The sequence below is a fragment of the Ammospiza nelsoni genome, chromosome Z (assembly GCF_027579445.1).
Source record: "Ammospiza nelsoni isolate bAmmNel1 chromosome Z, bAmmNel1.pri, whole genome shotgun sequence".
In the NCBI taxonomy this organism is placed as follows: Eukaryota; Metazoa; Chordata; class Aves; order Passeriformes; family Passerellidae; genus Ammospiza; species Ammospiza nelsoni.
In genome coordinates, this window is record NC_080669.1 from 14,270,992 (window position 1) to 14,415,170 (window position 144,179).

At 37.5% G+C, this 144,179-nt stretch overlaps 1 protein-coding gene across 14 annotated transcripts; it reads left to right on the top strand.

The window, feature by feature from the left end:
* Window positions 1-21,290: 21,290 nt before the first annotated feature.
* On the top strand, window positions 21,291-89,507 carry CSNK1G3 (casein kinase 1 gamma 3). 14 transcript variants are annotated; one of them, XM_059492296.1, is made up of 16 exons: window positions 32,226-32,289; window positions 32,382-32,474; window positions 35,268-35,325; window positions 37,477-37,887; window positions 41,654-41,694; window positions 50,984-51,053; window positions 62,760-62,908; window positions 64,148-64,382; window positions 71,473-71,558; window positions 71,692-71,776; window positions 73,717-73,865; window positions 74,852-74,947; window positions 75,573-75,668; window positions 82,716-82,822; window positions 83,198-83,221; window positions 89,320-89,507. In XM_059492296.1, the coding sequence occupies exons 4-16, from the start codon at window positions 37,710-37,712 to the stop codon at window positions 89,372-89,374; spliced, it is 1,371 nt and encodes a 456-aa protein (XP_059348279.1). In that variant the 5' UTR covers window positions 32,226-32,289; window positions 32,382-32,474; window positions 35,268-35,325; window positions 37,477-37,709; the 3' UTR covers window positions 89,375-89,507. The 14 variants fall into 14 exon arrangements, 10 of the variants coding, with proteins under 10 accessions (XP_059348281.1, XP_059348282.1, XP_059348278.1 ...); XR_009420418.1 differs by lacking the exons at window positions 32,226-32,289; window positions 32,382-32,474 and adding an exon at window positions 21,291-21,448 and having other exon boundaries at window positions 74,826-74,947; XM_059492295.1 differs by lacking the exons at window positions 32,226-32,289; window positions 32,382-32,474 and adding an exon at window positions 21,292-21,448.
* Window positions 89,508-144,179: the final 54,672 nt, after the last annotated feature.

Here is a 144,179-nt window from a genome sequence, read left to right on the forward strand (position 1 = left end):
CCCGACACCGCCACTCCCAGGCCCCGGCACCGCCCCGGCCCCGCCCCGAGACCGCCACTTCAGGGCCCCCGGCACCGCCCCGGCACCGCCACTCCCAGGCCCCGGCACCGCCCCGGCACCGCCCCGACACCGCCCCGGCACCGCCCCGGCACCGCCACTCCCAGGCCCCGGCACCGCCCCGGCACCGCCCCGGCACCGCCCCGGCACCGCCCCGGCACCGCCCCGGCACCGCCACTCCCAGGCCCCGGCACGCCCCGACACCGCCGCTCCGGGGACCCGGCTCCGCGCCGCCGCCGCCCCCCGCACCGACCCACGGCCTGAGGGTGAGCTGCAGTGCCGCGGCGCGGAACCGTAGTCGAAAACCTCACAAATAAAAGTGTTAAAAGGTTTTTCACAAGCACTCTGCATTGGCAGTGGAGGAATGCTAGCTGCTTCTAAGATGTGCTTGCTGTTAAAGTGGGGAAGTTTCTTTTTTTTTTCGCCCGCCACTGTGATGAGCGTCAGAGCAGGAGAATTTGAATCCAGTCATAGTGACATGCAGCTTTGTCCTCAGGTAATTTTTTAGAGTATTGTCTTCCATACGAACTAATAATCAGGTAAGCAACAATATCACAAAAGTGTGTCGCTGCACCTGGCATCCCAAGTTAAACACAAATGTCTTGACCGTGAGGCGAAACGCCCCATTTTTAAGTTTATATTATTTTTTTTAGTAGATGGCCTAGCAAACTCTTTGTGTAGACATAAAATCCTTGAGTTTTAGTAACACATGTATTCTGTAAAGTTATTGATTCATGATTTGCAAATACCAGGAGAGGGAGAAACTGTTTTCCATCTGCTAGAATTTTATTCTGGTTCTGAAACACTTCTCAAAAAGACACTTTGTTATACCCGAGTTGAATCTGCCCAAGTTCAGTTCTGGCTGCTCCTTTCTGTTGTGTCATCTTCACTAACACTGCACGTGACACAGCAACTCTCCATCTCTTCAGACTGAGTTCTTATGTTTTTATCGCTGTCACCTTCTGCAAGCCAGGCTGTAGGTACTTTTTATGCATACTTTTTACACAAAACCTGGAGGCAGACCTCTGAAAAGTGAGTGACTTTGGCCAGTGAGGGAACGTGATCCCAGATGATAAAATATACAGTTTACCTGTACAGCTTTTTTATTTGAAAATTAATTTCTCTTGGTGTGATTCATGAAAATAATATTCTTGTGAACACTGTTGAATAAACAATCGCTTCTTGTAATTGTACGTGGATTTGCTTTTTGCCTATTCAGCAAGTTGGACTGGTTCAGCAGAGGGTCAGAAAAATACCAGAGCCAGCACAAAAAGACTGAGAGCATGTGACTAACAATGCTGGTTTATGGGTATTTATGTCTGCATGTGGCAAAGCATTTCTCCTTTTGGTAACAGCAAGCCTTTAAATCAGGTCATCTAACTCATGGAACTTTATCCTTTGACATTCTCTCCTGGCTCTAACTTGACTTTTATTTTCATGTTACAGGTATTAACTCTGCCAAATCTGTCAGGCAGACAGGGTGCATGATACAGGGTATTCCCTATCTGATCTTTAATTTGCACAACATCATGACTTAAGAGATCGGGGGGAAATGGTGACAATTTCCTGCCTTGCACAGTGGAGCAACCCCTCCATTCCTATCCCGCCCTCCCAGGTGCCCTGGTATATAACAGCTACAAGGCTCTGCAAGTGCAGCTGAACAAGAAGGATTGTCCATCTAGGTCAGAGATGTCACTGAGGTTAAGTCAGCTTAAGTCACTCCCTGTGTCAAGACTGCTCCCATACAGAAAAAGAGAAAAGACATGTCATTGTCATAGGAGACTTTCTTCTGAGAGGAACAAAAAACCCAATATGCACACTGGATCCAGTTCTTAAAGAAAGTCTGCTGCCCCTCAAAGCCTGTGTTAAAGACAGTAGGAGGAAGTTTTCTACTCTGGTACAGTCCTCAGATTATTAACTATTAATACTTTTTCAAGCAAGCAGTGATGAAATTGCAATAAGAAGTCTAAGGGAAATCAAAAAGGGAATTCAGCATCTTGAGACTTAACTGGTTAAGGGATCAGGAGCACAAGTAAAATTCTCTATTGTTCCAGTTGCAGGGAATGATGAAGGAAGAAAGAGGAATTAGATCAAGAGAATAACAGATCAATATCTGAATCTAAGACTGATCAGACTGGTCCCTGGCAGAATTTTGTGGGTTTTGATCATCATAGTGCTCCCAGGCTTATTTCTAGTGAGCCTGTTTTTATGCCTTTTCCTCTTCAAATCTAGTTTAAAACTACTTGATGAGGCCTGCTAACTCCTGAGTAAAGATCCTTTTCTCACTTTAAGACAGGTGCACCCCATTTGTCGGCAGCAGGCCTGATGATCAAAAGTATTCAAGGGTTGTATGCAAGTGGACACAGCAGATTTCAGTTGGCCATATACTAATTTGTGCAGAAGGGATGGGTTTTGAAGTGTTAGAAACCATGGAAGCACCTGACAACAGTCACACAAGAATTAGGTTTTCTACCCCTAAAAAGGTGGCAGGATTGATAGCCCAACTAAAATGGATCTGCACCAATGCAAAATATTATGAAGCCCAAAACCTACAGTGTAAGCAGTCATGGAGAAATGGTGGGATAACTTGCGCTTCTGGAACGCTGCAACAGGTGGCTATAAACTATTCAGAATCAGCAGAGAAAGACAGCCTCTTTAGGAAGTGGAGGGGTTAGCGAGTGTTTTGACTGTCATCAAGAGCTTAGTGATGAAAGAATAAAACATGCTTTATTGAAATTTGTTTTGCTCTTTTCTAATTGCATTTATTGACTTCAAACTAAGGAAAACTCGGAACTAAGGAAAACTCCAAACAGTAGGGACAATTTATTGACTTTCACACTTCAATAATTGTACCAGACTTGGAAAAGTAATTTCATCTAAATGAAACAATATAAAGACAATGCTGGTATTAAAAACATTTTGCATATTACTTCTATTCAGCCCACTTCTTTCTAATAATTTGTGAGACTATTTTAATCTATATGAAATTATATAGACTTAAAAACCCCCAAGATACAACTGTAAAAAACACCTAATCCACAGAGAACATGTCATAAAATGCCTGTTTCAACTACAGTCAGTTTCTATTATATTATATTAATGTGTTTGTCCATTTTCTTTGATCTTTTAATTATTCTTCAACAAATTAATGTTATTAGGCTTCTCTTTTAGCAACAGAATTAGAACTGTAGCACTTAAAGTATGCATTTGTCAATCTGTACTCAAATTTCTGTGAAGAAGATAGAGACTGTCCAATATCTTTTGCTATATTACTATCTTCACCTATCCTGCATGTCTAAGGAAACAACATAATTAACTTCAGGTGAATGCATATTTTAAGTTAGCTCATAAAATCAAATCAAGTAGTGAATGCTAGGTACAATACTTAAGTTAGCATTGGTTACAAAATTTTTTTCATCTAGACAATGGTTAAACTAATTATTGATTAAAAAATTTATGAGTGTAATTATTAAATGTTTTTATCAACACTTTTTATGTTTATCTACTTGTTTACAGCCTATTAAGTTTTAATAGTTCTTAATTAGTAAATTATTTTTCTTGGCATTGTTATTTTTTTCAATCACAGGTTCACTTCCCATGGACATGACATGTCAATTTTTTCTCCATGTCTTTTCTCCATGTAAAATACCTCATTTTACAAAGTTATTTATTCTGCCTTCCTTACTTTATTCTCTTAAATAAAAAAATTAAAATATGTTTGTATTGAGATTAAAAGTTTTTTACTTGCTGCATTTCTAATTGGTTTAGGATCATTTATTTAGTTATTATTTAAGCTGTCTTGGAACTCCTTTTACAGTTGAGGATTGTTCATGCAGAAAGACTAATAAATAGCTGTACCCCTTTGCAGATTTAGATTGCATGTAAGTGGAATATGTGTTCTAAAAATATTCTTCTTATGGTAGTTTGGTTACACTTTGGAATACTTTGGACATATCCTTAAGTGTTCCATTATTTCTTATTGTAAAATAGCCTCAGTATGAACAAACTTTATATGAAGTTTGAATATGAGAGACAAATTTTAAATACTGTCTTTAAGGCAAAATTTAGAACTCAAATCACTCATCCACAGTGTATGACCTGGAGGAGAAAAAAACATTTACACAAAGGATGTTTGAATTGCAGAAGAAGGGAAGCTCTTTTCAAAGATTAGATTAGAAAAGTACTAAGTTTTATTCTTCTGAAAATGGGAGAAAAAAGAGTGAAATATATTTCTTCAGAAAAGTCTTAAAATATTTCTTCTCCGCTGACAGCTGTATATGTGTAAATGGTGTAAATGTAACTGGACAGTTTATTGTGATACCTAATTCTGTTCACATGAGCTATACCCATGAGTATCAATGAAAATTAGAAAAACTGTTGTACTTGCTTTGTGTGGCAAGGTTTTTGCAGTGGGGGGTTACAGGGTGGTTTCAGTGAGGAACTGCCCCCACGTCAATAAAGCCAACGCCAGACATCTCCAAGCTGCACCCACTGCTGGCCAAGGCTGAGCCCATGAGGAATGGTAACAGCACCTCTGGGATAACAGAGTTAGGAAGGGAAAAGAAATGGCTGTGAAACAGAAGCCAGGAGAGAGGAGTGAAAATGTGTGAGAGCAACTGCCCTGCAGACAGCATGGTCAGTGGAGAGGGAGGTGGAGGAGGCATTGCTGCCGGTGCTGGAGCTCAGATTCCCCTGCAGCCTGCAGTGCAGCTCTTGGAGGACCATGGGGTAGCAGGGATCCCCCTACAGCCCATGCCAGAGCAGGTGGCAGTGCCTGAAGGAGGCTGTGACCCTGTGGGAAGCCCCTATGTGTGATGAACTGACCAGAGCCCCCATGGGTTACAGCCCCCATTCCCTGTCCCCCTGTGCTGCTGTGGGCAGGAGGCAGAGAAGATCAAGTGCCTGAGAAAAGGGAAGGAGTGGGGGAAAGTGTTATAGTATTATTTTGCTTTTATTTCTCATTCTCACTCTGATTTAACTGGCAATAAATTAATTTTTTCTTCAAGTTGAATCTGTTTTGTCTCTGTCAATAAGTGGTGAGTGATCTCTCTGTGTCCTTATTCTACCCATGAGCTTTTTGTTATATTATATCACTGCTGCCTAGCTGAGAGGGGAGTGATAGAGCAGTGGGCACTTGGCAGTGCATGCCACAATCAACCCACCACAACTGTTAGAAGAATTGGATCTGTAAAGGAAACAGACAATTACATTCTAGAAAAATTAAGAGAAAATATCCTGTGGATATTTCCATACTAGGGACAAAACACTGGCTTTGTTCTTTTCTCAAGCCTAGGACTATCTAGAACTTTACAATGAAAAAAAGAGGATCCTGAAAAATTTTGGAATATATTCTGCATCTCTCTTAAGCACTCCTATGGTGTTACACTTCTAGAACTGTTCCATGTAGCTTACCAGATTGTTCCTGTTGGATTTTCAAACATTTTCAGTAAAAGTAGTAGGTCAGATCCTGTGTGAAATTGTTGGTGATCAAAATTTCTAAGACTGAAAGTGGCTAATGGCTTTGAAATCTAAAAATGCCCTCAATGGGTACACGACTGGCCTTTGGTCTCATGGTCTCCTACAGTTTAGCTGCTCACTACTCACCTAGTAAATATTGCTAATACTGAAGAATAAAGCATTACCAAACCCTAATTATTTGTAGGAAAGAAAACTTTCAGTCAGCATTTGAGGGGAAAAAAAGATTCTGCAAAGGTGAGAATATTTCATGGGCTCCATTTCTCACTTCTAGTATTCTTAGACAGATCTTTACAGTTTTCAAAGTTTATTGTACTTAGTGAGAGGTAGAATGTCTTAAAGATTACTCTCTGACTGATATTTAAATATTTTTAGCAAATGGCATCTCCTTATGATAACACTGAAGGCAATCTCCTATGTTATCAGTTTCCCTTTATTACTCTTTAATTCCCGGGAAACTCATTGCATCTTGAAAGAGCTAGTAAATTAAACAACAAGTTAAACTAAGGATCTGATTCAGAACCCACATGAGTTAATGAGAAGGGTTGTTATCCTTTTCTTTGAAGAGATAACTTCAGTGGATTTTAGATCTTGTCCCAAGTGACTACAAACGTACTCCTACATCTCTGCAAGCAGGAAGTTTATCCATGCAGTGCAGGCTGTATTTGAACAGCAAACATAGTGGATTATTGTCATTTAACTAAAAGAGAATAGTATCATCTTGGCTTGCAAAACCTGGCAGATCAGTGAAAAAACTGAGAACCTTGAACTACGAAGTCTTAGTTATCTATGCGTTAGACTTTGGTGGTCTCAATATAAATCAAGACATTCTCTTCCTTTTTTGAAGAGAACATTTATAAAGCTGAATATGCTGTATAATATAAAAGTGGAGAAATCAAGGACAAAAACACCAAAATACATCTGTAGTTTGTGGTATGTGGCAGCAAAGGTGCTAAAAAGAGATATTTTTTAGAGTATTTTTAGAAAAAAAAAAATTGGGTGTGGTATTCCTTTTTGGGCTGCTACCAGTTCCACTGTTATTAATGGGATATATGTGCCTAAACAATTTATTTAGACTTCATAAGTTAAGAGTAGGCAGGAGCTCATCCAGTGAAAAACAAAAGGGAAAATAGACTCAGGGATGACTTGAAGGCTGCACAGGTGTTTGGATCAGTATGTCTGCTAAGGGTATATAATAAGCGTGCTTCAGACATCAAGTAAAGAAAAGAAAAAGGAAGTGTGTTCAGTGCAACAACTTTCTTTCCCAATTCCTCTATCACGACTAAAAATGTAAATGTAGTTATTAGAAAGCCAGTGGAAGTGTCAGAGTTGGCATCAACAAAGTGGTTACGTAGTGCGAATGAACTAATTATGATAAAAAGCACAAGTGCTGTTCTGCCCTGAGGGAATGATGTTAATCAAGAACTGCTGGCAGTCAGTCACTTTTCTAACGTATTTTTTCCCACAGATACAGGATTTCTTAGATTATGTCTGTACAGTTGCATAACATAATATTCTTGGAAAATTCACTATTATTCTGGGACACTCAGGTATATAAAAAAATTAAAATTATTTACAAATACATCTCTATGATTGTGACGCTAAAATCTAGTGATGCAAGTCAAGTATCTATGTTAGCCTGTATACCTTCTCACAGAGAATAAAATTAGAAATTCATCTTTGCTGTTTCCTTTGAATAACAGAACATAAAGAATATGTATACAGCAACAAACTAACAAAAAATAACAGGTATGAGTATTATATTTCCAAAGACCAGAATCATGAAATTGTGCCAAAGCTGATCCTTAAGGCATGTATGGAGGATGGAAAGTGAGACATGCAAAAGGCCATCTAAGTCTAGCAAGCAGTAATCTATACTTGAATTTGTATAGATTTGCTCACACAAACTATTTCTGTAACTGGGTAACTCTGCCAATATGAGTTAGCATCTGATCTTGGATGGACCAGATGGACAGAGAGTTAAAGACAGGTTTTTAAATCCGATTATGAAGATGGATAACTAATAGAAGGATTGTATGCCTTGCCCATGGCTGCTTTGGAATAATAAAGACTTTAGTTTAGTCCTCCACATTCCATTACAATGTCCTATCCAGAACACATTATGTGCAAAGGTAGTTTTGGAGCTAATTATCATGTGCTGTGAAGTTAATTTACTTCTAAACAGTGTTTGTTGTATTATATATACAGTTTTTTTCTCTTCTAATTGATGTGCAGATTGGAAGTGAGCTTTTTAAAAATTTCTAAGTTTTCAAAATTGTGTAAAAAATTACAACTGTGACATAAATTGACTCATTTCTCTCCCTCACAAAGTCCGTGTTAAGTTACTGTTTGAGTGAATAGTATTTATGAGACAGTTAAATATAGGATCACAGAATTGAAATCCCTGAGCTGAAAGAGATCCATGAGGATCATTGAGTCCAACCATTGAGGACAACCTGAAGACAAGTCATCTCTTCCTTGAACACCAACAGGCCTGGGGCCACTGCCCTGGATTACTTGTTCCAGTGCTTGACCACTCTCTCATATTTTTAATATCCAGTCTTACCTTTCCCTGACATTTCTTATGCCCCCCCTTACGATTCCCTTGTGTCCTATCACCACACATCAGAGAAAAGAGATCTGTCCACTCCTCTCCTCTAGTATCTGTACCTAAGTATTTCCCTCAATGTGCTTTAGAAATTTCCTGGACCTCTTTGTGTCTGCTCTATGACAGACCCAGGACCAGAGGAACTGCTCTGGAGATTTCCATTAATTCCATTTAGAATTAGACATTGGTGGCATCATCCTGGCTGGCTGATCTATAGTAAACTCCCACCAAAAAATCTGCTTTATTTGCTTTTCCTTTAACACAAACACTCTCCATTCCAACCCCTCTGCCGTGGCTGTCTCTCCTGAAGTGTCTATAATTGTCCATCCAGATCATCCATTGAACTGTTTTATATTTCTGCTTGAATGCTCCAAAGATATAAATCCTTTATGTGTACATTAATTTCACCACCATCCCCAGAAATTTTTTACATGAACAGGAAGGCAAAATCAAAGGCTTTCACTCCATTGAGGGACCTGGAGTGAAATTCTATAGGAGATATCCAAAGACAAAAATAGATTTTTTTCCTGATCTTGCTTTTGGAGGTCAAAAATTTTGTGTTCCATTAAGTCAGTCTATAGGGACACAGAAACCGGAAGCTTGAGCCAGTCACCCATTTTTTGTCATCTCTCAGACTCTTTAGTTTATTGGTGCAGACTAAAACAAGAGTGAAAGTGCACTAGAATACGTTGTGGTGAAACATCTGTGTTCTTTGTCACAAACTGAATAACTTCAAAAATTTTGTTCGGTATGTAAAACCAAAATGCAGAAAAGGACAGATCTTATCCTGCATTGCACAATCAGCTTTTTACCAAGTATCCAAAGCTCACTGCAAATTAGCTTGTACACGGAATGCAAGCACATGTTCTTTTCATGCCACTGGAAAGTCCACCAGACAGAGACAGAGGTGCTACCCATATTTTAAACGGTTATCAAAAGGAACTGCAGACAGGACAGTGTGGGCACAATTTATTTTTCCTAGTTTAGTTTAAAAAAAAAGATCCCCTTTGAATTTTCATGAGGGAAAAATGAACTGGCAGATACAAATTCTTCTTAAGTAAATGTATGATGTATAGTTTTCTACTTTAATTCATCAGGGAGTTATGTTCAGAAGTGTTCCTGTGAAAAGTTCTTCAGCTGTGGTTAGGATTTCTATTACAATTTTTCTGAGTGGTAAACAAAGGAGTGTTACTTTTTTACGTAGTGGTTAATATTATTTCAGATACTAGTTATTAGAAGTTATTCATCCACTTAGTCTTTAAGAAATAGGAAGCTGAAATAAAATAATATTAACATGTAACTCTTTATTTTCAGTGGTCTTCAGACAACTGTAAAATAAGCATCTTGTCTTTCAAGATCTGTCACGTGTTATTTCCCATATAGTCAAAACCTGGCTGAAACAGACTTTTAGTGGAAGGTTGGTTGCTGCATGCATGATGTCATAAACTTCTGGACCTGCCAACCACAATTTAGTGTGTTATATCCACAAGAGATGTATATGAAAGTACAGTTGACTTAATTGTATTGATACTTTAGGACTTCATAAGGGATCTATTTTTACATCCAGATGGGAAGGTGAGAGAAGGAATGTAAACAAATACTTCAGCATAGTTTTTTCAGCATAAGAATAGCAAGAATTTTACCCCTTAAGTATCGTAAAGAAAACCCCAAAACCAAAACTGCAACTTTCATAATTGTGTCCTGCAATTAGTTTGAAGTAATTGTAGTTAGTAGTAGTTTAAAACTTAGCTTGGTATTGTTAAAATAGTTTTGGTGCCAAGTCCTTTCCTCCATTATCAGAATGATAATTTTCCTCTTTAAATACTGAAAGGCATTGGAATACCATCAGCAACTGCTGAATCCAGTGGCCAGTCTTCACCTGATCTTACAAGTTTTCTGGATGAGTAATAGCACCTAGGTATGTCTACTGGCAGCTCACACCTTAGTGGTGAAGAAGAGTGCAAGAAACACTGTTTTCCTTTAAACACTGTTTTCCTACTGTATTAATCCAATAAATGTAATGAGAACTTTTTTATCTGTGTTGTGTATTGCCAAGAAGAACATGCAGCATTACAGAGTGTGAGCACCAGGTATTTTTGCTTTGCCTGTTTTAATACATATAGTAGCTGTACATTAAAGACGGATCTCTTGAATAGAATAATTTACCTGTTAATAGCATGTAACCAGGGCTACAATTAGGAATTTTTGGGTCTGAAGTCAGGGGCACAACGCCTATTTGCCCTGATGGATGGTGGACTCCACCTGAGGCATTAGGCAAGATCAGAATCAAGGGCTGAAATGTGTTAAGTGAGAAGAATGTTTTAGTGACAAAAGATACACAGACAAATGTTGACGTATGAGATGATAATTAAACAGAAAACCCTGTAATTTAAAAATATTTCATTTTACTGGATATCTACATATTTAAATCTGGTTTATTTGCATTTGGTATTCTACTCTGGGAACAATTTACATATTTTTGTGATTTCTTAACATTAAGAAATTCCTGCCTTGGTTATATCTTAATAAGTGATTTTTAACATCATAGAAATGATAATCCTTACCCTGCCATGCCTAAAAAATGTAAGCAGTCCTAGTGAAGTCAACAGAATAATTCATGTGGAAGAAAAACTATTCATATGCTTGGGAGTGTTCAGGTCTTAAATTTTTTTTGCATGACTTCTTCTCAATAGTGAGAATGCATATAACTTTACAATTGACTCACAGTAATTCTACTTGGTAGAGAAATATATACCCTCTCCAAATCTCAAAAAATGCTTATAGTAGGAAAGAAAATTATATCTGATGACTATTCCATATTTTTTTCCATGAGAGAACAAAATCATTGCATATGTTACTGCCAAAAAAGAAATTTACATGAATAAAGATAATTAATTTTCAAGTGAAAGGTGGATTAAATTCTCAACCTGAATGCTTGATAGCATTTCAACCGTCCACATTTTTTCTATTGACTTTAAAAAGGCTTTAGATTAGGAGATTAATTCCTTAAATTTCTTTCACATCAAACTACATCAGTATTAATTCACTCAGTTCCATCTTCCTCTTTTTTGGCACAAAAAAAAATCACCTGCAAATATTGTTTATATACTTTATCTAAACTTATAGTTCTATCATTCTCTGATAAGGCTGGCAAGCAACATAATAAAATAAATTTTATCCCCATAAAGAAGATGGGAATTTTTTCCCCCTGGTTTTCAGCAGTACAAAATTTTTAGGTTGACATAATACTAAAAGCAAGGGTGAGTCTTGGCCTATTTGCCCAATTATATGACCATTGATAATCTTTTGGGAAAAGATTAGACAACCATTGGCTTGAATCAATGTAGATGTAGTCTTGAGATAAGGAATTGGAAATTATGATCTTAATTGGCCTCTTAGAACATTATTTTTTAGTTTAGTTGTGTCTAATTTTTATATACCCACAATATATATGCATTGCAAATTTAAAACTGGTGTTTTTAGGATTTAATTAATTTATGATTTCAAGAAATTACGTAAGTATAGGTCACAAAATTCAGGAATAAATTTATTAGCAGTAAAAAGCAGGGTTAGAGTGCTTGATCCCACTGCAAAGTAGGATAATGTGCTGGTATATTTTCCCATGAAAGCTACAAAGTTGAGGAGACAGGGGAATGATTCCTTTGAATAGTAGTACTGTTTGGATGGAGGATGAAAGAATCTTTTGGCTGAATGTTAAAAATACACTGGGTAAGCAACATTAATTAATTTTGGGAACATTGTGTGTGGACAAAAAAAGTAGTACCCTTTGCTGTAATTGCTTAGCTATTTTGGTTTTTTTGGTTGGTTGGTTGGTTGGTTGGTTGGTTGGTTGGTTGGTTGGTTGGGGTTTTGTGTTCATGTTTTGTTGTAGGGCTTGTTTTGTCACAATGATCTAAATAACTAAGTTGCTTTCAAAATTTTTACAGTAGACTGTCTGAGAATTGATAGCATTTTAATGGCATAACAGGAAAAAGAGATTTCCTAGTTTCTTCAAATTCTCACGGTTCTACTTTCATTAGCCTTGCCAGAGGAAAAAAATAAAATGCAAACAAGCTATGAATTAATTGAGAATTTACACAAATATAATTAGGGTAGAATATATGGAAGTTTATAGAATTTGAAGAATAATTATAGCAGGTTTAAAGCCATCAGGGTAAATGTAAAAAACGTATTTATCAATATACAATACAGTCTATACCAAAAGCAGTGCTACAGCTTCTTGTTTAGAATTTGTTAACATGAGCAATATCTTGGTAACTCAGACCCTTTAATTTTTTTCTTTTTCCTTCTTGCATTTCAGACTGTGATGGGAAGTAAAATGCATACACTGCACACTGCCTGAACTTTTATTAACTACACTAAGAACAAATGAGACACACTTCTTGCACAACATAAGTATGTCGATCCAGACACCTTAAAGGATTTCCTTCTTCCACTCTCCTACTGTTGTCCCAGCAGAAAACAACTTTGTGTATTTTCTTTGTCTTAACACTTATCTTCATTATTCCTCAAATTCAACAATGTCAAAAACTTTAAAGAGCAATAACCTGCTAGGTAGCTTCTATTGTCATGAAGTGCACATTCACACTGTTTTGAACCTTTAGGTATGCAGTGAAAATGGGATTAAATGCCTTTATGCAGTGTGGGTTTTATCTGAAACTACATGGCAGGGATTATTTTTTCCCATGTGGAAAAACAAAGACATTAACTTACTGCCAATTTAAATGGGAAAAAAATATAATTGAACTGCAGTGTTTTGAAAAAGAGTAAATTGCTTACTCTTTGGAAGGAGTTGTTGGGCTTTTTTTGAGTCAGATGCTCAGAGATAAATCTTCTAGTGGCTTTCTACACTATACTTACTTTCTTTCTCACTTACTTTCCACACTATACTTAGTGTGACAGAGTTTCTATTTTTCTTAAGATAAATGTCTTGTCCTTTGCCTTTTCATCTTACAATGTCACTCTATTTTTTCAAAACAAAAGAGAACTAAAAACCCAAGCTTGATCTGTACTTTAAATGTATCTTAGAAATGTGCACCAATCTGATTTTTTTTATGATCTAATGATAAAAAATTCCTGCATCTTATAAAACCAAATCACCTAGTAGCTAAAATGCCCGATGAACTTCAAGACAGACAAGTGTGAAATGATGGACCTGGGGCAAAACAATGCTAGTTTCACACATAAAGGGTTGGGCTGATCATAACTATACACAAGATGGACACTCGTTTATGAGCAAAACTTAAACTTAATACTCTACAGAGGCCAAAACAAAAGACAATTGGAAATTAAAAATAGTTTAATAATAATATGGAAAGAACTATATTATCATCCTGATCCTCATCTCCCTGATCTTGGAAAAGAGGTATTGGAATTATAGAAGATTCAGGGGAGGGTAACAAGCATGACCAATGCATGTAACAGTTTCTTTAATCTTCTTTACAAGTAACAAAAGAACAAAAGAATGAGGTGCATTTTTCAGTCTGGGAAAAACACCCCACACAAACCAAAGAACCGACTCCCACCCAAAGGAACACTTTAGTAAGGGTTATGTCAGAGGCTGAAAAATCAGTGGTGGCATAAATTAAGCGGGACTTCTAACAAGAGTCAAGGCAGAGATGAGCCAGGCTCAAAACAAGCAAAATTCTTCAGACAGGAGCTAGATTTTCTGTGAATTTCCCCACTACAGGGTGTTGTCAGTGCATAGATTTGACATGAGCTCAAATGGAACCTGGACTAACATTGCAAAGAGATCTATTGAGGGCTACTTAACAGAAAAAGCAAAGGAACTCCCTGATGTGAAAGCAATTGGTGACTTGGAAAATACATGGGGAAGCCTCATAAGTGACTGCTGTGCTCTTACTAATCCTTGGGTAGTGATGGTTTGAGTCCTTTGGACAAATAACAGAGATCCCATGGAATGCTGTTTGAACTTGTTCTTATATAAAGGCCAAGGGCCAATTTCAAAAGATGATATAGGCTTCCAGTCTTGCTGGTTCAGGTGGAAATCCCTCAGTATACCCTTTGATCAGAGTGGCGTTATCTTTTGGAATTCCTTCAGATGGAGTTTCTATGAATACAAAGTGGTTACAAGGTGCCTTATCAAAGTAATTTTCATAGGGGAAAACTTTGGGAAGTTTTGACAAAAGTCAACTTTTTTTTTCAGATGGAAACGGGAAGCATATGATGATACTACTGGGCAGTAATATATCCCTGTCTTCAGAAGGAAGAACAATGGAGGGAAAACTAAGAAATATTTGAGCCAGTCTATTCAGGGCTCCACTAGCTGCTTCAAGACAGCATATTCCATTGTCTCAGTTGCTCATACAAGAGTACAAATATATTTAAATACATTAAACTATTAATATATAGGATATATATTTATATATTAATATATGATATATTGATATTAATATATAGGATATATTTTACCTTTGCAACCTTTAGAGACAGACTTTAAATAAGACAAAATATGATTCTTAGAACTAGAAATTTTCTTGCTTAGAACTAGAAATTTGATTTTGGATCGACAAAAAATTTCTCTCTTAAGTTTAATTGACTAAAGTAGTAAGTGCATTATTGGGACACCAGCACCTCTCCTCCCCCAAACAAAAACCCAAACAGAACTAACCCAACCTCCCTTCCCTAGAGAAGAAAATACCGCCCCCAAAAAAAACCCAAAACAAAACAACCCCCAAACCTGTCTAATAACTTATGTATAGCAACTATTTGTTGCTCACATTGTATTTATCTTATCTCTCTATCTCCCCCCACAAAATATTATTTTTTTCCAGTACAGTAACAGCTGCCAGAATTTGGAAATTAAAAATTCAAGGATTTTCACAGAAAAGCTGTTCACAGAAATGTCCTTGATCTTGTAATAGTAATCATTATCCCCTGAGCTCAGTGTTTTGTTGAACGTACTACTATTCTTCATGAATAAAGAAGAGGAGTTCTGTGGAAACACTCCTGTTTTCAGCACATCATTGGCAAGTTTCCAGAGAAAATTATATAACAGCAGCAACACAGAGCACATAAGCAGCCCTTAAAAACTGATTTTTATTGAATTAATGAAAAGGCAGTGATGTTAAGGAAGCCAAGCTATTTCATCTCTTGTATTCCATCCGATTGCATAACTGGATTTTGTTTCAGGATGAAACAGGAAATCTTATTTTGTCCTCCAAATCCATGTGAACCCAATTTTCAGAAATTTAATATGCATACATTAAAAGATACATAGCGTTTTTCAGGGTCAAAATTAGTAGAATAAACTCTTAGGAAATCAACAGGATAGATAATAACATAAAACCAGGAGAACCTCCTTTTGAATGTGATTTATTTATTAAAAAATAACAGCAAAGTTATTTTTTAGGTTCAGTTCTTCCTTGATTTTCTATCTGTAAAATAAAGTCCACTGATCTCAATTTTCAAAGAAAATGTAAAATACTGTGATCAATCCAGTGCAATATTTGAATCTGGAAAAACAAGCAAAAGCACCACAAATCTGAACATCCCTTTTCTACTGTAAAAGTAGTTACTTCCAATAGGAAACCATTATTTGAGTAAAGATGGATATGAGTTGCTTCTCTTTAACATTTTAAGGAAAAACACACATTCCAATTAATGTTCATAAGAGCCAGTACAGTTCATAATAGGATACAAATCTTCAGAGAATTCTCTAGCTTCTACTCTACAAAAGCCACTTGGTCTAGGTAGGACAGCCATAATTTTGCCTTGTAGCTCTGTATCTGATCAATTACTCTATTTCAGGAAAAATTTTTAGCGTCAGTGAGCAGAATGCTATTGATTGGACAGACAATTAGAAAGCCAAATCCTAATGTGACTCATGTACTATTGATTTCCTAAAGCAGCATTCAAACAATTAGTAACCTAGAGAACAGATCTGAGCACAGACTCTTGGGTGTAACAAGGGTAAAAATATAGATTCAAAGGACAATTTGTTGCTGCTTTTCAAGGGAAAGGATTGGGAAGAACTACAAATATCGGCAAAGCCAAATCACGAACCTTTTAGCAGCTGGCATAAAAATCAAGTACAATCTCTAGTGCAGTTTGTGATATATTAGCAAATGAAGCATTTTAAAAACCTTGAACCTTACTAACTACTCCTATGAAAGGAAATATTGCAGAATAGCTTGAAACACATAGTTTATTTGTAGTTCCTTACTGTTGAAGAGGAAAATAATAATTAAGATGTTAATTCAGTGCCCGAAAAAGATTGAAAGAAATTACATTATAGCAGTATTCTTCTGGGTTTTGGTTTGGGTTTTTAAAATTAATTTTCCAGAATTATGGAGGCTCTTCTAAAACATATTGAAAATAGAAAATGGGATAAAGAGAATATAAGGAAGCCTATATTACTGAAAAAGAGAAACTACTCTCAAAAATACTCTATATGAATAAAAGAAAGCTCAATTTTTTAAAAAAGTCTTAACCAGCTTTAAATTAAAATAGCTACAGGTGGAATCATAGAATGAAAACAAAGAAGTGTCTTATAATGAAATCAATAGATTTATTTCTAAATATTCTGACACTAGTTTTATTTTCAACATTTATTGGGAAGCTCAGCTTTGAAAGTGCTTATGAGACAGAAAACCTTTTGAAGTACATCTTTGATTTTTTTTGGCTGAAAACTTTACATCTCCATGTGTTTTTGTTCCTAGATTTTGAACCCTGCTGACCATTCTTAATTGCATTAAAAAATAGGTGTGTTCTGTTCAACCTCTTGGATAAATGAGAAACTGATTACAATAGGTTAAGCAGGTCTATGATGAAATGTTTAAAACCAACAAAATCCTCTCTATACATGAAGCAGCGTTAGATCAACAATCAGATCACTGATCACTGTCTCAAATTCCAGAATTGTAGCATTTTGCCAAAGTACTTGATTTTCTTATCATGTGGTTCTTACATATGTGGTCTTTTCAGTCCTTTCACTTGACCCAACTCACATTTTTTTTATACAGTTGAATGGGATAATTCACCAGTTGTATGGAAACAGATTTAAATGCAGTTGAGACATATCACCAATGAAGGCCTACATGTCCTCATGTCTTTTCTTTCGTTTTGTTTTGTTTTAGGTCCTACTCTGATTTCCACCACCTTTTACCACGCATTAGTATGGAGGGGATCAGCCTGATCACAGACCTTTTCCACATCTGTCCCTTGTGTAGGAATACTCTTCCTTGATTATAGGGAGTACTTCCAAAGAAAAATGGTGACCAGCAAACTGCTGAGCACTTAGCTCAACCAACAACTTCAGGATTGTGATGAGAATGTAGCGTAACATTTGTACGTGGATCAGATGACATAAACAGCTGAAGTGAGTTACTGTTTTTTATTTAAGGTAATGACATTCTATCAATTTTTATTGTTGTATGATGTACAAGATTGATGTATTACAGGAATTCTCTAACTGGTCATGTAACCGTCCTTACCATGAACTGCACGAGCCTCACGTTTCTCCCACACAGTACTAACAAATTCAGGTTCTTTGCTGTGCTCTTTACATTCATAAAAGGACTATAAAATGCTCCCTGTAGTCCTGAAATTTTGGAACCTACAAGTGGACTCCAGCCTGCAATGCACACTGCTAAGTCCAGCCAGGAAAGCCTTTCTCCTTCCCATCAGCATTGCTGCCAAATTGCATGAACTTTAGAACAAGTGAAAGGTGCCCACGGTTGTTTGTTTTCTGTTTGCAGGCACATGTTTGCAGCATCCAGGAAAAGATTCCCTCCACTGCCTCTCCACACAGACCTGGTGCAGTGCTGGCTTGTGATATTTACTTTACTATGTCACAGTAATTTTTTCATCACGCATTGGTAACTGTTAGTCCAGAACAAAGAACTTAAACTAAGGGGTAATTAAACAGAATTTGGATGGTCCATAAAAAATAATTAATTTACTGCAGCAGCTGAATTTACTGCCTGCTCAGCTCTACTTTTAGACTTTGAGATCTTCCTAGGCATATGGATTAAGTTACAGGATCCTGAATGGAAGAAATTTTAAGGGACCGTGTTTGAGATATCACATTGAGAATAATTATTCTAAATGAGCTTGATAGGCTCAAATCCTATGTCAGTGGAAAAAAGAACAATATTTAGCAATTGACATTGAACAAATATTTAGAATTTCAGTTTAAAACACAGGGTGGAAGGAAGAATCCCATTTATTTCTTCCATGTGTGAAATGAACACAGATCTTAAGAAGCTGAAGAGCTTTTAAGATGTGAAGGAAAAGTGGAACTATAATACCTAAAAGCCAGATGTTATGCCTGTGTGTTTCTAGTGCAAGAATTTAATTTATTAGTATCTAGTAATTAAATAGTTCAGCACAGTAAATGGGAATAAGTTCATTAGAAAAATACAGCCTAAACAAAATGGTGTAGGCTACTGGAAGCAGCTGCTGAAATACTGCCAAATGGTGAATATTAAAATGAAAGCTGAAATATTACAGGGAATGAAATATCACGTCATCTTTATAATGAAGTAATTTTTAAAAAGATAAAAAGTTTTAGAAAGCTAAGAAGTGTGGTACCTGGCAATTCTGTTACTATGCTGTGTATGCAGGAATTGTGAAAGGATTCCATGAGGGATAATGCTCATGCCATGAGGGATAATGCTAAGACTGAATACTGGAAGTACTTTTTCCTTCACTTAGAGCAGCATCCATATGAGTACACAGCAAGTTCTATCACTTCTTGGGATGTTCACATGGTGGTTTTGGCTGGGACAGACTAAATTTTCTTCATAGCAGCTAGTAGGAGGCTGTGTTTCACGCTTGTGCTAGAAACACAGTGTGTGAAGACACCTGTATTTAATATGTGTGTAGTGAATGCTGAGCAGTGCTTACAAGGAGTCAAAGCCTTTTCTGTGTGTTGCTCGTGGCTGCTTGGTTCCTTGCCTCTCACCATGAGCAGGCTGGCTCCACAGGGAGCTGGGACGGGACACAGCTAGGATAAATGACCCCAAGTGACCATTGGGATATTCCCTAACGTGTGGTGTCATGCTCAGCAGTTCTGGTGCAATTCCAAATCTAGTGGAAGAAGTAAGAAGGGGGCATGTTTGGAGTTACGGTGTTTGTCTTCCCCAGTCACCATTACATTTGGTCAGGCCCACTCTGCTGGAGATGGCTGAACACCTGCTTGCACATGGAAAACAGTGAATTAATTCCTTGTTTTGCTTTGCTTGTCTGTGGCTTTTGCTTTCCCTACCAAACTGTCTTTATCTCAGTCCACAGTTTTTCTGGCTTTTAATGTTCCAGTTCTCTCCCTGATCTTACTGGTGGGGTAGGGAGCGAGTGGCTGCATGGAGCTGGGGGGCTGGCTGGGATTAAACCATGAGAATGCTATAAAGCTTAAGCCACATTTTATGTATTTATATGGCTTAAGCCATATAAATATATAAAATATATTTATTTTATATCTATATTATTTTATGTACTTGATGTATGGCATGGCATGTGCCTGTTGCTCTTGGAGATTAAGATTACATGTAGCAATCATGCACCACTGCAGCACACCTGTAATTCTAACTACCCCAAACTGATGCACCTTTCTGTAAATTCTGACATGTATAAGACATCTTTCTCTTTTGCCTTATGATCATCACCTACATCTTAGAATTACAGGCTACTAAGTAATTTGTTGAGTTGAACCAACCTAAAACGATTTGTTTTTTCAAATAACAAATCGTAACTGGAAAAATACCCTACAGCTTTTACAAAAAAAAAAAAAAAACCTAACACTTATTGTTAGGTTTATGAGAGTATATTTAGAAAAGACTGGGAAAACCAGTACTTGTGAATACGTGCCCAGTTCTGATTAAAGTTGAAGAAAAATTTCAGGACAATTGCACAAGATGAGCTTAGCATCACCATAATGCAAAACTTGTTCTTGTCTCTGCTTAGCTGATTCTGAGAGTGGAATGCTTGTGTCCACCAGGATCCTGCAAAATGAAGTGGAATGAACTCCTCTTTGACTAAGGCATCTTTTCCAGCATAGACTGCCTATGGAGGATTTTTGGCAAAAGTAATTCAAGGTCTACTGAGACTAGGAAATGAAGCTTCAGCAAATGACTTCTGAAAGTTTCTGGAAGCTATATTGCTGCTAATTCTTTTTCCTACAAGGACATCTAGAATGTTCTGGAATGTGCCAACCTTTACCTAAAAAATTATTTGACCAAGCAATACTCCAAGATCAGTCAGAGCCTCCAACACTTATCCTTTGCATCCTCTCCTCTATATTTATAGTGACCGTAAAACAAGTTGTTAATAAACTTTTAAAGTTGTTTTTATGTATTCAAATATAAAAAGGTAATACTTAAAGCCTTAGCCCCTTAGTGGCCTAAATGATACTCAAATCTCAAGGTTTTTAAAACGCTCCTCTCCTCCTGACTGCAGAACTAGGAAAGAACCTAAAGATCTTTTCTTTTGCACGAGTGTTGGCACAGAGTCTAGTATACAGCATTCATAAGTTTTTGGTTTTTTTTTTTTCTTTTTAATAGTTACGTGGCAGCTTTTGCAGACATCAAGTGAGCGTGGGGTTCTGATTTCCCGGTTTCCCGCACGGACACACAGGACAGGTAGCAGTCCCCTAATGCCAGGGTGCTGGCATTAGGGGACTGCTACCCAGCAGAGGATGGAAGGGAGCTGCGGCTCCAGGCGCCCCGCGGCTGCGGTCTGACACTGACTCAGCCGCCGCTGGGCACAGGGCAATCCCTGGGGGCCAGCCCTTCACCTATTAAACAGGTACCTTTGTCCCTGTAAGGAGAAGCTCAGAGCGAGGGAGGCGCGCAGCTGAGGGGGGGCAGGGGGGCCGCGGCCTCCTCCGAGCGCGATCTCTGGGCTGTGAGGGGAGCAGCGCAGCCAGGGCTCCGCCGCCTCCCACCGGCCCCTCCCGCCGCCGCCGCGGCCCCGCCCCCTCATTGCCCCGCCCCACCCCGCCGTCATTGGCTGCCGGCTCTGCCCACCAGCAAGCCCCGCCCCCTCCCCCAACCTGACGTTCGCCTCCCGGCCCCCGAGTGGCCGGCGCGCCCTGTCAATCACCCGCGCTCGGGGCGCGCGGCGCGTCCAGCCCGCCCGGGCCCCTGTGCCGCGGTGGGAAGGGGCGGGCGCTCGGGGCCGCCGCCGCCGCTTCCCCTCCGCCTCGGGGTGCCGCCCCGGCCGGCCCCGCTTCCGAGCCCCGCGCCAGGGGCGGGGCGGGTCGGGAAGCCGTGCCCGGAGGTGAAGGGCCGAACGCTGAGGCTGTGTCTCGCTCCCCTGGGCTCCCCGGTAGGTTGCTGTCCCCGGCCGCCTCTCGGAGCGGCGGCGGTTGCAGCGGTCGCAGCTGCCCCGTGGGCCGAGGCCTTGGGCTGGCTCTCTCCTCCTTTCCCTGGCGGCCGCGGGGCTGGCGGGGGCCGCGGAGCCCCCTGCGAGCGCGGCGGCGGCCAGAGCGGCCGGCCGGGCCGGGCTGCGAGAGCCGTGCCCCGGGCGGGTGTGGGCCGGCCCCGGGAGGGCCCGCGCCTCGCTGGGGCTGCGCTCCCGGTGGCAAAAGCCGCCGCTGTGAGACCTCCGAGTGCCCTCTCCTGCAGGGGGCGCTTGCGGCCGTGGGGCTCCCTGTGTGGCGGCCGGTGTCGGTGCTGCTGGCGGTGGTTGTTCCGAGCGAGCACCAAGCTGGGTTCGTAGGAACAAGTAAATTTGTTTTCCTGGTCTGTGGAAGCAGGTTGTTGGAGTGCGATTGTGCTCGTTTAGCAGATTAGCAGGTTAGAGGCAAACTGGGCTGCCAATGCTCTTTTATTCTTAGCTTTTATTTTGCTTTTCAGGAAGTTTCTTATAGGCGCGATCTGAATATAGTGGCTTTAAGTTTGATTAATTAAAATCTCTAAAAGTGATGTTTCAGTGACCATGGAGCTCGGACAGACCTTATTTTCAGGCATTCTTGTTCATTTTACTGTTACAGCCTTAATGAGTGTTGAAGTGACATGCGATGTGTAAGAAACAAATTGCAATATAATCGAAGACTTTTTTTTCCCTTGTTGAATTTTATAGCTAAGATAATTTGTAAGTGCATACATAGTTAGAAATAGATACTGTGCATGTGCTTAAGCATGATTATAAGTGAAGCAGACTGTTAAGTATATTAAGCCTTGCTGCCTGCGTTATGACTGCTTGCAAGGATAAACAACTTACCTGCTCTTTAGGCTCTTGCCTCTTCTTAACCCACTTATCTAGTGAATGCATTTTATCTCGATTGGGATGTTAAAATCCAAGATGGGAGTAATGCAATTTTGTTTTACAGGGGACAGATGAGATAGACGTTTCTGTGCTAACTATATCGACCTCAGTATCCTTTGGTCAATTTCTTTTTAATTGAAACGTTTCAACAGTTAAACAGTGTTTTCAGTGGAAATAAGGGTATTTTGTTGTGCTGGCCTGAAATGGAGAAAGTACCTGGCAAACGGCAGACTGTTTGCATCAGTTGAGAATGACTTTCAGCTAATTAAATGTATCTTTTTCACTTGCCACTCTCTATCAAATAGATGTATTGGCTTATAAAATGTAAACGGTTTTCAGAATCTAAAGTACTAGTTTTGATACGTCACATTTTCTGTAGAGCTTTTTTTTTCTGTGTGATCAAGGTAAATATATTAAAGATTAGTTAAGAGAAATAACCTGCAATAGGCCATGTTTTAACCCTTCTGAAATTGTTCTTCCCCTTAAAAAAAGTGTAACTGAACCTATGAAAGAGTTTTTACCTTGTCCAGCCTATTTATGTACAGTTAGCAAGACTGAATTGACTTACTTTTCGCCTCATTTTTTCATAATCAAGTTTTTCATAATTAATTTTAATAACTAAATTTTCATAATTAAATTAATTAATTACTATGCATTACTAAAGCTCATGCATTGTATTGAATCTTAGTGTCCCCACAGTACCCACAAAGTTTGTCCTATGGAAATAGAATTGTTCTTGGTTCACTAGTTACTGTGCTAAATGGTTCTGTGATGAGAAATAGCAAAGTTGCATGTATTTCTAATATTTTTACTCTTGTCTTGAAAATTTGTTAAAAAAAATATTAGGAAGTCTTCGGATGTTTAAGAATAATTTATTTTAGTTATGCCTTTGAGACAACAATGAATGCATCATGAGGAATAAGGAAGTAACAGTGGTTGTTTTTCTCCAATATCTTCTAATTACAAAAAAGAAATTGCTAACTAAGGGGTACTGATCAGCTGTATTAGCTGTCTTTATCTAACTTTTCTCCAGCTAAACATTTTTTTCAGTCTATTGTAGACAAAACATATAGTTACATCTTGTTACTCAGGCTTTCCTTTTTACTTTTGAGTGATTTTTTTTGAGATGTACATAAAAGTAGTAATGTAATTAAAACCACACACCACAGGAATAGCAAAGTTGTAAGGGAGTCTGACATACTGTTTCTTCGCACTTTAGCTCACTGATTCAACTGCAAATTAATGTTTAGAGTTCTCAGTCAACCCTTAATACCTCACCTGAGGTTGTATGAGCAAACTACCTGACAGTGCTTAGGGGAAGAGGGGCACAATCCTTTTCAGCTGTGGTCTGGGTTTAAATGATCTAAAACTGATGGTGATACTTGGAAGTCACTTACTAATGTAAATGGGATGGTATGTTTCCAGCGTACACTGGGCCTTTAACACACTTTCAAAAATATTTTGAGACTTCTATGTAATTGATTTTCTTGATCTATTAAAAGGTGCAAAGGTAGCTTTGGAGTAGTTTTTGTGTATTTTCTGCCGATCCTTAATTTTTTAATGCTATGCAGGCATTTTGATGCTTTCTCAGTGCTGCTGCAGAACCAATGCAATGAGATCGAGCCTGATGCTGTTGTGCTTGTTTTTTTAAGTGTAATTCTGAGTAGCATCCCAGACATTGTCACTGGACTTCTAGAGCTTTGTAAGCTACAGCTGAAACAGCTGGGTGAAGAAAAAAGTGTGTTTAAGCTAAATAGTTGCTTAAATAAAAGTAGTCTAGTGAGAAGGTAGTTAAAAGCTAGGGTGATGGTAACAGGTAAAGACAATGACTGGAACATTTGTCCCTCCCTGTGATCCTAGGTAAGCCACTGCAATTTCATGTCCCCTCTTTGGCATAGGGAGGATGCAGAAGAGGCGACATCACACACTGATCCATGCTGTAGAATTGGTTTGAACTGTGGTTACTTAGGGGGCTTTCTGAAACTTTAACTTTCAGAGGAGATTATGAAACTCTTAGTTGTGTAGTATGGAATAATTTATTATGGTGAGATTTAGCTCACTTGTTGCACTTACTTCTACTGTTTTATAGATGGTATATTCATTACCTTAAATATATGAAAATGTTTCTTTCTAACAAAAGGGGGAGAGAATATATATTGAATATACTTATATGTAAAATATAAATATTTGTGGTAAATATGTAATATCAAATATGCAGAAATTTCAGAATATTACAAATGTGCCAGTGCATTTTCCTAGCATGTTTATTGAACTGCATGTTCCTTATCTCTTACAGAGGACATTTTAAGCATCTGCACTTCCCTCTCTTCACCACCTCCTTTATCTGATGTTTTTGACTTTGTGTAGGAAACCTTTTTAAAAATCCCATTTAGCTGTTAAAAGAAGGATATTTAGTACAAAATAAGTATGTTCTGTGGGTATGAAAAGCTAAAACAGTTATCTTGCCATTTGTCTGGTGTCTTGCCTTGTAGTGGGAGACATACTGATGAATCAGAAATGTCTTTCTCCAAATAACTGCAGGTCACAGAAGCCCATGACACACACAAGTAAAATTTGCATATTCAAATAAGTTTATTACTTAATTTGACTTTGTGTGTAACATTAATATAACTACAACTGTTTTTTCCTATGCTTTAGGATCTTCTCTGTAAGCTTACTAGCCAGCTTAGCTTTTAACATACCAGGACTTTGTAGTAGAAGTTTTACTTAACTTAGTAATTTAAGGTTTTTTAATTAAGGTTTAATTACTAAATTAAGTAAATTCAATGTTATTTTCCTAAAAATAATTTTTTTCCCTGCATGGTGATTTATAGTCTTCATCAACCATATGTTTTGATTGTGTTATTTTTGATTAAGACAGGATGGGGACTACAACAGTGGAGGATGATGTCCTTTTCAGTAGGCCAAAAATACAAGCGATTTATTGCAAACACAGCCTAGACTTCAAGTATGTGGTTTGTCTCACCTTCTTGTATTCTCTGCAGTTATTTGTTGAGTAATTTATGAGTTGCCTTGCTTTTTGTTCAATAAACCCTGTGCAATAACAGAATATAGATGGAGCAGTTTCCATCAGAAGCAGAGCTGAAGGTGGTGTTGGTTGTGTAAGGAGGTCACTGGGGTGTGATGTCCTTGCAGGGACGCTCTTGATGGGCTGTGGAACACCGGTCGTTGTGGCTGTGCCGCTGTGGAAAGGCCCTTCTCTCTAGTATGGGGCATTCCCCTGCTCCACTCCTGGCTGTGCAGTCTTGTAGCTGCACTCTTGCTCTCCATCCTGTCTCTTGCATCCTCCTCTGTGTCGGTTCAGCTTCTGTGAGTAGAGTTACTGAGTTTGTGAGCTTTGTGGTACTCTGGGTGAGTCATGGCTTCACTGAGGCGTGGGAGTGCTGATGCTGGTGAGCCATGGGAGCAGCAGGTAGTGTGCTACGTGCAGTAGAAGAGCCATGGTACAAGCACATCAAAATTGTCTAATTGCATTTTGTCATTTGCATTTTGCAGACTTCAGACTTGGTACTATTGAACCCATAAAATTCTTCTTTTTGGTTCAGTTTGTCTTTGAGCTTGAGATGCTAGTTACCTGGTGAATGTTGAATCTGTTATATTTTTAAAGCTTCACTGGCTGCGTTTTCTGTTTTTGTAGAAAATACTTTAAAAGCATGGGTTTCTTGACAGGTTCCCTTTGTGATGTCGGAAGGTGTGATTTAGTCCAGGATAGGACGCATGTCTGCAGCCTATAAGAAAGTACTATTTAAAAACTGTATTATTATGTGTGGAAGAATCCTGTGAGTATCTTTTTGTATTTAAGACACCAAGCATTTTCCATTTTGTCTTTATATTTAAATGAAGTAGTTAACATGACTGTTAACATGTTTCAACATCTTTTTTATATAATGATATAAAGCAATCTTTAAAGGCATTCAGTGTTACTTTAGAGGAGTTCTGCCAGCTTATAATGAAGAACATACTTAATTTCATGTAGTATTGATATTTTTAATGTCAGCTTAAATGTAGATAATGTCCATTAAAAAGCAGCTTTTTAAAAAATCTTAATTAATTGTGCAGTATTCTTGAGAAGATGAAGTAATACTGTAGCGGCTAAAGTCAGGGAGACGATTGCTTTAAGGGTTGTGGGAGACATGTTTCTCTTCTAACCTCAACCACTAGTATTTTCTTAGTTGCACCTTACAAATGCTTTCTTCTGGAAACAGAGAAGTTCAGTCTAGAATGTATTTTACTTTCTGTGGAAGATCACTTCAGTTGGCGCGCATTCATTTCTTGCAATGTTCTGTCAGCAGGTTGCTCAGTGTATCAAGTTGTTAAGGTTTCTGTGTAACATTTGCTGATAGTAGGCTGAGGCATCTTTAAATCTGGAGGCATCATTAAATCTAAATAAAAAATTATGAAACTTGAGTTTATGGTTAACAGTAAAGAGGGAGGGCAGAATTTTTCCAAGAGACAAGAGGAAGACAGAATAACTAAATTTGCTTGTAAGCTTTTGTCAGATGGAGAGAAAAATGTCTTTACAGAAATGCTCTTTGTCTTTGCTTTTAATTTTTCCAACAGTATTTTCACTATGGTTTGTTTTTATGTGAAACATTGTGAGACCTTTAAGTAAATACCATTGATTGTACTTTGAATTTTTTAAAATTTTCATTAAGATTAAGTGTGTTTTTTAAGGAAATTAGATATTTTTGATCTGCGGCTCTCTCATCTGCTGCCTGTAGAAATGTGGAATTTTTAGGGTAGTTTTAACCAAACTTAGGCTGTTATGCCTTTGAAGATAAGTTCCTATAAGCTTCATAAAAAACAGTTTAGATAGTAGATATTTATTAACCATTACCATGGTGAAGGAAGGATTTTATATGTTTTGTGTGGTAATAGCTTGAGAGCTGTTCAGCTTGCAAATTGTAGTACAAGGCAAGCAACAGAACATCTCCACTGAGAAGGGAACATTTTAATGTGGGAAGAAAGGAGAGGTTTTGTGAAGAAGGAGAGCTGAAGATGTGTCAGAGGGTGGCCTGCAAATGTGGTGGATATGTGGAAGATAACCAGAAAGGTGAAGTAACTACACTGGGGCTGTGTGGGTGTTGAACGCTAATCCGTAGGCAGCTAAGTTTAGCTAACATTGATGCTTTTGAGGAATGATTCTATTTTAAGCTTCCTAAGTAGCGCAGCAAGCATTTAACTACACACAAGTGCCCACATCAACATACTGGCATTTTCTTATGTTAATGCTTGAGAATTTTGTTTTGATTTAAAATCAGTGTACTTAAGTAACTGCCATCAGACCTTGACAATACTGATGTCAACAGCACCAAGTTGTTTTGTTCTTAGAACTTTTAATCTACATCAGATGATTTCATATTTAGTGTCATTTGAATTTGTGTAGAACACTGGTAGATTTGTTTTTTCCTCTTGAGTTCCATAGGAAGGCATTGGTTTAAATATGACTTGTATTACATCACTCATGATGAATCCAAGATCTTAACTGTGGCTAGTGTTTCATCTTAATTTTTGTCACTGTGCATCTTATGTGTTCAATATGAAGGTTTCAAGCATGATTCCATTTGGTGTGGTGTCTGAGACTTTATCTATACCATTTTTTTCCATATTAAACTTATAACAGAAGAAAAAAGCATTATAGTCTTTTGAAAACTATAGAACTGTAGTTTCAATTTGATAGAGACATTTTAGGTATACATTGCAGTGAAAGTCATGCAAGTGAGAGGAGAGTTGCAAGTGTGTGTAGTAGTGAAATACTTGGAACTGCTGTAGAAGGTACCTATCTGGTTTTTGGAGACAATTAAGACAGCAGAATCTGATTGCCAGGTAATTTGTTATTGTTAGAAATCCTTGACAGATTCATAGCTGCAACACTTAGTCTGGAGACATTTTCCTGTACTGTGAGTTATCCCTTTCTTCATATATGGAGTTATTAAACTTGAGCTTGACTCCTGTCTTAATTTCTTGAAGTAGAATTCGACCATGTAATGAAAGTTAGGTGACAGAATTGTGTCAGAGAACTAAAAATACTTTTAATTTTGAAAACAGATCTTCACAATCACTGTGGAATGCTAGAGCACATTATGTATTTTAGCCTATCCAAAATCTAACCTGAAGACAGAATTAGTGTCCTTTGGATGCTCAGAAATGTTTTTTTTCCATGTAGCACTGGAGTGTTTCACAGTGCTACTTAATTTTGTCTTCAGATATAGTTACGGTGTTAGATTAAATGCAATACTTTTTTTTTTTTTTAACTTCTAGATGTGTTAACTTCACAGTTTCTCTGGCCTAGCCTTAGGCTAAGATGAACCTTTCTGTTGTTCTGCTGTAATACTTGCATGCTGTGGTACAATTATTCGTGTAGAAAATTGACACCTCTATTATGTAGTATTAGCTAGCTCAGCATTAGCTGTCTGCCAGCTGAGGACAATGTAGCCCATTTAAGTCTATATGGTTGTGGTGGTGGAAATGTGAACAAACAAATGATTGAAACATTGCTTAAGCATCATTTTTGTCCTTTCTGTGCTCTTTTTAGTAAATCAGCTTTAATAGTGTCATTAGATTTTAAAAATTATTTCTTGTGTTATGGCTCTCCTTTCTGAAACCTGACTTTCAGCTTTTACTCTGAAATGGTGATTATAGGAAGGTGCAAGGATGCCTGAGCAGAAGTTTAACCAAGTAACTGCATGCACTTGCATGGAATCTTTAAGTGAAGTTGGTAGGATTTTGTAGTGAAAGTCTATGATGAAGTGTAATTCATAGATTAGGGCCAAACTTGCCTTCTAGATCAATGAGAAAATAAAAACGTTTGTGCAGTAACCAGAGATAGCCATCTCAGCTGATGTTTGTTTAGGGTTAACAGAGATTAAGAGATTGCTTGGAGAGCTTAATTGCTACATAATTAGTCCAGGCTGTCATTTGTGGAAAAATTGTGTTGACTTAGGATGACCCCCAGTACTGTACATGTCTTCTGATGTGACAGCATTTTGACCACAGCTGGCAGTTGGTGGTGCAGAAGGATGCATTATTGTTAATTAGGTAGTAGTGACAAAACTAAGTGTAGAGAGCAGATACTGAATTTTGGGTATTGGCAGCCCTCCAATGTGTTCATGTGACTTTAAACCTTGGTACAAGAAAAGTTACACTAGTTTAACTAGAATAGACTTCTTAAACAAGCTTCAGTAAGGATGAGGGAGGTTTTTGGTTAGTTCTTGTACAGGCCAGTGGTTGATTAAATGTTAGTAAAGCTGTTTCTCTGTTAGATTTTGTGTGTTCAAGGAGGATTGTATGTGGCCATATGTGGTTTGTAGATGTACTTTCCCTAGGGAAATGTGTATATACGTGAAAATTGAAGCGCTTATTCTAGAATCTCGAATTAATTATTTTTGTTGAAAATCGTGTGTGGCAGTTTATATGGTAGGAGAAAAATCTATTTTTTTATTTAATATATATACCACTGGAGATGAAAACAAGACTTCAGAAGGCTTGGTTTTGTAAATACTTTCATAAGAAAGATACTTGGATTTACCTTGACTCTTTCAATTTGGCTGCTTCTTTCAGTGCATCTCATTTGTATGTATTTGAAGGTTGAGACTGTATGTATATAGACTTACATTGTTACCTAAACCCTTGTTTTATGAGGAAATCATACATATCTGTAAGAGTAAGCAAATACCTATTTTAAAACAATTGTATTTTTTAAGAATGCTGAGAGTCTAGTTTGTACACCAAAATGAATAAATTCTGTTCTTGCTTTTGCAAAACTTAGCTGAGTCTAGAATTTGTTGGTATTACAGAAGGCAGACGTGGCAAAAGACTGAATGCTGCGAGAACAGTACTGTTGTCTGAGTTTCAGAAAGTGAAAATAAGAATCTGTGGAAAACTGAGACTTTAAGTAAGAAAGAAATAGTAGTGTAGAAGGTACTTGAGATACAAACATCGTGTTGTTGGAAGTTCTGGTAATGCAAACAAAATTTATGCACACTTGTGATCTGTTGCTTTGCAGTGATGAAGAGTATGAATCAAAACAAGTGTTTTGAGGCCATCCACACTGAGAAATAAACTGCACAGTTGAGCTCCTGCATGATCTATTATAAAAAGATTTCATTTGCCTTTGAAATAAGGTTATTATATTTGCTTTCTTAAATAAACACCAATGTCTTCTGAAGTGTGAAAAATTTTACGTGATCAAGAAGTAGCAATTGCTTTGTGTGTTTTCCTTCTTTGCTGATGAAACTCTAGGAAGGATTTCGAACTTACTAGTGTAATATGTACTTTTTCTCTGTGAAGGAAATGTAGCAAATGTGGGTTCTGTAGTTAAGTATTTGGAAAGGCAAACTGGCAGAGAAATGATGTGGCTGTGGTTTTTGATGGCTTGAAAGTTTATCCTGCTGAAACAAGATCTTATTTAGCTGCATTGTCACTTGTATGTTTCTTATTTTATTATGTGGAGACAGCAGTCTTCCCATGTAAAGCTGAAAAAGACCATCCTTATATCTTGGATTAGTTCACATCTACTACACAATACAGATTTTTTTTTGGGGGGGGGGTGGAGGAAGAAAGTGTTGTTTAGAGAATTTACATATTCTTTTTACAGTGCTTGCAAGGTAATTTTTTAACTAATTGAAGTTAGAATAAGTACCTAATGAATGGGAGAATAAAATAGTCTTTGATGAAACAACTAACTTCTGAAAATATGAGGAGCAGATAATACCAAGCTGTATTTTGTTTTTATGTGAAAAAATTTTTTAAAAACTGTAAAATCAGATGCCATTAGTCTTAGAATTCCCCAAGTGTATGAAGTAGATTATATTGTTTAGAGCAAAATGTGTTATTGATGAATAAGTTTTCATTGTGGTCAGGGCACATATGAAGAACACCATCTACGACTTCCAAAATGATTCAGTGATGAGCAATTTTGATACAGGTTACTGATAACTGGAGAGATAAATTGTGTCAGGAGAAATTTGTTTGGAAATGTTCTTTGTTTTTCAAAGCTGATATCATGAGTATGTACCATCTGTGGAAGTTTTACGTACTGAATATTTCAGCACACTAATTTTGTCTTTAGTTTTGAAGTGCTAATGATTTTGCATATTATTCCTGCTTTGGAAATCTGAAAAATGATGAAGTAATAATTTGGTTACATTTAATTGAGTCATGCATGAATCATTAAACAACTTTTTTAGGTTTGCTTGAAAAATATTACACAAAAAATAACGCTGTAGACCTATTTATTTGTAATATAAATTATTGGAATAGCAGCTCAACTTTTGGTCTTGTTAAAGTCATGTGCAAGCCTACATTGCTCTTGTTGAACTAAAGTGAAAATAATGAAATCCACTCTTCTGTCATTACATGCTTATTTTTCATTTTAAATAAAACAGTGGATCTAACTAAATCATATGTAATCTTAGAGATATTTTCCAATTCAAATTCTGTTTGAAAACTTTTTCACAGTTAGAAACTGCTGTCCTAAACTTTCAAGGGATCTTCAATTATGAGCCTATTTGCTTTGGATTTGGAATTTTGTAGATTTCCTCTGTTGCATAGAAACGTGTATATAAAAATGAATGAAAATAATGCAGTAATAACTAATCTAGAAAGAACAGCTTAATTTTTCCATGATGCATACAAAAATAGCAGAAACAGTTGATTAGATGTTTAAGTTTTGTATTATGATTTCCCAGTGAAATTCTTGCTTGGTTTCAGATTTGTAGTATGAATTTCAGATTTTCTGCTCTTAAATATTTCTAAAAGAGTTTTGTTGGATGGAATCTTGTGTTATTTTTTCTGCAGTACAGATGTATTTGTAACATGGAAATGATCTTTGGAAAGTGAACGTGATTGTTCTTCATCTCAGTTGAAGATTGTAGTAGGTGAAGTATTCAATAAAAATAACATATATTTAGAGAAAGTATCTTGGAAATTTGTGGCAGAGGCACTAGAAACTTTCTCTTCACTCTTCTAGAAGATGTGAGAAGAAGCTGTGTTGCTAAATTACTGTAACTGCCAAAAATCATGAGCCCTTGGGGTTAGAAGTGTGTGAACAGATACTTGAGAGGTGAGAAACTGCAGAAGTATGAAAATGCCAGAAGGCTGAGTGAATTTTAAATGCCTCGTGCTGAAACCAGGACTGTTACTTTACAGTCTTTCATAAAAGAATAAAATATCCCATGTTAGAATGGGCCCAGAAAAATCATTGAAGTCCAACTCCTGGTCCTGCGCAGGACACCCCCAGAGTCACCCCATGTGCCTGAGAGCATTGCCCAAACAGTTCTTGAGCTCTGTCAGGCTGGTGCTGTGCCCACTCTGGGGAGCTGTTCCAGTGCCCAACACCCTCTGGGTGAAGAGCTTTTCCTAATATCCAACCTAAATCTCCCCTGACACGACTTCATGCCATTCCCTCAGGTTCTGTCACTGGCTACAGCATCTCTGTAGTTCTTCCCTTCATCAGGCCTTCCTTCCACTGGGCATACAGCTCACTTTTTTCCCTATTTCTGAGAAAAGATTCCTGCTCAGCCAAGCTGGCCTTCTCCCTCTTCTGCTTGACTTACGACATTTTGAAACTTCCTGTTCCTGTGCCCCTGGGACGTGGCACCTAAAAAATGACCAGATCTGATGGACCCCAGCACCCTCAAAACCATTTCCTCAGGCCATCTTACTGATTCTTTTAAAAGCTTGAAGTCAGCTGTTGTCATGCCCAGGACTGAAATTTTGCTGTCACTTTTTTGATAATGGTGATTTTAAACTGAATTGCTTTGTGGTCACTGTGGCCAAGTCTTGACTTTGTTCATGCGATCTTCCCCAACACATCAAGGAGGGCACCTTTTGTAGCTGGCTCCATTAGTAGGTGGCTCAATTAGTATTGTAAGACGTCCCAGATTTTGGACCGTTCTGGACCTATTTGTGCAGCTGTGTGACAAGGGCAGCTGTTTTGAAGGTGACCCTTAGTTCCTCAGAGTAATTTTCTGGAATCATTGTCCAGGACAGGTGGCCTATAGTAGACTCCTACAATGACATCCACGTTATTTTTTTGTCCCTTAATCCTTACTCAGAGACTGTCAGCCTGGGATCACTGGCTTGGCTGTATTTCAGCCCTTCCAGCTCACCTGCCCTGCCTGTCCCTCCTGGAGAGCTTTTGACCATCCAACATGGCACTCTGATCAAGGGGTTCATCTCACCAGGTTTCACTTACTCCAGTGATGATCCTCATGCTGTGTGTGTTGGTGTGGAAACATTTTGGATGTGGTCCGTTGTAGCTGACACCTCCTGGACCAGTTTAAGGATCTCGCTAGCACTCAGTTCCTTGAGTTTTGGCATACCATCCCATTGCTTATCACTGTCAAACCTGTTTATGGCCTTTTGCTTCTTCCAATGTAATTTAAAGTTCTATCAAATTTTTATTTTCCTCTGTAGCTCTTTTGCTGCTATATGCTTTTCTTAAAAGTAGAGCAAAATGTCAGTATACTGATACTAGCAGTGATGTATGATCTTGTAATTACAATGAAGGGTACTGCTTATGTTACCCGAGGGAGCAGTTATGGTTGCATGTTTCGTTTAAGTTTGTCATTCCTGGGCAGTGCAATGTCCTATTTAGCTACTTGAATGTTCTCTTAGTTAGTTTGTTTAGGAGTAAATCTGGAACATGAAAAAGGAATGAGGTAGATAGTAAGTTGGATTTTTTTAAAGGTGACTTGCACACTTGTGTATGAGCATTGTCATGACAACACTTTGGAACATGTAAGCTTGCGTATAATTACAGTGGTGTTCCTGCTGTTGCTGCAGGAACAGGCATTTGAGAAATGTATGAATAAAGAAGATGCTTAAATGAGCTGTTCTTTTATTCTGCCTTGTGTAGTGTCCTAGAGAGTCATTGTTGCTACAGAATAGGGGTCTTATGTGGCATATACTCTTCAGTAGTGTTAATTGGGACATTTTCAAGAGAGTTTTAGAGAGATGTGTAGATTTATAGCTCTAATCTAGGGATACTTCTGGAAGTGTTAGGTGTGTGAGTTGTGAGTCAATTGGAACCCTGTTGTCATTTTTCTTTACTGTGCCTCTCCTTACTTTTTATGCAGTCTCTCTACAGGGCTTGGAAAAGTCTATCAGATTACACCAAAAAAAAAAAGAAATCTCTGCTAGCTGTTGTTAGTTGTGCATGTCAGTTACTCTGAAGTTACTTGCTTTCTTCCAGTCTTGTTTTATTTTTTGTCTGGTGTCAATATAGATTTGAGATTTAATTTATAATTGAGATCTAATTACTTGTACTTCTATGTAATACAATTTTGACTTTTTTATAGCTTCTTTTGCCTTTCTCTTCACACTTGAACATAGTAATTTCACTCCTTTGATATTGCTTTGTCAACTTGGCTTTGATGGTGTTTGCCATTGTCCTGATATTTAGTCCGGTATCTTTTTGAACTAAGAACAATTATTTAAATCCTAGCAATATTCCCTAATGTTGGGCTGAAGTTTATGGTTTAAGTGTGCTCATTTATGTAGGCAGAAATGGAAAAAAAAGAAAATTAAACAGAAAATCAAGCTGTGAGATGAGGATAGCATGTTTTTCACAGATTGCCTATAGCTATCATACAGCAAGACAGTGATTTTGCAAATAATTTACAATGCTTACGCTGTATGTGTTCCTTTTGTGCTTCAGATGATGCACACCTTTGAATGATGTCTGTCTTCTGAGCCTTAAAAATGACGTTGGGTCTTTGAGGCAAATCTGCTGCATCTTCTTTAATAGTCAAAAAACCCTGTACTTTCATTCTGTATCAGAATTTTTTACATGATAAGTAATTGCAAATACTGTATAAATATATCTCATTGCCTTTTGGTGCTTTTCCTCTAGAATGTGAGCATTATGGTGAAGAGAAGATACAGCCATCAACATTATAACACTGTCATAGGTAAGTACAATAGAAATAAATACAACCATGAAAAAGTTTTGTATTTTTAAGGTAAATATATCATAAAGTATTGCACAGGAACTTCAAAATGGAGAAAGTCATAAACACTGTCCTTGTTTTGAGTTAGTTGCAGATTATTTTATTAGGAAAATGTAAGAGAACACCTGTGTCCTGGAGAAACTGTGACAAGGAATACTTCCATGTCTTCCTTTAGATATGTAGTGGGGGAAAAATGTGAGGGACTTGTGCTGGTTATTTAGCAAATGTCTTAAAAAAAGGTCTTAAAAACTAATTTCAGTTTATATAAGAAAGCTTGCGTGTAATGTAAGTGGAGTATCTGTTAGTTCAACAGGAGGAAAGGGGAGAACATAAGTTACTGTGTAATAGATTTGTCCATATAATAGACACATTTCTGGAAATCAAAATTGATGTTGTTTGTCATGTATTTGGTACACTAAAAATTCTAGGGTTGTTTATTGTTAGTTCTTCCTGAAAAAGCCAGTAAAATATGGAATTCTTCTTTTCTTTGGTACCTAAAACATCTAGTTGTATTCTTTTGCATCAAACATGCTGACCTGCATTCTAAGAACTGAATGATGACTTTGAAGTTCTACTTCAACACAATGTCTAGCTTTCTTATTTCTTTCTTTCCTTCTGCTATGCCTTTGTAGCATAGTGGATGAGGGAAAGTTACCTATTGCTTCCCATCGAGTCAGTTCCTTTGAGATCTGTGGTTTAGAAGGTGACTTTAGTGTATCTGAAAGCCTGCAAGATTATATAGGATGTCCCCTTTTCTCTTAAATGCTTCTGTCTGTACCATAAAAAACCACAAGTTTCATTACTCACTGCTGAAGTCCTTTTTCCTGGCATTAAGCAAGTCATCTTGGATTGTAATCTGCATTTTGAGTTTTTTGTTTGTTCTCAGAACAAGCCTTTCATTCCCCCTTTCACGGTATTGTGGTCATATTTCTTTGCCAAACAAATTTCCATGTACTTCCTTGTTCGGGTAATATGTTAGTTAGCTGTTGATTAATGATTTTTAAATGTCATATAGTTATAACCATGTATGATTTAGCAGATGCAACTATTCAGGTGACTGTTCATATTATTTGGTGTATTTTTCACTACTACCTCTTTGATTTTTGAAATTTTGTGGTAAGCTGTGATATGAGTAGTAATTTTACTTTGTGAGAAATTGGTTTTCAAAATAAAAGTGTCTTCAGCTCAAAGTATTAAAAATAAGCTCCTGGTGACTGCCTTTAAAATAGGCTGTAGCACATGAAGTACATTTTTCCAGAGGATATTCTCCATTACTTCAGTGTATTCCCAACATTGAAACAAATGTAGGAAGAGAATTTTGCACAGACATTTAACTCATTGTGGAATTTTGCCGGTGTAGAAACTTCTGAATTACAGGGTTTTGCGCCGCTGTCATCAAATAGAAAACAATATCCATTGTTCTTATAGCTGAGATTTAAAAACAAAAGCCTTCTTGTGATTCTTTATTACAGTAGTAAGATAGCATTGTTTTTGCTGAAATCCATGTGGGAATTCGTGTCTAGGCAATGATGCTAAACAAGGGAGAAGGTGAGCAGGGAAACAGATTTATGACAGAAGTATAGAAGGGGAGAATAAGTAAATATAGTTTAGTTTCAGATTCTGGGAGTTACTGAAAACTCGAGTGTCCTTGCCATGAGTTTATAATTTGAGCATTTCAGAAATTACTGTTCAGAAAATACAATATATTTCTATAACTTCAATAACTATGCAGCTTGAGCATTTGCTTAAAACAGCAGATACTATTTGAGGGAAATAGATAAAATGCTTTCATTTGAACTGGCATAAGGTGAAGTGAGTGTGTCCAAGCATCAATTTTAAGTGTGTTTATTCAGGAAAAAGTTTTATAGGATGTGTTTGTTGCTTTTTAAAAAATAACTCTTGCTTGAAGTGTTGAAATTTTAGTATACTTGAGTCACTACAATAACACTTGCTGTTACATATTAGAAATAGAATTAACCCTTACGTAGTGCTTTTCGTAGATCTGTAAAGCAAATATAATTAGTTAAAGCTTAATTGTGTGTCTAGTTGAAGGGAAAGGTAATTTTGTACAAGAATCTTACTGTGTTGAATAACTTTGCTTTTCTTTAACAGAATTCCTCTAAAGACTAGGAAATATCGCTGGGGTTGTGCATTCTGGAAATACGTTTTACTACAAATACCACCAAGGCTTTGCAAACAGAATGAACATGCTGCTGTTGACTGCTTACCCACAGTAACCAGCTGGGCATTTCGCTCATGATGTTTTCATTCTCACCTTGTCCAATTGGAATTTGCTTATACTGATTTTTAAAAAGAGGAATAAAGTGGAGTACCGTAAACTTGACATGGAAAATAAAAAGAAAGACAAAGACAAACCAGATGAAAGAATGGCACGGCCTAGTGGGAGATCAGGCCATAATCCACGTGGAAGTGGTTCTTCAAATTCTGGAGTGTTAATGGTTGGCCCTAACTTCAGAGTTGGTAAAAAAATTGGATGTGGTAATTTTGGAGAACTACGGTTAGGTAAGATCCTTGTTTATTTATTTCAGTTTACATTGTTCAAGGCCATTTTTATGCAGTCTAGGCAAGAAAATTTCTCTATGAATACCGTGCAGCTCTTCAAACTGCCTTAAAGCTTCAGATTTGCAAGGCATATTCAGCCTATCTTTTGTGGTTTTACCTCAGCCGGTGCAAGCTTGATGACATGAAGAATCTGTATAGCAGGATACTTCCTGTGAGTAAAATGTTTTCTAGCTATGTGCAGTGCTCTCCTAAATTCAGTCACTTTTCTCTTCCAAGATGTGGAAGTTACATGATGCTTATTGTAGCAGTCTTTTCTGACTTCCTGAAGCGCTTTATTGAGGTATATTTAGGGCTAAATGTATGAGACACATCCCCATCTTGTAGGTCTGGCCAATCTCTTGGAGATGCCGTAACCAGGTACTGCAGACTTTTTAATACTGCTGAGCAAGGAATTTCTTGGTTCCTTTTTTAATGTAGTGATGTTAAACATTTGAGCTGCTATTAAACAGGACAGTGAGAATCTGTAGAGAAAATTTGGGATAATTCAGTCACTCTACTTCTCTTCTGAACAGATGGCTGAAAATCAGATGGTGGAGAAGGCAGACTGAAAAGGACTGTAGAGTTTTGCAGAATTTAATCAGCAAAGCTGGAAATGCTAGCATTTATTAATAGACACGATGGGTGTGTTCTTTTGGAAGACTACATGTTTAGATTTGGGAACTTGTTTTTCCAAGATGGACAGCATGATTAGCTAGGGTTTTCAAGATATGTAAGTTCAACTATGTTTTAATAAATACAGTTTGACACTTAATGGCAAGAATTTACTCTAGTATTGTTAGCAGGCTTGAGTTAAAGTGCTTCATGCATTAAATAGAGGTGGGTTTCACAGTGAGGTATTTGAGAGGATGGTGGGCTATATAGGTGGTGTTTCTGTTGATCAGTGCCTGTGGTAGAAGTAATACTCATTGCCCTTCAGACAATATTTGTGATACAGTGTTTGCTTAATATAATATGTTTTTAATTTAGTGTGTTCTGGGGGTTGTCAGGATGTAAACAAGCTTGGCAAATTAATACTGTAGAGGAATTTAAGAAAATATTGCTGCAGTTCTGACTTAGGACACTGAATTTTGCAGTATCATTAATAGGTACTCTTGTTACTACTATTAATAGTTAGACAAAATTGATACATTTTGACATTTACAGCGTTGCATACATGACTTTGCAGTCCACAAATCAAGCTGAAAAATTGCTCTTCCTCACTTGCTAAACTTTTGCATACTGCCTTCAAATCTTAATTTTTGTTTCAAACCTCTCAGAAGGTTCAAACCAGCAAGATTAATTCTACATAAAGGCAACGGCAAACTAGTAAAGGTAATTTTTTGTCCGTCTGTTTTTTTGGTCACAAAGTACAGAGCTGATTAAGGATTAATATCTGATTAACTTACTTGCAGCTGTTACAGTGAAACAATGTATTTTATTTTAAATACAATATTAAATTAGTTAAGACAGTTTGATAGTACTGAAATAAAATAGAGCAAGTAAGTAAAAGGAATTGGAGGGAGATTATGGGTCATTGTACTGTCCTGCAGCTGTCACCAGGATGAGTGCAGCCTTTCTGATTTTAATATCTGTGGGTTTTGCTTATATTCTAGATATTTCAAATCCCTATTTTTTGGTTTTTGTGAGGAAGATGTTTTAAATATAAGTTACTGAAAGCAAGAGTTAACATTGCTATTATAGATTCTGATTTAATTTTTTTATTTTTACATTTGCTTTGCTACCTGCAAAGCACCCTTTCTACAAAGGTGTACACAAGTGCTTAGTTTTTTATATGCACGTCTAGAAATGGAATATATTTTGAGCATATGTCCTGAGGTTAGAGCTGAGGAACTTAAAGGAGGATTGGAGTTGTAGAGTGATGAATTGGTGCGCAGAAGATAAAAGTTCAGTCATATGTTGGGAACTGTTTTTCTTCCTTCTGAGAAGAAATTGGAGGTCATGCTTCAGTAGTGGCTTGTGGATCAAATGGGAAATTTGCTTTCTGTAGCAAATTACTGTTTGTGATCTTCAACCATTAGCTTGCAGAGGACTAAATTGGTTTGGATATTGAGCTGTTAATTTTAAGACTCTCTGTTATAGTTAAATTAAACTGATAGAGTTAAAATAAGCTGATAAGGTAGTAAGGAGAGAACTTATTGCTGTTGCAAGAGACACATTACTCAATACTTGTTTTGTGTTTATGGACAGATAAGCAGTGGTGTTTTACATGTGTCTGCTGTATTTTAAAGAGAGGATTGTCCTGACTGACCACCTAAAACTGTGTCCCTGCTGATGCTACTTCAGAATGAGCATGTCATTGCAACTTTTGGAACTCAGTATCCAGTTACTTAACTGTAATTGGGTTTCTTACTTACTCAGAGTAGGTGATGTACATAGCTAAGAGATGGAATGAGCAGGGCTACTGCTTCTTATAGATTCTAATACCATGCAGAGACACAGAAACAGCTGCAGAGTACACTTGTTACCAAAAATGTAACTGATATGGCCATCCAGTAAGAAATAGTTAGGATGCCTGGATATCCACTGTAGTCCCTACATAGGGGACTGTGACCCCCTTTATAGCCTACTGATCATATTAATTATGTGTTTCTTGTTGTGAAGCCCTCAGGTTATTTGTTTTGGGTTTTTTTTTTTTTTTGTGACGTTTGATCCACTAAGAGATGTAAGCTTTTAATGCATCTTGTTTCAGCTTTACAGATGTACTCTATTTTTAAAAGACTCATTAGCACTTCATAGTATTTGACTATTGGTGTAACTCACTTGGTCAAAGCATGGTCGTGGTTTCAGTCCCTCTGTGGGGCATTTTCTTAAGAGTTGGACTCAGTGGTCCTTGTGGGTCCCTTCCAAATTAGAGTATTTTGTGATTCTGTGTAACTTTCTTCACAGGGAACTTTTTAGACTTGGTCCTCATCTTTTCCCCATATGATTTCTTTAACAAAACTGAAATGAACATAGGAAATTCAGACCTGAGTAATACTACAGATAAAAAAGGAGAATTATCATTAAGAATAATGTACACTAACTGCATTTGAAAATTGTAAAGAAATAAGAAGTGTTGGAAGTGATGACTTAATCTATCCTTTATCTGCTGTTTTTTAATTTTACACCTATAAAACTTGAGTAACGTTTTAGTCATTGCATACAGTTTGAAGTGAAGCTTATTGGAAAGATCTTACTCAGTTGTAGAATCCCTTTTAAAGCAGCAGATACATTTCCTAAAGGGCGCAACGCCATTTAGGAAATGGTCAGGAATGTTGTTATCCTAAGTTTTAGCTTAGTAAAATACATAATTGAGGAGAAAAACAGTCCTCAGTTAATTAACTAGTTAATTCTAGTTTTAATGAATGGCTGATGTTTCAAAACTGCATAGTAATTAAAAATAAATTGAAAATAGTTTTCAGCAATAATTATGAAAATAGCACATTCTTGTTATTGTGATTTACCAATTTTCAAGCTTTTTTAGTACAAAAAAATCACAAACTTGGTGCAATATCTGCAACTCTGTGAAATTTCCACCTCTTACAGTATTCAAGGAAAAATCTTTTTAAATTAAGGCATTGGATTAATAAACCCACATTTCCTAAGTCACTGCCAGAACACTAGCACCTTAGATGAAAGATAGTTTGAAGATTTTCTTGATATTTAAATGGCATTTACTTGAACAGAAAAGCCAGTGTCTCACATTTGTTTTTATTCTTTTTTCAAGGAAAAAATTTGTACACAAATGACTATGTGGCAATTAAGCTGGTAAGTTAATATTTTTTTAAAGGTTTTGGGATGAGAAACAAATCAGATTCTTCCTTTCAGATGTTAATGGGTTGATTTTTTTAATTGAAGCCTTTAATAGTTTTGTATGATTTCATTGAATTAGATAAAAGCAGTTAGTGATAGATGTAATTGTGTAGTTTGGCCATATCGAGTAAAAGTAGTTTTTAATTGCTGCCACTGTTTTCAAGGCTAAATCTGTGTTTGCAAAATCAGTGATGGTTTAATGCTGCTTCAAGGATGTGCTCTGTGGCAGTTATCTTAGTAGCTTCCTTTGTTGTCCAACCAGTCGAGGAGCAACAAGTTTACTGTGAATCTTAACATTAGGTGACTATAGAGAAACTCCAGAAATTCTTGAGGCTGAATGTGTTTCAATGTCCACACTCCTGCCCCCCAGTATTTTCATCTCGAACTGCTGGTATTTACACATCACTTTGTTAGACATGTTTTATTTGCAATGCTGTGTAATATGTTTACTTCTTTTGCAAACATGATACTTTTGGCTATTATGTTAATACGTCATTGTTTGGCTTTTTCTCAATCATTGGAACTCCTTTGGTAACACCATATTTTGCTTCTGGATTTTTTTAACTTCTTAGTGAATGACTGTGTTCATAACTGAAGTATTTCATTGTGAAATTAACTTGGTTACCTCTTAATGTTGAACGATTTTTAGGACTCCGGTTGGTTTCTTGTTGCTGCAGTAGCAAAGAACTTTTTATGTAGCATAGTATGGTTTCGTAAAGTAAAAGGGAAACTGTGGGAGCCAAAATGCATGGCTTTAGATAAGAAATCTGAAAAGCATTACAAACATAATAAACTCCTGAAAAAGACTGGTATTACTCTTCTTGCTTTGGGAAATACTTTGGGAGTAGTATAAGTTTTTAAAACATGCAAACTATGGCTTGAGAGAGCAACATGGGATACAGTTTTGAGGGTTATTATGTGTTAAATCAGATTTACACTCATTTTGTTTCAACATATCTTGAACTTACTCTATATGTCTGGTGAAAGCTGAAAATAGTCTGAGAATTCTTCAGCTTAAAGGCTGTCTACTCCAAAGCACATTTAGAAATACATTGCAAGGTAGTGGGGTTTTTTTAAGCACTAATTACTTGATAAGGTAGAGCAAGACAACTTTTTTATCTGATTGGTTTTGATAAAAGGTTTTCTATGACATATACAGCTTAGTAAGCTTGGCTGCCATTTCAACCCTTTTCAGCTGTCACAGGTGATACTTGTTGGCAACATTTACTTTTTTGATTTCCAAATATCTCAGTGTTAGAGCTGCTTGTTTCCAGATGAGTAAAAAGGTTGGAGTAACTTTATTGAATAACTTAGTTTGAAGTCACTTAAGAACCAATACAGTTAATATTATATGTAATGTACTACTAGTGCTGAAAGAACTCTTGAGTATGTAGTGGACCTTTCAATTTTTCCTCTTACATTTCCTGTTGTTCTCCTGTTTGAGACAGTGCCAGGACTTTTTTCTAACAGTTATAGATACAGTTGCAGATAATCCTTTTCCTTTTTAAATGTAAGCTTTTGTTTACTCTGGCGCTTGTACTTCTGTGCTTTCAGAGCAGTCATTTTCCTATGCTTAACCCTTGTTTTGTTATTGTAAATGAGGCACTCTGTTTTGCACCTGTTGTAGTTCAAGTTTAGCCTTCCTGAATGGGCTAACTTGAATTAAGTTTATGTTGCAGTCTAAGTAGTTACCCTTGGTAGGTGTGGTTGTTGTAATCTCTGCTGCAGTATCCTAAAATTGTATTTGCATTCCTCATGGTAGCATTCCAGTTTTGACCTACTGTTGTGTTAGGTGCAGCAGGACATCTCCTATGCCAGATGTTTTGTATATCAATGGTAAGCATGTATTCTAGTGCAGAAGGACTGTGTGGGTTTCTCTCAAGTGCAGTGAACAGCTCTGTTTATACAGCAGCTTTCAGGAGTGCTGTATTGTTAAAAATAAGTGTATTGTACAAGTGCTCTTTTGACTCAAACTTTTAAATGGTTTTGAATTAATATTTCCCTTGTGGACAAAATGATACAAGCATTTTCTTGTTATGGTGCTTAGGGCAGCTTCAGGACTTGTGTAAAAAGTAGCTTAAATAGTTTTTCTATGTGAGGTCTGAGGGTTGTACAGCTATATGCATTTTAAAGTGTAATGTTTATACGTAAATGCATATTTAATTTGGTAGAACAGCTGCAGTTCCAGAATCTTCATCTGTCTTAATTCATTATTGCTTGTTCTGGTTGGGCACATACTTCAGTTTGAAAGGTCAGAATGTACTTTTTAAAGAACTATAATGAAACTCTTGAGATCTAGGCTTTCAGTGCTGTGTAGTGGTCTTAGTATGTTCCTGCTCATCTTCTAGTATACAGACTGATTTCATGTGATCAGGTGATTCTTTAGCAATAGCTGTTTGGTGTGTAAAAGCTCTACCTTTCCTGCTCACCTCTTCTTATTGTTAGATTTACTACTTTTATTACATGACCCTGTACTTGACTTAAACTTCCTATTCACTCTTCAGTTTTTTCTTCTCCTTCATTATTTTTCCTTTTCCCTTTGACATATTTCTCTGCTGCTCAAACTTACCTCCTCTGAAGATGCTTAACCACTACCAAAAAACTAGCTAAAGGAATTTCTGCTTGAGCATGTCATGACCCATCAGGAGGGGCCATGGTGTTCATTATAAATTCTCATCAGGATTCAACAAAGACACTGGACATGCTTTAGGGAGCTCTTGTGCTTTTTTGTGTGACCACCTTGTGTCCAGCAACCAGCTCACTATTTATACTTAAAAGGTGTTGGCTAACAAGCCCTTACATTTGAAGGCTTTCACAAATGCTGGGTAGCAGGCCTGTGATTTTTACGGTACACTTTAATAAACTCTCAACTCCCTCAACACACTACTTAAAGGTGCTGGCTCATAAACCGCAGCATTTCTGCAACTCCCCACTCCCACAATAAACTTCAGTGCAGAGTATGGAATAGAAAATGATAGCTGTGCTTTGCCCAGACAGAGTGAGGGAGAAGAGAAATAAAAGCAGAAAAGGAAGAGAGCAAAAGAATATCATCAGTCCTTAGATCCTGCCTTGGTCTCACTTGTGTGGCTGGTCCAGAGCTGGGAATTGTGACACAGTGAAATAGAAAGAGGAGAAAAAGAGAGCAGGGGAGCCCAATCTGCTTCCTTCCATCAATAACCTGGTGCAGCCTTTTATGTGAATGTGATTTTTTGTGCTCTTTTGTTCTGGAGTGCATAGCCAGCCCTTGGAGGTCTCCTCCAGGGAATGAGTGCAGGCTGAGGAAGTGAGCACAAATCTCCATCCAGGTGGAGCAGGGAGTTGGCTCAGCACTGTGCTGCCTCACCTCAGCAAGACCCTGTCTTCCAATCACAGCTTTCCTGCCAAAACAGTCACAATGTTTGAGACAAAACATGCTTATGCAAGATCCTCCACACCACCCAGTGTCTCAAACATTCCTTACTATTGGTTGGGCATACAGCTCATCTTTGACTATGGTGATCTCTATACATTGGGCGCAGGGCTAGGAGAGGGAGGAAGCAGGAGACAGTATGCAGTTAATCAAAGTTGCAAAAAAGTTGCAAAACATTATGCTCATCATTAAAACCAGAAATCCTACCAATATTACAGTTCCTATTTGTGTCAAAGACTTTCCCCACCCCATGATTTAAAACCAAAAGAAATCTGGTGTCCAGGGCTTGATTCATTGCACCAGTTCTTTGGTTGCAGTGTTTGGAATTGTTCAGCAATCTGGTCAGCAGCTTCCTTCGTCTTTGCTCAGGCTTCTTCAGTTAAAGTTGTAGCATTGTGGATGGTGACAGAGTACTCCTCTTTGGTGAGGCTGAGCATCCCATGTTATGTTTGTTCAATAATGGGTACGTGCATCCATCTCCGAGGGGTTGTCAAATTGAACATTGATAGGACGCAGAGAAGAAATTCAGACACCTCATTTCCATCCAGCATGGTATTCTATTGTTAGGAATAAGATTTTTCATCTGAATTCCTCCAAGCCAACCCCAAAGGGGCTCTCTATTTATTTCATCATTCTTCAATTATAATTGTCAGTAAGATTTAGGATAATTATTTGTGGCTCTGTGGCAAGCTAATTCTTGCCATCAGGTACTAACCTGAAAAATGTAGAGGATGTTGGTCCTATTACAATTTTAGCAAGTACAAGTATGTCTATTCAAAGTTCTAATACCAAGTATGAACCATATTTCAGGGGAGTTTTTCAGGGCAAGTGTTACAAGTACTATACATCACAGCAGACAAACTTAGAGGCAACAGAAAGAGTCCTAATTTCTTCCTGAGTGAAGTAGGGCATGGCAAGGCAAAACCCTTGGCTGTGAGGCCTCCATATTCTTACAAATTCTTGTATTAGCTTCCAAGTTGAGTTGGAGTCTTATTACAGTAGTTCTTGTTTAACAGGATTAAGATAAAAGGACACATTGCTGAAACATCTTGGGTACAGTGCTAGGTACAGATTATAAAACAACAGCAATATGCAGTCAAAATGCTTGATGTTAACATCACTCATTGCTTTGTCATGGTTCTTGTAGGAAAGGAAAATGGAAAAATGCCTTGTTCTAAACCAATGGTTGAAAAGAGGATACTGTCAACTGGTGTGAGCACAGTATTCTTTATCATGGGCATTGAGAGTTATCCATAAGTAACTGCTGAAAGGCTTCTGAAGTCACTACTCCAATAGTGAAAAAATCTGTTAAAGCTAATTGTGTTAAGCTTAAGTTTAATTACTTAATTTAATTTGTTTTATGTCCTTCCTTTTGTGAAAGATACAATTGATTCTGTGTGATATCTTTTGTGAAAGATACAAATGATTCAAATGTTTCCCGTGGCCCATTCCTGTACCATTGGAGCAGTAAAGTGGTTGCCATTGTCTCGCTGGGTGGAATTAGGCTTGGGTAAATACCTGAACCACTGCTTTAAAACTCTGTGCTTTTGCCTGTGCCTAAACTAAAAACTTCCACTTGGATTAGTCTGAACCTCCATATTTGAGGTGGGAGTATATACAGCTTCTTACTTCTCCTCATTTAAGTTACCCTGCTTTGATATTTTGGTTCTGGTATATGGCACTATTTTGTAGCAGTTTGCTGATCCTGTCCATCATCTCTGGTTTCAGTTTTAATTAGTGGTGCAGAATCCAGATGCTATATCCTGCAATTCCTCATGAAAGATTCTCTCATACACATGGAGCTGAAGCTATGCTGGAAGCCTGCTAATATAACCATGTTTGACAGCAAACAGCCCTTCTGCCTTCAGCCTCTTTTCCTGATTGCTCTCAGCAGCAAGCAGCTCCCTCTCCTGAGGCCTGCTCTCCTTCTCCGGGAAACCTAAACCCCTTGACCAGTAGGCTGCCCACTGCATGAGAGACCAGCACTCCTAAGGACCATTTATCTGTATGCAAACCTCAGATTCTCAGTATCCCTTGGCCTCCTCTTCTGCAGCTTTTTTCTGCTCTACAGCAACTGCTGCCTACACTTCTGTCTTTCCTATAGCCTCTTCTCTGGCTTCAGCCACTTCCACAGCTGCCTTTGTTGCCATGCCCAACACTCCTGTGGTTCTCTCCTCCTCATCCTTATCCCTCACTACTTTTGAGTCCTTCACTTGGGTGCGTCACTCTCTGTTTATAAAAATCAAATAGCCGAGTCTTGCCTCTTCATTTCACATACTATTCCTTATCTGAGCACTTGTGTTAGTCCTTGTACTCCCAAGGCCAACTTATCATCCCTACTGTGGTACCCAGCACATCTCTCAGTATTTTCTCCTGCTTTGTAGCCTTGCAGAGCTCGAGGTGTAGTAAGTCTCTTTGTATGTTCAGCAAGGATTCCAATTTTGTTCTTTCATTTTTCTCTCTATCCGGACATCTCTGGAAGTGGTCAGCCAGTGGATGTTTTTTTAAGAGCTCAACCAAGACTTTCAAATGCTTTTGCAAATCTTTTGCAGCCAAATTTTGCTGTCTAAATATTTTAGTAAAAAAAAAGTCTGTCTCATCTTGCTCTCTGTGTGAACACTTTTGTAAAGAAGTCAACCAAATTATATAGAAATGTCTCTCTATTTTTGCTATCTAGACATTTTAGTAAACAGTCATTAATCTTTTTATCTCTTTGTGTTTCCATCAGCATGACACACAGTACTCCACATATGAAGATGGGCATAGGTCATACTTTCCCAAAAAGGAAAGGGGTCAATGCTTGGAATTTCCTGAGCTGTCATGTCCTGCTCCTCCCTGTTTCTGATCCATCCCATACCCCAGTCGGAGATGGAGATATCTGAACCCATCCCAGCTAAAAATAGCTCAAGAGCTGTTCAGTCCCTCTCAGCCTCACAAGAGTCATGTCTGTCATGCCAATTTATTGTTACAAGCCATTGGTAGGAGTGTGATGTTTGTTGGAAATTCTTGTAAGTCTAAACGAAGCCACTAGACCACACGCTGGGGAGCTCTTGTGCTTTATTGTACAGTTGTTATAACTCTGGAACCCCCACTATTAGACTCCCAAGGTGTTGGCTAACAACCCAGGCAAAGCAAGGGATGAGAGAAGTTAAGGTGGAAAAGAGAGAGGAAGAATGAAGAAGTTCACCGTCTGTAGATTCGTGCAGTCGGTCCTGCTGCGTGGATGGTCCAGAGCTGGGATAGCAAAATAAAGAAATGGAAAGATATGGAAAAAGTCATAATGGGGACCCACCTGCTTCCTTTTGCATTTAACCTGGTGCAGCCTCTTATGTAAACAAGACTTTTCATGCTGTTTTGTTTGCACATTCACAGGCAACATTTTGAGCCTTTCTCTGGGAGGTCAGTTAGGAGGGAGTGAGCAGGAAGCTGGCTCAGAACACTGCTCCTCTATCTCCATGGACCCTTTGTTTCACTCACACTTTTCTTGTCATAACAGCCAGAATATTTGAGACAAAACGTGCTTATGCTTAGTCCTCCATGGAACTGCTTCTGGAAATACATCAATTTTTCCTTGGATGAAAGATAGGAAGTTACAGAGTAGTCATCACTGTCTTTTAACTGTAATCTTTAATTCACCGACTCACTAGTCTACTCTTAAGATTTTAATTGATAAAATTCAAATCTATTATAAACGAGAGTTGTGTGTGGAAAGAAAGTCGCACTTTGTTTCAAGGTTGTTATGTTTTTTCTCTGTTTTTTGTTTTTAAGGAATAACTGTGGTCTAGAGACACACCTTTTTAGAATCCCTCTAAGATATAGTAAATACAAATATTTGTAGTAAATACCAGTCTAGTGCAAGTCTATTTAATAGACTGATCTTTTCCTGTAGCAAGAGCCTACCTCTTAAGGAATTTTTTTTCCCTGAAAATGGCCTTTGTTTGCCATTGCTTATGAATGTGTAAAGCAGACGCAGAATGTAAACTGAGATGAGTTCTCACTGAATTACTAAACCCATGAAAAGTAGGTAATAGCTGAATGTTTATATTGGTCTTTGGCTCTTTCAAGACTTCTTGAACATTTTTAACCTTATAGTTCAAGTAAACTGATTTTTCAAAGCCCTTTTAACAGAAAGTAACTTGAAAATTGAATAGTATTTTATTCCATGTATTTGGGACAAAAATAATTGTAGAAAGAATTCATAATGAACTTGAAACAGATTTCACATTTTGATAGCCCCGTTAGTTTTACTTAGTAATTACTTTGCTGAATAATAAACACTTGCTTATTTTAGGTAATTCTTGCTCACTTTTCACATCTTTGCAAAAAATACAGTGTTCAGTTATGCTGGTTGCTCTGGAGTGCAAAAAAGATACTGTAAATTCTATTTGTTTTTTGCAGAAACTGTTAAATTAGTTCTTCTTTACTTTCAGGCATCCACCTTTATCATCCTGGCAAGATCAAATGCATAAATATACACTGTCAGGGAGTTCAGCAGCATTGGGAAACAACTAAGTCTTGGAGGGAGATGGGTTGAAGAAGGCGGCTGAATTTCTTATTCATGCACATTGGGTCATAGTTTTTATGCCCTGAATGTGATACTAAGAGACAACACAGGTTTATAAACTTGTAGCTTTAATATGATGATGTGAGGAAAAAGATGAGCACTTTGCCCAAACTTCTCCTGAAAATTGGTGTTCAGCAGTATCAGTTAGTGCTGATAGCCATATTGAGAGTTACTTACTGTGTGCTGCAGTTTCAATAGTTACGGAATTATTTCCAAATTATCACTGATGTGTTCGAAGATCACAGAATCAATTAGGCTGGAATAGACCTCAGAGAGCATTCAGTATGACCTCTGACTGAAGACCACCATGTCAGAATGTCACTCAGTGCCATGGCCAGTCTTTTCTTGAACATTAAACTCCTCCAGGGATGGTGACTCTACCACCTCCCTGGCCTGTCCATCCAATGTCTAAGCACCCTTTCTGTGAAGAAATTCCTCCTAATGTTCAACCTAAACGTCCCCTGGTGGAGCTTAATATTAAGGTCGTTACATATCATAAGAAACAAGGCATATCTTCTAAAAGATGCTCTAGGAAATTAGTTCAAGAATCTTGTGCTAAAGAACCTTTTCTTTGCAAAGGGAGATAATCAGAAAGTTTGTGTTTCCATTTAGGCTGCATGTGTATTCTTCTGCTTAATCTCATGTCACTTCATTTAGTTCTGTGAGACCCTGATGCACGGGCATGTTGAACTATAATGAGATTTTATTAATTTGCAAATATTAGTTTGCATATATATACAGACTTATTCTGGGGCTTTTTTTTTTTGCTAGTTTTGGATTCTTAGTTTGTAATGGTGATACTTGATTTCTGCTAAGCTGTTACTATTTGGTGGAAGGATTTGGTATTTTTTATTAAGATCCTAGGAGAAGCTCCTTGTAAAGATACATCTCTCAAGTAATAGATATTTGGAGTTTTTTTGGTCAATCTGTTAAGCTGCATATTAATGCTACTTTCTGAGAAATGTAGGACATACTATCCACATGTTTTGGAGAAACTTACTATTTTTTAGATATTCCATCATGTGTCTGTTGCTTGATTTGCATGTTGGACTCTGGCCCTGTGGAGCAATACAATATGTAAATATCCATATATGCACTACTCTAACCTGAAGGAGGTTTAGTTTTCTCTGTTTCTTAATTGCCAGTCATTTCAGAAGAAACATTCAAACTTTTTGTGTGGCTTGGAAGTAGTAGGGCTAATTTGGCTGGTAGTAGGTTAGTGTATTAGTTTTTAGGCTTTGTTTTAAATGTTGTTTTTGTTTTTAAATCAGGAGCCAATGAAGTCGAGAGCACCACAGCTACATTTGGAATACAGATTCTACAAGCAGCTAGGATCTGGAGGTAAAAAGCAGTATAATGCATTTTACTGTGATGAATCCAGGATCAATTTTTGGCTGAAGTTTTCTGGGTTTAGAGGTATAAATCTATTTAATAAAGTGTTCCTTACTACTTAAAGCAAAAAAAAAACCCAAGGAGTTAGTGAATTAAATAATAGTGAATAATAATAATTATAAATTCCATTATTCTAATTTTTTTCCTACTCAATAAAGTGTATCTATGAAGTCCTGACTTTTAAATAAATCCTACCTATCACAACATTTGTCTGCATACAAGTATACCTTAAACTAAGACTATTCCCAGTACAACTCTTTGAAAAAATACTGTAGATCTCCAAACTGCTGATCTACTAATTATGTATTTTGAATTAAAGTTGATGTGATAGCTTAAATAGCTTCAAATTCAGTTTTACTTTACTTCACTTCTACTGATACAGTATATAATGATGCTTACTAGTTTTAAACCTCTTAAATACATCTAGGAGAAGTTTAAGTGCAGTTTAATATTTAAATTTCTCATTTCACTCCCGTTGGTGCTTTTATACCCAGAAGTACTCTTATCGTGGTGGCCTGAATGATCCAATTGTCACCTTTTGTTTTTATAGGTGAGCGATACCTAAAACTTCTCACACAATTTTGTGCTTTTCACAAAAGTGCATATAATCAGTTAGGAAGATGTGAAGTTTCTTACCCTAGTAAAGTGAGTACAGATTCTCTAAATCAGCTATAATTTAGGAAAAAGAAGTCTTTTGATATCTTTTCCTTGAAATTATTCCTAGAGTAGGTAATGTAATTAACTATTTTTCCCATTTTTCTACTAATGTAGAATTTTATTTTATGAGTGGACTACTAACAGTGGTTTTCTACATGTTTGTTCAGGGGCTTTTACATATTTCTACATGTTTCTACATGTATGTTCAGGGGCTTTTTAGAAAAGGCAGCCTGGAATTTGTGACAGTGATTTTGATTGTGCTTAAGCTAGAATAAAATCCTACTTGGTATGAAAAGTCTCTGAAAAGAAGTGCACAATGAACATGCCCATACCACTTTGATTTTGTTACCTTGAATGCGTGGATGTTATGATGAATTTTAATACTTTTTAATTCCTATTTTCACCTTTTTCCTTAAAATTTGGGATCATATGGCAGCTCATTGCTGCTCTGACTGGATAGGGTTTCTCAGGTAGCTTTCGAAATTTCGTGCTACTCTTTTAAAGACTACATCTGGTGAAACCAAGTTTCTAATGTATTCAGTTAATATAGACCTTTTTTTTGCCGATGTACTATGATTGCTTTGCAACCAGGAATTTTTAGAGATTACTTTTGGCAAAACACAACTTTTCTTGTCAATTTCTCTTCCTAGATGGAAAATAAAGTTGTAGATGGGTAATCAAAATCTTGAGTCTTTATGGTGTCTGTTTGGAGAAAGTCATCACAGTATGGGTGTTTTTTTGTAAGTAGTTATAAATTGTCAGCATACCATAAACTAACATTGTGAAATAGCTGATGAGTAGAAAGCTGAGATCTTAAGTGTTTAGCTAATGGGGCATGACAACCCACAAGTTAGGTACATTAACTGTCTGTGAATATAGAGGTATAACTGTCTAAAATTGCAAAGGAGCTGTGTAGTGGAGGTAAGAATAAAGGTGTAATTTCTAGTTCACACTGCACAAGTTAGGCAGTGCTTCTCAGAGGTAGGAACCCTTACAGGAGAATTTATTGGGAAAGTGTCTTAGTGAGTGTAACTATGTTTACTTTTTTATTTAGCGAATAAGACTGGGAACTGTGTTTAGTGTAAAAACATAGTGAAGTTATCCTGCTTTACTTCAGATACCATTCAATTTTCTTAACCCTATTTGCTGGTTGCAACAAATTTTGTCTTTTTCTCTGATGTCTTGTTGAAGTACTGAAAGGGAGAGTCACCTCTCTGATTCTTTGCATGAAGATGAGGTTACCTTTAGGGTGGAAATGTGAAGATAGAGCTGGTGACTGACTGAGCATCATCAGTATTTATGAATAACTTTGTTACAGACTCCTTTGTTTTTGCAGTAACCTGCTTTTATTCAAAGGTGAAAGCCTCTCCCAGCAGAGAACCTTGAAAACTCCTTTGTGAGCTTTTCTCAGGCTCTCCACTTGAGGCCTATTTTAAGGGGTTTTGTGACAAAGGCTCATTATGAAGAAAGTAATTTTCTTTTTCCTATCTACATAGAAGTTAAAGAAAGATTGCTGATTCCTTATCTTCTGGCAGCAGTCACTTTTTCTATATTTTTAGGAGTTGGGCCCTCAAGCAGAGGAAGTTATATGGCCTGTGATTTTCAGAAAAAACTTTGTAGTATTATGTAGTTTCAGTTCTTACGTAATCTGTGACAACTGGTTTTAGTTTGCTAATTTTTTGTGACGTGCATATTTACTGTGAAACATAGATTTAAGTAATTTTATCTCATGAACAGTTGACAACATAGTTTTGGAAAGTTGATCCACTAAGTGATAAATTCAGAAAGCAAGTATGTAAACCTCCTGTGTAAAACAGGAGATAGTGAGTGGAAAAAAAACTTTCACCAGGTCTATCCATTTACGTAGTATTGCTTTGTGGGCAGTGGTCGTTCTTTGATCAGAGAGAGAATGGGTTGAAAGAAGTGGTCTTCAGTATGCAAGTTACAGAAGAGTCTGTCATAGGAGATATAAAAATTGCAGCCATTGCTGGAAGAAATTTGTAATATAGCAATTGTGAAGAGGGAAGGTTTCTCTGATACGCAGTTATGCACCATACTGGAAGTTAGAAATGTCTCAAGCTTTCCATCTTTTAAGCTTCTAAAAATCCACATTTGTAGGTTTTCTTACAATGAAGTAATCTTTTCCTTTGCTGTTTATTTGCACAAACTTTTGGCTGATAGCTTTATAACTCTGTGGACTGTGTAGTTTGCATTTAATTGTAGTGAATTGTGCTTCCCCTTGTTCTCTTCATGTTTACATATATACTTATGTATTAATAGCAAGTGATTACTAAACTATGGTTTCAGAAGCAATCAGTGAAAAGGGAGTTGTACTCTCAGTCTTGTAAGCAGAGCCAATATTTTCTATAAAAACCCCATGGTCTTCACGAATAAGAACTACAGATTCCACAGTTTATGCTACAAATTGACTTAGTGTGAAATAACTAATTGGCATAGTGTGAAATAACCTGAAGCTTAAAGGATTAAATTCTTTTAGGCCCTGTGAAATCCTCCTTGATTTGGAGGTGGCAGGAGGAGGAGGAGGGAGAGGCATTAACATGTGAATGAATACTTCTAGAAGAAAATTAGGTTACTTTCTGGCAATATCATCCTGCAAGCAAGTAAAGAAAATGTTATTGTGATTACAGATTGTTTTACTTTCAAACCCTTTTTAGTGGAGCATCCTTGTACTTCCTATAATCTTGTAGGCATCCTCGATGAAAAGAGGATTTTGAAATGGTATGTTTTCTATATATTTCCTTATCTGCAGGCAGTATTTGTCTACTAAGTCTATTTATTTATTTTTATAATATCCCTTTTTCTTGCTTTTCGAATAACCTGTAGCTTGGGATTTTTTAAAATATATATTTGTATTAATCTCTCTCCTAAGTCATGTTGTTTTGTGTCTTGAATGCCATGAAAATGGAAGACATTCTTAACTTAAACAAGGATCAGAGGGTTCTTTTGTAGTTCTGCTCACTGAGAGAACAAGGAGAAAATAGGCATGAAATATGATAGATGTGCAGCTTTTATACACAAGACTTTAGAACTGAGAGTACCAATTCTCTGTGTTTAATAAAAAGTGGTTTTGTCTTGCATGAGTAAGAATTAACATTTCAAAACTGTATTCCTTTGGAGAGGATCTGCTCACATAGAAGGCCTAAATGTAAATTTGCTCTTAAATATGCACTTTGAAATGCCTGTGAATGTGCAGTAACATGTAGGCATTTGTCAGGAAAAAAAAGTGAAGAATCTTTCTTAAAGAGGAAATACTTTCAGTGCTTTTGGGCTTTTAAAAATATTTTTAGTTTTTTAGGGAAATGGACCTCATACTTATTAAAAACAACTTTGAAAATTACTTAAAAGATGTGGCTTATTTTAGTCTCATCGTTACTTAGCTTTCATTTAAATTTTATGTACTAATAGAGTTTTTTATGAAAATTGCTTTCTTTTTTCTATGATAATTTTGTAGTTTAGTAACTATGAGGGTGTTTTCCTTAGGGAGTTTGAGATCATTAGTCAGTATGAAGAATTTTCTAGTCAATTGAATGGGGAACATATGGATGGAATTTAGAATCTGTGCTTCTAATAAATTTTGTTTTATGTGTATTTTCTTAATGTGCAGATATAAGAAAACTATACTGTCATCTCCTAATAAAATGATTGCTGAATTCTTACCTGAAATTGTGTTAAAGCTTTTGGAATGAATAGAAAACAGTTTTGTGTTTTTTATTGATTTTTGAATTAATCTTCTATGCTATCAGGCTTTCTTTGCATGATTAGAAGATAAAGTGTAGGTGTATTTTGTGCACCACGCTGCAGTATAACTGACAGATAGTTATGGTTCAGTTTCCTTTTGCAGAAAGGAGTCTGTAAATGAAATAAGTTATGTGTGGCATGTTGAAGAGCATAAAAACGATTCAGCTTGCATTGTCTGATTTTTTCTAACCTCTCTTAATAAATGGGTGATTATCATAATGACTGGGCGCTTTTGCAAGTGACTGAGAACTCGTTTATACTTACTTACCTGACAGTGGAGCAAAAGAATGGCAAGCAGCTTCTGCTGCCTAAAGTGAATTAGTATAACTCCTGTTTGTAATGCTGCTGTTAGAGCACGCTTAGAACAGTTCTTGTTTATAGCAGTGAGGAGTATCTATTATTAGATTTTTTTTTTTCATTTGAGGTAATTTTTGAGGTCACAGATCTCAAAACAGGTCACAGATCTGTTCAGCAGTGGATAAACCTGCTGGTAAAACTGCCGTATTAATATTTCAGACAAAGCAGATGCTCAGTATTGTAAATAAGGTTTAATTTTTCTTAACTTTTGGACATCTGTTCTTCTAGCTGAAATCTAGTTAACCCATCCACTTGAAAAACGGGAAGCCATTCACTTTTCTTACAGGGTCACTACTATTGGCTAGTCAGTGCATAGGCTATATTTGTCTACAGTGGGAAAAGGTGTTGTATTTAAGAAGGTCATTGCCGTTATGAAATGAGTGCTAAGTATTGCATTCTGTACCTGAACCATTGTGATTTGGTACTAACATTCATGTGACGTGGTCTGTATTGGTATCTAAAAATACGGTTTTTGGTTTTGAGATCACGCGGAGCTGCCTTTGACACAGTGGAGTCACAGTACTTGGACAGCTGTAATTACACAGTTACTGTTGGATAAGTGATTCAGGAGGATTTCAGTGTGGGCATAATGTGGTTTTGGGAGATACAGAAACATTCCCATACAGTAAGTGGAGTCTGCTCACCATTTTGTAGTCAAGCTCAGGAGAATATTTATTGTAGCATTTAGAGTATGTCTGGATTCACCACATTTTTTGTTTGGGAATGTAGCAGAGTGAGTTTGAAATACTTTGAATTTCTGATTTTGAGAGGGGGCAGAGTACCCTAAGGCAAGAACACTTCTTTGTTATGAGGCGCCTTATATATAGTTTAGACATTTCTGTTTATGGTTTTCTTTTTCGTGTTGGAAATGTGTTTGATGGGCTTAAGGCCAAGAATGACATTCAGTTCTCAGTGTCTTTAGTGGTTTTTCCTCTAGGTAAAGACAAAAATATTTAAGGTGAGAAAGTGTGTTTCTTCATTTAATTACAGTTCAGGCCAGGTTTAGCTGGTGTGTGAGATCTGAGTGTTCAGGGACAGCTATTAATTATTTTCATATAGCTATATTCAGGGTATGGAATCTCTGAAGCAGATTTTTCTCGTGAAAGACAAGCTATCTTTTGCATTTAAGATAGCTACAGGCACCTTTTGCTGTCACTGCGAAGGCAGTAGGATCTCAGATTGCTAGTGATACCATGTCTACTTCATCCCCTTGGCCATAGCCACCTTGCCTTCCACTTTAGCCTGTGGGAGAAAAAAGAATCCAGCAGGATTTCATTGTGGTGGATCAGTGTCTGTGTTTTGCTATAACTCTTCCCAAGACAAAAATTTCAGTATAATAATTTCTTAATTTCCTTCTCAGTTGGTAGACTGTAATGTACTTTACTAGATTGATGTTCTATCATACCATGAGGAAGTGTCTCAATAGCAAGTCTCCTTGAGTGTGGTGCTAGAAACAAAGCACTACAGCTAGATTATTGTGTCAGGTGATTATTTTTGTTCATAGATCTTCTAGAAACAATTTAAAATTACTTATCTCATTCTGTGTTATTCAAAATATTTTGGGTTTGATGTTTTGCTGCTATTATAGGAAAAACATTATGGAAGTTACAAAGGTTTGAAGTGAGTTTACGGGAAAACACGAGTGTGATGTGCAGCTGTATTTAATTGGATGTTCCTACTACTTAGTTAAAGCAGTAATAATTTACTGGAACTTCAGATTTTAGAGTATTAATTTCTAAAACAAGGGTGTTTATGTTTCTAATGATCAATGACAACGTATATTGAAGACAAAATCTCTATAAACTACAGAGTTAGCAAGTAGGCGAGTTCAGGGTAGTCCTAGTTTACATATCTAAATAAAATTTTATTACAGGTATGTTAGAGTTATTGCACTTCATATCCTTTCTATACATCTTGCTAGCCCACATTCAGCATGAATGCAAAGTGAGTTTTATTAGTAACTTCACATGAATATTGCTTTGAACTATGCTTCCAGGTAGGTAGCTGAGAATGTGGTCTTAAACTGATGGCTGTTTCTTTAATTTATTTTTTAGTCATGCTGTCCTGCTTTATTACTTCTCTTGGAATTTGACTGGCATTATTATGCTGGGGAATCAACAATAAGCAGTTAGTTGAAGTGGTTGGTAATCATGATAAAGTTAAAAAAACTAAACATGCAAGTGATCCTTAAAAACAAAACTCTAGGCTTAATTTAGGAATATAGTATTAGAGCACTTAAACTGAATTAAATATTGAATCTCTTTACTGAAGAGGAATCTATTCATAGGCACTGTTAATCTGTGTACTGATGACTGCTGCAGTTGTATCATGAGCTGTTTGGGGAAAACTCTGACTCAGTTTTGAGTTTTTGCTGCTGATCTGCTTCCTTTGATAGCAAAGTTGAGCTCCTCAGTTATTAATGTGAATATGGTAATATTTATGTTTATATGAATAAACATAAATGGTAATGCCTAATTTATTTTTTAAGTGTAGTCCAACAAAATTATAAATATGTTGCTTGCAGTTTTTCTTGTTTTATGCCAATCCTTTTCTAGGATTCAGCCTGAGGACATGTACAGGATTTTCTGAATTTAAAGTAATTTTTTCCCCTGGAATAAGTGCAAGAGATCTGATAAGAATCAGATGGCAGCTGCATGATAGAGTTACGTGATAATGTTTCTGAGAAACAGTAGTTACTGGCCATAAGCCTGGCTGTATGCAAAAATGTGTATTGATTTTGTATTGTGACATCACACAGATTTCAGAGATTGGGCTTTGAGAGGCATACAATAGTTGTAATTGTGAAAGGAAGCTTGATAAGAAGGTTCAGTGAACAAAGTGAATGTTAGATAAATGGATATTTGATTTAATCATGGTTACAATAAAATACATCTCTAATTCTGTTTCAGTAATATAAATAAAGAAGATTTTTCCTTTTGAAATAGATCTAATTATTTTATTACTATTTCTTTTTTTTGCAAACATATTCTTATATTTGTAAGTAAGAGATGTAGTCTAAGTGTTGTGGTGATATAGTGTCTCATTCTGTGTTTAGAGTTTTATAATTCGTGGCTGATCATGATTTCAGTGGCATTCAGGTGCTGTGTTTCCAGAGATTGTGTGACCTTCTGTGTGTGCTGCTTTGGCTCAAGTCAGAACACACTACTGTGAGTTTAATAATCGCTTCCTTTGAGAGGATTCAAACCAGATTCCATAGAATAACTAGGGAATATTTGTGTTTGTGGCAGTTTGTTAATTTGTATCCTTGACAAGAGTACTAATATGAATGTCCTGTGAAAGACAACTGTTACTGTAAATCTTCCAACTAGTTTAAGGTATTTTTGGCTTATGTCCAATGAATTGCCACATATGAAAATTAGGACTGCAAATAAAAGGCAGTGTGATATAAGAAGCTGAATACATGATACCGTGATCTGCAAGAGCAGTGTTGTGTATTTTATTGACATTTATGTGTCTGATTGAACAGATTCTAAGCAATAGGATATAATGTAGATACCATCAGTCTGCTTCTTGATTCGTTTAGAGAAAGCTCTAAAAGGAAATTGGTATTACAAGAAACTGAATAACACTGAAAAGCTACTTACTAGCTTAATAGCTTTACAAATTTACGTTGTATTGTATAGAGACATTTTGCTAAGATAGAGCTCAAAATTAAGTCAGTCATAGATGAGGTTAAATGCAAGTGGTATTGCCATTGACCTGTGGGTTACATATTCCTTTGGCTGTCTCTGCTGCCTATCAAATTAGTTTTTTTTTTTCCTGAATGAGGACACACACCTAAAATAATTGAAGCTATGACATAATATCTGTGTCAAAGCAGATAAATGGAATTTTTTCCTTAAGATACAAATATGTTTGTGCTAATCATGTATATTGCTAGTGATAACTGAACATGCAGTGTCAAGCTTAAGTCAGGTTTCATTAAGTTCTTCAAGAAGACAACCAAGATGGATAATGGTCCAAAGCAGAAATAGCTTCTTATTTTCTTTGTTTTAAAGAGATTTGGCAGATACAGTTTAATCTACTAGTCATGTTTTCTTTATTCTAATACTTTTTTTGTCCTTTCATCATTGTAGAGGAAGTCAGATATGTCAGCTTTAAAAACTTTCTGGACATCATGCACATGGTGGACTAAAGTATTTGAAAATTAAAGAGTGTAATCCATCAGTTCACATAATTGTTTTAGGGGGCTCTCTTTGCACCCCTGCCCTTCCCACCTCACCTTCTCAATGGGTAGTCAAGTACTTTTTGAATGTTGGGACTTGGTTTTGGAGATCAGAGGTGTACAGCAGTAATGTTTTAGGTGGCTAATGAAAGTTAACTTTTATAGAAGAAATGGAATCCAAGTGATGTTCGAATAGTTAATTTCCAAGTGAAGACTTCTTTGATTTTTTTCAAGAGTAAAATAGGATTGAAATCATACTGGCTTAACATGGATTTACAAATTTATGACAGGGGAGTTACCTAAGTATTGTAGATTATCTTAGTCAATTGAGCCCATTCAAATGAAAGTGTTTTTTACTTGTCAACAAGTATAAATATCTAGGGATAGGGAAATATAACTTGTACCTTAAAAAATTGTTCTATTTTGAGAGTTTTAAACCTAGAAAGGAAAGATGTTTAAGTGTTAAAGTAACTTAGGGGGGAGTCTGTGAATCTACTTTTGTGGCCACGAGTAAGTTTCCTTTTTGATGGATGATGAGGAAGTTATATGTAACTTTCAGTGACATTTATGTGACAATCATTAAATTCTGCTTGTAACTGGGAAGGGGTACTACTTTTTAAAAAGGATTTTTAAGAATGGGGAGAAGACCTGTCAAGGTACTAGAAAGGATTGAATGGTAATCAAATTAATTGTTAATCAAGAAACCGAAGACCAGTGGCTTCTTTAAATTCACTGCAAGACAACTGAGATGCGTCTTAAAAGCTCAACGTATTTCCTTCTTTTGTTCTTCAGTGGTTTGAGCTAGAGTAATTCAAAATGGAAATAAAATACCTCCTCTTAATGGGTAATTAGCAGTGGAATATCTTGTCAATAAAATAGGGATTTCTTAAATTTCTAAAAATCAGAGTTTCTTTGTTTTTAGCTTAACCACTGTCTCTTAATGCAAGCTCTCTTAGATAAATCTTTATCTGTCTGTAGTGAGAGAAAAAGCCTCATATATGTTTTTATTAGTAGCATGTTACTTTCTGACTTCTGGAGGTTTAGAGATGTGGAGAAAGAATGTAAGTAGCAGAGTGACACCTGCTTATTGCTTTTAAACAAAAGTACTAAGAGTGCTTTGATTAAGAACCAAAGCCCCTAACTTCTACTACTTTGAACTGTTAATATCAAATTATTTTATCAACATGGGTACTTTTGGACAGGATATGCTCCATATGCACTGTTGAGGTTTTTAAATGTTAAACACAGTTTTGGGACATTTTGGAATTCTCATCTAATCAGAGGATCAAGTGTTTTAGGTATCTTTCTGATAATTCAGGATGATATTTTTAAATTGAAGAACACTGTCTCATACCTTATTCTGGTGCAGGATGTAATATGATCAGTACTTCTTCATTAGTAGCAATAAGCTCTCCTGTGAAGTCTTTCTGAAGTGGGTACGATTATGCATTTTTAGTATATTGGTATAGAGATGAGTGTGATGATACATATTGAAAACCAAATTGTAGCTCAAGTCTTCTGAAAACTGAACAGCTGGATTTTTAGGGGTTTTTCTTTAAATATTTTTACTTGTAGGAAAAGAGATTAGTGAAAAACCTCTTTAAAATGGTGCTTTGAGTTGATGTTAATTTTGCTAAAACAGTAATTGTTATGTAATTTTTTACCCAAAGCTGTAGTCAGTACAATTACAAATTTGTGCCCTCGGTGTATCTATAGTAAGGTATGAAAAATTGAAGGCCTTATGTAGAAAACACTTAGAATTAGGGTTACATCCTCTACAGAGGATGAAGTTGAAGTCCAGAGTTTCATTAAGGTGTTCTGATAACAGGTTTGGTACTTCTGTGTAGTGCATTATTGAAAGATTGGACACTGTAGAAAAAGCTCACATGAGAAGAACACATTTTCAGAGTATTAAATATTTGGAATAAATTAAACAGAGGATGTGTACTAAAGAACAAAAACCCAAAGATCTGGAATAACTCACTTCCCTAAGCAAACAAAATTTATTCTGCTGAATGAGGAAGATGTTCTGTGCATGTGAAAAAGTACAACATGCGTAAAAGCAATTGTATCAAGTTATTTTTAGTTAAATAGACACACAATGCATATCCTACAAAAAGGTGGAAGTAAAATTGGATCATAAGGCTTTAACTATTTATATTTTCAAAATCTGGATTGCCTGTGTTCCTAAGGCATTTAAAACTATAAAGTCCAGACTGAATGTATCATTAAACTCATGGGTTCATTAATCTCTTCTTGATTTTTTTAAAATGATTTCTCTAGATAATAAGGTACTTTTATTCCTAAAGGTTGGAATAGCCTTAATTTAAAAAGTTTAATTTAAATATATTTTTTTGTACAAGAGCTTATTTAAAGCCTTCATAGCATTTCACAATCGTGTTTCAATTTATGGTTACAAGACTAATAGAGAGGTTCTGATTTTAACTTTTTATACAAATCTCGATATCTTTCACAAGTCAAATATGTAATTGTACCCTTTTCATTAAAATTTTTGTGACTATCTTCAATATTCCTGTTGTGTCTTTTACCTGTAGTTTTTATGAGGTTTATTTTTGTTTCTATGTGAAAAATGTATTTTTAAGTTATGATCACCTTGAAATTGGGTAGGAATTATACTGCTATGTACCTTAATCTTAATTAACCCCTTATCATTACTTTGTATTTTCATTTTACAGATGGAATACCTCAGGTTTATTATTTTGGCCCATGTGGCAAATATAATGCTATGGTGCTAGAACTACTTGGACCTAGTCTGGAAGATTTATTTGACTTGTGTGGTAGGACATTTTCTCTTAAAACCGTTCTTATGATAGCCATACAGTTGGTAAGTAGAATAGATGTTAATTTGAGTGTTCACTAGAATAACTATATCAGTCTTCAATGGATTAAATGCTTACTTCACTTAGGAGATTTGTATTTCAGTTTTAAATTGATGATGGTGGTATTTGAAATTCTTGTCATACAGTTTAAGCAGGAATACTCTTCGATTACTTTCATTTACTTTGTTCCAGTTTTTCAAGTCAGTGAATGGAATTACTTGTGTCTTATGAGTTTTTATCACAATCTAAAATAATGGATTTTGATATACTCGTTCAAAAAAGAAAACCTTAAAGAAATAAAAGTAATTTTAGCCCACACAAGCAGTTGTATTATGAGACTTCTAAATAGCATAAGTATTTTTTTTCCTGGGCATTCATATAAGAAAGCAAACAAACAAATGAAACATTTCCCAAATTCTTCTAGAAATTGTAGCACAAAATTATTCAATGAAGAATTATTCTGTTTTTTGATGATTCCTTATTTGGTTCTGACTTGAGGGTGGGTGGAAGTGGAAAGAAGGACAATTAAGGCTGTACATATTTACCAGATTTCCACCTCCCTAAACAGTGATATTTTTACCTGTAATGGTTAAAAATAGCTGTTTAAAACATGATTGTAGTTGTATAACAGACTCCAACTACAGATGTACAGACATACAGACACATAGAGCTTATTTATAGCCAAGGTCTTTTTGTTAAATGCTCAAGTCCTCACAAGTCCAGAGATCAGCTTTATTTAATACTTCCTGTTCTTTTTCTGAATGTGGAAATTTTGATAGAAAGCAGTCCAGCTAGAATGAACTGGCATAGTGATGAACTTTCAGTGCTTCTCTCAGTTATATCTTTAATATGTAATAGATCAGACTTTGCTGATTACTGCTTGGTGACATAATTTCTGATTTTACTTTTCATGTACACAAAACATACTTGTGCCAGCTGTTTTGAGAGGCAAAAACATCTGTTGTGTGCAAGATTCATGACTAATGTCCAGTGTGAAAGTTTCCAATACAACAACTGATGTGTCTGCTTTGGAAAAGTGTACAATTTTCATTGACTTTAACTGGGAGTTACTTCATAAGACAATATTGCTTTGGTCTTAAGATATTAAGAGGGGTGATATTAGGAGGGGTGATTTCTTCTATGTATAAAGCCAATATAAGATATTTAGCATCTGACACATTTTAATGTGGCAATATGAAGCTTAAATTTAACTTCCTTGTCTATTTTTTTTTCTTTTATTGAAGATTTCTCGTATGGAATATGTCCATTCAAAGAACTTGATATACAGAGATGTAAAACCGGAGAACTTCTTAATAGGACGACCTGGAAACAAAACCCAGCAAATTATTCACATTATAGACTTTGGTTTAGCTAAGGAGTACGTAGATCCAGAAACAAAGAAGCACATACCATATCGAGAACACAAGAGCCTTACAGGAACAGCTAGATACATGAGTATAAATACACATTTAGGAAAAGGTACGTGTGCTTTTGAAGTACAGAAACAGCTGTGATTTGTCATAAACCATCTTGCTTTCAAGTAGCAGTTTTTGTCAGTCTGTAGTCATTAAGAACTACAAATTTTGTGTATTGTGCAAAATAGTTTGGCCTTATGGAAATACTGTTTATGGGAATAATCTTTTTTGAATTGCTAATCATCCTGATCATGTCTTGGGCATTGTCCTCTTTGTTAGCTTTCCTTAAAAGAAAGATGTGGTGTATCTTTTTGTAGCATAATACCTTCACATTATAAGTATACCATGGCAGGGTGAAGTGTCCAGGAAATAGGTGTGCTTAGTAAATACACAAAAGTCAATAGGTTGCAATAGCATGGATTTTCAATGCTTCCTTGCTTTTTTGATCTCTTTGAAATGCACCATAAAGTAATAAAACAGCGTAGAGATAATGCTGATTTCTTGATTTTTTAAATTTTTTTTTTTTTTAGTGCTTACACTGTTAATAAGGCATTGCCAGAGTCATTAAAGGTTATGCCAGCAAGCTAAAGTAATTACAGGATGTCTATAAATATAAAAGTTGTTTTTATTGAATGAATAAATTCACCTTGAGGAAGGTATGAGTACTCAGATCTTTGTTTATTACAGCTATAGAGAGGTTTTCTAGTGAAATCAGTTAGTCAGACCCCTTTGAATTTGTGTAAGCCAGTTGTTTATCACTGCATGGTAATCACTAATTAGGTTATGCTTTGAATTGATCATAAAAACATTGCACAATACTTACAGTTTAACGGTAAGCATAACTGTTAAAATGCAAATGAGAAACCATTCACATTTCTCAGACAGGAATAAGGTGCTTTATCAATAAAGCAGAGCCAGGAATCACTTAGGTTGGAACACACCCTCAAAGTCATCAAGACCAACTGTTAATCCAGCACTGCCAAATCCACCACTAAAGCATGTCCCTAAGTGCCACATCTACAAGGCTTTTCAGATACCTCTGGAAGTGATGACTCAGTCACTTCCCTGGGCAGCCTGTTCCAATATTTGAGAACCCTTTTGGTGAAGCAAATGTTCCCAATATCCAATCTAAACTTTCCTATGGCAAACATGAGGCTTTTTCCTCTTGTCCTGTTCCTTGGGAGAAGAGGCCAATGTGGCTACACTCTCTTTTCAGGGAGTTGTAGAGAGTGATAAGCTCTCCCCCAGACCTCCTCCTCTAAACACCCTCAGCTCCATCAGCTGCTCCTCATAGGATCTGTGCTCCAGACCCTTCACCGGCTTTGTTGCTCTTTAGTGCAACAAAGTGCAGCACCTCAAGTGTAGGGTTTTAGCTTCCTAAGTCTAACTTTTGGAACTCAGGTTCTTCAGATCAAAGAAGCGTCCACTATATTTTTCAGGCATAAATGGTGATGTCAGTGTAAGGTGACTGTTACACTTCTGACACTGGGCTCTCATCTCCACTAGCAGAATATACTTCTGATTATTACAGCATTTTCAACAGTGACACAACCCCTTTTAAAATTAAATAAACTTTTTACTCCTCCTTAAATAAATGATTGCCCCCAAACCTTTTAAGAAAAATAAACCAAAATGTAAAACTGATAATTACTTGAAAAGCAAACTGAATTTTGATTACATGTCTGATATTTACACAGGATGTGTTTATTTTTGTCTAATGGTAACTTATTTAATTGTAGAATGGTTTGGGTTGGAAAGGACCTTAAAGATCATCAGTTCTGAGTCTGTTGCCATAGGCTGGAACACCAGGTTTCTCAAAGCCTCATGCAAATTTGCCTTGGACAGTTCCAGAGATGAGACATCCACAGCTTCTCTGTGCAAGGTGTTTCAGTGTCTTGCTACTCTCACACTGAGGAGTTTCTGCTGAATATTTAATCTACACTCACTGTCTTTCAGTATGAAACTGCTAGTCCTTGTTGTGTCACTTGTAAAAACCTCCTGAATAGCTTTCTTGCAGGCTCCTTTTTGGTACTGGAAGGAGCTGTAATGTCTTCCTGAAGCCTTTTTTTCTCCAGGCTGAACAGCAGCAACTCTCAGACTGCCTTCATGGGAGGGACACTGCCTGAACGTATTCATGGACTTGCTTGGTCAGGTCCATGTCCTTGGTGTCTTGGGGACCCCAGAGCTGGGTGCTGCACTGCAGGTGGGGTCTCACCAGAGCAGATGTGTAGAATCCCCTCCCTCACTCTACTGGCTACACTGTTCTGGATGCAGCCCAGGACGTGTTTGGCTTTCTAGGCTGTGAGTGTACATTGTGGGGTCATGTCCTACCTCTTATCCACCAGCATGTGGAAATCCTTCTCAGGGCTGCTCTCCATTCTCTGTCCAGCCTGTATTTGTGCTTGAATTGCCCTAACTTAGGTGCAGGTCTTTGCACTTCTTGTCATGTTCACACAGGCCCACCTCCCAGACCTGTCCAAGTCCCTCTGCGGCATCCCTTCCCTCAAGGGGAAGGTGCTGTTGACAGCACCACATGGCCAGATGTTCTTGGCAGACTTGCTGAGGGTGCTCTTGATCCCACTGTCCATGACACCAACGAAGGTGTTACCCCACAGTAGTCCCAGTACATCCCCTAAGGAACTAGTGTCCACTTGGATAGGGAGTTCTTGACTATGATTTACAGTATGACCACTCAGCTAATTTCTTATCCATTTGTTTCGTGTGTCAAATCAGTGTCTCTCCAGTTCAGAGACAAGGATATCCTGTGTTACAGTGTCAGATGCTTAGCATATATCCAGGTAGATGATGTTGGTTGCTCTTCCATGCACTAACATGTAGTTGTGTTGAAGGCCTCCAAACTTGTCAGGCATGATTTGCCCCTGCTGAAGCCATGTTGACCATCATCAGTCACCTCCTTATTTTCCATGTCCCTCAGTATAGTTACCACAAGGATCTACAGTGTGATCTTGTTGGGCCCTTGGTGAGACTAACAGGCCTACAGTTCCTCATACCTTCCTTTTCTTCCATTTGTAATAATGGGGGTTATCTTTCTCCTCTTTTAGGCTATGGAATCTTTATTGGGCTGTAATGACTTCTCAGATGTAGTGGATGTAATGGTTGTTGTCTTCGCCTAGACTCCCTAAAGACTCGAAGATGCATCTCAGCAGGTCCTGTGGACTTGTGCACCTTCAAGTTCCTTAGATGGGCTCCAACTTTATCTATAACAGTGTTCTTCATTCTATCAGTCCCTGCCCTTTTCTTCTTGTGACATGAGTAATGTGACTGGAATACATACCAGGGAAGATGGGGGCAAAAAAGTAATCTAATGTTCCCCAGGAACCAATCTAAACTTTCCTGTGGCGCAATGTAATTTTTTTGCTTCAGCTTTCTCCATATCCCAGGTCTCCTGTTTCCTTCTGAAGAGGTCATGCATTTTTCCTAGTTTTCCTTTTGTCACCATCTTACTTATAGAATCTCTTCTTGTTGCCCTTGACATTCCTGGCCATGTTTAATCCTATCAGGGCTTTAGCTTTCTTAAGCTGATCTCTGGCTGCTCAGACAATTTCTCTGTATACCTGCTAGACTACCTGTCCTTGCTTCCCCTCTTTATATGCTTCCTTTTTTTACTTTGGATTCATCCAGGAGCTCGCTGCTTATCCATGCAGGCCTCCTGATGGTTTTTGCTTGACTTTGTTGGAAGGCATTGCTCCTGGGCTTGGAGGAATTCATGCTTCAATACTATTGACCAGCTTTCTTAGGACCCTGCTTCCCTGCCAAGCTTTATCTCATAGTACTCTGCCAAGCAGATCCCTGAAGAGGCCAAGATGCATCTGCTGAAATTCATGATACTGGGTTTGCTTTGCTCCCTTCTCACTACCTTTAGGATCTCAAATGCCAGCATTTCATGACCACTGTAGCCAAGGCTGCCCTTGAGCTTTTCCTTCCCCACCAGCCTCTCCTTGTTGGTGAGAACAAGCTCCAGCATGGCACATCCACCTTTTTATGTTCTCTGTCACTTGGAGAAGGAAGCTATCATCAAGGATACCTTACTGGATTGCTGATGCTGTCTTGTCACTCCAGGAGATATCGTAGTGGTTGAGGTTCCCCTGTGAGGACCAGCATTTGTGAACATATGGTGGTTCCTGTATATTGGTATACAGCTGTTACGAATGAGTGTTTGAGATCACTTAAAAAATCATCAGCAAGGGTGTCAGTAAAACCCTGATTTAATATTAAGCAATGACAAAGTTCTTTGCAAGATTCACTGTGATACTTACCTAGTCAGTTACACCAAGGAAAAAGAGAAAATCCAAACCACTACTAAAATCCAGAAATGAACTGTCTAGGGCTGTGTGTGTTTAGGTGCATGTGACAAGTGGCAAAAGGACAGTGAGGGCAGGTATAAAAAAGAATGCAGCCTAAAAGTTTAACAGCACTCAAAAGTATTTAACCTTAACTTACACCTTTATTTAAACCTTAAACTTAACAATTCAACATAGGAATTAACACTCAACAACATTTAACGTATCTTATAACCTGACCTTACTTACAAGCCTAACTTTGATATCCAAGGTACCTGAACATCTGAGAGAGCAGCATTTCTCCCAGAGTTTGCCGTAGCATATGTGTATGTTTATGCACGCAGGCAGTCAGTGCAAAGTGCCTGTCAAAAAATTCCCCTCAAAGGCAGTGGAATACTCACTCTGGGTGCTTTTGCATCTCTTCATTGTGGAAAGATTTGAGCCTTGAGAAGTGAGGTGTTGGCCTATAATTCATTTTTGTTCAGCAGTCGTCTGAATACAGCAAACTTGGGAGTTTGTGGGTTCTGAGAGGCCCAGCTCAGAGAGAGGTTGCTGGTCTCAGCTGCTGTGGTCCAGAAGAATTCAAAGGTTCTCATTTTAGACCACTGTTTTATATGGTCACAAGAGAGAGGGCTTTAGTCATAATAATGTTTCATCCTGGCCACAGTGTGAGTTGGCGCACAGTTGAAAGTGTGAGAACAGGGATGTTATGCTATGCAAGCAAGAAAAATAGTTTCCAAGACTGTTCATAAAGAAAGCATGAGCTTGTTGGACAGCAGGGACTCCTGGGAACAAAGGGTTTCTGATATACTCAAGAGAAGCTGAGCCCAGGTGCTGTTTGTCAAGCTGAGACCGAAGGAGCCTTTTTTCAGATAACACTGGCCTAGAAGGGGTGAGGGAGGGATGCACCACCACAAGGACTCAGCTGCTCAGTCTTCCTGGCTGGAGTGCCTGTGGCCACCTAACTCTGCCCTCCTCTTAATTGTTCCCCAATGGCTCTCAGTCAGCTCCTCATCCATCCCCAGACAAAGCTCCGTGCACTCAGCTGGCTGTTGCCATGGAGGGTAACATTACTTCCTGGTCTCCCTTGCCTCTCCTTCCAAAAGAGCCTGAATCATTTCATTCCAACAATTTTTTTAATGTTCTGTGATATGTAGTATATTTTTTAATTTATGCAGTGTGATATACAGAGCGCTGAAGGTCCTCAAATTCTGTGTTTACAGAGACAGTGGCATATAGGATACAGTTATAGACTCAACTCTCAAAATAGTGGTAATAAGACAATTTTTAGGGTGGTATTTTTAGTGTGCAGATAATTTCCTGAGTTGCTTGAATGGTCTTACAGCTGACCCTTGTAAAGAAATGTTTTCAGTAAAGAGGGAGGCTGTCAGGTTCACATTCTCTTATAAGTTATTTTTGAATATGTCTCTGTTGACCTGTAACTTTATCTGTTAGTGCGTATGAGTAAGGAAGGATGTTGTCCTTTAAATAAAAAGTGCATTTTAGGATCCATAGTATATGAAATTGTCATAACAAATGCGTAGCTGCTAGAAAGGCTCTAAATGTGTAATCAAAACTTGGTCAAAATCACCAAACCCCACTCTTTAAAGGTGTATAGGTAATACATAGTTACTGGACATCCTATAGTCAATAATCTTTTGTTTCAGAAGAGACATTTGATCAAGGATTTTTGGTAGTTTTGTGCCAAGTTGGGAGTGTGCATATGGAATAGAAGGTATTTTGTCTATGTGAAGAATAATGTGGCTTTATTCAGAGAGCTATTTGAAGGATATACAAATACTCTGCAGCCCTTACTAGCACGTCGTTGGTGCCCTACCTTTCAATAAGATAATTTCTTTTAGGGGTAAAATTACTCTGCTTCTGCTCCAGTTCACTTCATTTTCAGGAGGGCAAAGTGAGATTACAGGGAGTGTAGATTCTGACTGGGAAGTTAATGAAGACAAAGATCTGCATCTGTAAAAGTTCTGCAAATTTCTGTGTTTGCTGGATATGTAAATTGGTAATTATTTTGGGATTTCCCTAAATTCAGAAGAACAGTGTATTAAAGTGTTATCAAAGTTATTTGGCTACAGAAAGCATAATCACATGGAGTCATAACTTAGTGTAATCTAGCCATCGTAATGCTCTCTAAGGAACTACCCATGTCCTTGATTGTATTCGTCTTTTTGTGATAGTGCTTAATTGCAGAGGTTAGTTATCATACGATGAATACTTGAAACTCTTCTGGGCATGAAGCAGGTCTGCTCTTAATATGAATAGAAAGGCCAAATGAAGCCAATTTCTTTAAACAAGTACTTATCCTCAACAAAACTAGGAAAATGTCATTCTTAGCTTTAGTACATGTACTCTCTTGTCAGAGCTATTATAGGTTCTAGATTAAGAATAAGTTTTTCAGAGGCCAAGCTCCTTTGTAATCTAAACCATCCCCAAATAATTCTACAGTTGATCAATTTTAATTAACTTCTTACTGCAAGAACAATGAACATTTGGTCCTAACATTTCATTAAATCCTAAAGTTTACTAAATCATGAAGCTTTTCCAGTAGCTCAAGAAAAAAAATCCTTCTGCATTTTTGAGAATTTTTTCAGCCAGATAATTTGCTTAAAGTGCTGTTGAGATGAATATACCTGCAGTCTGCGTCTGCTTTTTTTCTGAGTTTAGCTGTGTTCATAAGGCAGTCTGTAGTACATAAGAATGCCCCCACATGCTCTGTTTGGTTTCAAGTACTTTATACCTAAAAATTATTTTTATGTAATTTGGAAGCTAGTCTTCTAAATATAATGTAAAATTACACAGATGGAAGTTTCTAATAATATTTGCATTTTGTTTCAGAGCAAAGTAGAAGAGATGATTTGGAAGCATTGGGTCATATGTTTATGTATTTTCTCAGAGGAAGTCTTCCCTGGCAAGGTTTAAAGGTAGTGGGTTTTGCTATCTGCCTCTGTCCTGTTTTCAGATCATCAGCTTTTATTGACGTGTTTTATTGACATGTTTGGAATATGTGTCAGCAAGCTGTATAACTTCAGAAGCTTGTTTGTTCTTCTGTCATAGGCAGATACATTAAAGGAACGTTACCAGAAAATTGGAGACACTAAACGAGCAACTCCTATAGAAGTATTGTGTGAAAACTTCCCAGGTAATGTCTGCTGTTAATAAAAATGTTATGTCTTGATTTATAAAATGAAGCTGGCATAGGCAATTGCTGGGGTTTAAAATTACAGTATGTGTAATAGATCACAGTATCTTAGAATGGGTCAGGTTGGAAGGGACCACAGCTGGTCATGGGGTCCAATCTCCCTGCTCAAGCAGAGCCGTCCCAGGGCATGTGGCACAGGATTGTGTCCAGGTAGTTCTTGAATATCTACAGTGAAGGAGATTGCAGAACCTGTCTGGGTAACTATTTCCAGTACTCAGTCACCTGCACAGTAAAGGAGCTGTTCCTCGAGTTTGGGTGGCACTTCTGTGCCTCAGTGTCTGCCCATTGCCTCTCCTGCTCTTGCTGGGCACCGCTGAGCAGAGCCTGTATTCATCCTATTGACAACCACCCGTTAGATATTTATATGTATTAATCAGGCCCCCTCTCAGTTGCCTCTTTTTAAGGCTGAACAGGCCCAGCCCCCTCAACCTTTCCTCATATAAAAGATTCTCCAGTCCCTTCATCAACTTAGTAGCCCTTTGCTGGACCCAGTCCAGGAGCTCCACGTCTCTCTTGTACTGAGGAACTCAGAACTGGACATAGCCACTGAGTAGAGGGAAAGGATCACCTTCCTTGACCTGCTCTTCATAATGCACCCCTGGATTCCATCAGCCTTCTTGGCCCCCAGGGTACACAGCTGGCTCTGGGGAGCTTGTTGTCCACCAGGACTCCCATGTCCTTTGCCAAGCTGCTTCCCAGCAGGTTTGGCTTCCAGCCTGTGCTGCTGCACAGAATTATTATTCCCCAGCTGCAGGACGCTGCACTTGCCTTGGCTGAATTTCAGACGGTTCCTCTGTGCCCATCTCTCCAGGCTGCTGAGGTCCCTCTGAAGGGCTGCACAGCCCTCTGGGCTATCGGCCACTGCTCCCAGCTCTGTGTTGTCAGTGAAATTGCTGAGGAGGCCTCTGCCCTTTTGTCTGAATCATTGATGGATAAGTTAAACAATACTGGGCCCAGACAGAAGAATTATCCTTTGAAGCAGCAGTAAGCTAATGCTGTTGTTCTTCAAATATAGATTCTTGTAAAGGAAACATTAAAAAAATACTTTATGTGTACTTACACTGATCAACTAGTCTGCACTTGTATCTTCACACTGAAAATTTTGCAAGCCTTTTCACCTGAAATCTGGTATCATAGCTCTATATTAAAAACAAGCTGTGTTAGAAACGGCTTGAACTAATATTTTAAATAACTTAGAAGTTTCAGGTGTCTCTTCTAGGTCTCTAGAACTACAAGGAGAATCAATGAGGTGTTGGAAAATTGGACAGAAGGAATTAGGATGTTTTTTAAAAGTTGTAATAAAGTGCTTGGAACAGGGGACATGTATGACATGGGCATGATTTTTCCAAAATATAAATGAATGCCTTGAAAGGTAATCAAAATATCATTGATAGGCAAAGTGGACTTGCTGAGAGTAGCTCATTACTAATGAAAGGAAATTCTGTCCAGGGTAGGTCTTGGGGACACAAAACTGATGCTTTATGTGGCATACCCCTTTCTTTGCTATTCTTAGTCTTGTCTCTGTAAAATTGGTTGGAAAGAAAGAAGAAAGTAGAGGCATTTCTCTCCACACAGTTTTGCACATAGTGCATTAGAATTATAACATTGAATAGAAGATCTCAACAGGTAACATGAAGGAAAAATTAGTGGGGTGTTACTTGCTAGGATGTGTGTGGAATATGGTAGTATATCTCAGAATATGGTGGCATTTCAAAGAATATCATTAAGTAACTTTTCTTTCTGGTAATTCATGGTGAACAACTGTTCAGGTTTTATGGTGAGAAGTACAAGTTGCTTTAAAATTAAATAAGGTGGTGGGGATTTTTTTGAGATCCGTTAAAACAGATAATGGCATATGTATATATTTCTTATTTATCTAGAGGAAATGGCTACTTACCTACGTTATGTAAGAAGGTTAGATTTTTTTGAAAAGCCAGACTACGACTACTTAAGAAAGCTCTTCACAGACTTACTTGATCGGAAAGGATATATGTTTGATTATGAATACGACTGGATTGGCAAACAGTTGGTGAGTACAGTTCAGCTGTCAGTAATCTAATGGGTTTTTTTGTGATCAGTTTTGAGTTTCATTAAGGCATGTGCTTCTCAAGGCTGCTAGTAGAGCTTTGAGCAGCTGCTATTGTAAGCCCATCTGCAGATGCATGTTCTAACATTATCTTTTGGCTGAAGTGCTTCATATTCATTCTCTTTCCAAATGTGCTGTTATTATCAAAGTACACCTCTGCTCAATCCAAAATGAGGTGGTAGGAATTTGGATTCTTTTTTGAAGGAACTTAAAATTTTGCAAGTAATTGTCATTATTGCATGAAGCTTTTTTTTGTTCCCAGTATTTTTAAAATGCAGAGCTATACATCCGCATATGAGGTATACTCTAGATATTTATCAGTTCACTGTGATAAAATATTGCGTAGTTCATTGAATATTTCATTGTGGTGCCTCTAAGGTTTCAGGAAACACTCTTGGTATAATTTAGGAAATTGTAGTGGATGGGGTTTACTTCAGCTACTCAAATTTTTTCATTTCTTTTTATTATTTCTATTATGTAGGGAAGGGAGGGCTAATATGTTTATATTTGACCAGTTTCAGATTATGCACTTCACCCTTCTCTGTGTGATTCTGAAAGAAAGGTAGCATTTGTTTTATTGCAAAATGTATTTTTCGGTGTTTAGTATTAAAAGTTGCTTTAAGGTTTTGATAGGTTTCATCAGAATGTCAAAACTGCTAACTGCAGAAAGTATCAGCCTAAAGTCTTTCAGAAAAATTAATGTATAATACTTAGAATTGCTACTTCAATACATTCTGTAAGTAATAGTTTGCTTTATTTCCCTTTGTTATTAGTAAATATCTAGTGAAGCTTCTGCTTTAATCTGATAATTTTGAGTTATTTGAAGCTGTCAGATTTAAATATTATTTTCTATTATAAACCAGTAACTTTTGGTGAGACTTAGAAATTTATTTTTTTTACCAGTTGCTACATATTGTTTATATTTGTAGCCTACTCCAGTGGGTTCAATACATTCAGACCCTGCAATGTCTTCAAACAGAGAAGCATATCAGCACAGAGACAGAATGCAACAATCCAAAAATCAGGTAAACTGCTCATCTAAGATTATCAGCATTACTATGTCTTTTGTCTAATGATTTGTGCTATGTTTTTATTATAACTTGAAAATAAAAGTGACTCTAGGTGTTTTTTTGTTTTCACTTTAAGTAGATCTTTGTTAAAGTCTACATATGTAGAGATACATAAATATCTCCTAAAAGCTTGCTTGTTTGAAGCTATGATATAGTGTAGTGAATTTTCTCTCTACTCACACTTCATTATTCGCTATCTCTCCTCCATACACTCTTTCCACTCTTTCCATTCTGACATTTATGTATAACATTTTCACTTTTTTTTAAACCAGGGTAATGACTTAGGTGGTAAAAATGTTAGGAATTCAGAGCTGTGTCAGTTTACCAAAGCAAAATTGGAGGGTTATTTTAGTGTGCTTTTTCTTACTAAGAATTTTGAGGTTTAGCTACTTCAGCTCTGTATGAAAATATTTATGAAGGCACGTGTAAGTATGTTGATAATGTTGAAGTGCATTCTATATAGGGATTGAATGTGTAGCGCTTCTGTACTTCTTAAAAATATGACAGTTAATGCACGACTTGTTTGTTTTAAATTTTTTTTCTTCTTTTGCATAAATCCTGATACATTCAAAAATGTTAGTCAACAGACCATAGGGCAGCTTGGGACTCACAGCAAACCAATCCACATCATTTGAGGGCTCACCTGGCATCTGACAGACATGGTGGCTCTGTACAGGTATTTTCTGCTTCTTTGCATGACCTAAATCAGTTGTTTTGCCTTACATAATACTACTTTCCTGTAATGTATCAGATGATTCATATTTTCATATTAAGATTGCTTATCAGTGATGTTCAGAATGCTGCTATTATTTATTATTTCACAGTTCAGTTGCCAAACTGAAAACAGGTGCTGAAACAATGGAACTTTTTGTTGATGGAATATTTCTTGCATGCTTCTTAGTTAAAGTCAAAAATAAAACAGTTGAGCTGTCTTTTTTACAGAATATATACTTAGCTCAGTGAAAACAACTGAAGTTTAGACTTTAAATGTGTTAATTGTATTAGCAACTGAAACCCAATATTCACTGAATTATGTTGTTCAAGCTGTGGTTTTTGTTCCTTAAGTAAACATCAAATTAAAATGCTACTTAGTGATGTTTTCTTAAACTTCACTCCATTATTCAAACAGTAATTTACTAGAAAAAGGTTCCCAGGGCAGCACCTCACACATCTCAGTGAAAAAACCTGTAGAAACCAAAAGTTTTTCCTATATTATTAGTTTATTTCCTCTTCAAAGAGCTATTTTCCTGGTTTGTTTTCAATTTTTAAAACTAATTTTTGAAATTTTTGATGTCTTATTCTTTGAATATATATAGATGTGAAATAGTTGGAGTAATGTGTGAGGAATTAATACCAGGAGATTCAAAATGCCAACTGTGAAGTCTACATGAGATTTTGAGCTTTGAGGCCAAAATGAAAATGGCTCAGCTTTGTGAAGTCTTATCTGGGCAGGGGTTGTGTGTGGAAATTGTTGCTGCATTTTTGATTATGACCATCTAAGTTACATTCGTTTCTTCTGAAGTTTTTGATTTGGAAAAAAGATTGTCATGGCCTGAAGAAAGAGTGAAAAGTTCAGGATACAGAAAACAAGGCTGCAGTTCTGTCAGTGTAATAGCATTCTCTAAATTTTGTTACTTTAGAAACAGCTGTCATGTGTAGTGTAACAAAATCTAATCGGTGATAATCATTACAGTGTATAAATAAAAATTTAAAAGTTGTTCTTCCCATTAACAAATGTTTAAAAAAGCCTTCTTTAACCATATTTTAGGTTAGAAAAATACACATTGAATTAGTTAGATTACAGTTAGTAGAACTTTCAAAGTGTCATATGATTCTGTTGGCAATTGTGGCACTTCAGAAGTCTTTTATTCTTTGTCAGGTAAAATGTAATGATCACAAGAAATTTTCCTCCATTGTAAAATAGGCTAAATACCCTTCAGGGATGGGGAGAACATTTTCTAGGAAATAACACAAATAACACTAGTATTCCTTACTGTTAATATAGTGTTGTTTCAGTTCTTTCTCCTCACAGGATACAGGCAGTCTGAATGAGTTCAGATCATTTAGATCTGTTGAGGCTAAGCAATTGCCACGTGAATGAGAGCACTGTGCAAAACTGCAGCCGTATGTCTTTGAAGATCAAGTGTTGTGCAGCAGGATGTTTTCAGATTGGATTGCTTTTTTGTTGTGGAGTGGTCATGCTTCCTTATTAAGGGCACTTATAAAATCACATAGTATCTCCAGTTATGCTGTGACATAGCCCCTGGCTGTTATCAAATACATCTTTGTTGCAGGGATACTAACTGAATCATGCTATTTGTTGTTTCATTAGCTAGCTACTTTAGTAGGATTCTTAGTTGCTTCCAAGGAGACAAATACTAAAAGTCATACCGAAAATTGTTCAAAGGTAAAGTTGAGTCTGAGGTGTGAAATTAAAGTGCATTTTTTTCTGTGATTTTAGTGAGCCATTGCTCATCTTTGAGATCAGTTTTATTAATTTTTCTGCGAGATATGAAGATCCGTCAGATTATTTCAAAGTGACAGTGGAATGTTTTTAGGTCAATGCTGTTAGTCATCTGTAATACTACTGCTGATGTCATCTCTTAGGCTCTTTTTTAGATGATTATTCAAATGTGCTAGTGATTCTTTTCTGTGACATATTAACATTGAGGGAACTGAGTGTTGGTGATGTATGTTTGTTAGCATACATTTGTATGCTATTAGTGATAAGTTGAAGTGGGAACCATTGAGGTTCAAACTAGTATTTCATTAACAGATATTGTTCTACTTTTTGTACTAATTTAATTTTTCCCAGACCCTAGGCTTGTGGTCAAAACATCCTAATGTGCTTAGACATGTCTAATTTTACTTTGTAGATACAATTAAAGTTCAAATAGTACTAGGAAATTGAGTTGTAAAGGGAAGACATCCCTTCTTCCACTTACCTCAGTCAATTTTTCTAGTTCATGCAGACTTATTAATGATCAACTCATCCCTCCCAGCAATTTGTTCAACAACTTTTGTGCCTTTGTTCTCGTAAGTTTGTCTCACTTCTCAAAATGTCAGTTGTACAACAGTGAATTATTTTTTTCTCTGCATGAGCTGCAATCTGCTTGCGCTGTCATAAAGACTGTATTAATCTCTTCCATTGCTATTTTTTCCATTACTTACTAACTGGTCTTCTTTCTCTTTTCTCTTTCTTTTTTCCCATTGGGAAATTCTTTAAAAGGAGGTTAGATGGAAAGATTAGATTAAAGAGTTCTCAGTAAAGTACTTAAGAACTGCTTGAAAGACTTTTGTATTTGATTTAAGTAGTTTTCAGTTGCCCAATTCCTCTCCTTCAAGAAGTCAAGATAGTAAAGTGTTAGATGAAACAAATCAATCTTGCTGAGCTTTTGTGAGCTAAAAAGGTATTGTGGTAACTTTTATTCTTTTGTATTTCCTGAAAACTTTTTGAAGGTAAAACAAAGAATTGTGTAGTATCACTAATGAAATCCTTAGAGATGTAGCCTGGCTTTATTTTTTGAGTGAAGAATTCATTTACTGAGATTCTTAATGGGATTAAGGGGTTTTTTTCTATGTCTATTCCAAATTTTTGCAATTCCTTGGTGTGACTACAGTAATGAAATTCAGCAAAATTTGTTTTTTATAGCAGCCTTTCTAACTGATTTTTGAACATAGCGAGTAAAAAATCAGTTAGTGTACTAATCCAGAACAAAGTATAGAGACTGAAGATTTAATGTCACCATTTAGGGATTTGGTATTTTGGTTTAACTGTGTCTTGGCCTTTGTCAAGCTTCCAGAGGACCATGTATGTAAGAAATCAGTCTATTTCACAGTGAATGTGTCATTAATAGGTAGTAGGTAGAATTTTTGTTTCTCTACCTCATGGCATAGAGACTATCAAGAAATAACCAGTGATGCATATGCTTCTTTATATAGGTGATCTTAAAACTTTTAAAGAACTGATTAAATTTGAAGGAACTAAATTTAGACCAGGATGAAGTTATAAAAATGCTTAAAGTAGTTTTAGGTTTTCAGTTTAGTCGTTATTCTCTCACTTGAAAATAGGTGAATAGCTTAAGTTAATCTTGAATATTGCAACACTTCTAATTTGAAGCTTTTAAAATATTTGGTTTTTGAAATGTAATTATGTTACTATTCAGGGAAAAATGTTCATGTACATTTTGTAACAGAATTTTTAGATGCAAACCATGACTTAAATATCCTAATTTTTTCACTGTAGTTGTATTCAGGTCTCCTAAGAGATTAATAGTGCCTCTCATTTTTTCATCAGGCTATTGATTTCATCAAAATCCATTCCAACTTGAGTCACAAGCAGAGAAATTAAATTCAAAGTTTCTCTTAAAGCAAATTTAGTTTGATGTTGCTTCTCTCTCCTAAAGTTATAGCTGTTTATGTGAATCTACTGTGATGAATTTTCATTGTGCCTTACTTGTGGTACATTCTGGCTACAAAATTTGGTGTACCACTCCTTCAGTGCATACGATGTCCTCTGGGTGACTTATTCTTGCTCAATTCTGTTATGTTCCCATATCTTTCTGCGTCTGTTGTGCAGATTTTTGAGATGATTCGCTCATAGTTGGAAAAAAAAATGTAATAATTTGCCTTACTAAAGGCTTTTTTAGGTCATACTGCAAAGTACTTTTCTGAGGTAATGTGAAATTAAATTCATACTCCTGATAGCCTTACTGACAGTGGAATTGATGCAGTCCTGCCTATCTCTTGTACTCCTTTGTATGAGTCTTTGTTAGTTTTATTCTCTTTTATTAGTGAGGAGCTCCTAGAGCTGCTTTTAGCAGTAGTAGATTTGAGTGAAAGTCAGGTCATTTGTGGTTCTGGAGAAGCATGAATGATCCTGATTTTTGGATTTATGCTATATATGCTTTGGTTCGCTTACGCTTTCAATGGGTGTAACTCTTTCCAGAAAGAAGAACATCATGTTCCTCCCATCTAAACTGTGTCATGCAACAGACACTTCATAGAATTTGTTTATGTATTTGGTGAATGTGTATGGCTGAGTTTGAAGTCAGTTTGAAAAATAAGCTGCAGTAAGCTTTGTTCTTTCTTACCACATAGTAGTGCATTGACCCCAGCAGAGGGTGATTTTGGCTCCTATAAAGAGGAAGTCAGCTTAGATTAGTACAGCACATGCATAATACTTATAATATTACTCATGCAGGAAGGACTTTTATACACGTACTGTCAAGTTTTCCAATTCAAATGAAGATGTGTACATAGTTAAGTTTGATCTCTTTTTTTAAATGTGTTGTCCAAGATAATAGATATCATTGAACAGGTGCTCCTGGCAAAGAAGTGTGAAGGAAAGTGTCACATGAATGCCCCACAGATGCTACAGTTTGCCTGTATGCTTGATATCTGTGTAAAAGTCCTACATTTTTTCATTTGTTTTTTAGGAAAAGAGAACAGGAGTTCTTGCAAATGCCTTTGCAGACTGTGACCTGTTATTTACAATAGTCAGGAATGCTAAGTTGTACTGTGTTTGCTTCCCATCCAGAAAGGGCCATATATCTGTCTTGCTATTTCTTGATGTGCCCTACTTCTCTTTGGGTAAACTGAGGGTTTCTGTTTCTCATCAACAACTTTTACACTTTTACTCAGTCTTGAGCATGGATCTGAGGTTCTTTTTAAGCTTAGATTATAGAGCAGAAATCCTGCACTATAAGGGCTGCAGGCAAGGCTGACTACAATATTAATTGGGTGACATTGCTTTATATGGATTAGTGCAGGCTATAGTTGTGGTTAGTTATGTAGTTAGGCGCAGGGAGCTCCATGTGAGCATGACCCCACCAGTGATCCCTTCCAGCCATAACCATTCTGTGCTTCCTTTGGAATCAAACTCATTTGATGGTCAAGTTGAGTAAAGTTTTTTTTACCCTTACATTTTTTATGACTGCACCTATCTTAATTAGCAAATACTTGTGATGCACTTTTCCACTCTGGGTATTTTACAAGAAACAATGGAATTACCTTCACAGTAAGATACCTAGCGAGGTGGTTGGGATAATACTGTATCCCTGTTCTTAGTAAATATGTAATGATGACAACTCAGAATATTCTGTGACTCTGTAAAACCCAATAACTAGTAACCCAGGATATTTGGTCAGGATGCCTGCCTCACTATCTTAAGGTTTGTTAAAGTACAATTCCTACTTATTTCTGCCAGTGAATGTGAAGTGCTTCTGTCATGCCCAGTGATACAAAACTAAGCTTAAGACACCTAGTTGAAACTCCAGTGACTTACTTACCATTGCAGGAATAAAGTCCAGTCTCCTATGATTCCTTCAGTTATATTGACTAAAATTTAGGTAGTTAGATTCCCGCAATCTCGCATGTCATTAATTTTGTTACGAGCCTGCAGGATGTTTTTTTAGCAGTGGTTCCTATTTTAGTGAAATTTGAAAAAGAAGAAAACTTGGCCTGATGTTGGCAAAGGGCACGGAAAATGTCTTGAGTGCAGCAAACTTCTGAGATGCAGTGCTTAGTTACAATAGGAACCACAAAACAAACCTCAGTAGGCTAGGCTCTTAGCTCTGGTTATAAATAGATGAGACATAACTGCAATAACAAGAGGAGAGCTTGGAAGAGTGAGGGAAATAATATTATGGTAGTGATTTTCTTTCCCTCTCATCTACCTTAATCTCTGACTATCAGCCAACAGCTGGTTATAATCTTGAATTACAGACTACTCTTAGTGGCTCTAGAGCTGATTAATTGTTTACAGATGTTTTCTGCAAACTTTTATATTATTTGTCCAGAATTACATTTTTGTGCTTGTGGCTTGCCGAGCAGTTGCTGCTATTTAATAGCTGGTAGACCTTTCCATGGAGTCAAGTCAACACTTTAGTGGGTCAATTAGCACTGTCAGCAGCTCTGATCAGGTAGGCACTTGTCTACGCCAGTTAACCATCTTCCTTTTTGTATTCTGTGGGGTTGATAATGGAGAGGCCTCTGGAATGTCTCCATTTGTGATGCAGGAAAGCTGACAGGAACTGTGAGAGGGAATATTGGGTTCCACTTAGTTTAAAGTCTCAACAAATATTGAGAGAACCAAACTAGAGAACCACAGCTTTCACGGTGACTTGAACAATTTACATAGAAATATCATGGCAAACTAACAGGAATGAAGATTAATCTAATTTTTATAATTTTTTTTAGCAGTAGATTTTTTCATGTCATAAAAATCAAACATCATATACTCTTATGTCTAGAAGACAGCCTTAGTTTTTCCCTCTTCAGGTGAGTGTCCTTTGAGATACAACTGAAGCAGACCTTCATATTCAGTGTGAATATAAAGAGCTAAACCAAGTAACATAAATACACCAAAGGAGCAGAGATAGGGTTAGACCGACTGAATTGGTATTGGAAAAGTGCTTAGTGCCTTCCCTTAGGGCTCTGAAGAGATGTGGGGGAAATTAGTAAATGACATCCACAGAGTTGCTTTGCTTCATCCATTCACTGTGAGTTCATTGTAGAGGTTAGTTCCATTAATAGATATGAAAGGAGAATTAGAAGAGCACAGGGTTGCCAGAATTAAACCTGGAGAAAATACTGTTACTGGAATAAAAATAACTGTAGAAATAACAAAAAATACTGTTTTTTTAAGATGTATTGGAACCTTAGGAATTAACAAATGTATGTCTGACACTAGTATATTTTCAGGTCTTTCTTCTGATTTCAGGTAGTAAGCTCAACAAATGGAGAGCTGAACACGGATGACCCAACTGCAGGCCGTTCAAATGCACCCATCACAGCTCCTGCAGAAGTAGAAGTAATGGATGAAACAAAGTATGTCCTTCTTTTTATCCTCTTTGTATCTTTTGTGCTCAGCTGCTTCAATATTTTTTATATAGTTTTTCAGAAAATATTGTCTGAACTGAATAGCTGTTGGTGAGGAGCAAAACTACAGTGCTATACTTAATTTTGTCTTTAAGTTTCTAATTAGTAGAGTTCCTATAGCTTGTGCTTTTTAAGCCTAAGCCTTTAATGACATGTCTTGCTGTGCTGGCTAGAGAAGTGCATGCATTTTTGATGTTTCAACTAATTTTGAAATATTTATTTTAAGATAGTGTTGTGACTACCAAAAGCCATGCGTAGAACATGTAAAATTCTTCCTCTATATTGTATTGATTCTCTTTTTTCCTTTGCTCTCTTTCTGTATAGCTGCCAGAAAGTGTTGAACATGTGGTGAGTTATACTGAACAGGCAGGCAGAAATAGCCCCAGGAGCTTTGTTCTTTTTATTTTGTTTAAAACTAACTTCAGAAAACTTTAAAATATCTATTTAGAAATGCCAAAATACATTTTAATTCTGTGAAACGATTAACTATTTTTACAAAACGCCACCTTCAGGAGCTGTTCTGCCTGCTTCAAAGCCTGCTTGCTTTTAAGTTGTGTAGTTTGTGATGTACTTTACATCAACCTTTTTAATGGCTACTAGAATATTTTTTTCTTATTTTCTATTCTGTTTGAAAGGGGAAAGCATTCTTTTCAAATATTGTAGCATTCAGCTAGTGTATTAACATCTGGAAAATAATTCACATGAATAAGTAGTAATTGCTAGCAGATGTTTGAACTTTTCCAATTATCTCTGTAAACAAACTATTTACCAAAGTATTAATCTGTGACAACTTTCTAACTAATCACTAAAACATAACTTCAGAGTTCCTTAATTCTTAATTATATCCAGTGCAATGGAGGGGAAAAATATTAAGATCTGTTACCATGGGATGGACAACTAATATTTATGTAGTAGTATTTTTGAGTAGTAAACTTAGACTTGAAAAATAGTACAGAACAATATTCTTGGTAGCTAAAGGTGATATGAATTCCAACATGTTTCATTTGATAATTGTGCTTGAAATAGGATTTTACAAGGGTATGGATTTAGTTTATCATAAAATAAAGGCACACAGGTATGAAGGATACATTAGTATCTGCATTATTGCTCTGCTACATTAGTAGCAGAGCAATTCACTTGCAGCAATTTTTCTAGGACCCATTTTCCTGACTTTAGATAAAAGGGAAATTTCTCAAAGTGAAATTCTTTTTGAAGCAAGTGTTCCACAAATCCTGGTTCTGATAGGTAAGCTTTATTTGCAAGTTTAATTAATAATTTTGAATGGCAGTGTCTGTAGGGCCCCATTTTTGCACTGGCTTTCTCAGGGAACCACTGAGGAGAGCTACATTCTTTGCTGCCATCTTTGTGGAGTATGGTATTATTTTACTGTGAAAAATGTATCTGTTCATATATATATATATGAAACAGAAAAAATCCAAAGGCGCAAGGATATTGATAGGTTGCCCATAGCTAAATTCCCTATTCCCTCTTTTCAAATAAGCACAGTGATAATCTTCCTTATGCTCAGCTCATGTGGGCACAGAAAAAGATTAAATTTCTTGTACTTTGAGTAGTGATTAGCACAATTAAACCCATTTTTAGTTCCCTATTTTAATTGGTTATCTGCAGAAAGTTAAGAGAATTCTCAGGAGCCAAGATGCTCAGCTGCTTGAGAAGTATAGGAGTTCACTTTTTCTGATATGAATACATAATGGACAAATACTCTATCCGTGACCTTTTTGGCCTACTCTTAATTAGCTTGGTTACAGACAAAATCCCTAGTCTCAGTGTCCTGCTCTTTAGATTGATTTTCTTGTTTTTGAGTATGTAACACTCAAATTAGTGTTTCAGCACTGTCTGTTTAAACTCAAGTTTCCTGAGTGACTAGAGGTTTTTCTGGGGGTAGTTTTCTATATTTTGAAATTATTTTATATTTTAACAGTTAATTAACACACATGCATGCCCTCTCACCCTCACCCCCTCTTCAGCTTTAGTATCAAACATCAATGCATAGGTAAACATATTTTTTCAGAAATAGCACTTAGAAGATTTTAATTTTACATTTTAACATTGTAATTGCAAGCCTAATATCAAAAAGGGTTGTGACACATTCAAACATATGTTTATAGATTTTACACTGTGGAACAGGTTAAGGGAATGGGATTACTAGTATCCTTCATGTCTGTGACATGGATATTTTTTCTTCTAAGGAGACATTGGATGGCAAGGACGTGTCTAACTTTGTGCCTCTTTCATAATCTTCTTTCCGCCTGAAAGTATGAACAAAGCTAACCTCTCTTGCTCATATCTTCTGTTTGTAATGTTTCCTTATACTCTGAAAAGACAAACTTGAATCTTATTTAGAAATGCTTCATTCTTTGTTTTAGATGTTTCCTTAGTTTTAGAAACTTAGCATGACTATATCTTCTTTTAAAAGGAGTGCCCCTAATGAGGGATTGTCCCCATTATGTAGGATTTTAATTGTGAACATAAGTGTAATTTAGGTGAATATTTGAGCTTCTGCTACCATTTCAGGTGAAATCCTGTAAATCAGAAAGGATAAGTTTGGGGTTTTTTAATTCTGTAAGGATTTTATTGTTTTGGGACATTTAACCAACATTCAACCAAACATTTCATTGTTCAGTAATTATTTATCTACTCACATGCAGTATATATTCTAAATCTTATGCCGTGTCATTTTCATGGTGGGTGTGCAACTAGCATGACTTAGCAGTGGGTGCTGTGTTTTGGGAAATCTGGTGGGTTTGGTTTTTTTGTTTGTGAGTGTTGGGGGTGGAGGGGGTTGTTGGTTCTTTTTGTTGGTTTGGGTTTTTAGAAAAGTTACTTTCTGCCCACTTTCAGTTGTTACTTAAAGAAGTTGTAAAGCAAGGAGAAAACTAACCTGATCACTGTGCTGCCCTGACACTTGGGGATCTGCAGATCTATCTATAGTCTTCTACAGATGCCCTTTCATTTATCACTGAGTAATTACCCTGTCTTTCCTCTTTGCTAGCCACAGAACAGTTGCTTCTGTGAAACATGTGTGATTTGGATAACCAAAAGGCTCTTCTGTGGGAAGGCAGAGAAGGGCAAAAAGGAAGTGATTATATGATCTGTCCTTTTTGCATCTTGCATCTTTTTTGCCACTTTTAACACTTGTTTCTAATCCTACAGTAAAGTGCCTGCCACATGCTTGATGGCAAAGAAAAAAACATAGCTGTCTAAACACAAATGACAAATTAAGTTGCTTTAGAATTTTGGCCTAAGGTGCTGTTCAACTGGAAGGAAGGGTATTTAACAGGAAAATGATATGATAATGACCTAGGAAGGAAAAAACTGTTCAAAACTATAATGCTGAGATTGCTACCTCAGATAATACCTCAAAAGACACTTTAGATTGTACAGGAAAAGTGCAGTATTCTTTGCACTTTATAGATTGTTGTTATACTGCTGATTCTAGAAATGTTAAATAAACTGCAGATGAAGGTTAGCAGTCATTAAATACTTTATTTTTAAAAAATCCTTTCCTAGAAGTAGAAATTTTTAAAAATTACCTCTTCCGTATTTTGTATGCATATTGAATAGTATTTGTGGTTTAATAGTCCTTAATAAAGCACCTATCTATAGCTTTAAATATAGCTCTGAGCAATATAATATCTGTATTATGTAAAAGTGACAATAACCCCCTCTAGCGACAGTAAGCTGAAGAACAAGCCTGCATTTCTGTTACGAATTATACTCGTGGAGAGATTATGCCCTGTGAATCTCTGACTCAGGGTTATGTTTCTTTCAGAAATTTTATTGTCAGGCAATAGAGTCTGTTCTACCATAATCCCATTTAAAGGTGCATATACTTTAAAATTGCATTTATTTGGCCTTGGAAGCCAATTTGAAGTCTAGCACCTCTAGATTTAAAAACCACAGTGTTTAAGTGTACTTCAGTTTCTATTTCCAAAACAGTCCTATGGTTTACAATTCATCATGGAATTTGCATTCCTTTAATCCTTTTTAGATGTGTTATATGTTATTAATTTATTTATTTTTCCACACCAAATAAAAGTTTTCAGCATTTAATGATTTCTCCTTGAATTGAAATTTAGTTGAATAGTTTCTATAGTTTAACAAAACCAAGCAAAAAAACTGTTAATAGAAGTTACACTCATTATAGTAGTATTATGCAAACTCCAGAAGACCAGAGGACTAAAAAAGCTGTGCTTTATGTTGCTTAAAAATAGAACTTTTGATTTTACCATTGCATGATGCCCTTTTTCTCTGGTTGACAGAGAAGTAGGAGAAGGAATAAAAAACTGGATGAGATTTGCAGCAAAGATGAGTTAAAATTTTCTAGTAAGAAAAGCAAGAAGACCTAAAGTGTCCTTGAATTGCAGAGAGGATCCAAGTAGTCCTAAATGTTTAAGAAGTATGATCTACTTGGGTTGTGATCCATATAAATAAAGTTTATTTAAAAATAGAGTGAAGAGTTAAAATTCTAGATAGCTGTTCTAGAATATAAATTGTCTACTGGACTTCCATCTTCCTACACAGTTACTTATGTAACCTGTATATTCTAATGTTATAAATCAAAACAGAATTTTTCTTTGGGCTTTCCCTAAGGCATGCTAATCTTGAGCAAGTATAAAAGTGATTTACCATCACAGATGAGGGTAGGGTTTCCTCATCTACAAGATCATAGGATAATTCATATTGAAAGGAGGAGAACTGCTTTGCTTTGATACATGGCATATATAAAATACTTGGGGTGAAAAAGAAATTAAACTAAATTGGGATTCATAGATCTACAAGTGGATTCAAAGCTTAAGTGATAATGAATGTTAGTGGTTATAGGCAGATGCTAAAAAAGGGTTAGTAGTTATGGGGGAATTTCAGTTACAGTCAGTGGCTCCTACCCTTCAAAACCAATTATATTTCTTCTTTAAGAAATACTTCAAATTTAGTAAATACAGTATGATACTTCTGCTAGCTGTTAAAATACTTATCTGTGTAGTTTCCCCTACTGAATTTTAATTTTGGGCTTCCTTTTCATCAATAACGAATGTTTTCTTCTACTGAAAGTTATGTAACTCTCAGAGCAGTTCTGGTCTGCCTCTGCCCACTGCTACTTTTTCAGTGACTGAGCAACAGGTGCCTTGGATATTTTGAGAAGGTAACTTCTGTCTCCCCTAACTTTGGATGTTGTTCTCACCCCCTGTAGAACCTTATTTTTAGACCCTTAGTCTCCCTGATTTTTAAATGCTTTCCCCATTTCCCATATTCCAAACTAAATCATCTGGATTCCTTTTGAATTTTCATGACATAAATGCTTGGTGAACTTAAGGATTTACTGATCAAGGCTATTCATGCAGTACATTTATATTTTCACTACTGCTGTACTTCATAGTTTAAGACTCATCATTGTATAGTGCTGCAAGTGAGAATTCAGTAACCAAACCACAGAACTCCATGGGACAAGCTCTATTAGAGTAGACAACTTGCATGCTCAGTTTTGGTCACACACATTGCGAACAGTTCAGTGTGAAGCTTTACTTTTAAAGGTGGTGTTCAGGACCTGAGAGTTGCTTAAAATAAGCCTAGCAGTACAATTTAAAGGAATTTTTTGTGTGTGCGTGTGTAATTTGTTGTTTTCCTCTTTATTTTCAAAAGTACTTTCTGGACTTCTGCAGTCCTTCTGTATATTATCTATATCTAACTCCCTCCAACTCTTTTTCATTTTGTAGGGTTCTTTCAGGTGCTTTTCAGATTGTCTCAGTTTGCTAAGTGAAATTCACAGTGTTTGTCAGTTTCTTTCATTCACGTAGTATTCAATAAAGCAGAAGAGGGATTATCAGTGTTCTTTATATTTAAGCTGTAATTTTTCACTGTAATATTTATTTTCACAGCACTGAGTCAGAGCATTAATTATGTTGTTCATTAGAATTTTCTTCTAAAATGTCTTGTGGAATAGCCTTGGACAAAGTTCTTCTAAGTTCTGGTTGACAAAGGAAGCTCAAATTGTTTTCTTGTTTTAGCAACAATAGTGTTTTAAGTGCACAGTTTAGGTGACACAGTCATAAGCACAAGCTTCCATTTGGCATATTGCCAGTTAATATGAAAGAGTACTTGGGTAATGGAATATTCTTTATTACAAATACCTTTCTAAGTCAGCCTATAATACCTGTGCTTTTGATACTCTCATCAATACTTAAGGGCTTAATAGCTACTTGCATTTTAGCTTTAGTTTGATACTTTTTACCAAAAAAGGTGAAACGTGTCAAAAATATCTCTACTTCAGTTTCTTTTTCTAATAAATCAATTTCCTGCAGTAGAGCTTAATGATTTCCTTGTGGTGCTGGCTGTACCTGAGCTATGTACTTCAAATGAGACATAGAGTAAATAGTTTAGTTTTGTGGTTTCTTTTATATCAAATGTAATTCATGTCACAATTGCAGGTGCTGCTGCTTATTCAAGCGGAGGAAAAGGAAAACCATCCAGCGCAACAAATGACTAGAACCAAACAGAACACGGGAAAATGCTTATTTGTTCAACTGTTGTCTTGTGATCTTAAAAAAACAACAACAAAACCCAAAGCAAAAACCTCCATAATAAACACATTTTCCGAGGACTCTCTGAGAAACAATATCATGCCTCTGTGCTTTGATTTGGTTCCTCTGCATCCATCTACTGTTTCTTTAATTCATCTCTTCTGAAAGCTTTAAGATATTGTCAAATAGGAGTGCTTCTTTGACCATCAACATACGGACCAATGAAATGATAGAAAATGAACAGTATCTTGAGCAAAACTGAACTTGAGAAGTATTTCTTCTTTCCTAGGAAGTAGCAGCAGTGTCTTAGATGAAGACGGATGTCATAAATCACTTATTTCAGTTTGTAGCAGTGTATCTAAAGCAGTTTTCTTCAAAAATTAAGAAGAAAAATACAGATACACAACAATAATGCAAAATAATAAAATCTTAAGATTTATTTTATGACATTTGCATTGCTTTTCTTCTTTTGCCTCAGTATTACTGGTTAGTCAAATTGTGACTCCAGTCAAATTGCCACTGTCTAGAGATACTGGGGATGCTGGTTTAACTGTTGACAGTTGTCAAAATGCTGGTGCTACTAACAGAAAGTATTTCCATTACCCTTTTGGTTTGAAAACCTGCTTTTCTTTTGCCTACAATGAATACTGCAGTACAGTAGAAGTTATAAGAGTATTTGTGCAAGAATACAAATGTTTGTATAATTTAAGTTGTACATCTGGTAATGTTAACAAGATCAAATTACCTTCAAAAGAGCACTACAGAGCAAATACTGAATCTGGTTAAAGCAGAATAAGTATGAAAGCCTGTATGTTCACTAAGGTAGTTGATGATTGACAGCATCTTTAACTTGAAAATATGGACGTGCCATGTAAAGTTAGAGGTGTACTATGTGTTCTTTAGAAAATAAATGCAATAGAAGTGAGTTAGACTTCTGCCTTCACTGCATACCCTCCCAGAGCATCCCAAATTTCCTGCTTTTTTTTCCTGGAATTTTCTTGTCTTGCAGTGTAAGCTCACTAGTATCATAGGATGGTAAGGATGTGTCTGATGCTTCTCTACAGTTGGATGAAGTGCTTGCAGTATGAACAAACGAACAGTTCTGTAGGCAAGACAGCCCATTTTGTATTTTCTTCTTCAGAAAATACATGCTTCTTTTAAAGTCATAGTGACAGAGTTCTGTTTTTTGTCATGTTTAACTGCCAGTTTTAAAGAAGGACTGTGGAAGATGGAAGTGACTAGATAGATTTATTGACCAAACACAGATTATCTCTGTTTCTTTAGAATTCTTCTAGAGCTAAGTACCATCTTTTTTCCTTTTTCATTTGTCCACAATTATCTTTTGGCATACTTATTTATTTTTCTTCTGTTTTTGTGGTAGCATTTAAAATTTATATAAAAGCAAAGGTACACCTTTGAATTAATCATTGCATTTACAAGGATTTTAATTTTATTTTGTAATTTATTTTTCATTAAGAGCCAAAATTGTATTTTATTGTTTGGATTATGTGCTCATATGTATGCTTCAATCTTTGTCATTATTACTGTTCATGCACTTAAGTTTTGTTTTAGAAAATCTGAACTTGGCCTACAAATGCACACTGTGTAACAGGTCATAAGTTTCCACTCCACCAGGGTGTGTTACTGATTATTTCAGACTCATAAAGTTTTTTCTTTGTTTTAGTTTGAGCCGAGAAGTACGTCACTTGACCATTCTCTTATGAAAACACATCCTTCTTTGTAGTACTTGACCAAATCTGTTGCTTGTACATGTGGTATGTGTATTTCTCACACACCTGGTGAGTTTTATTCTTGGGAGTTTTTCATCTCTACAGTGTTTGTATGATCTGAACTCCATCACAAGAAAGTGTGAATATTATGGACTTACAATGGTTGAATATATAAAAGCTGTTTATTTGCTGAAATTATTAGCAAGACACTAGCTTTTCAGCAATTGAAGTGCTTGATTTTAATGCGGAAGAAGGTTTTCTTCTGGTAAAGCAGTTGGCACTAATGTAGGTATGCCAATATGATTTGCATTTATATAATTTTTCTTCCTGTCTACAGTAAAGAAGTAAACAATGGCTGGATGTCTAAAACTGAAATACATCCCTGTTCAAATGTAAGAAAAAATAAAGATAGTTTTTTAAAATTTGCCTTTTTCCCCCCTTTTCTACAGTCTTAGATGAACTAATGTTTTAGGATATGCTGAACAAATCTAATCTCTTTTGATGCGAATGAATTTGAAAGCATGATTCTCATAATGCCTGACTTAGAGTTGTGTTTGCTTACTTAACAGATGTTACTGGTATGTGCTTTAATGGACCCGATAACAGCAACGGAGTGAGGAGACCTCAATGCACACATTTGAAATCTGCTCATGGATTAAAGTTTATGCTGTCTGTGCCACCTTAAAAAAGACCTGAAGAAGTCTAGGAAATGTATGAAAAGGACATGTTTTGGGTTAGAAGAGACCCTTAAATAACATCTAGTCCAAACATAAAACTCTACTACCCCCTCCAGTGTAAGTGTGGAAATGTTTCACTGGATCAGGTTGCTCAAAGCCCCATCCAGTCTGACTTTGAGTGTTCCTAAGGATTGAGTATCCACAATTTTTTCAGGCAATTGACTCCAGTTTCTTGTCTGACCACCTCCGTGGATAAAAAGGTCTTTCTTACATCCAGTCTAAATCTACCCTCTTTCAGTTTAATCTGTAATTTCTTGTTCTGTCACAGGCCTTGGTAAATGTCTCCATGTTTTATGTTGCAAGTTTTGAAAGCCCACAATTTGGTATTGCCAGAATTGTCTTTTCTCCAGGCTGAAATAACCCAATACTCAGCCTTTCCTTATAGGAGGGCTATTCTCATCCTCTGTTATTTTTTCTTGCCTTCTCTGGACCTTCTCCAACAGGTTGCAAGTGTTTCTCCTGCTGGGGACCCCAGAGCTGACATAGCACTGCAGTGGGATCTCGCCAGAGCAAAGCAGAGATGCAGAATCCCCTCCCTCACCCTGCTGCCCACGCTGCTTTGGATGCAGCCCAGGACACAGTTGGCTTTCTGGCTGAGTGCACATTGTTATGTCATGTCTAATTTTTCATTCATCAGTATCCCCAAGTGCTTCTCTGGTCCCAAACCCTTCTTCCACTAGTCTATACTTAGAGTGATGGTTGCCCTGGGCCAATTGCAGGATGCTGAACTTGTCCTTGCTGTCCTTCAGGAAGTTTGCATGCGTGCACTCCAAAAGCTTGTCAAGATCCTAAAGTACATAGAAGGTTGCTTTTGATAAAGGTCCATTCCTAGGTCTGTTGTTTGCAACTAAAGATAGTCTGATAGGTGAAGATTAGTGGCTGTCTTGGTTGCAGCTGATTATGAAGATGTTAAGTTTAAGATACTTGGCACTATGAAAAAAAAACAAAACAGAGCTACTATCAGGAAAGACCAGGCTTTTTGGCTTTCAAGGGTGTTTGGGTGCCCACTGGACTTGTGTACTAAGAAAGGCTGCTGAGTGATGTGGTGGTTGGAGGCTGTCTTGCGCACAGAGATCACAAAATTATAGTGTTTGGTTCTCAGAGAAGTGAGGAGACAGATCAGCAGAACGGCCATCTTGAATTTCTGGGAGATAGACTCTGGCCTTTCAGCTTTATATCAGAGCAGACTTTGTATAATGTGAACTATTCCTTTGGTCAGTTTGGGTCAGTTGTCTTTTTCATGTCCCCTTCCTGGGTTTGCCCAGCCCCAGCCTGCTGGTGGTGGGGGTGCAGAATCTTGGGGAGACAGTGCTGATGCTGGGCCAGGGCTGCTCAGAGGTAGCCAAAGCACCACTCTGTTACCAGCACCTCACCAGTCACTAACAGCACAGCAAGGTGAGGGCTGCCATGGGGAAAAGAACCCGTCCCAGCCAGACCTAATACAAGTAAGCATGATAGTCATCTACAAGAAGGCTGGAAGGAAGATCCAGGGAACCAACAGGCCTGCCAGCCTGACCTCAGTGTTGGGGAAGGTCATGGAGCAAGTAGTTTTGACTGCAATCACGTGGCAATCACATACAGGATGAGCAGGGGATTAGGCCCAGCCAACACAGGTTTACAAAAGACAAGTACTGCTAAGCCCATATGGTCTCCTTTTTTGACAAGGTGATCTTAGTCGTAGATGTTGTCTGCCTGGGCTTTAGTGTAGCCTTTGACATGATTTCCCCCAGTGTTCTGCTGGAGAAACTGGCTGCTTATGGATTGGAATGGTGCACTCCTCACTGGGTAAAAAAACTGTGTGAGGAGAGAGTGGAGGTGGATGGGGTTACATTCAGCTGACAGCTGGTCTTTCCTGTGATCTGGACCAGGGCATTGAGTGTAGCCACAGTAAGTTTACAAACAACACTGCGTTAGGCAGAAATGTCTATCTGCTGGAGGGTAGGAAAGTCCTGCAGAGACTTAGGCTGGATCAGTGGCCTGAAATTGGACAAAAACCTTAAGGCTGGGTGCTGAGTCCTGCCATTACGATAATCCCATGCAGAGCTACATGCTGGAAAGGTGCTCAGCAGCAAAGGACCTGAGGGAGCTGGTCAACAGCAGCTGAACAGAAGCCAGCTGTACCCTGAAGAAGGCATCTTGGCATCTATCAAGAATGGTGGGGCCGGTAGGAGCAGGGATAATCTCAGCAGGATGGTCCCCCTATACTGGGTGCTGGTGAGGCCACACCTCAGGTCCTGTGTCCATTTCTGGGCCTCAGTTCAGAAAAGACATTGAAGTGCTGGAGGCAGTCAGAGAAGGGAAGTAGAGCTGGGGAGGGGTCTGGAACACAAGTCTTGTGCAGAGTGGCTAAGGGAGCTGGGGGTGTTCACCCTGGAAAACAAGGCTTAGGGGGGACTTTGAGGGTGTAGCCAGGGGGAAGTCAGTGTCTTCTCCGAAGAAACAAGTGACAGTACAAGAGGAAATGGCCTGATGCAGTACCAGGAGAGATTTAGATTGGATACTGGGGAAAGATTGCTTCTTCAAATAGGTTCTCAATCATTGGAACGGACTGCCCAGGGAAATGGTGGTCACCATCCCTGGAGGTACTTAAAACACATAGATGTGGTGATTTGGTACCTGGTTTAATGGTGGGCTTGGCAGTGCTGAGAGTAGTTGGGTTCAATGATCCTGAAGGGCTTCTGCAACAGAATTCTGTATTAATGCTAGGAATGTACTATTATACCATATTTCAAATGCACGAAGTGCTGGCATTGACTGTCCATTGCTTGTACATGAAGAGCCATACATGACCAGTTGCCTTTCTGTGGTTCAGTTTGAGACAGCATAGCTGCAAATATTTGTCTGTTTTTTGAGGCAGTTGTCTGTGGGTGACTATGTAAACCCGCACTTGGTTTGACCTGCTGACAGCTGGGGCATGGGTCTTAAATGAGTCTTAAATTCATCACACATTAATTTATAATTTTCTATATTGTTTCTTTCTTGCATTGGCTAGTGAATTTGTTGTGGTGCACCGAAACAAAATAGCAAGAGTTCTTCACTGCTTCAGAGATATAAATCTTGACACTTCAATAGTAGTCCTTCTTTTTTGCTTTTGTGAATACATAGGTTCTGAACTTGGGTATCCACTTCAATTTGAATTAACTTTTGAGGGGTAGATCTGTTTGTTTCATCAGCTGAGAATGTATGCTGGCCACATTCTGCCATAGGGGGTTGTCCTGAGGATCCCTGGTAGGAGTTTGTAATGCCCTCTTTCTATGAACAAGAGGGACTGAAGATAAAGTTCTTTAGAGCTCCCAGAAATTAGGTAGGTAGTAAGTATACGTAAATTATGACAATTTGATTGATAAACCTCCCTGCATGGACTAAAATCACAGCTGGATATTACAATTTAAATTTGCTGAGGTAAATTGAACAGTTTCGAACATGGAGGACAAATGAATATATTTCTATATTTATTTTCTTAAATGAAGAAATTGTATTCTATAATCTGGTTGTGCTGTGCCATTTTATTAAACAGTTACAGAAAACTACCTTTTCTGGAAAAGACAAGGTAAACTTTAGTATTCTTAGGAATACTCACATGTTGCAGATGAAATGAGCCCACTGTATCAATGACCAGTACAGAGAATTTCAGTATCTTTTAATTCTGCCCCCCAGTTAAGCATCAGTTTTGTGTAGTGCATTATTAAAAAGGTTCCTGCTATGATGAATAGGAAACTTTTCAGCTCTGCCATGTTCTTGATTGCTTAGAGCATCAGGATTGTCTTCCATCTGCAGTTTCTTTGCAGGAAGTTCCATGTCCATTTTGGAGGGGTGGTTTACTTCAGAAGCAAGCACAGGTGCTGTAAATGCACTTGGTCCATATGAACTGCACTATGTGGCAAAACACTGAAAGTGAGCAAATGAGGGAGGGCACTGTTTGAAGCTCTCTGTGCTGTTGACACCTTCTCTTCACTGAGGAGACCTTGGCACTGTGGATGGCCTGGCATGATCTGATACATGAGGTGAGTGGAAACACTGGTGTCAGTTTGTGCATTAAATCTTAGTAAAGCTGAATTTGTTTCTTAAGTGGTTTTGTTGTTAGGATTTTTTTTTGCCTATTTGTTTTTGCTATAAAATAAATATAAATGAAAGTTTTTCTGATTGCTCCTCTCACCGCAGTGGATATTCTTGCGCACTCCTGGGGTTTGTGCGCCCATGTTGTAGCCCAGGGCTCTGAAAGCTGTAGGATGGTACAATTGGCTTGTCCTCTGCAGAGAACCACATTTACAAGGCTAGTTTTCAACACCTGGCTCAGTGCAAATGGTCTCCACAGCTCTTGGTCAAGTTTCTAACGGTTTTTTTTGCTTCTGCCATAATTGAACTCATGCCCCCACTTTGGTTTGATTCAATATAACTTAACACAAACTTGGAAAGCTCTCAGATCCAAGGTCTGTGATTCAGCCATAAAATAACAAGACAACTGGAAAGAGTTTGTTATTCGTGTGGTTTATTTCCAGATGTCTGGCACCCCAGGGTGCCTTCTGTGGCTCAGTCCAGTCTAATGTGTGCTGGAGTCCCAGCCTTCTGCCTGCACTGTCAGGGAGGGACATCTGGGAGTTGTGGCCTGAGCATAGCCAGAGCAGGCAGTTTCAAACATGTAAAACTGTGCATGCCCAAAGGAATACAGGGCAGCCCCTGGGGCCTGCAGAGCTGCTGTGTGTGACTTCAGCAGGGTGTGAGGACATAAAGGCCACACTTGCCCATCTGAAAACAGTCAAGGCCACAGAAGGAACTTGCTGTAAGAGGGATCACCCGAGCAGGAACTTGAGATAAGCACAGACAAGAGAAATTTACAACAGGAAGATGCTAATTCCTAGCCTGATGGAGGTGAGATTTGATTAACTCAACCTAGTGAACGCATCCAGACAAATCCCACTCTGGCAAACTGTGGAAAAGGAAGCAACTGCTCATACACATGCAGGAACACCAGGAACACCAGCAACCAACCTGAGGATACCTGGAGCTTGGACTGTGTAACAGTGGTTTCCACAGAAGAATGACTCCAGGATGCCCCCACTGCGAGGCCCAGGGTGAGGAAGCCCCAGTGGGACACTGCTGGAACCATGGGTAGTGACTGTTTTCTTCTTGATACCTGTTGAAAAGTTTACAGTCAAAAAAAAATTATTACTGACTTTGACATATGGTCTCATTAGCACCTTAATCAGGAGAGAAGCATCTCTCACTATTTGGATTTATAATGGCATGAAGCTATTGTGTGCCAGGTGTCCAGCTGTTTTTGGGAAGGTGTGCTATGGCTTGGTGAAGGAGCAGAGGCAGCAGAAGCAGCCTGCTGGAGGTCAGGTTGGGCCTGGCTGCACTGTGGGGGTAAAGGGAGGGGGCATGAGACTTTTTGGCAGCAGCTGCCCCTCCCACTCTTCTGGGTTTCTCTGGGGGCAGTTTTCCTTCAAAGCCAAGCCTGCAAAAATGCAGCTGTTGGTCTCCTCTGGCAGATGACTGTTTTCTTGCACCTTCTGAGCAGGTGGGGATCATCTCTCTTGAAATGGGTTATGGGAGAAGAGTAACTAAAGTCTGCGAAAACACTACAAGCTAGTTGCCAGCCTTTGGAGACACCAGGATAGGAGAACTGAGCCTTATGCTGGTGAAAGACCAATGTGTGTCTTGAAGAGGCTTAATGGGCATTTGAAATCTAAAGCTTAGGCTGACCAAAAGGTTGTGCTGGGTTTCTGTTAAGTAGTGAACACCCTTAAGAAGAAAGGGAAGAGAGGAAGAATTTAATCTCTGAACATTTCCTGCCCTCCTCCTCCTCTCCTTCAATGCTAAGGCTTACCTTACTGTAAGGTGAATTTCTTGTGCCAGAATCATTCTGAGTCAGTTTGTGTGCAGGGGAAGTGATGCAGATTGCCAGTTAGCTGGGCTTTGCTGATACCCTGCAGTACTGTTCAGCTCAGTATCTTGGGAAGGAAGGGCAGTGTCTGTCTGTCTGCTGAGAAATTGTGGGTGGCCAAGCCAACAGGAGACAGCTGGGACAGGTTTGTACCTGTATTTGTATTGAAACAGGAGGTAGTACAAGAACTGTACAAAAATTATGGTTACCGCTGAGAACTACTGCAGAAGATTGCTTAATGTAATTGCTTTAATAAGGTTCTTTTGGCAACCATGGCTTGCTATAGGAGATACTGAGGAAGAAGGTTTTGGGAAAATATTTCTGCTCTGGTCTGTCTTTCATGCCTCCTTAGAAATTATTTTAATCCTTTGTAGATGCTAAACATCTAAAGGTGTTCTGTTTGCTCTGTTGTCTCATCCTTAAGCACAGCAAAATTTGAATCTGTTGTTGTATCTGGAGCAGCAACAGATGATGATCCTGCTCTCCTCACCACTAGGAAGGCTGCAGCCCTGCTGTTGCTCAAGGTAACTGCTGGCTGTGCAAGTCTACCCAGAAGTTTGAAGTAGTCAGGGAATTAGGCTTAGAAGGTTCACTAATTTCAAAGGAATTAACTTTTTAAAAGTAAGTGGGACATTTTTTTTCCTGAAAACTGTGAGGCGACAGTGTCCTCCTGGTGGAAGTTATCTCCACCTGCTGAAAGTTCAAGGCTGAGGCTGAAATCCAAACAGCAACACTATGGCTCTATTTGGGTTGCATTGCAAAGTTTCAGTAGCAGGGGGCTGTGGGGTGGTTTCTGTGAGAAGCTGCCAGAAGCTTCCCCCCATGACCAACAGAGCCAGTGCCTGCTGGCCTCAGGACAGGCCCATCGCTAGCTGAGGCTGGGCCAGGCAGTGACAGCGGACAAACTGAACAGGGGGAAGAAGCTGTTGTGTGGGAGCAATTGCAGCCAGAGAAGAATGGAGTGAGAATATGTGGTAGAAACAGCTCTGCAGACACCAACGTCGGAGGAGAAAGAGGGGGAGGAGCTGCTCCAGGTGCCAGAGTAGAGATTCCTTCCCCTGTAGCTTCTGGTGATACAGATGTTCCCCTGCAGTCCATGGAAATCCATGGTGGAGAGGAGATCCACCTGCAGCATCGAGAGAATCCCACCGTGGAGCTGGTGGGTGCCCAAAGGAGGCTTTGACCCTGTGGGAGCCTGTGCTGGAGCCGGATCTGTGGCCCACTGAAGACAGGAGCCCATGCTGTAGCAGATTTTCTGTCAGGATCCGTGGGCCTGTGAAGGACCTGCAGTGGGGCAGTTCATGAAGAGCTGCAGCCTGTGGAAGGCTCGTGTTGGAGAAGCTGTCTCCCTTGGAAGGGACTCCTGCAATGGATCAGGGGAAGAGTGTGATCAGTCCTCCCCCTTTGGAGGAAGAGTGGCAGAGATGAGTGATGAACTGACCGCAGGCCCTGTTCCTTTCCTCTGCACTGCAGGGTGAAGGAGGAAGGGAATTTGGCAGTGAAGCTGAGCCTGGGAAGATGGGAAGGATGGGGGTTTAAAGTACATTTTTTACTACTTGTACAGACACAAAACTCATATTGCAACTGAATTCATTTTTTGAGTGACTTTTTTTTTAAACCTATTTCCTGCTAAGGGTGCTAAAATATTGTAATTTCAGTTGTGCTGCCATGTTGCCACTTAAAGTGAACATTTGAAATTTCTTATTGTATGTACTTTGAAATGGAATTATTTTCAAATAAAATATGCTTTATTGGGAGATATCATGAGGAATTGAATAAGTGCTTCAGAAAGTGCTCCATTTTGTAGCAAAAATTTTTAGCTTAAAAGCCCTCAAGCAAGCAATGTGCACACAAAGCCCCCAACCCAACGACTGATCTTGTGTTAAATATGTTAAACTGTTGTAAATGTAGACACCCTAATAATGTTCAATAGATGTCTCATATAACCAGTCTACAAAATGGTACATTTTTTATTTAAGAGCTATCCTATAAATATTTATTTACAAATTGTTGATGTTATTGTTTTAAATGATACATTAGAGCATTTTTTCTGTGATAGAGCATTGGAAACATAGTGACAGAGCACAAATGATATCTGCGTATTTCAAAATACAGAAAGGAAAAGCAACCAAGATTTTTAACCAGAAAAACGCACTCAAATTTTCAGGAGCTGTCTTTCCATGACAGTAATATCTATTGTTCTGAGCCTTCAGTATCCTTGGGAGTGTGTTATGCAGAAATTAGCAGAGTAGCTATGGTTGGTGTGTACTGATGACAAGCTACGAACTGAGGTACTAGTGTGCAGATAAAACTGAATTAAAAATCGACCACATCAAGCTCATCATGGAGCTAGAGCTGTGCAGTTATTCTTATTGATCTAGTTCAACATGAACATGAAGCTCAACAGTTTTTGGATCTCTGTGGGATCCTTTCTTTGCATACCCAAAATGTAAGATTTTGCTAATGGGACAAGAAAACATGAACGAAACTCAGGCACAGACAGGCCTAAGCCTCAGTGGTTTGGTCTGGTTTGTTTGTTTTTAACTGTATAGCTCAGTAAGTTTTGAATCTGTGTTTGTTAATTTTCCCCCTATTTGGGTCATATACATATGAAATGTATTTTCCTGACTGAAAATAGAGAAAATGGAGTTAGGGGAAAAAAGAAATTTGCAGAAATGCTCTACTATAGATGATTATAAAAATGATTTTAAAACATGTGCCCCAACTGAAAAACATGAAACGTTACATTTCATTTCATGTGAAGCTGGGTGTGACCTTAATTATTGGAAACAGCAGGAAGTGTTATTTCTGCAATGAATATACTACACTTTCAGTAGTTGTGAAGCAGAAAGCTTAGCATGAATAAATACAGATATAAATTGTCAGGTCACATTTCAGTGAGAGTTCATGTTAAGCAGTAATATAAATGTAAGAGCTTACAATGAAATGAAATTTATAATATAAAGATCAAACCTGCCTATGAGACCCTTTTAAGGAAATCTGTTATACTGAAAAGATTACAATTTTGTTTCAATAGAGAGTAACATAGTATGACAAAACTAGTGTATTTCTGCTGGATAAATGTGATATAAATTAGTATCTGATTCCATGTGGATGATTTTACCATACAAGAAAAAAAAACTTTTTAACAAGCAGGAATACTGCTCTTAGATCAAAACAAAATAAAACAAAAAATAAACAGTCATTTGTCACAATTTTTAACTTTAGAATACTCACGCACTGAACTTTGCAGTTGCTGAAGTGCTTTAGTGATTTAAATTCAGACATTCCCTTTAGCAGAGGTAAAAATGCTCTTGTGTGGACATCGCTGACCCCTTGCCTGTTTGCTCCTTTCTTCAGCAAGCACAGTGGTGTCAGAGCAGGGTGGCAGTGGGACCTCACAGCCCCTGAATGAAGGTGCAGAGCTGAAGGTTCACAATCAGCTCACGTGGAAACTCAGCAGCTCGCTTCTGATCCATGTGTCATGAGGAGACGCAAGCTTGTCTGGATCAACAGCTGTGAAGCTTTTAATGAAATGTACTGAAGATGGCTTATCAGAAACCACAAGTAGTCTTAGCATAGGCAAGTGATTGCAAGGACGTTTCTAATGAAATTTTGTGATTTTTTTTCAAATGTAGTGTTTCCAAATATGCTTAATTCATATTAAGAGTGAAAACGGGTTAGGTTTTGAAAGTCACACTGGAAGAAAAGCCATGTTGCAGCAGACTGAATGTGTACATGCAGCACTGTAGTCTGTCACTGTCAGTGTTCACCCATCACCTAAGAAAGTGAGTGAGAAAAAGAAAGATTATACTAATATTTCTCCCAGTAATCAACTTTCTCAGCATTACATAGTTTAGGAATATTCTCAGTCATAAGCAGTATTTATCAATTTAATAACATCACTGGATTTTATTTTTTCTTTGATTAAGTTGCCTGATTGCTTTGTGAATTGGTATGTACCTCATTTAGACACTAGATGAATGGAAAGTCTTGCTGTCAGTCTTTCTACATGAGTTCAACATGTAGGAATGTTTGGATAAGCTCTCAAACAGAGCTTATCCAAAACTTTTTTTTTAATTGGAGTTTTTAATTTTGTTTTGGGTTTTTTAATGTTAGGGGCTAGGGTATTTTTTTGTTGTTGTTGGCAGTTTCATTTTTTATTGGGATTTTTTTTTTGTCTTTTTGTTGGTTTGAGTTTTTTAACTTGTGAAAATGTGCATTAGCGCATGTAGGAAATGAGTGACATGGAAATAAATGTAGGAAATAACAGATAATTCTGTGCAATAGTTGCAGAACTTGAGAAGTTGATAATCAGAAATGCAAGATCATGAAATGCTACCCTTTAATTGGATAGTTTCATTGGCTATAAAACATCTCTGTCTACTTGTCATTGTGCTGATGTTATTAGAATTTTTTGAAACTTACTTTAGCGTGTCACTGAATGGCATCAGGTGGCCATAGTCAAAGGGCCTGATTTCACATGTCCCCTCTAGTGCTGTGGCATGGCAGAAGTATGGAAATTCACAAAAAGGTACATTAGTTAAATTGGCAGGTTTTGACTGTAGTCTTGATTGTCCCAATGCATTAACTTTTCCTGCTGTATAGTTCTGAATACTTTTTAATGTTTATTTTATGTTCTAGGCTTTGTGTTTTTTTGTTGTTGTTGGTTTGGTTTTTTGGTTTATGTGTGTGTTTTGGTGGTGGTTGTTGGTAGACTTACTTGCTGTTCAGAATGTGTTGCAAAATTTCACGACATCAAGGAAAATAATCTGAAATGGACAGTTGCTATCCTTTTCCTACTTGGAATGCTTGTTTTGACACCTGGCATATTTTGTCTGCACACAGTTTCTATATTCTATTCATTTCTGCTTACACCATGGGTAGATTTGTCTCAAATTGTCATGTTTTGGAACTTTCAATAACCAGTGAAGGTCTCGATTTCTGAGAAGCTAATAAATGAGAAAATGTAGTCTGTTCAGTTGCTTTCTAATTATATTCATCTCTGTTTAAAACTCCTCAAGGCAGAAATTAAAAATGTCAGTGTAGCATCAGTTGTGATCTCTGAACGCATTAAAGAGAAAATATTAATGCTGCAACATATGCGCCACGTTTGTAGAGAGTTTGATCTTTGTAATGCTTACTCACTGTTTAGCCACAGGCTTTCAAAAGTGAACTTTTATTCTGGACCTTTTTTTCTTCCAATGTGTATTCTTTATTTAAGTCTTGAGAAAGCTTTTTAAATATATTTTTTTGTCATCTAATGAATGTGCCCTCTATTTCCTTTTAAACAGCAATGTAAATTCTCACTGGAGCTAGAGAAAGTACAATTAACTACCTCTATGCATCTGTGTTTGTAGTTAGTTCTAACTTTATTTTGTTCATTTTGTGATGCTATCTTCCCTTGGGCTTCTATTTCTGTACTTATTTTAGCCTGCATATTCATTGACACAAAGGCTTTTCTTGTCTTTACTTGCACTGCAAAGTGCCCTGCTGCAGCATTAATATTTCAGAGGAAATACTGTCTTCTGGCACTAAATGTACAAAATCTCAGTAATAATAGACAGAATATAAGGTTTTTGCTCACTGCATTAATATCATAACTTACAGTTTATGAACTGTTTACTACAACATTAGGCACATGAAAGCAAAATTCTGCAATCATAATAGCTGGCTTCACTGAATGCAGTCTGCTAACAAACAGCAACTGGCTACTTCAAGTTTCTGGTTGTAAAACTCTGGAGAGCTTCTAGTAATAATGTAGCTTCATAAATGTTGTATTGGCTGCTTTCTTATTGTATGTTTGCCATTGACTATGTATGATCCTTCTGTGGATAATGCTTGTAGCAATCTGGCTGGTGATGGGTAAAATTTGCAGGTGTATGCAAAATACTTGATTTAGAGCCTCCTGTCTTGAGGAGGAATATACACTTCATTGCAAGCTGTCCACACAGAAATGATGCACAGAGAAAAGCACTGCTGAGCTGCCTTGGATAATCTCACTATTTCACAAACAAACCAAGTAAATAAAACAGCTCGTTTCTCCAATAACTTCTCCAGTAGAAAACTAGATGCTTTCTATCATGTATCTCCATATTTCTCATTAGGCAGATACTGTAAGAATGTTTTTTTTGTTATTTAAGTTTCTCTAAGGAAAGCCGTATCACCTATTTCAGGCATATTCACATATTCAGGGTTGTTTGGTTTTTTTCCAGGTAAACAGGGCTTCTCTATTTATCTGACACCTGAAGCTTGCAGAGTTTAAATAATACCTTAAATTACGTGCCTGATAAAAGTACAGTTGTGCTTTCTTTTTTTTTAAATTTTTTTTTATTGTGCGTGTGAGGAATCTTATTTTAAAAAGTGTCAGGAGGCTTCTCACTGGGCAGGAGGATGAAGCGCAACGTACAGATGTATTGAGTGACTCAGACCACGTCAAAGTAGGCTTCGGTCCGAGACACGCTGAAGGAATCAACAACCTTTCCTGCTCTTTCTTTTCCTTGAGGCGAGGCCTGTCTGCGTTAGGTTGCGATGGGGTGCCTGCTGCTGTGTCCGAGCAGCTGGGTCGAGCTCCGGGAGCTCGGGCAGCGCTGGCTGCGGGCTGGAGGAGCGGCTGGACGCTCGGTCCGCAGCAGAAAGGCGGAGCCGAGGACAGGAATCCTTCCCGGCCCTCATCCATCCGCCTGGAGTAGGGAATGGCTGTCCTGCCCCGCCGGCTGCGCCACTGGATGGCAGCATTGGATGCGGCTTGGCAGCGCCCAGCTCCGGTTCAGCCTCGTTTAACATCAGCCGGGTAAAAGATTGATAGCGATGCAAATGTATTTATAACCACTAGAGATAGTCACCTTCCACCCCAATTAGCCTTTGAATTGATTTAGTGAGAAAAACATCTATTATGGAATAAAAGTCTTAGTGATTAGTGTTGCATTATTTCACTACATTCGAAATGGCTGTAGGTAAGAGGGTCTTACAGGCATAAATAAGCTTTAATATTATAACATGCTTTTAGGCTACATCAGAAGCAAATTATAGGTCGATGGTTTGTTTTCTAAGTAAAATATACAGGTAGAGTGGGCGTGCTGGGACTCTATGGCATTTACAAAACCTAGGTTACAGAAAATTTCTTTTCCTTATTTTGTTTTTTAAATGGATTATTTAGCAGATCACAAAAATGTGCATCTTTCTGCAAGCTAAAAAAATTAATTAAAGTTTTGAAGCTGTCTGATTTTTTTTCCTGTTTTTCCTTCTTCCCAAATGCAGTTTGCTGCGAAGAACCTGGAGTGAGATGAGTGGTGATGATTCTTTCTCTAGAGTGTGAATCCTGATGGTACATCGGGTACATCCTGACATATGACTTGTACTGCTAGGAAAGGACACAGGAGAGAAGAGAGTCCTCTGCTTCAGCTGAAATTATTACAAGGGGCTGGTATGCTGTAAGTCTTCTAATATAAAGACCTAATTTACATCACATTGAGTTTGAATTACATGTTGAAAGTGTTATTTCTTTGAGAAGCAAAATTTCCCTAATATTTGACAACACAGCACTGCTTTTTCTGCTTTGCAGCTATGATGTAAATTAGCTTCCTTGCTAAGGAGTACATTGTGAACAAACAGCCTTTGAGAACAGGACTGGAGCTGTAGCTGGGTGCTTCCCAATTCAGATTCTGCACCTCCTCCTGCCGCCCTCCCCCCACTGTAAAATCTGTGCAATCTTTGCTTTCTATTTATGTATTCATTTGTGTTTATATAAAGGATGAAGCTTAATGAAGTCTTTGCAGTCACAGCAGGGTAAACCACTGTGAGATCAGATGTGGCCCTGTGCTGTGTCTGAGAGCAAGACCTTTCAGTGCTGTTATTCTCTTCATTGTTCCTCAATTCATCTCTATTTAATATATAGCTTGTATAGTTAATGCCATATTTTCAAAATATACTGTTAGCATTTTTACTTTTTGGGAAAAATTATAAGTTGTTGTGGTTTTTATGACAATAGGAAAATACTTTATTCAGTCCAGCATGCTGGTTTTGAGGACTCAAACCACAAAGACCACCTTCCTTCCGCTCCCCACAGCAGCTATTGTGACTGTTTCAAAGCCTGGTCTGAAATTTACCTGCATTCCTAATGAATGCTTGCATCCAGATGGCAGAATGTTTTCATTGATGTTGAACAAAGATACCTTTCTTGGTATGAAGTTTTAAATATATTTTATACGTTTGTATTTGTAGTTTGCTTTGCAACATTTAAACAAAGAGTACGGAGACAAAGAAAAATTATAAAATAGGAGAGAAATGTTAACAATGAATATATTTGAATACACAAGAGGACTGAAGGGCTTAAAATCTAGAATGCCCTATAAAAATTGGGAAAAAAAAAACCCCAAACAAAGTGAATAATTCTACTTTTAATTTCTCTTGTAGCCATGTTTTGGATATCTACAATGCACTGCAGCATTGACACCAGATAATACAATGATATCCCACTTAGTCATGGTGAAGCATGCTTGACAATCAATCAAAAATCAGCTGGAAGCAAAATCTCCTGAAGGCAGCCTAGATCTGATGGGATTTGTCCTTATTTGTGTGTACATAAGTGAGAGATATGCAAGCTTTTCACATAAATGGCATGCATGAAAACTACACTGGGATTTAAAACTGGGATTGTATATTCTGCAAAACATTTGCTCTTGTGTATCTCCTATTCTAAAGAAATAAACAGTCTGATAAAAATAGGATCCAGAGAGCTAATATTGGCATTGATTTTTAATTTACACAAAAGTTATTGCAAATATATATCAGTGTCAATTAAAGCAGTTTCATTGCTTACACAATATAGGAAATCAGATTCCATAATTACATTTGCCATGCGGATGGTAGCACTATTTCCAAGGTTCAAAGGTCACTGACAATTAGCATAAGATTTAAAATTAAATTACACTAAATATTGTTTACTATAATTGCTTGAAAATTTGACAGGAAATTATGAATGCTTTACTGTAAGGAATATATTCTGGCAGCAAACCTCAGTTGTTTTTTTTCCTAAGGTTTTCATTTTTAGATGTTTAATTTTGTCTTTCGTTAATAGAAAATAGTTTATGTTGCACCTAGGTAACCAGATAGAGCTTGTTTACCATAAAGACAAGACATCATACAATGTTTGTAGTAGTCTGGGAGCATGACAGTGTAGATAAGATTAATAAAAAAGCAAATGTAATAATTTGGAGCTGGTTAAACATTTCAGTGGACAGCAACAAAAAAAGTCAGTTCAGTCATAACTGCAGGATAGTATTTGTATTTATTAGAATTTATAGTCTGATTTTTCCCCAACGGAAATTTTTAGCTAAATTTCTTCTCCAATTGTATTATATTTTCAGAGGTTAAAATATGTGTGTGTATGTGAGTTGGAAGTTTAGCAGATGCTTTTCCAAGGAAGAAAATATTAAAATGTGGAAGGCCTTTCTACAAGGATATAATTTTAAAGCAGGTGTTATTGTAGCAGAAAGTATATTTGAAGAAGGGACACTGCTTCAGTTTTCTCCCTAGATACAATTTTAACATTTATAGAATGGTCTCTAGCAATTAACAGTGTGACACCAGGAGTATGACGCTGAGGAACCTTCCCTGACTGATCTTTGTCTCGTGCCCTGATTGGCAATCCCAGATGAGATAAGAAGATCTGCACAGCCAGCTGAGTATGGGATCCCTCTCCCTTTATATAGCTGTGGAAAAGAAGTGGAATAGACTTGGGCCTGTTGTTGGGAGGGATTGCTAATGCTTCTTTAAATAAGGGCAAGCTGTCAGCTGTGCTCAGAGACGTGATGGTTCAGCCACTCAGGGTCTGTGAAAATGTTGCTTGATGCCAATGCTCTCCTTGATTGTTGTTCTCCTGTCTGAGAGACTGGGAGATGTTACAGACCATGGTATTTCCCATGTGTTGCCTAAAGTTCCTTATGTCAATTGAAAAGCAGGGATATGGCTAGAAGGTAATTAGTTTAAAATTAACCAAAATAAAAAGCCAGTTTTTAGAAGACACCTCCAGAAGTTAACTTGGATGAAGCTTTCTAAACATAAGCCTGTAAAAATTGTATCACATGTCCAAACTTTTGAGAGAGGCAGAAAAGTCACAGAAAATGAAAACCTTAGATTTCTCTGATTTTTTTTTTTCATTTGTACGAGGTGAGAGTGTTATGACAGATGTGCAGTGTTTTACATATGCAAGATGTAAGAACACTTTGGTTAAAACTCAAAAACACTTAAGAATTTTTCCATGTTATGGAACATAAGAAAACATGCCTTGAACTGAAGAACACGGCAAAAAAACATTGTCTGATTTAGAGTACTACATATTTCTAGGGATATGCATGAGGAAAGTATTAGTGGATTTTGTAAGAAGTAATCTATGATTTACAAACAAGGTTACTGTTCAAGAGGATGTGTGAAGACCAATTCTGACATTAAGAGAACACAGGTCAAAAATAACATGCTTTCAGTCCAAGTTATTATATTCATGAGAAACCAAAGTGTTTTTCAGCTTCTGATTAAACGTAAAATGTGCATTATTTGGGGAATAAGGTGTTTTTCTATTTCCTATACAGGAAAGAAGTATTATTTGTAGAAAGTATGCAAGGATCAGCAGTAAATGAATTTGAAGCAAAGGTGAAGCAAACTTTCAAGAAACACCATGAAACTGCAAACTAGTGATTACACTACACATGAAGGTCAGTTTGAGGTAACATCAGGACTGTAGTCCAACGTTGGCAAAGATTTTTTTGTTAAAGCTATGTTGACTTTAGATGGTTATTCTAAAATTACAAAACCAGAATTTTTAAGCTTCTGCATATACTGATTTCTGGAAAGGAAATCAATTGCCAATGCAGATAATAGGTATATGAATATTATATGAATGACTTGAATTGCTGGAGCATGTCACATTAGAAGTTGTGTCAAATGCATGCACACCCTATTGCTGGGTGAAAAAACACTTTCAAAATGCATTTGAACACATTACAAATTGTAGGGTAATCACTGTACAAAAGCAAATATAAAGGAAGGTTTACTTATTTCTTCTATGCATGATGGAAGATGAAGAAAAAAACATATGTTGAGTCTCAGCCTGAGGGAGACTACAATTTTACAGGTGAACAAACTTTAGAAGAATGGCCTTGAGAAGAACAATGTAGAGGTGCTTTAAAGACTTAAAAACTTAAGACGACTGAATCAGGGACTGGTTTTTATTTTGTTGTTGTTTTTGTTTTTTTTTTTTAAATGATGATTACTGTATATTCTTTTAGCTGGGAAAGAAGTGAAGTTATTTTTTGGTCTAGATAGTAGTACTTTATCAGCCTCCTCTGTGCTGTGTCTCTTGAGACACACAATTCTCCGTTGCCCTCTCTCCCTTCTTTCCTTTAGTATCTGATGCTTTTTTCTTTTATTATGATAAATGCTTTTACTTATCAGCTCTGTTGTGAATTTTCTTTAATGACTAGAGGCAGTAGCTAGTCTGAAACTAGAAGGATGTCTTAAAGCCACACAAAAACCTAATTTTTCATCTGAAAACATTGAAATATACCTCTAAATAAGAAAAAAATGAATGTTTATGCTGTGCCAACAGTCCTAGGAAATTTGATGGAATTTGCTATTATAGTTAGTATTTATAAAGCCAAAAATATAATTTTCTATATTTGAATTTTTTATAGCAAAAACAGTATATGTCTTCTTGGTTTTCCTCTGAAGAATGTTTTTTAGAACCAAAGAAAAAAGAACCGGATTTTACAATAGGTTTAAAAGAGTTTGAATTTCTAGAAATAGTTTTACTGTATGCACTGAGACAGCATGGAAGAATAACATTGAGGATTTAAGACATCCCATTTTAGCCAGGCCTATTTTTGAGAACTGGAAAAAGTTAGTGTGTTCTAATATACAATTAAAGTAAACAAATTCAATCCCTGTAATATTTATGCATTTTATTTTAAGTAAAGAAAGTACAGATTCTTTAGATACTTGCTTTTGTAGGTTTACTGTTTTAGCATTGAGGCTGAAGAAAACATTTGTTTTATAAGAATTTTTTAACTGGGAGAAGTAAAGAATAGTGAGGAAAAAATGAAGTAGAAATGAGATGGCTTTTTTTTTCCCCCTAGTGCAGCCAGGGTAGCACTGTAATGCATTCCAAATATCTGTTGACTCCTTGTCAAGTCTTGATCTTAAACTTTTTCAGCTGATGTGACTCTTAACTGCATAACTTAAAAATTCCTGGCAAATGGCCAGTAATGTTTCAAAGCTCTCTTAGAAATAGCTGCTGAAATAAAGAGAAAAAAAAATCTGTGTGTTTATCCTTGAGTTATGTTAAGAGCAATAGCTATCTGATGTACTTCATTGTTGAGAGTGTTTGGAAACTGGCTTGAAATTGACAGGAATTCACCTGGTGTGAGCCATTATCAGGACTGTCACATTGTGGGCATTCTCAGAAGACAATGTGCAAGATCAATATAGTGATTAAAAAAGCTTAAAATGAATTATGGGAATTCAGAGGATAAATTCAACTAGATCAGGCTTTGAGCAACCTGGGCTAGTGGGAGATGTCCCTGCCTGTGGCAAGGGGCTTCAAATCTTTATAATAATCTTTATAATAATCTTCATAATAATCTTTAAGGTCCTTTCCAACCCAGACCAGTCTATGATTCTATGAAATTAGATATTCAGCTGAGCAGGATGATGATGATGCTCCTCAATGTTGGATATTTTAGGAATAATGTCTCCCAAAGGCAGGAGACTCTGCAAGCAGTTGTTATATCAGAACCATTTCTGATTATTTTGATTCTTATGGGTAAGAAAAGGACTGCTGCAATAACAAGTATTCCAGGAGTAATTTATCCAATTGTAGAAATTTAATGGACTTAGGTCAAGCAGGGGTAGCTGATCCCCATTTGTGGATGTTTTGGCTTTCATGCCTCATTTGAATTTTTCATATACTTTTAGGTCATGTACAGTCTGAAATGTGTTGAACCTTGTTATAAAATAGATATCAGGAGATGCATCTCTTCACCTCTGTGGACATAAGAAACGACCTTGGGAGTTCCAGCTGCTTTATATTGCCCAAGGTCACAGATAAACATCGTGGAATATAAGCACAGCACAATATGGCAATTGAATGACGTTGCATGACATGCAGATAAACATTAAGCAGTCCCTTTCCCAAGTATTATCTGCTCTTACAAGCTATGCCATCCTTATTTTATAGATAGAAAGCCAAAGCTGTGAGAGATTATATCTCTGTAATTCTCTGATGTAGGCCAGACTTTGAGTATTCACTGCTTGAATCTAAAGCTTCAGCCAGCAGTTCTGCCTCCACGTAGGTCACAGGATAATTTGTGTTTGAGTGGCAATATTAACAGACACAATGGCATGTTGTAAATGCACTGTAAAAGTGCTTATTTGAATGAAACACTGTTCTTTTCTCTTTTCTTTTCTTTTCTTTTCTTTTCTTTTCTTTTCTTTTCTTTTCTTTTCTTTTCTTTTCTTTTCTTTTCTTTTCTTTTCTTTTCTTTTCTTTTCTTTTCTTTTCTTTTCTTTTTTTTCTTTTCTTTTCTTTTCTTTTCTTTTCTTTTCTTTTCTTTTCTTTTCTTTTCTTTTCTTTTCTTTTCTTTTCTTTTCTTTTCTTTTCTTTTCTTTTCTTTTTTTTTCTTTTCTTTTCTTTTCTTTTCTTTTCTTTCCATTCTATTTTGGATCCCTGGCCAATTAATTAATGAGAGTGTCACTCTCACTATTTCTATTTAGAGGCTAGTTAGCCATGGCCTTCTTAATACATTGATTAAGACATAGTTAGCAATGAGTTAATTTTTATTTTTAGTTTTGTTTTGTTTTTAACTGGCTCTTCCAATTTGTGGAAATGTAGAATTTGTTTCCATGGTAACTTTCAGACTGCAAGGCTTGTGGGAAGAAGACTGGAAGGTGTATGATTTAGATTATACTTGCTGGGTTTTGTTGTGTTTTAAATGTGTTTAAGTTGGAACAATTTAGAATAGTGGGATTTGGAAAGCCTGACTGAAATGTTTTGCTAATGTCTTTGTTATTCTGAGGTAGAAATAATTCCAATGAAAATTTGACTCAGACTAGATTTGGTGGGGTTTTTTGGTAGTTTTGTTTTTTTAAATAAAGAGAGCTTATTAAGCAATAGTTGCATTTGTATACTGAAATGTTATTTTTTTTGAAATAGCATGCTGCTATTTCACAAAAAAGCCATCCTTTATTTTATGAACACTGATCTTTTTATGAATAAATATTGAACTTGAGGCTTAATTAAATACCTCATATTTGTTGTTATTAGTTCTGTACATAAAGTGTTTATTTCTTATTACTAATTCAGTTGTCCAAATTACCAATTAGCCCTAAAGTAGTCTAAAGGAAGCTCTTGAAATCTAAAAATAGGGCTGCAGGCCTACAGTGACTTCAGCATTATGAAATACAAAAGGGAACCTGTTTTTGATTGAGCTTAAACTATATTTTTTATATATTGTGCATAAAGTTACTATTCTCTCTTGTAGGCATTTTTAATACAAAACTCAGTGGTCATCAAGATCATTGTATGTATGAATGTACAGCTGGTCTTCAAGGCAGGCTTCAGTTGATCTTCATTCAGGGAGCACCTTACATCTCTAGTGTTTTAATGTTAAAAAAATAGACAAGCAATTTTGAGACATGACAGGGATTTAGGGTTCAAAAAGTTAAGGAGCTCCTGACATATGTGGGCTATTGGTTACTTTCATTATTCTTAATGTAAGAGACTTTCTCTGACCAAACAATTTGTTTGAACCCAAACACAGCTGAACTGTTGTAGTAGAAATACTTGTTTTTCTGTAGCTTGCTTTTCTTTGGTTAGGCTAATTTTTAATGGTTTTCTTTAGCTTTCATAAGAAAAAGCTTGTACTTAAATGCATCTGTTTGTGGTATGGAAAACATTTGTTCATAAAACTGAAGGCCTTGTGAAGAGTAAGAAAACATAACATATTAAGATTTTGGAAGAGAAATCATTCTGCTTGAGGAGGATTTGGCATTGCCTGAAGTTAATGAGTCATGCAATTTTACTTCTAATTTTGTTTGGGTCCTCTCCATAGAATATCTTTTCTTTCCCAGGTTTGTGTAGTTGTGAATATGCATTTGAATCTACAGAATGGATACCAAATCAGTCCACTTGCTACTGAAACATACAAGATTAGAACAACTACTTAGGTAGGATTAAATATGCCTAGTTGTGTGTTTTGGTGGGGTGATCTTGGCTGGATGACAGGTGCCCACTGAAGCTGCTCCATTACTCTGCTCCTCAGCTGAACAGGGGAGAGAAAATACAGCTGAAGGTTTATGGCTTGAGATAAGAACAGGGAGAGGTCACTCACCCATTGCTATCATGTCCAAAAGAGATTGGACCTGGGGAAAATAATTTATTGCCCAACAACTCAGAGTGGAATAATGACAAGTAAAGCTGAAACTCAGACCACCCCTCACTTGTTCCTCAGGTCAGCTTCATTTGTGTTACTTTGCCTCCCTCGCTGCAGCAGCGGAGGGGGACAGGGGGGTGGGCTGTGTCAGTGCATCACACATTGTCTCTGCTGCTCCTTCCTCCCCAGGAGGAGAACTCCTTACACACCTCCCCTCCTCCAATGTGGATCCCTTCCAGGAGCTGCAGTTCTTCAGGAACAGGCTGCTCCATCAGGGAATCCACTGAGTGTGGCCCTGAGTCTTGTCAGCAGCCCTGCTCCCACATGGGTTCCTCTCTCTGTGGCTCGCAAGTCCTGCTGGAGCCTGCTCCAGTGTGAGCTTCCCACAGGATCACAGCCTTCTGTCACGTATCCACCTGCTCTGGAGTGGCCTCCTGTGCTGCAGGTGGATCTCTGCTTTCCCGTGGACCTCCGTGGGCTGTAGGGACATGGCTGCCTCACCACGGTCTGCACCACGGGCTGAGGAGGAATCTGTGCTCCAGGACTTGGACACCTGCTCCCTCTTTATGGCACTTCATTATATGTTTTAGTGGGCATGGGAATATGCTGCCAAAACTTGGACTGGATGATATTGGAGGTATTTTCAACCTTAATGAGTCTATAATTCTCTGATTCATTGACCTTGGTATCCACAGGGGTGTTGCTCTCAGTCTTCTCTGGCTGCAATTGCTTCTGCACAATAAATTCTTCCCCTTCCTAAATCTGTTGTCCGAGAGGAGCTGCCACTGTCACTGAGGGGCTTGGCTTGGAGAAGGCTGGCATTGGCTCCATCAGACACGGATATAGTTTCTGGCTGCTTCTTCTGGAATCATGGAATCACAGAATCAATTAGGTTGGAGATCATCAGCTCCAACCTCTGACCCAACACCATTCTATCAAGGAAACCATGGCACTGAGTGCCACATCCAGTCTTTTTTTAAACACCTCCTGGGACAGTAAGTCCACCATTTCCCTGGCCAGCCCATTCCAGTACCTAACCACTCTTTCTGTAAAGAATTTTTTTTCTGATCTCTAGCCTAAGCTTTCTCTGGCACCGCTTAAGACTGTGTCCTCTCATCCGGTTGCTGGTTGCCTGGGACAACAATAGGACAATAGGAAGATATTTGGTATGGAAGTGAAATTTGATATGATGTAATTTGGAATGAAACGTAATATTCTTTAATTGGTTGAGGTTCTTTTGTTACAAATCAGAAACATCAGTGACGTTCTTTCAAGTTCTGTTCAGATTCTTTAGACTTGAGAAACACTTATTATTGTAAATGTGTTATGTGTTGTCCTCTTTGCTCTTAGAGTAGGGGAATGAATATAATTCACCATAATACTGTAGATTGTATGTCAGCATCAGTAGGTCCCTGAACCAGATCTCTGAGTTTTCAGGTCTCTCCTGATTCAGTGTTATTTCTTCTCTGTTCCTTTCTTTTTTCCCCTCCTATAAGTATAGCATTAACTTTTAAGACACTAGTTTTCATTTTACTGTTCAAGTAGATGGAAAAAGCAGCTAAAATAAATGAATAATTGATTACTGTAACAATTAATCATATGTCAAGCTTTGTTCCTTTTTGTCATTTGCTTATCCTAAAAGCAAAATACACATTTTGCCATTAAGAGAAAGGAGGTTGTGACAGAGATGGTTTGTTAGAGAGGTTTCCCGCTTAGTTTCACATCAGTGAATAGTATTGTTTTGTTGTTATGGACAATATTGGTGCATAATGATTTCTCAGGTGGACAGTCATATATTAATTTACTGAACACTAAAGGGAAAGTCAGAAGTAAAAGTCAGTTCTCAGTTCTGAGCGGTTGATTTTCTGTTGTATGTGAGGTTTTAATGGTTGTGGGTTTTTTTGTGCTGATGTTCTGTTTTTATTGATAGATTGAATTTCTGGGAGAAAGGAGGCTTCAATAGAAGCAGTGGATTCTTTCAAATTGAAAAATATGAAATGTGGTAAAATTTCTGGGGACCCTACTGTGAATAATCAGTAGCAGGAGCTCTGCCTGTCTGTAAGACCCCAGATTTGCTTCCCCGTAAGAGTCTATTGGTCCTTAGGGCCTAAAGGAAGCAAATGTTGACAGCAGTGCTCAAATCAGTGTGGGGTTTTTTACTGCAGGCATTTTTTTTTACTTTGCAGAGGCATAATGGTCATGCTGTTGTATAAGTTTTTCTGTTCTTGTCATACATTTGATTTTCCAGGTGAATAGGACTTCAGGCACTCGACAGACATATTTGCCCAAGAAATTATATAAGCAAGTTGGAATCTTCTTTGAACAATTGCAAAATAAACTCACTTTCTCAATAAAAGCTTTCTGCCAGTAAACACTTCCATGCTATTGTTGCACAAACGGTAATGGATCACGCTGTCCAAGTTTATGTCACGTTGGTGGCAGATGGCACGTAATAAACAACCCGCTGTTTGATTTCTGCATGCTTTGATTGTTTGTCCAAATGAGCAATAAGTGTAGCTAATGTTTAGGCTCCAAAATGCCTTTGACTGTGAGTGGAGAATGCTTCACTTGCTTGGCTGAAGCAGATATTCTCTATTCTTGTTTTCCTGTCAGAGTTCACAAAACGATGATACACTTGAAGTAGCTGCAATATTTGGTTCTCTGACCACTTGACATTATATTAGGTATGTGCTAATAAAGAATTCAGTGCCTCCTGTCAAAGCTAGAAGGAAGGATTAAGTCAAGGAGACTTATTTTGCCTATTCTGCTATTTCACTCTTTTCTCTTTCTTCTTGCTTCCAATCAAGAAAAAAGTTAAAATTACCTTTTATTCTTGTTCTTTCTGTAATAATACCCAAATCTATATTTTAAAATATCTTTGGATTATCCTGACCCATTCTTTTTCTTCTGCTTTATTCCAAAATCAACGAAGAGGGAAATTTAATTGTACTGTTATTTGATTTCCAGATAAAAAATTACCTTGTAATATCCAATTCCAGTTGGTGCTGATGTGTTTGCTTTTTGAAATATCGAACATATGAACATCTGATTGCTTAGGATCAGATTGGATGTAATTTCCTTGGCTTCTTCGATCTTTAAAGACAGCAGAAGTCTACCTTTTTGAATGGCACTTGAATATAGGATAAAAAAGGAAAAAGAAAAGTAGCATGTGTGAATATCAGCGCAAATTATATCATTGTAACCTGAATGACATGCCTTGGTATTACAATGCTAAGCACAACTTTCTCTGTTCTCAATAAATAGAGTTATTTAATTCAAATATGTGTATGAAAATTGCCATTTGTACGATTTAAGTCATGACCATTTAACTTTTATAATTGGAATTGATTGTCCAAGTCTTTGTGACTCGGTTCCATGGTAACAGTTTGGATATTAGAGTGCTACAATAAAATTGCCATGGCTACACTCACTGAAACCTTGATCTTAAAATGAACTTCACAGGAAAATGGGGATTTGCACTTGTCTAATCACTGTAATTTTCACACCCTGTTGAAATTTGTGTGCAAGATACTTTGGCATGAGCAGGAAAGACTGCTGCTCTAAAACACTTAAATCTTAATATCTCTGCTCTTGGGTCACATTCAGGTGTTGTTTGGAATAGTTTTGTAAAAAGTTAAGAAGTTTAGTAATGGCTGAATTGAGCATTGAGCTGGTGTTTGTGTTTGTAATAAGTAACAACTGAGAGTTAAACAGGGCATACTTTTTTTCCTAATATGAATGAGCAAGATTTCTGAAATTCATAGACCCCCATAGGCTGTAGGTGGCCATTGACCAGGCCTCCACCATGTGAGTGAAAAATGCACTTCAAGTGCTTTCCTAAGCTGCCTTTACAGGGTGCATAGTCTTTTTTAGAGATCTTCTCACTTTCTGACATTCAGCCCAATTTTACCTGACTAGGAATGTGAAAGATCATTTAGAGATGAATGAATATACAAAAATGAGATAATTAGAAAATCTAGCAGGAGTCTTTCAAAGTGGCACTTGGGAGAGTTCCTAAAGGAGACAGCTATTGTCTGAAATGTTAACTTATCACTTCTTCTTAACCATCATAGATCTCTCTGCTGGTGTCAGCATTTGATATAGGAAATGGTATATGCTAACCCCCGAAGATGGAATAGGATAAAAATTTAGGCAACCATGTAATATATGCATATGATTAGCTGTTGCTGGTTAATTAGGTCAAGTTATCTTTGTTTAGATTAATGCAAGCACAATGACCACAGGGTGTGAGGTACAACAGTTAAGCAGGAGTTTTACATAGGCAGGGATTGGATGAAATAGCTTCAGTGTGAAGTTAAAATTAAGGTTAAGTTTTTGGGTTCTCATTTGGCTTAGAACATGACAGGCTTACATCTGACTATCTTGTGTAGATATTTGGCATCTTTTAAGACAGGGGAGAGGGATCCGTCTTTAAGAGAGTGGTGCTTCAAAAAAGTACCTCTTTAAGAGAGTGATACTTCAAAAGCATGATTGGGCAGTCTGAGAATGAAGGGATTTGATTCCTTCAAAAGGAAAGCTCCTCCTGGTAAGAGCTTTGGTTGCAGGAAAAGGACTGATAGAAGGGCTCTGGTGTGTGTGTTTGTGTATTCCACATTTGTGTTTGTGATGTTGGGATACACAATTCAGTGTGGTGTTAAGCAAAAATAAGTGAGCTGATTAAAGTCCTGAAAACTTTATAGCTGCATCAATAGTGTTTCATCAGTACTGTTGAGCCAGTTAGTCCTTCTTCTCAGGGTGAATACAATTTTTGCAAACGGAGCTACCTTCTCTGCCTAGCAGCATTCTCTGCCTTGTAGGTACACTAGTCAGGTGTAAGAATATACTTCTGCACAGTATTCACTGGCATGAAAGATTTCACGTCCTTGATAATGAGAAAAAGATCTTGTCATGAGAATAATGGCTGAGGACATAAACTATTGAACTGAAGAAAGATTCTCCCATTCTGTCATTCAAAGACCTTGTTTTCTGTTAAGAGAAACTCGTAAGAGGTTATATATAGGTTTCAGAAAATTGATTTCATTCCTGTTTCCATTTAATCCTAATGCAAGAATCTTACAAGTTCTATTTGACTGAAATAATATCCTTTTAATTTAATCTCTGCTATTTATAAGCTTGTTAACTAGATTTACTTTTTCGAAAATTTCCAATTTGACTCAAGTCAGAGTCACCATTTGAAGTAATGGTATTGCATGTGAAATAACATTTTTACATGTCCCCAATGCCTCAGAAGCTTTATTGTTAAGTGACTTGTTAGCAAAGTGTCTTGTTAGCTGGTGTAGAGTTGCCTGTAATACTTTTAGATTTCCTATTGCCTTATAGCTTATACCATTAATAACATGTAGAAGAAAAGAATGTAAAAAAAAAACAGACCTTATTTCAGAAGTAGTTGGTGAAGTGATGACAAGCTGATAACAATTGTCTCTGTTTCCCAACTGAAGAAAAGTTTCTTTCAAACCCTCTTTTTTCACCATTATCTGGAAAACACTATTGTCTTTGAGGCATCAAAGTTAATCTTTCTGTGCATCAACACAACAAAGTGCTTTCCAGGAGTAACAACAGGTCAAGACTTAAACTGTAAATAAAAGGGAATATTTAAATCTTTCCAAGTAAAAATGCCCAACACTCTTTAAAACATTGAGATTGTGCGCTATGTTAAATCTCATTGACATATGACTTTGAAGTCAAACTGAAGTTCTTTTCTCTGTTCAAGTCTTAGGCTGCTGTTTATTCAAATAGGCTGAAATCTTTCTTGATTACAGGCTTATGCTGTGCAAGTGCATCAAATCAGAGATCAAACTATGCTTTTCCCTTTGCTGAGATGCATCATGCAAATCCTTATGCTTGGATCACAGCAAAGTGACACCTTCTACACCTGAAAGCTTCTCGTGGGGTTTGGGATCCATCTCCCTTCTTTGCTAGCTGAACAGAGCTCACGTGGCCTTCACTGACTAAAGTCCTTTTCCCACTTCAATGAGTAAGAGCGCAGATTAATGCAAGAGAAAGAAGTTTTTTTGAAAGGCAATCAGCTAGGTGTCCCATCAACAGGGATCCTCCAACTTTCATGTTGAGAGCTGAGATTAATATCTGCCCATCTGGTTAACTTTAACTTTGGGAAATTATGTTTGGGCCTAATTATTTTCTCTGTCTCATCCAAAATCGAATTAAATTTATGCAGCTAGATATACTTTGTTAAATCAAGTTTTTTTTTTACTTTTTTGGTCTAGCTGATCAAAACTAATAGGAAGAATTCAACAAAAAGCTGACCTAGACCTTTCAAAGTCAAGGACTCCTTATCCTTCTATCATAAGCATTTTGCAGAGAGGAGGGAGGATTCCTTTTGAAGCAAGAGGAAACAATTTGTCAGGATGATTTCCAGAAGTCCTCTTAGTTTAGCAAAACGGTTTGACAACAGCAAGGTCAGTAACAGTGCCTTGCCAAGTGGCTCTGCATCTACTGTGGTTGAAAATGAATGGCAAATTGTGGAAATCAGTAATGCAAAACCCGATGCCTACAGTGTGTAAATATATTTCTTCTCAGGATAAGATACGATGTGAATATAGAATGCAAAACTAGCTCAAGTTGAATATAAACATGCAAATATTTAGTTTAGAAAGAGAAGCAACAGGAAAGTTTAGTAAGGAATGTAAAATCAAGCATTGCTTTGTAGCATTCTGTACAATAAATTTATAAATATCCTATTTATATTTGTGAATATAAATACTTTTGGTGCTGGATCATTTTACAGTGATTTTTCTTTTTAAATTTTAGTCCTTTATTGTATCAGTATTTCAAACACAGGAAAGCCTGATTCAAACCTTGTCAGTAATTTTTTTCAAATAACAGGTTTGACAACTCAATTTTCCTGTTACTGATTTACTTTAAGAATTTTCAAATCACCAAAGTGTATTTATTATTCCTGTGTTTATTGTGACCCATATTTTAATTGCCAAAATGCAAGCAGATTCACAGTCTTAGTTACATTTCAACACAGTAATTGCTAAATCATTTAGGAGGGAGGAAATAAAAAAGTCCCATAAGCAGTTGTTATTATGCATGTGTATTTTTAATATCTGATTTTCAGCATAACCTTAGATTACAGTGCAAGTTAAATTTCCCTTGCTGATTTGTAAGTATAATGTAAACTCTAGGCTCAGCTAATGATATTGCAATATAAAACTGTTCTGTTGCAAAGTAAAGACCTTGCTTAGCACTGCAAAGCTCTGGGTTCATTTCAATGTGATCATTCAGGCGCTATGGAGGGATTATGCTTTTATTGTATTTTGTTTCATGAATACATGAATGAATAATAAGTTCAACAAACAAGGGTTCCCTACTGGCTATCTCAAAGAAATCATTTTGCAACATGTTATGAATTTCAATCAATCATCCTCAACAGTCCTTGTCCTGCTCAGGTCTGTGCATTAACCAAGTCAGCATTTTTGGAACTATTGTAAATAGCTTGGTATTTGATCAGAATGTCCAAGATCAGGAAGAAAAGGAGTGCTAGAGAAGAAGCATCCTGTCTATATTGCATATTTTTTTGTACCTACTTTTCCACACTTTTCAAGCTTTGATTGTATTGTAGTTGCATGTCCAAGACATGACCTTGTTTTGTGTGACTTGTCTTTCAATGAGTCTCTATTCTCCTAATAGAACTAAAAAAGTAATTATGAACCACAAATACATTTAAATGCACACACATACCTGTAAGCTTGTGATTCGGAAAAAGAAGGATGAAAATGTACAAGAATGTGGACTATGTTTAAGAGTACTGTTTTATCCCATCTCTCTGGAAATTTATCTGTGTATAAGGTAAACGTAAAATACAAATTCATTTAAATTGTGAGAGCAAGAATAAGAACATTGGTAAGAAGGTCAGAACTTTGCAATATTTGCATGTAGGGTGGTAACAGTATCAAATTATCAATTTCTGATTTGTTTATGTCTTTTACAATAACAAGTGAAAATAAATAACACAGTACATGATAACACAGTACATGATAACACAGTACAATGCATGCCTTATTCCTGGGGCTAAGTGTCCTGTGGATGCATCAATTAGGAATTAAAAAAACCCTCAAAATGTTTATAAGATTTCTGAAAGGAGAGATGGAGGAAAATCAAAGATCCATTCTGATGCAATCCACAGTCTAGTATGGTGTATTTAATTCTGTGCCTTGTCCCAACTTCATCCCATCTCTTCTTCTGAGAGGGACAAAGTTTTTCTCTCTATTAATTCTCTATACTTCCCTTTCCTTTCGTTTCTCAGGTTATTACTGAAGTATCTTTCTTGGTTTTTGTTGTTTTTTAATAAGAACAAAACCTACTTATGTGCCATAATTTTGCTTAAAATATATGTTTACTAACTTTTGTAGCTATTCTTAGAAAAAACCCCATGCCATGTAAGTGCCAGGCTGTATCTCTGCAAATTGAAAATGATGGCTTACACTCTACACTTGTCAGAGAAAAATAGTTATGCCAACAAGTAGTTATTTGACAGCTTGCTGCTGTTTACAGGTTGTTTGTTCTCCTCAGCTGGTAAGTATTGCTCTTGCATCTTCTCTTTTTTCACTAAGAAGTGACTGCAGGGCACAGATCTGTTCTTTCAACACTCTTATAGAATCATTGAATGATTTAATTTGGAAAAGACCTCCAAGATCATTGAGCCCAATGGTTAACCCTGCACTGCCAAGTTCAACACTAAACCATGTCTCTAAGTGCCATATTTACATGTCTTCTAAATTGCCTCCAGGGATGGTGACTCCCAGATTGTTGAAGGGCTTGGGAACCCTTTTAGTGAAGAAATTTTTCCTAATATGCAGCCTAAACCTACCCTGGAGAATCTCAAGGCTGTTTCCTCTTGCCCTGTCACCTGTTATTTGGCAAATGTGGCAGACCTCCACCTGGCTACAGCCTCCTTTCAGACAGCTGCAGAGAGTGGAAGCTTCACCAGCTCTGTTGCTCTGTTGCCCTCTGGATTCACTTGAATACCTGAGCATCTTTCTTGTCACAAGTGGCCCAGAACTGAACTCAGGACTTGAGGTGTGGCCTCGCCAGTGCTGACTACAGGGGTGTGGTCACTGCCCTGGTCCTGCTGGTGGCACAGTTGCTGATCCAGGCCAGGATGCCACCAGCTTTCCTGGCCACCTGGGCACAGCTGGCTAGGAAATTCAGCCACTGCTGTCCATCGCCCCCAGATCATTGTCCACCAGGCAGCTTTTCAGCCCCTCGAGAACTGCCTGGGGCTGTTGTGACCCAAGTACAGGACCTGGTATTTTGCCTTATTGAACCTCATCCACTGGCCCTCAGGCATGAATCCAGCCTCTGCAGATCCCTCTGAAGAACTTTCCTGCCCTCCCGCAGATCAACATTCCATCCCATCCTACTGTCACCTGCAAAGTGACAGAAGGGGCACTCCAACCTCTCATCCAGATCATGGATAAAGATATTAAGTAAGTCTAGTCCCAACACTGAGCAACACAGATGTTGACCAGCTGCCAATGGGACGTGGCACCATCACCTCCACTCTCTGGGCACAGCCACACAGCCAGGTTAACCCAGTGCCCCTGTCCAAGCCTTGAGCAGCCAGTTTCTGAAGGCAAGTGTTGTGGGAAGTGAAGTCAAAGGAATCAGGAAAGCCCAAGTATACACAGCCATAGCCTGTCGTCTGTAGCTTTTCTATCATCCATTAAATAAGTCCCCATGTCATAGAGGGAGAATTTGGTCAATCATAACCCACCTTTCATAAACTGGCTGGTGGCTGGTCCTGATCCTCTGGCTGTGCTGCACAATGGCACTCAAAGTGTCTGCTCCAGGATCTTCCCCTGCACTGAGGTCAGGCTGAAAGGCCAGACCTTCCATTCTGGCTCTTCTTTTAGATGGAGGTTGTGTTTGCTAACCTCCAGTTCACTGGGCCTTCCCCTCTCAAAGTGTCTTAGCAAGCACTTCCTCCAGCCACACCAGTGCTCCTTGAGCAGGAGAGGCCACTTGGCTTTTATTTATAGGCTGTATAACACTTGTGTGTGAATGCCAAAGATGGAACTTCTCTTGAAGACTGTCTTGCTCTTATAAATACCTATCTAAGCTCCACTGACAATACTTGTGTTCATATTTAATTAGTAAACTGGGAGGATGGCCTTAAGATCTATTTCTGAAATTTTGGTTAATAGGTGTAAATGCTGCTAACTTTTTGAGTTCCTTTGTCTCATCTTAGGCACTTTGAAAAGTGTGGATGTTTGCATGGAAATGATCTGGCAGATCAAGTGTGTAAATCCAATATTTTGGATGTACACATTTGGCCTTGCACTGAAGTATATGCAAAGTGGTCTCTGCAGGTGATACAGTCATGTTGTCTGAATAACACTGAATAACAAGTAATATGTTTGTCCTTCTGATATGGCTTTTTTTTTTTTTTGCTTACATTGTAGAGTTGATGTTTTGGTACCTACTTGGCTGAGAGCATTGTGGAATTGTGAAACAAACATCATTTACTGATACGTTGGCTAATTTTGTCTTGTCAAAATTGACAAATCTCTTCAAAGCGATTGTCACCACCTCTTTGATGTGGCACTCTGTTCCATATATAGACACTGTTCAAATAAATTGTGTCACATCATGCTTTTTTTTTACCTCTGCCATTTAACTCCAAAAGGACTACTTTGTCTTAGTTAGTGATCTAGTCAATTTTATAGGTTGGCCTCATTTCATGCTCTCATTATGTTTTTCACTTGTGTCATTCCCCTTAATTGCAGAAAAAACCCTTACATTCTTTAATATTTTTGGGAGCTATTTTCAATCTTATTGTTATCCTTTTTGCAATATATTGACCAAACCAGGTAAATTTTATCTGTTGCAGTCTTGTTAATACCAGAACACATTAATCATTACAATAGGATTTTCTTTAAAGGATGTCCTTCCCTTTGGTAATTTCTTAGCCTTGTTTACTGATAAACTCCTCTGTGCAGGAATATTGCAGAAAGACCATTTCTTCCCACTAGAGGACAAAGATGATATATGCTCCTGGGTAATAAACTTAGGTGTTACCAAAAACTGCATGCATGCCCACTGGGTGTTCTGTGATTAACCTCATTAGAAACATCTTTTTTCTCAATTTTGCATGGCTTGTAGGACTCCATCATACTGGAGAAAGAGCTACTAGAATTATGGGGTGCGTTTGCTGATTTAATTTCTTTTTCTTCTCCTTTGTAAACCATCTACAAGGAATCACATCTTAACACTTGTCACCCCTTTTTGAAGCACTAGCTAGTCACATAAGTCCTTGGAGTGTTGGGCCCTTCTCTCTATAAAAGCTTTGTTTGCCCCAGAATATTTCAGAGTTCTCTCACATACTTTGAGTTTTGAACATCTTCTTGGTGCATGGATTAATACCACCTATGCTCTTTTTTTACATCTAACAGAATAGAGTCATAGAATGGTTGAGGGTGAAAGGAATGTAAAGATTGTCTTGTAACAAACTCCCTGCCGTGGAAAGAGACACATTCCACTAGAGCAGATTGCTCAAAGCCCCATCCAACCTGGCCTTGAACACCCCAGGAATGGGACAGCCACAATTTCTCTGGGAACAGGTTTCCCATCAACCTCATGGTCAAAAATTTATTAGTGATATCTAATCTGAACCTCTTCTGGGAGTAGGTTTAAAATAATTTAAACCAAAAATGGTTTCAAATAATTCTTTCTTGTCTTGTCACTATATGCCCTTGCAAAAGATCTCTCCCCATCTTTCCTGTTAGTTCCCTTCTGGAAGGCCAAAATTTGGTCATCCTGAAGCCGTCTCTTCTCTAGGCTGAATGATTTCTATTCACTCAGTCTTTCCTCATAGCAGAAGTGCTCTATCCCTCTAATCTTCCTGGCTGTGCTCTGGAGTCACTCAAACAGGTCAAAACAGGTCCATGTCCTTCCTCTGCCGGGGAGCCCAGAACTGTACACAGCACTCCAGGAGGGCTCTCCCCAGAGCAGAGCAGAGGGGCAGAATCCCCTCCCTCCCCTGCTGCCCACCCTGCTGTGGCTGCAGCCCAGGGCACGTTTGGCTCTCTGGGCTGTGAGTGCCCACGGCTGGGTCATGTCCAGCCCCTCACCCACCAGCATCCTCAAGTCCTTCTCAACAGGACAGTGCCTTGCATTTGGCCTTGTTACCCCATGGAAGTTCCTGGACCCACTTCTTTTCCAGCTTTTTCTGGATGGTGTTTTTTCCTTCAGGAGTCTTGAAGGAACTCAGCTTGTTGTCATCTGCAAATTTGCTGAGGGTGCATTTGATCCCTTCATCTATGTCATTGATGAAGATGTTAAATAACTCTGGTGCCAGTACAGACCCCTGAGGGCACCACTTGCCACTGACATCCACTGAGACTCTGAGCCACTGACCACCACCCTCTGGAGGTGACTATCTATCCAAATTTCCCAGAGTATCCCATTGACTGTCTCCTTGATAAGACGGAAGTTTGCCAAAGTTCAGGGACATATCTTTATTTGACCTATAAACATGAGGACTGCAAATTCCACCTGCAGGCCAGGCTGTCTGCAATCCTGATGTCCTCAATTAACTCGCTTACACTGCTGACCAACAGATCTAGAAACGCATCCATTCTGCTAGGGCTGTGTACTGTGTGACCCATGAAGATATCCTCTGTGCCTTCCAGGGGTCTCCTGGATTGCCTAGACCTTGCCATGGTGATGTCCCAGTACCTTATGTAAAACCAGCTGCAAAGGGAGCTGCTGTATTGAAGAGCTCACAGCCTTGTGGGCAGCCACTGAATGGGGCAAGAGCATTAGTGTCATATGGAGCAGGAAGGAGCTGAGAAAAAAAGGAGATTAAATGACTCTCAGAAAGAAATCTGTAATAAAATTGTTTGAACTGGAGAAAAATCTTCCTGAATAAGGCAATCTCACAGTTCAAATATGTTTCAAAATGTTTTCCCTTAGAGAAAGGAAGGAACCAGATACTTATTGGCAATAGGCTCCCTTTTTAACCACTTGAAGTAACAAATGCTTCTGGATAATGCCCTGGTGGATTCATGCAGATGACTCCTGTTTTGCAAGGTGCATAGGGTATACTGTACTAATTTACTAGCATGAAGTAAATTAGACAGAAATACCTTTGTGCACTGATCATTTTTAAACTCATCTTCAAGTTCAATGAATTACATATTTGTTTGTTTTGGTGGCTTGAGAAATCCATTTATTCTTTTTCCTATCTGAAATGGTTTAAACTAAAGCTCTCATAATACCCTTCAGTTTCTGTGTTAAATTGATGTTTAAATTGGAATGAAAGTAGGAATCTTGGCAGTTTAGATAATTTACTTCATCTGGTGGACAGCTATGTTAACAATCACATCATATGCCAGCATTTGCACTAGATGAAAGAAGTCCCTGGGGCACTAGAACTGCATTTTAGAAGCAGAGTGAAAACACAGTTATGGTCTTTGTTTCATTGTTTTATTCTGTAAAATGGAAAATTATTTTAACTGGAATTTTTACGTGTTAAAAGCGTAATGTAAAGGTTATGTTGAGGACTAATTTGGGTGTATTTGCCTTGGAAGCTGAATGACAATTGATCAGTATTCTGGACAGGAAGTGTTCAGCACAATGTCAGCAAATTATGTCTTTTTATTCTGATGTATCAAGCACTTGGAGGAAATGGTATATTGTTAGCATATGAATAACATCAAAACCCCACATTGCAAGATATATTTCAGTCTTCTGGAATAAAATGCATGGCATCCCCTTTATTTATTTAAGTGCCTCCCCTTGTAATATAGTGCATGCTTGAACCCGAAAGCTATTTCTTGTCAAATACAGACAAACTGAATTTCCGGATTCAATTGCTGGTGCATGACTGCACATTCAATCACTTGGCAAAAAAAATTGTAATATCAAATTGACTTCCTGCTTGAAGAGTAAAATGTGTTTGATTAAAAGTAAGGTTGTTGCTGGAACAACATTGTTGTCTGTGGGGTTTTTTTGGTTGTTTTTTCTCTTTTTTTAAGAACAATTCTCAAAGAATGTATTTATGTCATCTGTGTTTCCTTGATACTAACAGTGACTATAACTACCCTGCATGAAAATTATTAATTTAAACAGTACATTACATTTGAGATTATTCTGCTTTTTCCTTTGCTATTGTCTCCTGTGATTACATTTCTTAAATTAAACCAAATTAAGAAAATAACCAAAAGTAAATCCTAGAGATTTACTGTACTGCTGTTCTTCAGGAATATGCTTGTCCTTCTTTTATTGTCCTCTAATAAAGACAAACAAGCACCCTTTTACCTTACTGGGCACCAGAAGAAATTCTTCTATCTTGAAAATCTCAGCTATAATGTGACTGTAAGATGAGTGCTTGTTTGACAATCTTTCACAGACAAAGAATTTTCAAACACCTAAACTATTTAGTCCATAGTTTAAAAGCTATAGGCAAGAAAGTTTATAGTAACCATCAACTACTTATTTACAGATAATGTTTGGTTTGTGAGAATTTCACTAATTTTCCATAGTAACATTGGCAGCATAAAAAACCCCTTGCAATTGACGGCTTAACACCAGTGTGAGACTGGTATAAATTGAAGGTTCCTCACTGATTAGGAAATTTTCAGTATTCTGAATCTATTCCAGCTCACATCAATGTTGTGTCTTGCTCTGATAACTTTCTGTATCAAACTGATTTTGGTTTCTCTGCTTTTTAAAATTAGTTACTACAAATTTTCTCTTATTTTAATTGCACTTTTAAAAATAGGAACATGAAGCAGTTCACAATTCTGTTTGCACTCAAATTTATGGTTAAAAAGTTCAAAAACCATTTCACCTGAAAAAGCTATATTACTACTATGTAACATTTCCAGCACCAGAGGCCCTGCTGGGTTCTGCCTTGCTGCCCTTGCTCAGCAGCCCTCTGATCTGCCAGAAACACTGAGCACAGATTTCACTTGGGGTCCGTGAAGAATAGCACCACCGAAGTCAAGGAGACTGCAAATGTTTCAGTGCTTTGATGGACAGGGGAAAATGGTGTCCTTCCCTTAAAATGACAATACAGGTGAAAGAACAGGGGGATTGATTTCTAACATGGTACTAAACATGATGTTGCATCCTCTATCGCCTAATTACCAATTTCAAACACCACTCAGATACTTAGGGAATGCTTACTAAGTGAATATTTTGAAAATTATTTTGAAAATATTTTGAAAATATTTTTTTTCCTAAAAGAGTTAGTGCATGATGCATATTTTAAGCTTACAACTAGACACTTCTAAAACAAATCAACTGATGTTGTCTCACACAAAATATGGAGTTCTTGTTTGATACACGGCAAAGAGTGTGAATGAAAGAAATTTAAATATGGAAAATCCATCAATTTGCTGTCCACGCATGCCTTGCTTTAAAATAAAGTTTTACCAGGCACTTTTGTTTTCCCAAGTATTTCTCCATCACTTAACTGATGAGGATATAATCAACCACTTCTATTTTTTTAAAAAAGACACTTGGGAAAAAGAGTTCCTTGAAATGAAGATATAATTTTAAAGAATGAATCAGGCAATAGTGTGATGACTGCATATTTGGGATTATTTCTGGTCTTGATGCAGTTAAACATGTGCTGAAGGTTTAAAGACATCCCAGGAGGTCTAAAACTCTTACCACCCAGTCTGACTTTGGTTTTAGTATACTATAAATAAGTGTCAGAAACCACACATTGTTATTAAGCAGTGCTGCAGTAACTCTTAGAACTGGCAATAACTGAATAAGTCAGTGGAAATGGTGTGTTAAAATGAATGAAAATAAGACTAATAGACTTATGTTTTTAACAGAATGACTCCCCATCACACAAACCCAGCTCTACCTCTATATGTCATTTGTTTAGGTAAAGTGTGATTAAAGATTATGTTAACTGGCTGTCAAGTGCTCATGAAAGCAGCAAATGAAGTACACAAGGTAAAGTCCTCTTTAGAATTAGAAACATATAAAATTACTTGCATTGACTTCCAGATCATCAGATTTGTGGCAAAGGCCTCTGCGAGAAATGTACAGGTATTTTCAAGGTGATCTAGAGAAATGTTAGAGACAGTTTTGGCTTTAAAAGGGTTATAAGCTGTTAAGTAGGTAGATACTTTTCCTAACAGATCCCAGTCCCGGAAACACCTGTGCTAAAGAAAATTGTGCTGATCTCCTGTGAGAATTGGCAGAACACTCAACAAATGTTGATTTGCTGAATAAAACTGGGATGAAAACCTTTCCAGTTAATTCTTGAGGCAATTTCTTTTGAGATATAATGCAACAATTCTACTCTCATAGAATTTGTAAATGGAAATAGAAAAAATACTGCAATTGAGTTACTGATATAGTGAATGAAGTGGGATGAAAAGGGAACTAGGACTTGTCTACAGAAGAAATACAAATAATGGTACAGATTCCTTACACATGTTTATTATATGCCAAAGACAAGTGAAGAAAGAGTTAAGAATTAGAAAATGTACATAGGGTTACCAAAAGCACATACACTTTGTAGATGGAAACACTTATTTGTGGTAAAACTTTACAGAAGAAAAGGAGATTAAAATATTTTCACTGAGTTTCAAGGCAAGTTTCTGTTTACCTTTTGTTTAAACCCCAAAGTACCTGTCTGAAGACAGAGGGAAATAGGAGCAGAAAACAAAGATAAGGATGAGTTCTGCCTCAATTTGTGTAACCACATTCTAGACTCATCCTCCCTCAGTGTTCACTTGTTCACTCAGAGGGAAAAGAATTTTTCTTAAATTCAGTTGAGAATGTGAAAAATCTGAAGGAGACTGCAACCATGTTAAGCTTGTTGGTTTGGAGTACCTAAAAATCAGCCCAAGGATTCTGTATTTGTTGCAGTCATTCATAAGATCTTTGAACTATTCTTTCTATTGGCTCCGGTTATTTGAATCAGCAGGAGACTGAAAGGGACAAGACTATAACTCACTGATGTGTTCAGAGGGCTACAGTCTTATGAATTCTGTTTCCTGCTGACATGAAGAATAGGAAGAGAAGAGCAGAGTAGCAGTACAATATTTCATGATGGTATCAAACCTCTGTGCTCTGGATGGTTTGTTTGATCACCTTTTAAAAGATCTGTAATTTTAACATTATTGTGACCCCTTCTTTAGGTCAGTGGAAGAGGACTTCTGTCCTTGCTTCTGCCCTTCTTATCCTTCACTGTTATCCAAAGGCAATGTATTTTTATTTCAGAAGTGAAGCTAATGAAAGCAAAGCTCTAACAGGGAAAGAAAGTAGTGAGAAGTTGGGAAGAAAATAAATTAGAAAAACTCCACAGTGAAACATAAAACTACTAAAAGGTTTCTTCCTTGCCATTATATTGCAGTCAAAAATGTTATTACTTGTGATGAAAGATCTGAGTAGGCTTGTAGCCTTTCCAACCACATGGGCTTAGGCAAAATGAAAAACAGACTTTTTTACAGTGTTACAACAATTTAATCTGAAATTACAATATTAATCTGAAAGTGCATCAAAACTGGTACTCATTAATAGTGCTTCCTTTAGATCCCAATATGGTCTTTTCATTACTTTAATTTGACTCTATTCACATCAATAACCTAAACAAAGGGTCATGAAGAAAAGCAACACTGAATCACTATCTCACTTCTTAATTCTTGACAGTTTACTGTTGTCTCACACGTATTGTAATCTTGGGTCTCAGCCTTGCACAGAAAGCATAAACATTTCTCTATACAATCTTCAGGTGATAAAAACATAAGCATAAACAATTCTCTATATAATCCTCAGGTGAATCTAGATAGTTCAGGGCAGGGGAATTTAAGTCCCAAATTGTCAATGTTTCCTTATGGTCACCAACTCACTTGGTGACCATAAGGAAACATTGACAATGACAGACAAGATCAAGTGTATAGAAAAAAGATTCAATACCGTAAAATTGTAATTATTCTGAAGACTGGTTTTGGCTTTACTGTATGTATTTATGAATAAAAATAATGCTCAGGGAACCTTATACTCATTGTACCTCTGCTAGTGCTGAACTTTGCTTATTCCAAAGCATAACTTGATGGTGCCCATACAAAGAAATATTTCAAATTTTGTGATAGTCATGAGGCATCTTTGTATAGCATTTCGTTAAAGAATTTAGTTGGGTTAGTTCTGAGTAAACATTTAGCTGGATAAGTTCTTCCTGTGGTTCTTACTCATGTGCTTGCACAACTGTTTCTCAGTGAGAAATGTTAGATATGTGACAGAAATCTGAATTTTAACTTGCATACTCTATCTGCAAATCATGATTTGATTGAATGGAATTTAGTTGGTGCATCTGTAACTACAGTCTACATTTTATTTCTGCTACTGGTGTGTAAACTACATGTTTTCTAGTATAATCAATCAGTCATGGGACAAATGGGAGTAAAATATGTGTTGTGATCTTTCCCCATCAGTCAGTCTTGTTTATTAGGAATATGATGTTTGTTGGTGCATGTAATTTGCAATTCTCATGTGACTTTTTATAAACTTATTAGAATTATAGGAATATTTAGGTAAGCTGATTTTTAGAAAGCATTTTAAAAGGAGGTCATATTTGCTTTGCAGGTAATTGAACCGATGTCATAATTTACCTTTTTATTCTCTTTGAAATCTTCAGTTGATATTTATTTCTCTCATGCACCAGTATGGAGCTGATGGTGTGCTATCTTATAGAATTAAAAAATAGGGTTGCTTTTGTTCCTGAAGAGAAAGCTGAAATAATTTTCCTCATATATCAGGCATTTTAGTACTAATTAGATTCTAAGGAGTAATGAACTGGTTTTTTTCTACTAGTTTTCTTTAATGAACGTTGCTTTTGATAGTTAATAGTGGTTTTTTTGTTTGCTAGGAAGGTTTTTGTTTGTTAGGGTTTTTTGATTGTTAGTTTGGTTTGTTTTTTTTTGTGGTCATTGTTTTGTTTTAGTTTTTGATGGATTAAATTATTGTCTTACTAAATCATTAGGGCTGGATCCCATAGCCATGAACTTACTGATTTGTGTGTGTGTTAACAAACAGAAAATGCTAATTAGTTACAGAAATTGGTTTGATGACCTATTGTCTGCTTTTCTGATAAATGAGTTTCAGAAGGATGATTTTGACCACTGGATAATAAAGCAGGTATATTTTGACTCATCTTCTTCTTTCAAATCTACTTTAAAGTTTTGAGGGAAGTGACTCAGTGACTGTAAATTTTGGAAGAGGTAAGAAGAAGTGTTGAAATAACAGTAAAAGGCCTATGTGTCAGGTGACTCACATCACTATGTATGATGAAGTAGCTGAGCGCTGGATTTTATTGCATGCAATATTCTATGAAAAGTGCTCCAGTAAAAGAGAGCCCTACTCTGTCAGTTCAGGTACATATTTCACTACTGGTAACACATACAAAATGCAGGAGCTCAAATATTACAGCGTGGAAATTAATATGTATTGGTGATCTTCAGACAATGGTGGTACTGTGTCTACACAAGTCTGGAGTTTCTGCTGTGAGCTTCCATAAAGCTTATTGGTCTTTCACACAGCGAGTCCATAAATCAGTGAGATTTAAATAGCCCTGCCCTCTGGAACACCTGCTTGTTTGCCTTGAGAAAATTCTGTAGCATTTTAAGCATCACTTTATGACACTGTAAGTAATGCCTGCTCTAGAAACACTTGGAAGAGCCATTAAAGTTAAGGGTCTATCAGCATTTCATTATAAAACTTGATTTCAAGGGGTTTGTAACTCAGCCATTTGAAAATGCATTTGACTGAAACTTGTTATGTGACTTATTATGGTTTTTTTTTTAGTGTTGGGCACATTATTTCAGGTAGTCTTTTTACTTGTGGGAGGAGGAGTGAGCAAAGATTGTAGGTATAAGTAATTTCTCTTACAGAAGAGTATTTTCTTACAGAAAGCAACCTTTAAATGTAGATATTTTATTTTCATCCAAAATGTCTTTCTGACTATGCATTTTGAAAGATCTTATCATGTCATACAAGCTTTCAGGTATCATACTCCATATGGGCATCCTTAATGAACACTAAACTTATTTTTTAAGACAATTTTAGGAGACCTTATTTCTTGCTTTTGGTTTCAGCAAATGGTATTAGGTGCTTTGTGTGGTGGAACACTAGATTGAACTTCTAAGTTAGGGTTTATAGTGATTTATTTATAAACACCACTCTTTTTTTAAAAAAAATCTCTCAAACAACATCTTTATTGGCTGCCAAGTACCTTGGTGTTGTACTTTGTTCACTACCCATCTGATTCTTGATAGGAGGTTGAAGGGTGACATTTGAAATAGAGGTTGCATTTTTTGAGGACAAGACATCAGAAGTAACTTTTTGAAGAAATTGGTTAACAGAGTTTTACGAAATCAAACAAAAAGGAATGAAACTTTTCTTACTGCTATTTTATGGAATTTATATAAAGGTTATCATACCTTTTTTGGGAAGGTGTGCAAAACGGAATAGTGGAAGAATCAGCTTTGTTCTGAGGTGCTGGTAAACATTCTAAACTTTAGACATAAAACAGCCCTTGAAATTCACCAGTAAACTTACTGAGAGTGGTTGTTAGTCCAAGATGTAAGCGCAGTATACCTTCAGCAGAGAACATTGTTATGTGAGTAAGCCATACACTGTATGCTATTTTCAGTGTCAGAATCATCTGGAAATCTGTTGAAGGGTAGTACAAAAAGTCATGATATGGGGATTCACCTGAAGCATAAGGAAATTTTTTTTAATATGGTATTTATTTGTGCTGTAAGTTATGACTTTATGTTCTTTAATATGATACATTGACAAATGACCCTGATTATACATGAGTGGGAAGCCATCGTTTTTTTAGTTTGGTGAAAGTTGATTTAGAAATTTTTTACTATTCACTCTCTCTTTTGATTTGTTCTTTAAACTTAAAATCTGGGTAATTGTGACTCAAAGCAGATGTTTGATCTTTATGCATGAAAGTGAATTACTTAAAGGATACTATAGGGATTTTGCATTCCCTAATGGGGACAAAAGGAATGTGAAGGGGAAGTGGTGACTTAAGTTGATCTGAATTTGTGTTTGAATTCAGTCAATGCGTTGCAGGGCTGTAATTAAGTCAATAACATTTTGCCTTGCTTTGGCTTTCACAGAACACATCCTCATCTTACAAAATCAAAGACTAGGGAGAGGCTTTGGTACATGTTATGTCTAATATCAGCATTTGTAGAAGCTTCTAGTAAATGGGAACCTAGGCAGTCTGAAGATTAGCTGGGACCCCATTCTGGATTGAGAAGATATTTCATTTTCTCCTTTGTGCAGCATCACAGTGTAAATTTCCAGCACAAAATGATACAGATGTGTGGGTGGTTGCGTGTGTGCATGTTTATATGTATTTCTAGGTAGTATAGAGCTAAATTATGCATAGTGTAAATATGTCTCACTTGTATAATACAAGTTTTTGAGTATCTTAGCTCTTTTCTTGATGAGCTGTTTTCACAGATGACTCTGATCATTCATCCAGATGTAACTTTGCAGTCAGCACCCAGAGAAGTTGAAAATAGAAGTAATTTCTTACAAGTTAGAGGTTACTTGTGTTTTTCTGTACTGGTCCTGTATTTTTGGCAGTCCAACTGAAATCAATTTGTGTTTTCTCATTCACCTGTTGTATCTAACTGTCATATTGTTGTATTATGCATTGGTTACAGAGATTATCAAGGCTATAGAACAATGGTGCCAGTTCTCTACTTGCTCCCTATATCCCAGAGATCTGTTTGTATATAGACTAGCATTCAGTGTTTCTCCTTCACACAGCCTGTGGTGTTTCTGCACTGCACAGTCTAGCTGAGCTTGAACACGAAATGTGTCATTGCTTCTTGATCAGGCAGGTGCTCCAAATGACTCCAGAAAGCTGCTTAGTCCTGTGTCACTGTGAGCCCTCTGTTTGCCTGTGAAGGGTGTACGTATAGTGAATCAGTGGGAATCAGATCAAATTGAAAACACACTGGTATTTCCATATTGACTTGCACTGTTACAGGGCCTTTATCATACCCAAAAGCAGAGCTGGTTACCTCAGCTGCCAAGTGGGTGAAATACAAATTTTATTTATTTATTTTAAAAAAATCTCTTACTGTAAATCATATTTTAATACAGATCATGACAGCCAATGTATGAATGACCTCAAGCAAATGAGAAAATTAACATGTAAGTGATGCTAGGTTAATATTCAGGGTTAGACTGAAACTAATACTGCTGCTGGGTACAAGGCTAGCAATAGATTTGTGGAAGAAGGACCTTAGAGTTTCATGGTTTTATGACCAATGCAGTTGTAGTTTTGGAATGTGTTCTCTGATCTGAGGCTGCTGTTGCATTTTGCTACCATTTTCTGATTAATCCCAGAATCACAGAATATGCCTGTGCAAAAGTAATGAAAACATGTAACACATAACTAGTGAATTATCCTAACAGAGATTTAACTGGTTGCTACTAGCAAGTATACTTAAAACTGGGATTACAGGCTTAGCAAAAGCATGAATGCATTGCTAAATGTATATCAGCTGCTTAGTGTTTATAACTGTGATATTGCCACTAGCATTACAGCAGTGGTCCAGACAGAAAGTGTTATAAATTCCCCATTACACTAAATGTAAAGATGTCTTTGGTGTTGACAGTGATTGCCCTTACATACACTTTCTTCATAGCTATTCCTCCTTTAGGAAGAGGGAAAATAAGTAAAAAAAATGCTAATTCAGCAATCTGTTGTTGATTATATGACATTATAATTGTTCTTATTCTTACCCAGTGAGATTTTCCTCCCAGTATTCAGAAAAGGCAAATATAATATATTTTATGCCTACCCTTCTGACTTCCTTCTAAACTCTTACTCCTAAATCCTCTTCAGTTAATGATTTTCTGTGCAGTCACTAGGCACTGAAGTATCTTGGGCTGAGATTATCCATTTTCCACAGTGGGTCTGGAAGTGAAGTCATGGTCATCTACCATGGGCTCCAGACTGGAGTGTCTGCTGCCACTGCAGATCCCTCAGTGCAAGACCACAGCACAATCTGGCTGTATTCTTTTCCTGAAAAAGGCAAAGCGGAGTGGAAAACTAACCAGCTTCTGTGTATTGGTGGCTAGGACTGACATGATTTCTGATCAGGAAATGTATAGATGTGAATTACGGATTTAGGTATCTGAAGTTATAATTGTCTTTGTGCCACAGAATGCAAGATGAGCAGAAATAATAATGATAAATGCTCTGTCATTGTCTGGCCATTGACTTATCCTCTGCAACACTGGAAGGGGAAAGACACATCATTAATTGCCAATTAGGCTGACACAAAGGTAAAAATTTCCGATGGACAATGGCATATTTTTATCTATTCTGCTTTCCTTGACAGTCTTAATTCATACTTAGAAGCTCTTAGCATGAAGATTCACTTTTGAAAGCTGTACATATGAGCCAGTGTTTGGTCCTCAGCGCCATTTACTCCCTCTGCGAATATCAAATTCCATTGACATGGAAGATAAAGTCCCTTTGGCAATGATTCATTGTAGTTCCTGCTTTCCAGTACCTATAATTTTGCTGCCAGCTGTTTTTATCTGATCCTTAATTGTAAGGTGAGTGTTTACACTTTGAAATGGAGCAAGTCAATTATTATCTAACTGAAATCACTGAACTGCCTTCACTGACATGCAAAACTGGTCCATTTTTCATAAACCTTTTTCCTGAGATTGAAGTGTAAAAAATGCTTTCAATATCCATCTGAGTGAAGTGTCTGACTACTCTGGGTCAGTTCCTCCTTTTCTGTCATAAAAAAATCAGCTGACTTCAGTTCAGACATTTATTTGTCAGCTAACAGTTATGCTTTCACAAACATTAAGAACAGTCACAAATGGAAGTCTGAGGAGGCTATAGAAAGATGAGGGAGTGGACTGTATTTATATTTTTCCTGTCGGACATAAAATTGGAAATGCTTCAAGTCAGCACTTTAAACAAAAACCCTCTTTGGAATGGTGATGTGCTCAGCAGCAACTCAGAAAAGGTGCAAATGAAAATGTACCAGATGGCAGAAGTTGCTGAATACTGAATTCTGAATTTACTTCATTGTATGCATATGTATTCACAGGTCATTCTATCATTTTATAAATAATGGAGGAAATTACTTATGTTTCCTTACATAACACACCAAGAACATGGAATAGTCATTACATCATCTGACTTTCTGAGTGCAAAGTACTTTATAAAAACAAATGTGCCCATGGGAGACTCCCACTTATATAGGCCCTTTTAAAGGGTTTTCCAGTTGCTTTACAGAAATATATGTATTTTTTAAAAAAAAATCTGTAATTTATTAAAAATAAAAAAAACCAAACAGAGGCAGTAAAGGTAGGAACAAAAGACTCAGTTCTCACTGTTAAGGATAAGACACACACAGGATAATGTGAAATGGATAAAGCATGCATGACTTGCTGGAAAGATGATACAGGCACACGAATGTGATGTGTACACAAAAAGTGCAAAGTCTTATATGTCATTTATATACTTTACTCTCTTATTCACTTCTAGCTGTGGATCCAGAGCATTGTTTTCCTTGCCAAGTGAAGTGTTCAAAAAATGTCCCAGATGAGCCTTGATAAGGAGCATTGTCTATGCTGGAGAGGAAGACAAAAAAAAACCTCAGGGACATAGTGTACTAAAATGCCCAAATTTCTTTTCATCCTTACTCAGATGGCATATCAGGAAGGTGGACAAAGCCCTGCCCTGTGACAGTGGTCACAGGGGTTTTCAGGTGAAGGTAGAGACAAGAATGTTGATTTCATGTTCAGAAGGCTTGATTTATTATTTTATGATATATATATTACATTATAACTATACTAAAAAGAAAAGAAGGACAGGTTTCCTCAGAAGGCTAGCTAAGCTAAGAATAGGAAATAAAAGAATGATAACAAAAGGCAGCTCTCTCAGACTCTGTCCAAGACAGCTCTGTCTTGATCGTCCATTAATTATAAACATTCAAGATGAATGTCACAGGTGGACCTGTTGCATTCCACAGCAGCAGATAACCATTGTTTACATCTTGTCACTGAAACTTCTCAGCTTCAGCAGGAAAAATCCTAAGGATTAGGATTTTCACAAAAGGATGTCTGCGACACTGCCCCACATCAGGCACTTGCCCCCTTTTCTGCTCTGCACACCCTGTTGGGCCCTGAGAGTCTTCCCTCCTATGCCACTGCACTCCCAGGGGTGTAGAGGGAAACAAGAGGGAAACCTCCCCATGACTTCTCCATCCTTGAGCTCTCAAGATAACGTTTGTGCAGTAGGGACAAGCAGAAGCCCCAAAGAAAATGAGTTCAGACATTTATTTGGCATCACCCTTGCAGCTTTGTGCAAGGTGGCAGCTGGCAAAGGGACTGACCTGTCTCCTCTTTATGGCTTTTCTTTCCAAGGACCAAGGTGTCAGCTGGCCCGGGTTGAGCTGCTTGAAGTGCTGCCCTCAAGTGTAGCAGCCCTCAGCTGCCAAAGGTGCTGGCTGCCCTCCCTGCAGCATCCACAGACGTTGCTTGGGAAGGTGACCCTGCCAAAGCATGAGTCTGGACAGGGTTACCACTCACACCTCCGGGCAGCACAGTGAGGGACAGTGTGCAACTGAGAGCTTTATGTCTGCTCCAAGATGCACCAAATCCAGTGTAGAGCATTTAAAGTGCTTGTACACTACCACCCACAGCATGAGGAATAAACAAGAGGAACTGGAAGTTTTGGCTCAGTCCCAGACCTACAACACTGGCTCAAGTGAGACTTGGTGGGAAGAGTCCTGCAGCTGCAGTGCTGGGGTGGGCACCTTATAGACCCTTCATGAGAGACAGGCAGGGCAGAGGGGTGGGACTGTACAGTGTTTGCATTACAGGAAAAGCAAGTAAAGCAGATATTGTTGTGGGAGTTTGCTGTAGATCAGCCAGCCAGGATGATGGCACCAATTTACTAGTCTATAAGGACTTAAACCTCTGTTCTAAATCAGTTGTCCTTGTTCTGCCGCTACATATCTTAGTTAAATTCTCTCTCCCTTCTTCTTATGAGGCCCTTTTAAGTGTTTAAAGGTCACAATCAGGTCTTCCAGGAACCTTCTCTTCTCTAGCCTTTCCTCCTCGCTATAATCATAGTCTTGGCTGTGCTCTGGATACAGTCCAACTGGTTCCTCTCTTTCTTGTGCTGGGGATGCCAGAATTGAACACCACACTCCAGGTGGGGTCTGAGCAGAGCAGAGCAGAGGGGCAGAATCCCCTCCCTCATCCTGCTGCCCACGCTGCTTTGGATGCAGCCCAAGACACGTTTGGCTTTCTGAGCTATGAGCACACATTGCCAGTCATGTCTAATTTTTCATTCACTGGTATTCCCAATATCTTTTCCGTCTCTGGTCTCAAACCCTTCATCCACCTGTCTGTACTTAGACTAGGGGTTGCCCTGGGCCAGGCAAAGGATGTTAAACTTGTCCTTGCTGTTCTTAAGAAAGTTTGCATGGGCTCAGTCCTCCTGTCCAGGTCCAGAAGAAGTCCATATAGAAGATGACTTCTGATAAAGTCCTAAGGGAGCTGAATAGGGGAAGCAAATTCCTAGGAGTGTTGTTTTCAACTGGAGATGATCTCATGGATTAAGGGAAGATTGGTGACTGTCTTGGCCACAGTGAAGCTGTTAAGTTTGAGATAGTTAGCACTATGAAAAAATAGGTCAGCAGAGAGGCTGCTAAGTGCAGGTTTTTGGCTGATCAAGGAACTAGTCAGTAAGGTATATCTGCTTTCAAGGGTTTCTGAGCCCATAAATACTGGGGACGTTTTAAGAGTCACCTTTCAAAAGAGCCCAAGAGAGGGAATACCCATGTTTTAGAAATTGAGGATGAGCAGCAGAAGGCTGGGTAGGTAAATAGGCAACTGAACACCGAACTCTGGATAACTGATTCTGAATATTTAGGTGAAAAAGAAATTGTAAGGACTTTAAAGCATGGCCAGGCTACACAGGATTATTAAAGAGGTGCTATTTGTCACTAGGGAGAAAATTTGTATAATGAAATATCAGTTGGAATTGAAGACAGTAAAAAAAAAGTTTAAAAAAAGACTTTTTAAGGCATGTTCACTGTAAAAGGAGGGCTAAAGAAAAGATTGGTCCATTACCTCATTATGTGGTTCTTCACCTCACAAACAGGGGTGAATGAAGATAAAACTGATGTATTTTTGCCTCTATCCTTTATTGTCACCAATGGGTCCTGGAACCACAGGATCTGTGGGTCTGAGCACAACGACTGGGAGAGGGATAGACTCCCAGCTGTTTATGCAGAATTTGCTGCTGCAGCCCAATTGGAATTGGGCTTGAATTGAATCCAATCGGGGCCCAATTGGATTCATCCCAGGGTATCGAAAGAACCAGGCGTCGTCATTGCATGACCTCCCTCAGTGATCAATTTTTGGAATCTGAGGAGGTCCTATCCCTCTTGAGTGGGAGGCAGCAATTTTCAAGAATGGCTAGAAAGATGACCCTTGTAATTCTAGGCTTGTCACTCTCCCTCCAGTGCCTGAAGATTATTATGGGAGCTCCTGAAAAAATCTTGAGAGACAATACTATCATCAGTCAAAGGCAACAATAAGTTCATGAAGGGAAAGAAGTGCCTTACTATCTTGATATTCATGGTGATAAAGTTTTCTGCCTAGTGGAAGAAAGGGAAGACAGTGGATGTGAGTTGTTTGGTTATTGTGTTTATTTAATTTAATTTAATTTAATTTAATTTAATTTTATTTTATTTTATTTTATTTTATTTTGGGTTTTGATCACAGAATCCTTCTGTATTAAATTTCCAGCACACAGTTGGACTTACACAAAATATGATGGGTGAAAAGCTGACTGACAGACTGGGCTCAAAGAGTTGTAGTATTTGGGATAACATCTAGCTGATGGCTGTCAGTAGTGGTGGTCACCTCAATTTTAGGTTCAATTTTGGGGCCAGCTCTGTTTGGTAGTTTTATTAATGACCTGGACACACAAGTTGAGTGCACAGTAAGTAGTTGGACACAATATTAAACTAGGAGGTGTCATGGATATCCTCAGGGGTAGAGAGACCTTAGAAGATAGATCTTGAGAATGCTAGACAGTCACCAGCTATGGGAATTTTGGCAAAATGTCATATTCTGCACCCGTGACAAGCTTCCCAAAGTTGTGGTCATGTCTGCAAGTGTGTTGGTGTCCAAGGAGTGGTTGGAAAATGCTCTGAGAGATATGGTTTAATTTTTAATTTGCCATGTGTGGAGCTAGGAGTTGGATCCTCATGAATCCCTTCCAACTCATGATATTGTAAGTACCTCCAATGCAGTGCCTAATTTGTAATTGGGATTTGTGGACACAAAAAATGCATTTTCCTTTTCTGCTTCCACTTGTGTGCCTTTAAACTGCCTTTATTTTGTTGTCCTTGAAGTCACTTAACTCCAGGATTGCATTCTTGTTCTCCAGGGTTATGCATTCTTATTCAACCATTATTTTCAGTTTGCCAGCCAAGCTTTGAAACGTTAATATGTCAGTCATTTCTGTTCCTTGGTGGCAGAGCACTACTACACAAGTGGTTTAACTTGCTAAAAATAATTTTTTAAAAAAAGCACCTTAATCCTTAAAGCTGATTTCGGGTTAGATTTTGGCAATGAAACCAAATGTTCCTGATGCTTTCTGAGGTTTACAGACTCTGCTGTGAAAAATTGAGAAACTAACCTTCAGTGGTTCATATGAGTAGAGTGTTGGTTTTGGTGTTTTGAGGAGGAGTTTATGTGTATGTCCACATGTTCTTGTGCATGTGGATGCAGATGTCCAGCTCTATACTTCTGGGTTTTCATATTAGGAAGTAATGTATTTAAAATTCTGATTGAAAGGGAGACTGACTCTGATGCTTGGTTTTGGTTTGGCATTTTTTTGTCAAATGTGGATTTATTTACAACATATAGATTCAGATTTGAACTAGGACTCTTGAGGACATTTATATGGAAAGACGTATACAGTTGTGGGAACACCAGAATAGGATTTCTCAGTCCTGGTAAACCTACTCATTGATTATGGTGAGATAAACCAGGCCTGGAGGTAGTTTAACTGGGTCTTAAGGCTCTCTGTAGGTGCAATACCTCTCCTGCATTATGGAATAAACTTTGACAGGTCTCTGTGGGAGAGGCAGTCTTCTAAATACTGGAGCTTCTCTCTGCACCAAGAATATGACAGCTGAAGACTAATTTTGAGCATTCTAATTTAAACTGCTATCTGCTCAATTGCTGTTGTGTACTTTGCTGTGGCTACCAACCAGTGATTTTAGGGTAAGAGAGCTTGAACAATATGGCTAACAGCCCTCTGTTTTCATTCATCAGTGCATTTCAAAAGTAATTCTTTATTATTCCATGGTCTTAAACATTATAAGAAGTTTAAAAGTGTGACCAGCCTCTTTTTTTCTGAACATGCAAGATGACTGGCATGTTGCTGATGATACAGAGGGAGATAGGTGATGCAAGAGATGCATTCAGGATCACTCAGTTTAGCTTCAGCTGACTGGCTTAGCCAAATCAGGACCATGCATGTCTTGTGTTTGTTTTCTAGACTTGAAAGTGCATTTATAAGAAGATGTTTGACATCATGTTGCAGCTTTAGATCTTGTCCACATTCCATAACCATACCAGGGCACATCTGATTTTAACCATGTCAGGCACATATTCATGTCAAGCCTGCTAGAACTGTTGCTCTGTCATATGCTGAGAAGCATAGAAATGAAAATTGTGGAAGAAGAAGCTTCTCCCATTTATGTTTTTTAATGAATTAGCAGGATTTCAAAAAATAATTAGATAGTATGAGTTTTATACAAATTATTTGAGGTACTGGATATGAATATTTTATTTTTCTTTTCGATTTCTTTTATATAGATTTGGTAATTCTTGCATTCAATCTATTACTTACTAGTCTGACCTACATGCCAAGCCTGGGGAGTTTAAAGTGGATCAGAGCGTCTCTTTTTGACAGGAAATTTCAGCAGGAGAAAGTAATTCTGAATCTGTTTTTGTTCTGTTTGTTGTGATGTTCTCATTGCAGTTTCCAGTCTCTAGGTGCACTGTGAAAGGGAGGATCCTGCATGCTGGTATCTTGTACCTGTTTTGCTTGGAAAAGCGTTTAAAGGCTAGGGTTCACACTGGGCTGTCAAAAATGTAGTGAATAAGTGTTGGAAGGAACTGGGTGGATGAGCTTAAAGTGCGCCACTTTCTTTAGGTCTTAATTCAGTGATGTTAATCTTTATCCAGCAGAAAAAATTACCAACTTTTTGCTTCCTGGTTATATTAAAATTCAGTGCAAAAATAGTTTCTGATAACAAAATCACTTCCTTCCAGAGGTGTAAGAGGCTGATATCAATGGAGTGAAAAAATGACACCTCTGGTCTAGGAATTATTTTGTGCTTATCTTAGACTTCCCTAATATTTTGGTAATTGAGTCTTGTTTGACATGTTGCTATAAGAAGTGTATGTATCTGTGTACCACACAGACCTAGAGGATCCTTCTCTTATAGTAAGTTTTGCTGAGCTTTTAGAAGCTTGTTGGTCAAGCCAAGAATTTTTCTAAAGTAATAGAATTTTTCTGAGAGTTTCAAAATTTCCAAATATTCAAAGGAGTTTACTAATTCATTTTCTCACATTCTGGTAAATATAGAACCTCCAAGACTTATTGCTTAAATTACATCTGTCAGATTATCAAATCATACAAGTCTGGACACAATGCAGACATTTTATGCATGTCTAATTGGTAATATGCCAGCCAGTTATAATGAGCTTTTAACACTGTAGTGCACTTCTACATGGAAAGGAAATTTGATCCACATAACCTAGTATTTCTTGCAAATTATTGTATCTGGTATTGTGTGTGTGTGTGTAATATATTCATACTTTTTACCTTCCTGAGGGAATTCAGATTTAAAAGATTGCTTTGCCACATATTACA

Coding starts and splice junctions, on each gene's coding strand:
- CSNK1G3 (XM_059492295.1), top strand. CDS start 37,710: ATGGAAAATAAAAAGAAAGACAAAGACAAACCAGATGAAAGAATGGCA. Junction 73,866..74,851: donor ACTGGATTGGCAAACAGTTG/GTGAGTACAGTT, acceptor TTATATTTGTAG/CCTACTCCAGTGGGTTCAAT. Junction 82,823..83,197: donor GAAGTAATGGATGAAACAAA/GTATGTCCTTCT, acceptor CTTTCTGTATAG/CTGCCAGAAAGTGTTGAACA.